At 38.5% G+C, this 144,179-nt stretch overlaps 8 protein-coding genes, 1 long non-coding RNA gene and 1 pseudogene across 10 annotated transcripts in view; 3 read left to right on the top strand and 7 right to left on the bottom strand.

Moving 5' to 3' along the window:
• Nucleotides 1–29,421: 29,421 nt before the first annotated feature.
• On the bottom strand, nucleotides 29,422–30,060 carry LOC138909203 (uncharacterized). Its single transcript, XM_070200391.1, has 2 exons — nucleotides 29,964–30,060; nucleotides 29,422–29,849 (listed from the first exon to the last, which is right to left on the bottom strand). Exons 1-2 carry the CDS (start codon nucleotides 30,058–30,060, stop codon nucleotides 29,422–29,424), a joined length of 525 nt encoding a protein of 174 aa, XP_070056492.1.
• Nucleotides 30,061–45,593: 15,533 nt separating this feature from the next.
• LOC104120569 (serine/threonine-protein kinase D6PKL2-like) lies at nucleotides 45,594–49,825 on the top strand. The gene is made up of 3 exons (XM_009632364.4): nucleotides 45,594–45,789; nucleotides 46,580–47,597; nucleotides 48,413–49,825. The coding sequence occupies exons 2-3, from the start codon at nucleotides 46,657–46,659 to the stop codon at nucleotides 49,287–49,289; spliced, it is 1,818 nt and encodes a 605-aa protein (XP_009630659.1). The 5' UTR covers nucleotides 45,594–45,789; nucleotides 46,580–46,656; the 3' UTR covers nucleotides 49,290–49,825.
• Nucleotides 49,826–50,210: 385 nt separating this feature from the next.
• On the bottom strand, nucleotides 50,211–52,708 carry LOC104120567 (U-box domain-containing protein 35-like). Its single transcript, XM_009632362.2, has 4 exons — nucleotides 52,281–52,708; nucleotides 51,201–51,319; nucleotides 50,759–50,874; nucleotides 50,211–50,656 (listed from the first exon to the last, which is right to left on the bottom strand). Exons 1-4 carry the CDS (start codon nucleotides 52,612–52,614, stop codon nucleotides 50,407–50,409), a joined length of 819 nt encoding a protein of 272 aa, XP_009630657.1. The 5' UTR covers nucleotides 52,615–52,708; the 3' UTR covers nucleotides 50,211–50,406.
• An 11,350-nt stretch (nucleotides 52,709–64,058) lies between these two features.
• Nucleotides 64,059–66,316, bottom strand: LOC104120568 (putative U-box domain-containing protein 50). The gene is made up of 4 exons (XM_009632363.4): nucleotides 65,792–66,316; nucleotides 65,009–65,127; nucleotides 64,515–64,630; nucleotides 64,059–64,405 (listed from the first exon to the last, which is right to left on the bottom strand). The coding sequence occupies exons 1-4, from the start codon at nucleotides 66,195–66,197 to the stop codon at nucleotides 64,153–64,155; spliced, it is 894 nt and encodes a 297-aa protein (XP_009630658.1). The 5' UTR covers nucleotides 66,198–66,316; the 3' UTR covers nucleotides 64,059–64,152.
• Nucleotides 66,317–68,486: 2,170 nt separating this feature from the next.
• LOC104120566 (WEB family protein At1g12150-like) lies at nucleotides 68,487–72,342 on the bottom strand. The gene is made up of 3 exons (XM_009632359.4): nucleotides 72,010–72,342; nucleotides 71,000–71,287; nucleotides 68,487–70,241 (listed from the first exon to the last, which is right to left on the bottom strand). The coding sequence occupies exons 2-3, from the start codon at nucleotides 71,243–71,245 to the stop codon at nucleotides 68,673–68,675; spliced, it is 1,815 nt and encodes a 604-aa protein (XP_009630654.1). The 5' UTR covers nucleotides 71,246–71,287; nucleotides 72,010–72,342; the 3' UTR covers nucleotides 68,487–68,672.
• Nucleotides 72,343–74,327: 1,985 nt separating this feature from the next.
• Nucleotides 74,328–80,623, top strand: LOC104120570 (cellulose synthase-like protein E6; annotated as a pseudogene).
• A 56-nt stretch (nucleotides 80,624–80,679) lies between these two features.
• On the bottom strand, nucleotides 80,680–87,776 carry LOC104102452 (acetyl-CoA acetyltransferase 2-like). Its single transcript, XM_009610158.4, has 14 exons — nucleotides 87,444–87,776; nucleotides 86,418–86,516; nucleotides 86,145–86,318; nucleotides 85,954–86,059; nucleotides 84,548–84,686; nucleotides 83,974–84,051; nucleotides 83,824–83,889; nucleotides 83,220–83,305; nucleotides 82,882–82,981; nucleotides 82,693–82,803; nucleotides 82,576–82,617; nucleotides 82,271–82,357; nucleotides 81,948–82,033; nucleotides 80,680–80,972 (listed from the first exon to the last, which is right to left on the bottom strand). The coding sequence occupies exons 1-14, from the start codon at nucleotides 87,478–87,480 to the stop codon at nucleotides 80,939–80,941; spliced, it is 1,245 nt and encodes a 414-aa protein (XP_009608453.1). The 5' UTR covers nucleotides 87,481–87,776; the 3' UTR covers nucleotides 80,680–80,938.
• Nucleotides 87,777–92,438: 4,662 nt separating this feature from the next.
• LOC138908854 (uncharacterized) lies at nucleotides 92,439–98,217 on the bottom strand. Of its 2 annotated transcripts, none has more exons than XR_011415245.1 (5): nucleotides 94,203–98,217; nucleotides 93,933–94,118; nucleotides 93,432–93,854; nucleotides 92,780–93,357; nucleotides 92,439–92,710 (listed from the first exon to the last, which is right to left on the bottom strand). It is a non-coding gene; the product is annotated as an uncharacterized lncRNA (long non-coding RNA). The 2 variants fall into 2 exon arrangements; XR_011415246.1 differs by having other exon boundaries at nucleotides 92,780–93,318.
• A 29,658-nt stretch (nucleotides 98,218–127,875) lies between these two features.
• Nucleotides 127,876–134,481, top strand: LOC138909202 (uncharacterized). Its single transcript, XM_070200390.1, has 8 exons — nucleotides 127,876–128,043; nucleotides 128,119–128,303; nucleotides 130,588–130,699; nucleotides 130,751–131,016; nucleotides 131,491–131,641; nucleotides 131,732–132,517; nucleotides 133,427–133,762; nucleotides 134,416–134,481. The coding sequence occupies exons 1-8, from the start codon at nucleotides 127,876–127,878 to the stop codon at nucleotides 134,479–134,481; spliced, it is 2,070 nt and encodes a 689-aa protein (XP_070056491.1).
• A 7,958-nt stretch (nucleotides 134,482–142,439) lies between these two features.
• Nucleotides 142,440–144,179, bottom strand: part of LOC104106475 (DNA oxidative demethylase ALKBH2) — a 2,431-nt gene continuing 691 nt past the window's right edge. Inside the window, exons 2-5 of the mRNA XM_009615026.4 lie at nucleotides 143,470–143,586; nucleotides 143,194–143,383; nucleotides 142,853–143,013; nucleotides 142,440–142,752 (exon numbers count right to left, since the gene is read on the bottom strand). Of these exons, the coding sequence (XP_009613321.1) occupies nucleotides 142,711–142,752; nucleotides 142,853–143,013; nucleotides 143,194–143,383; nucleotides 143,470–143,586 (510 nt within the window). The 3' untranslated portion in view covers nucleotides 142,440–142,710. The remainder of the gene's footprint in view (nucleotides 142,753–142,852; nucleotides 143,014–143,193; nucleotides 143,384–143,469; nucleotides 143,587–144,179) is intronic.

Here is a 144,179-nt window from a genome sequence, read left to right as displayed (position 1 = left end):
AGGGATAAGTCACAGAAAGATAATCATAGCCTCAATTAAGGATGAACGATTACAAAAGAAATAAACAGCTAGGGGAAGATAACATGGCAATAGAAGAGATAACAATTTCAGTTAAGGCACAGATGACTCAAATAAGCAACAAGGGCGGATCATGAAGCAATTAATTCTAATTAATGCAGGTAGAGGTGAAACTAGTAATTAAGAGACGTATCCATAACATAACAACTGCATAATCAGTGAATACAAGGACCTATGAACCCAAAAAGGCCAACTTTTCACAAATAAGTCTGAGCACGTATTCGTCACCTCGCGTACGCGGACTACAATTAGCATATAAGACTTAAATCCTAAAGGGTAGTTCCCCCACACAAAGTTAGATAAGATACTTACCTCAAAGAAGACAGACCGATACTCTAAAATAAACTTCTCGGGTGAAATGACCTTCGGGCGGCTCAAATCTAATCAAAAATAACTTCAAAGCATAATAAAACTCATAAGAAACTATTCCAGATCATAAAACCTCAATCTTTATCAAAATCTAAAAATCGACCAAAAATCGACCCCCGAGCCCACACCTCGGAACCCGACAAATTTTACAAAACCTGAACACTCATTCCGATACGAGTTCAACCATACTAGAATCATCAAATTCCGATACCATTTCGTCCTTCAAATCATGCTTTTTCATTTTGAAACTTTTCTTCAAAAATCACTGTTTTTCTCAACTCAAAACACAAATTAAATGATAAAAATAAAGATAAAATCATTGAATATATTAAATTCTAGGTGAAGAACACTCACCCAATCGATTTGCTTGAAAATCCCTCAAAGAAGCTCCCAAAACCGAGCTCTAAAACTAAAAATATGGTGAAAATGGTCAAACCCTCGATTATAAACCTTCTTCCCGGGGACATAATTAGTTGCTTCTGCGCAACCGCATGTGTGCACGTCCAAACCGCACATGCGCTTCCTCTCACTTCTGCGCCCTAGAATCCGCTTCTGCGGAGCCGCTGATGCGCACAAATTCTCTATATTTGCGGAGGCTGCCAAGTCCAGCTCTTCTCGCACCTGCACCTCCATCTTCGCACCTATGACCATCACACCTGCGCCCAAGGTCCGCAGGTGCGATTACAGCAGAACTCAGACCTCTTCGCAACCACAAAAACCATTTGAAACTCATTTGAAGCACACCTCGGGCCCCCGAGACCCCGTCCAAGCATACAACCAACTTCCATAACCTAACACGGACTCGCTCGAGGTCTCAAATCATATCAAAAAATGACCAAATTACGAATTGCACCAAGAATCGAACTTATGAACTTTCAAATCTTCCAACTTCTAAAACTCGTGCCAAAACCTATCAAATCAACCCGGAATGACGTCAAATTTTATAGGCAAGTCATATTCAATATTACGGGCCTACCCAACTTCCGGAATCGGAATCTGACCCCGATATCAAAAAGTCTACTTTCGGTCAAAATCTCCAAATATTCGACATTCGCCATTTCAAGCCTAAATCAGCTACATACCTCAAATTCACAGCCCGGACACGCTCCTAAATCTAAAATCACCCAACAGAGCTAACGGAACCGACATAACTCCATTCCGGAGTCGTCTTCACACAGTTTCGACTACGGTCAAAATCCTAAGACTTAAGCTTCCGTTTTAGGCTCTAAGTGTCCCAAATTACTCTGAATCGTCCGATAATTGAATTTAACCACACACACAAGTCAATGCACATAATACGAAGTTTCTCAAGACTTATGCCACTGAACGAGACTTAAATTCTCAAAATGACCGGCCGGGTCGTTACATCCTTTACCTCTTAAAACAAACGTTCGTCCTCGAAGGTGCCAAGAATCGCCTTGACGTCTTCAAATCACTGAATGCACATATCCAACAAACACCCGCGGGTGACCCCACATCACCTCAATCCATATAAGCATGACAACACCATCTCAACTGTAATTTATCCTTTCTACCAATACTGATAAGCCTTAGAGTCAAAATTCTCAGCATCCGCTCGTTTTCAAAAGACCTGATTCTAAATCTACACCCAATATTAGTCCTAACTAGCTGCAACCACTTATGCCTACACCCGCAAGTTACAACCACACAACATGACACATCACACATAGGCCCAAAATAACAATTCTAATCACAATAGCTGCCCGTAATCAAATCCAGCACCGACAATTAGCCTCATATCCGTTAGAACTCTATTTCAAACCTCCACAACACTGACAACGATGCAAGAAACATGAAGACCTCTTAACTATACACCCGAATCAACAAGTCACAACTAACACCACCGGGCACACACCTCGCAAGCTAAAACTCAAGAAGCACAGAACAAAAAATGACCGAATATGTAAAGAGAAACACATAAGAGAAACATCAAACAAGCCCGACATGCACAACTCTCTATGAGTACCATCCTACAAATCAAATTAAAAGGAAAAATTAAAGTATATGAACAAATCACAAGGATCTCATCCTGATATAACTTCCATCGCGGCATGCAACCCGGCTCAAACATATCAAATCATATGGAATCGCGAGGGTCTCACCCTCAACTCTGAATCACAGGTCGAATACACATCATACCAACGGAAATATTCCACTAACTTAATTCTGCCAATAAAATCACAACACTTACTCAACTCTCACCCCGGTAGAGTATCTAAATCACAACTCGTAACGAAATTACTCAGGAATAACATCAAACCTACCATAATGGACAACATGAATTTACTTCTAGCCTCGCAACTCTCAATAATGAATAAAAATAATGATAGACATGGCTACCACTCAGAGAATCTCCCAACAGGGGAAAACACATGAACATAATACTAAGTCATGAACTCACTCATAGGTGGAGCAACCAAATAGGGTAACTCACCCCGATAAGTAGAACTGAAACAAAAATACGAATAGTGCCCCTCTGTAACAAATTAAAAGCATACCTGTTTGATATCATCTGGCACAGCGACCTCCAGCCCACTATATGAGACACATCAACGAGTCGGGCCTTCCCCTCTTGGGCGCCCTCTACTCGCCTGAATGCTCCGTTGTGACACACCTGTCCGGAGTATAGGACGATCTCTCACCATGTGGCTGGTATCACTATACTCAAAACAACCTCTCTACTAACGTGGCTGTGGGAACTGTGCGGTACGGGTACTCTGAGACCCATGAGCACCTGAAACACTGTGCGAAGCCTGAAGTGCAAACAAAACTGGATGACCCACAAAACCTCTACCATGCCGTACCTTGCCTCAAAAATATGGACCAGTAGATCTCTCTGGTCTGCGAGGCCTCCTAGCCTCCCTATCCTCTCTCTCCTAACCTCGTTTGTCCTCTCTCACAGGAACATTTCTGAAAATTAAACCCATGTAAGTGAACCTGACTCAGTCGGGCTACCAAACTCATATGCCCACCACCACTGATAAGCCGCTCTCCTGAGCTGGAACTTAACAACCCCGCTCATCTCCACAATACCCATAGTAAGAAGAATGCGGTGACACTTCTCCAAGAAACCTTGGGTATCATCTGTTGCCAATCCAGTGAAGGTAGAAGGGTGGAACTTCTTGTACCTCTCAAGTCTAAGTTGTTCTTCCTAGGATGTTCTTACCCTAACCACGGGCTGAACTGAAACCACAGGCTATGTCGCCATGACTCATGGAACCTGACCAATATGAACTCGCTGCTCTGGAGTGTAGGCGGTGGGAGTCTGGGTTCCTCCCCCGGTCTGTGAAGTAGCTGGTGCAACCGGAATCAACCCCGCCTCAGCCAAGGTACCAAACATGCTCAGGAACTGTGATAAGGTCTCCTGAAGTCTGGTGGTAACAACAGGCGCCTCCGGTACTTGTTCCCCAATCGGAGCTACTGACGGCTCCTCAACTGTTGCTCTGGTGGATGCTCTAGCTGCAGCGCGTGCTCCTCTTCGACATTTGCCTCTACCCCTAGCGGATCTTCTCCGAGGAAGCGTCATTAGTAACTGCAGCTCGTGTCCTCACCATCTGTGAGAGAATAGAATGATAAAAGCTCAAACTTCAAGATCAATAAACTCGCACGATAGGAATGAAGGAAGTGAAACTATCCTAATAGTTTCATAACCTCTCGAAGATAAGTACAGACGTATCCGTACCAATACGCAAAACTCTACAAAACTCGCTTATGACTCGTAGCACCTATGAACCTAGAGCTCTCATACCAACTTGTCACGACCCAATTTTCCCTCTGTTGGGTATCGTAATAACACCTAGTCTTAGGGAATAGATAAGCCTAATATTTACTAAATAACAATAATAATTAAATAACATCTAACAAATTTTTGAAATAAAAATCTCTATAAATTTTATAAATTTCCAAAACTGGTAGTACAAGTCATAAGCTCTACAGAGTTTGCTACAAGTTTCTAAATACAACTGTTTGGAAATAGGTAAAACAATGTGAATACAAAATAGGAAGGTGACTTTGAAGCCTACGAACGCAGCAACAGGTTTACCTTGAGTCTCCACAGCAACAATCCGCACAGCTAGCTAATGATCAACTGACTTTGAAATACCTAGATCTGCACAAAAATGTGCAGAAGTATAGTATGAATACACCACGACGGTACCCAGTAAGTATCAAGACAAACCTCGGTGGAGTAGTGGCGAGGAACAGACAAGACACTTACTAGACTAAATAACATGAATAAGTATAAGTATAGGAATAACAGAGTATGATATCTACATAAAGACTACGCGAAGTGGCAAATAATACGAAAATTTCAATAAGGAAGGAAAACAACAACTAACAGCGGAACACAATAATAATGACATAGAAGAACGATCGAAAACAATACCTAAATTCGTTAATCACAAATAAAGAAAAGATAAGTAACAACTCAACAAACAACCACTTTCGCACCAGGTTTTAGTCAATAAACTCCACGAGGTACCGAACCTCATACTATTTACAACTCACGGGTCCCATTACCTGAACCCTAACACCAGGCATCATGTGCCCTCATTACATTTCATAACCGCACTGATAACTCTCGTGCCAATTATTTTAATACATAAGATCCGCACAATTAATTTATTTTCAATGAAGTAAGGTTGAAAATTTTAAACCAAATAAGAATTCAACAAAGAAATGAGTTTATTTTAGAAATATTTTGAGTAAAGAAGAATGACATTTCAATTTAAATAAAACATCAGATAATCTATTGCTTCGGATATAAAACTTATTAATTTAAATCATAATAGTAACTTCTTTTATTTAAAACAACTCAGTCATCAAAAATCGGTATAAACCAGGAATTTAAATCTTCAGAATCTCGTACTAAAAAGTACAAGCCAACACAATATAACAAGGAAATACCAGCATATAGTAAAATAAAATAATACATCACGGCATATCACAAGGATTGACCTAACACGGAAATACAAAATAACCAAAGACAAGTGCAATCATAGAGAGATGTCAACAAAGGGCACTCTCGAGATACCGTCTCGTAATCCCAAAAGTAATTGCTCAACAAGGGATCTCCCGAGGTACCGCCTCATAGTCCCAAAAGTAAATATGCAAGACAAGGGGAGCTCCCGAGGTACCGCCTCGTAGTCCCAAAGTAAATATGCAACAAAAAACAACAACAAATTGCCCCCAGGTCATTACAAGTTATCACAAATCAATCCCTGATATAGCCCACCTTATCTCGCCACGTGTGCAATAATAAAGTAAGTGCCTGACGTGTCTCGCCACACGTGCATATTAACGTTCCCACCTTATCTCGCCACATGCGCAACCCCCTCCCCCATATATATATATATATATATATATATATATATATATATCCCGCCTTGTCACGCAGCATGTGCAAATATAAATAGTAATAATGGCATGGCAGAAATCTCGTGCCACCCCATAGCAACAAGCGCACGGCAGAAACCTCGTGCATCACAATGGCAAGTACAACAACAAAAATGACAATAAATACGAAAGTACGGAAAGTAAATCAACTCATGAACTTTAAATCACAAGGAAACGGTAGAACTAGTTCACAAGGAATAATCACGACAGAGAATACTAGGCGTAATAAGAACAACTCAACAAGGAAGGAAACAATATGTAACAACGGTCCCACAATGTACGGTTCAACAACGAGGAAACTAACACGAGTCAAATAATTCCAAATAAGGACAAGTCAACTAAGATATAAGATATCTAACTTCTTTTATGGTTGGGAAATTAAGAAGGAGATACAAAAAATTCAATTAGGTATAAGTCGCAGAAAGATAATCATAGCCTTAATTAAGGATGAACGATTAAAAAGAGATAAGCAGTTAGGGGAAGATAACATGGCAATAGAAGAGATAACAATTTCAGTTAAGGCACAAATGACTCAAATAAGCAACAAGGGAGGATCATGAAGCAATTAATTCTAATTAATACAGGTAGAGGTGAAACTAGTAATTAAGAGACATATTCATAACATAACAACTGCATAATCAGTAAATACAAGGACCTAAGAACCCAAAAAGGCCAACTTTCCACAAATAAGTCCGAGCACGTATTCGTCACCACGCGTACGCGGACTATAATTAGCATAGAGGACTCAAATCCTAAGGGGTAGTTCCTCCACACGATGTTAGACAAGATACTTACCTCAAAGAAGACAAACTGATACTCTAAAACAAACTTCTTAGGTGAAATGACCTTCGTGCGGCTCAAATCTAATCAAAAATAACTTCAAAGCATAATAAAACTCATAAGAAACTATTACGGATCATAAAACCTCAATCTTTATCAAAATCTAAAAATCGACCCAAAAGTCGACCCCCGGGCCCGTATCTCGGAACCCGAGAAATTTTACAAAATCCGAACACCCATTCCGATACGAGTTCAACCATACTAAAATCATCAAATTCTGATACCATTTGTCCCTCAAATCATAATTTTTCATTTTGAAAATTTTCTTCAAAAACCACCATTTTTCTCAATTCAAAATACAAATTAAATGATAAAAATAAAGGTAAAATTATGGAATATATTAAATTCTAGGTGAAGAACACTCACCCAATCGATTTGCTTGAAAAACCCTCAAAACAGCTCCCAAAACCGAGGTCTAAAACACAAATTATGGTGAAAATGGACAAACCCTCGATTATAAACCTTCTTCCCAGGCGTGACCGCACCTGCGACATAATTAGCCACTTTTTCACAACCCCAGGCGCGCACGTCCAAACCGCACATGCGCTTCCTCTCGCTTTTGCGCCCCAGAATTCGCTTCTGTGGAGCCGCTGATGCGCATAAATTCTCCGCATTTTCGGAGGTTGCCAAGTCCATCTCTTCTCACACTTGCACCTCCATGTTCGCACCTGCGACCATCGCATATGCGCCCAAGGTCCGCAGGTGCGATTACACCAGAATGTAGACCTCTTCACAACCACAAAAACCATCTCAAACTCGTCTGAAACACTCCTCGGGCCCCCGGGACCCCGTCCAAGCATACAACCAACTTCCATAACCTAACACAGACTCGCTTGAGGTCACAAATCACATCAAACAAAGACCAAATTACGAATCACACCAAGAATCGAACTTATGAACTTTCAAATCTTCCAACTTCTAAAACCCGCGCCAAAACCTATCAAATTAACCCGGAATAACGTCAAATGTTACAAGCAAGTCATATTCAACATTACGTGCCTACATCAACTTCCGGAATCGGAATCCAACCCTGATATCAAAAATTTTACTTCCGGTCAAAATCTCCAAATATTCGACTTTCATCATTTCAAGCCTAAATCAGCTACAGACCTCAAATTCACAGCCCGGACATGCTCCTAAATCCAAAATCAACCAACGGAGCTAACAAAACCGATAGAACTCTATTCCGGAGTCGCCTTCACAGAGTTCTGACTACGGTCAAATTCCTAAGACTTAAGCTTCTGTTTTAGGGACTAAGTGTCCCAAACACTCTGAATCGTCTGGTAATTGAATTCAACCACGCAAGCAAGTCAATGCACATAATACGAAGTTGCTCAGGATCTTATGACACTGAATGAGACTTAAATTCTCAAAACGACTGACTGGGTCATTACAGCTATTCGTGTTATGTGAAAGCCGTGTACGCAAGGTGACTAGTGGGTCCATAGGCTATATCTGGTATTTGACTGGTTTAGGTTATCTAGACTCTTTTCATGCCTTTAAGTGAATTGTCATGATGTGTTATATCTCTCATTGTTAATCCACTCTTACATACTCTATTTGACGTTGTTAGCACTTATTGTACCTCTTATTTGTTATTTTGCCCTTATATGCTTTAGTTAAAGTTATTGCCTTCCTTATTGTATTGTTACCTCTTAATTGTTGAGTCCCTTCCATGACTTTGTGCCTATTTGCTACTTGACTTAAATGTTTTACTTGCACACCTTGGTTATCACGTGCTTTACTTGTCTTGTTATTTTTGTAATATTTATTGCATTCCGTTGATTATTATATGATTCCTTATTGCCGTGTACTCATACCCTTTGATTATAGAAATTCTTGAAAATTGAGTTATTAGATTGTTGCTGTTAATTTAAATTACTTGTGGATCGGGTTGCGTGCCGTAACGGGTGAAATAAGGAGAATTGTGATATTGAATTACGGTGGAATCGGGTTGCATGCCATAACGGGTGAAATAAGGAAGGATTGTGATACAGAAATAGTGTGGGATCCAGTTACACGCCGGAATAGGTGAAATTAGGGGTGGGCATAATACCCGACCGAACTGAAAAAACCGATCGAACCGTAAACTTTGGTTTTTTCGGTTTCGATTTTTTGGCTTATTCGGTCGGTTTGCGGTTTATGTTTTCTATGATTTCGGTGTTCGGTTCGGTGCTAGGTTTTACATCTCCGATTTTTGGTTAAACCGAAAAGTTGAAGTTTTCATAGAGGACATAGTTTTCTCGAGCATGTGTGTCCGCTTTCAAACAAATATAGTAATATTTCTATTAAAAAGGTCTTAGTGAAAACTCGTGCAGTATTCTTCATTGAATTATTGCACATTAGAATAAACTAAGTTGAGATAGTTTACTTCAAAATATATGTTGTTAAAAAATAACAGAAAGTTGTTGAACATTTATCTAAGAGGGAAGACTGGGAAGAAACAAAATAGAAATTATACAAATATAATATCATATCCAGATCTTTACCAGAATCGTGCATGGTCATGCTGCATCGTGTATATACGGAGGAATTAAAATCATTTCTACGACCAGACTCTATTTCGAATCCACCCTTGCACTGCAAAAGACTTCACATTACGGACACTATAACCTTCAAATGTTATATTTTAGAGTCATTTCATTGATCTGAACAGGAGTTTTGGGTCAATAATGGTCATCTCACATATATAGATATCGCTTCAATTTTCTAACGGAGATCACAACTTACCTCGCTATGTCTTGCACAATGTTGACCCCATAAATACATGCCATGCCTAAGATCTTCCTTAAAACAAATACCAGAGTTAATACACCTTAACTTATAAGTGTGTCTTGATTCTGCAACCTATAATTCCAGAACATCATAATATGAAGGCTATTATAGTTGAATACAACTTTCTCATTATATTGGCAAGCACTTGATGTAATTTGTTCAAAACCGACCGAATTGTACCAAAAATCGACCGAATCGAATTACCAAAAACCGAAAAAACAGAACTAATTTTGGTTTAGTAATTGGTGCACCAAATAGAAAATCAAAAACCGAAAAAACCAAACCGAACTTCGTAGAACCCGAATCGAACCGGTCGACGCCCACCCCTAGGTGAAGTAAGGGAGGATTATGATATTGATATATGATGATACAGTGGGATTGAGTTGCGCACCGCAACGGATTGTATATGTGATATTTGATATTGTTTATTGATACTATGGTGGAATAAGGGTGGATTATGATATTGATATATGATGATACAGTAGGAACGGGTTGCGTACGCAACGAATTGTATATGTGATAATTAATATTTTTTATTGATACTATGGTGGAATAAGGGAGGATTATGATATTGATATATGATGATATAGTGGATCGGGTTGCGCGCCGCAACGTATTATATATATGATACTTGATATTGTTTATTGATACTATGGTGGAATAAGGGAGGATTATGATATTGATAAATAATGATATGGTGGGATCGGGTTGCGTGGCGTAATGGATTGTGTGTGTTATACTTGTTGTGGTTGTTACGTCTCATGTGAGTCATGCATCCTACATGAACTGTTGTATTAATTCAAGGTGTCAATTTGTGCTTCTATGGTTACTTGATGAATTGATTTTCAAGATGAATTTACTGCACATAGTTGTTATCTCATACCCTGCTGAGTTGTTGGTAACATAACGGTTTTAAATAAAAGAATTATTAACATGCTTACCATATGTGACTCTTAGGTTAAAACTCGTCGTTTCATTCGGTACTTCACTATTCTTAATATATTTCACTTTAATTGATTTCCCACCGAGTCCCCGCTCCGAGGTAGGGTGAAGAGAAAAAAAGAAAAAGGGTCCCGAGTTCTCCGAGCTCGGAGAAGAAAAAACCAAAGAAAAGGCTGGTGCGTAAATCCAAAGAAAGCACTAGTGCTCGAGCAGCACCTTCGGGTTCTCTCTATCGGCTGAGGGATGAATCCGAGGGAGAACAAGAGGCAGAAGCCTTCAATCTGGTGGCCCGAATGTCATCACGAATCGAAGGGCAAGGGGCCTCCTAACCAGAGGGATACGATGCCGATCTTTATCAAGTTAGGGAGGTCGAGGAGGAGGCCGAAGCTTCCCGGGATGTGGGCAATGCACCGAAGGAAGCATTCGGTGCGATAAAGATAATCGAGTCACCTCCGTTCACTAAGACCATGAACAATGAGGCTCAGATGGTGAAGGAACGTCCCAACGAGCAGGTCCTCGGAGCGGACGACCCCTTCCGCGACCTTTTTTATGGAGTGGACTCTACGTTCATGGAGGGCGTCACGGGGTTGGGTGATTTAGATTTACCAAGTAAGAGCACATTTTCGGGAGCAAGCGGACCTTCCTCGAGCCCTAAATTTGTCAATCGATTCCCTGCCCCGAGAGTGGATCTTGCCTGGAAGCGATCCATCACTATCTCCCTTCCAGAGGACGCTCGGATCCTCTTCGCCCTCGTATGGGTGACCAGTTATCTTCGGTGTCTGGTGACTGAGGATGACCAGGGAAAGATGAACGAGGTGGATGCACCGTGTCTGATCAACGAAGCATAACATGCGCTAAACCAGGTAACTTTAGATATTCTTCAATGGTTTTCAATTTACACTTAGGCTATTTTACAAATAACTCTAACATTTTCTCTTTGTTCTTGTAAGCCTCGGTACTTCACCACGATACTTTTCTCCGATATCGAGATGAGATGAAACAGCTTGAGGTCGAGGTCCGAGTGGTCACTGAAAAGAAAGATTCTTACAAACTTCTCGGCGTGCAGTGTGGGAGGGAGGCTAAGAGTCTCCAAGATGAGCTGGAGGTGGCTCGAAAGGAGAATGCTGACTTGGACGAGCAGGTTAAAATATTTGAGGTTAGTGACGAAGATCTAAGCTCGGTGACTAACGGTCAAAATCCGCATGTCCAATAAAAAATTGATTAGATTGATCAACTGTGAGCTGAGATGGATGTTTTCAAGGCCAAGACCAACGAAAGAAGGGGCAGGATGGATCATGTGGCTTCGGAAAGTGAGGTTGCTCGGGAGCAACTGACATCGACCGAGTCTAGCTTCGAGCAGGAAAGGGAAAGACCGAGGTGCAGTCCAAAACGTTGAAGAGATCTAGTCTCAACTAGGTTTGGCTGCCTCTGATCGAGAAATTAAGGCCAAGGAACTTGAAACATCCAAGTCAATAGCTATGGTGGTTAAAGTCGACGCCGACGAGATGGTGACCCAATATAAGGCCGATGCCGAGGCGGCCCAAGACCACTTGAAAGACATTGGTGAATGTGGGAAGCGGCAGTCATGAAGAGAGGTCATCGAGGAGATTCATGCTCGGGGTTTTGATCTATCGGCCGAGATCAAAATTGATAAGGGGCTCGAGGCCGAGGCCGAGACCAAGAAGTTGGCTTATCCCAAGGAAGAAGAAGAGGAAGACTCCGAGAGTTCTGATAGATCTGGGGGCGAAGAAGACCAGTCTATTTAGAGGCCTTTGTAGATGTTTTTTCTTTTTTCGCACTTGTGCACTTTTGTACTTTTTGTTAAGGTCATTTGGCCTTTGTAAAAGCTGTATATATAATTTAAGGCTTGTTTTTTCCTTCAACAATTTATGAGTTTTGTTTCCCTTTGCTTTATCCTTTATGTTTGCAAAGATCGAAATGCCTTAGCATGAATTACTTAGGTAGTGTTCAGAGGTTCGAACCGGCCTTGCCTTTGACATTATTTTGTCTAAGGCATGGGGTTTCGGTATGACCAGAACTTTTCCCCAAAATACTTATAATATTTTTTTGTTATATTTTTCTGAGGGTAACCTTTAGAACAGGTTTAGAAATTTTTCAAGGCCTTGTCACCTCGAGTTATCCGGGCTTTACCTAAAATAATAGTCCCCGAATGGGGATGGCCGTAGCCTTTAAGGTTCGGGCATTGCCTAATAGGTTTTGTGCTCCCGGGCTCCCTCAGTCCGAGCCATCCGAATTTGTTTTTGGATGATAGTCCCCTATTGGGTGTGATCGTTTGAACCCGCATAAAGGTGGACCTTGGGCTCGATAACTTAAGGGGATCGGATGTGGGAAATTCCTTAAGATGGGAGAAAAAAAGAGAAATTCTTAAGGGACAAAATATTTATCTGCATGGTAGAAACTTCTTTTTATACTTGTACGTAATAGTTACACATGTGTACAAGCTTTGTGCTAAGGCTCGAGAAATCTATGCGGGCACGGTTCATTTGACCGTTTAGCCCTTACAGTAAATCCTATCGATCGAGCCGAGACCGTTTCAATCATAAAGTTTCTTTCCTTGCTGAAGTCGTTATCCGAGGGTAATGCCCCAGTGTTCGGGCCGATATTAGAGAGGCCTTGAATAATGTTGTTGTGATCATCGATACCAGTTCGTAATCGGCCTTTGATTCTAAGTTAGCATGATTTACTATTGCCTCGTTAAAAACCTTGCCATAAAACTCATTAGGGACAAAACCGGTTCAAGGAAAAAAGAGTGTAACGCGTGCTTTCAGGCCTAAAAATTGTATCGGTCCTTGTTTGTTACCTGCAAGTTTTAGTTCAAAATAAAATAAATGAATGGGGTCGTACCTTAGCAGTAGTATCGCTTTAAATGAGCTATGTTCCAGTTGTTCGTTAGTTGCTCACCAAGCATTGTTCGGAGTTTGTACGATCATTTACCTATGATCTCGATAATTTGATAAGGGCCTTCCTAGTTTGGTCCCAAATTCCCTTCATTTGGGTTCCAGGTATTTAGCGTGACCTTCCTCAACACCAAGTCCATGATATTGAAATGTCGAAGGTTGGCCCTTCGATTTTAATATATCTCGATCCGTTGTTTTTGGGTGGCCAACCGAACAAGGGATGCTTCACGCCTTTCATCTAATAGATCTAGGCTCATATTCATAGCCTTGTCATTTGATTCCTCGGTTACATATCGGAACCTGAGACTCGGTTCTTCGACTTCGACCGGTATTAGAGCTTCGCCGCTGTAAACCAATGAGAATGGGGTGGCCCCAGTACTGAACTTTGAGGTCGTACGGTATGCCCATAGGACTTTGGGTAGAATTTACTTCCATTTTCCTTTGGTGTTGGTCAACCTCTTTTTGAGGTTTCGGAGTATGGGTTTGCTGGTCGATTCTTCTTATCTATTCCTACTAGGATGGTAGGGTGTTGATAGAATCCTTTTGATCTTATGATCTTTGAAAAATTTGCTTACCTTACTGCCGATGAATTGTTTCCCGTTGCCGCATACGATCTCGGCCAGCATTCCGAGCCGACATATGATGTGGTCCCAGATGAAATCGATGACTTCTTTCTCCCTGAACTTTTCGTATGCCTAGGCTTCCACCCATTTAAAAAAATAATAAGTCATAAACAATAAAAATTGAGCCTTACCGGGTGCCCATGGAAGGGGGGCAACGATATCTATTCCCCACTTAATGAATGGCCATGGCGACAAAACTGAATGTAGCAGCTCCCCGGGATCATGAATTATCGGAGCGTGTCTTTGACATTCATCACATTTTCGTACGAACACCTTCGCGTCCTTTTCCATATCGATCCAGTAGCTAGCTAGCTCTGATCACTTTCCGAACCAATGATTCGGCGCCTGAATGATTTCCACAGGTGCCTTCGTGGATTTCCCTCAAAACATACTCGGTATCCCCTGGTCCTAAACATATCGCGAGTGGGCCATCGAATGTTCTTCTGAATAGGGTTCCGTCTTTGGACAAGCTAAACTGGGTTGCCTTTGTGCGCAGTGCCCTCGATTATTTTGTATTCGAGGGCAATTTTCCGGTCTTCAGATAATCTATATATTTATTCCTTCAGTCCCAAGTTAGTCTCATTGAATTAATCTCAGCATGACTTTCTTCCACTACCGATCCCATAAGTTGTACGACTGCCCCTGAGTTGAACTCTTCATCCTCGACCGATGACCCTAGGTTAGCGAGGGTATCGACCTCACTGTTTTGATCCTGAGGTACGGATTGCAAAGTCCATTCTTTAAACCGGTGTTATGTTACCTGTAACTTATTCAAGTACCTTTGCATTTGTTCTTCTCTGACCTCGAACGTCCCATTAACTTGGTTCACCACAAGGAGGGAATCGCACTTGGCTTCGATCACCTCTATCCCAAGCTTTAGGCTAGTTCGAGACCTACAATCATGGCCTCATTTCGGCCTCATTGTTAGTCAATTTCACAGTCCTTATAGATTGTTTGACTATATTACTTATTGGTGGCTTCAATACGATGCCAAGTCTGAACCCTTTTGCATTCGAGGTGTCATCCGTAAAGAGGGTCCATATCCCCGAGGTGGTTCCTTAGTTGATTAATAACTCTCTTTCGACCTCGGGTATTAGGGTCGTCATAAAGTCGGTCACAAAATCTGCCAAAATTTGAGATTTAATGGTTGTCCGGGGTCGATATTCAACCGTCCCGAGAGCTCGGGCTTATGCATGACATTCCTCAATGGGTAAGTAGTCACGACACATGTGGGGTGACACTGGAAGTATGGTTTTTGCTTTCTAGAGGAGCTTAGCAGAGCGAGCGCCAGCTTTTTAAGGTGAGGCTACCTAGTTTCGGCCTCACCTAAGGTCCTGCTAACATAGTAAATTTCAAATTGCAAATTGCGTACCTTGGTCTTCCCGGACCAAGACTCCACTTATCGCTATCTCTGATACTACCAAGTACAAGTATAATTGTTCGTCTATCTACGACGTGTGAAGCAGCGGTAGACTCGATAGATGCCGCTTGAGTTCCTCCAAGGCCCGTTGGCACTCCAGGGTCCATGAGAAGTTATTCTTCTTCTTTAATAGTGCGAAGAACCGGTAGCTCTTGTCGGAGGACCTCGAAATGAATCGCCCTAGGGCGGCTATGCGTTTGGTTAATCTTTGTACGGACTTCATATTGTCCATAACTGTGATATCTTTGATGGCTTTGATCTTGTCGGGGTTGATCTCGATTCCTCAGTTGGATACCATGAATCAGAGGAATTTACCTGACCAAACTCCAAACGCACATTTCTTAGGGTTTAGCTTCATATTGTATTTCTTCAATATGCTGAAGGTTTCCTGCAAATGTTTCAAATGGTCCTCTGCTCGCAAGGACTTAACCAACATATCATCAATGTAAACCTCCATTGATTTTCATATGTTTTCCTCGAACATCCGGTTTACTAGGCGTTGGTAAGTTGCACCTGTGTTTTTTAACCCCGAATGGCATCACGTTATAGAAGTATGTGCCGTATTTAGTGATGAAGGAGATTTTTTCCAAATCACCCGGGTTCATCCGTATTTGGTTGTACCCAGAATAGGCATCGAGAAAACTGAGGATCTCGTGGCCGGTCGTGGCGTCGATCATGCAGTCGATGTTGGGTAAAGGGAAAGAGTCCTTGGGACATGCCTTATTCAAATCTTTATAGTCTACACAAGTTCTTAATTTTTTCCCTTTTTAGGGACTACTACTACATTTGCTAACCACTCCGGGTATTCAACTTCTCGAATGGACCTTTTTTAAGGAGTTTAGATACCTCGTCCTTGATGAAAGCATATTTGACCTCGGACTGGGGTCTCCTCTACTGCTTGACCGGATCTAACTTCGGGTCCAGGCTCAGCTTGTGAGTGGTTATCTCCGGTGGGATCCCTTTCATATCAAAGTGGCACCAAGCGAAACAATACTCATTAGCTATAAGAAATTGAATGAGTTTTTTTCTGAGCTCGGGGCTTAACCCCGTGCCCAGGTATACCTTTCGATTAGGCAAGTGTTCACTCAATACAACTTATTCTAGTTCCTCGACCGTTGATTTTGTAGCGTAAAAGTCATCGGGGTCTATGAAAGATCTGCGGATCCCATAGTCATCGTCATCGTCTACCCCTCGATCCTCCGATTCTATCGGGGCCAATATCAGTGATTTCTATTTGACCCCATCTTTGACCATCATTTTCCGATCTTCCGATGTTGAGATTGTTGATGCTGGGATTGCTTCATCGACCGCGAATATTTCCTTGGCAGCTGGTTGTTCCCCATAAACTATTTTGACTCTACTGGGTGTTGGGAATTTTAGCACCCGGTGCAGTGTCGAGGGCACTGCTCTCATGTTGTGGATCTATGGCCTCCCGGACAAAGCATTGTACCTCATGTCTCCTTCAATCACATAAAACTTAGCTTCCTGGATGGTCCCGGCGGTGTTCATCGGTAATGTTATCTCTCCCTTAGTGGTTTCACATGCCATGTTGAATCCGTTTAGAACTCGGACTGCAGGCACGATTTTATCTTGTAGACCAAGCTGCCCCATGACCCTCGATCGGATGATGTTGGTTGAGCTACCGGGATCAATTAACACAAGCTTAACTCAAATTTTATTTACGAGTACATATATTACCAGTGCATCATTGTGGGGTTGCACTATCCCTTCCGCATCCTCGTCGCTGAAAGACAAGGTTCTTTCTGGTATGTAATCTTGAGTTCGTTTCTCCCTCGTGATGGACACTCTAGTGCGCTTCAACATCTGGCCTCTGAGGGACATCGACCCCACCGATGATCATGTTAATGACTTGTTGAGGTTCTTCTTGTTCGGTCTGTTTGCTAGAATCCCTATTCCTGAAATTATTCTTGGCTCAGTCGCTCAAGAATTTTCGAAGATGTCCGTTGTTGAATAGTCGGGCTACTTCCTCTATCAATTGTCGACAATCCTTTGTTCTGTGGTCGTGAGTGCCTTGGTATTTACACATCTGGTTAGGATCCCTTTGGGTTGGATCGGATTGTCGAGGTCGAGGCCATTTGGTAACTTTTATGCGTCTGATAGATGATACAATGGCGGCAACATCGACGTTAAAGTTGTACTCTGATAGCCTCGGTGCTTTTTTAGTCCCGATAGGCCTGTCAAAGCCAATTTTTCTTATGAGTCCCCGGTTGCTCTAACCTCGATTACTTCTAATTTCGTTTCTTATAGAGTTCTGTTTGGACCCACTGCTTCTTCGGTCTCCATTATACGGCTAATACCGATACCTGTTTGGTCTTGATTCACGATCAATGTCTCTCTTGACTCTGTCGATGGTTCTGACGAGATAAAAAAAAACCGAAAGGGCCTCGAGTTGATCATCTTCCACCCTGATTTTTGATTGATACTGGTTATGCACGTCAGCCCAAGTAATGGCTGGATATTCTATCAGATTTTGTTTCAACTGCTGTGAAGCCACCGAAATTCAATCATTGAGCCCTTGGGTGAAAGCCTGAACGGCCCAATCATCAGCAACCGATGGCAGGTCCATTCATTCTATTTGAAATCGGGACACGAACTCTCTAAGCATCTCGTTATCCTTCTGTTTTACTTTAAAAATGTCAGATTTTCTGGTCTCGACCATGATGTCCCCGGCGTGTGCTTTCACGAAAGAATCTGCAAGCATAGCAAATGAGTCAATAGAATTAGGAGGTAAATTGTGATACCATATCATAGCCCATTTTGACAGGGTCTCTCCGAACTACTTCAATAGGACAGACTCGATCTCGTCATCCTCCAAGTCGTTCCCTTTGATGGCATATTTGTAAGAGGTTACATGCTCATTTAGGTCGGTCATTCCGTTATACTTAGCAATCTCGGGCATGCAAAATTTCATAGGGACCGACTTTGGAGCCGCGCTCGGAGGAAAGGGTTTTTGCACGAACTTCTTGGAATCCAAGCCTTTCAATATCGGCGGTGCTCCTGCGATTTGGTCTACCCTGGAATTGTAGGTTTCCACCTTTTTGTCATTAACTTCGATTTTCTTCTCCCCTGATTCTACTTGTTTTGTTAGTTCCTCGAACATCTTTATGATCTCGGGGTTAGTCCCCAATTCATTTTCAATCGACCTCTCTGCTACCGGTTCATCCCTGCGGATGACTTCCCGGGGTGGATCGGGTTCAACTCTACTCGGTGCGCAACTTTGGTTTTGTAACTGATCTATCGCCGCCTATTAAGCCTGCAGCATTTCGAAGATCACCCTTAAACTGATCCCGTCTCCATCAATGTTTTGTGTATTTTGAGCTGCCGATCGGGATCCACCACGGACGCTATTCTATGGGTCGGTAGACAGGTTTGTGTCGATAGCCACATGTGAATTAACGTCAATTGGGTCTGCGATCGGAATTCTGATGGGATCAACGGGCGGTACTTCGTCACCGGGCGCTATATTGTTATTTCCACCGTGATGACTGGACTCGTTGTCAACACGTAGGGGTGCACATTGAGAGTTAGACATTTTGAGTTTTAACCTGAAATTAGAGACACTTCAAAAAATAAGTGTAAAGCAGTGTGTGTTATGGAGATTTGTATCAAATAATCACTATTATCCTTAGCCCCACTGTGGGCGCCAAACTGTTTACCCTCAAAATCGGATAACAATTGAATTTGTAAGTGTTTTTAAGGATACATGGATTAACTTGACACAAATTGATAAATCAAAATGCAATTTAAATAAATAGTGATAAAGTAAATGCAAACCACACGTATTGAACAGTTTCAACCTTGGAAGGTTAGTCACCCTCGAGCCGAACATATTTCGATCGATTTCAAGACAAAATTATAAGAACTTAAAGAGAATAATAATGTATTGCTTTGAATGCGTGTTACAATATGTTAAATGAATTATTAGACCCCCTTTATATAGTAGAGGAGTCCTACTTTAGGTACAATTATATAAAAGGTAAAAATTCTTGATTAGCTGATTGTCAGTTCCTTACTGATACGCGTCGAGATTCCCGCCGTAATATCCGACCGGTCATGGATATTTCGGTCTTCTGTTGATTATGCTAACAATGTTTCTTCGAGCTCGATCGGGGCTAAGGTCGACTCCGGGATTACGGATTCAATATACTCGAAGGCAGACGTTCAGACCCCGGATTCTAGGTCTTTGGGGTTCGGGGTCGATCTTCAGTCTTTGGTTGTCATATTCCGAGCCTAACCTGCCATGTCGTGCAACTCGATATATATATATATATATATATATATATATATATATATATATATATATATATATATATATAAAAAATTGGTGATTGCATTAGCGAACGGGGGAGTGTTTAAAAGATCAATAAAATTGTCAAAAATTGTCAAGTGTTAGTTACGTTGAAATAAGTAATATAAAGTTAAACTGCAAGATAGTTTTATAAAAAATGACTCCCGCCTATTAGAGAAGGAAGTCAATCTACATTTTCATGGAATGTATCTTCCTTGTGATAACCAAACACTCAAAATTAATCAATTTTTATTCTGAAATATGACCTGTTATACCGAACACACTCTAGTACAAAGATGACGCGACAAAATTAATCATTAAAAAATCGAAGGAATGGCACTCGAAAATTCTACTGAAATATAATTGTAGTACAAATTAAAGGACCACGTATTGTTTTGATTAAGACCTATAACGTAATATTCACAACGTAATTATAAAGCCAAACACATCACGCAGTCTTTACGAACGTGTCCAATCTTATTACATACAGTTGAGGAAATTCAAGGATAATATAACAAACCAAAACCAGACATTTCATAATTGCAATGTCGACAGCATTTGTGACATTTACCAGAAATTCAGCCATAGCAAAATAGCTGAAAACAAGAAACCCCACCTCCGCAAAAGAACTATTTTAGTTATTTAAAAACAAAAAGTTAGTTACTCCATCCGTTCACTTTTAGTTATCAAGTATTCTAAAAATAAATTTCCATTTTTACTTGTCACTTTTCGCATATCAAAAAAAAAAAATTATTTTTTCTATTTTGCCCTTAGCATCAATTATTCATTCCAAATTATTTTCCAAATCCATTAATTAAGACTATACACCAATTAATATGAGTATCATGGTAAATTATGCACTTTATTTATTATTTCTTAAAGGTGTGCAAAGTCAATAGTGGACAAGTAAAAGTGAACGGAGCGAGTATTTTTTTTCTCAATGAATTTACCCTTATTACATTAATTAATAGAGTCTTAATTGAATAGTATGTGAAAATGTGATAATTAAACGACGATAGTCGAGACTAATATTGTTATAATTAAGGTAATATAGTATATTTCTTAGAACCTACGCAAAGATTTTAATTGACATATAATATGGCATACATATTGTTTGACAAAAAAATATGGATCTTGGTTCAAATAATTAAATCTATGTGAACATGGGTTAATCTTGGCTAATAATAATATCATTAGATAGGGTTGTTAAAAAAGCAATAAATATCGTGTGGATCTGGTCGGACATTGATAATAATATGTAATAAATGTTTCAGAAATCAATAACAATAATATAACATTCAATAATAATGAACAACAATAATGACATTTAAGTAAATATGAGGAATGATTAACCCAATAAAGGATGGAATAGGTGGATGTTACTCCTAACAATTATGAATGATAGACAAATCCTTGAATATTAGAGTTATTCTCGGATCTCATGGAAACGTATGGACAAGAATCTTAGTGAAAAGACGATGTTTGTATCTTAGCAAAAGAGAGAGACGAATCTTTTAGACAAAGTGTATTCTTTACAAATGAATATCACCTGCCCCTATCATTGTCTCTTTTTCTATTTATATGGGACATGTCCCTAAGAAACCCCAATAGTACAAGTGTAGAGAATATCCCCTAGAATATTCTCTTTAATGTCCTATCTCGAAAACTAGTCGTTACAGCTCTGTCAACAGCACTCAACCTCGTGCCTTGTTGGCACCTCGACTACGGCTCTTGTTGATAACGGCCCTTGTTGACTACGACTCTTGTTGAATCTTCGACCATAGACTTTGCTGCTTCTTGGGCCATCTCGACAAATGACGACTTGGGAACTCTTTCCTTAGTATTATCTTGTCTTAAACATTCCAAAGTCAAAATTTGACCCATATAGTTAGTCCCTCATCTTATTGAGGCCGGCTTCAGTCGGGTTCGATGAGCGAATTTTGATCATCGTGGTCAGAATAATTGAGCGGGCTGTGCAGGTCATAATGGTTACGGAGAACTGGTAGGGTGGCCCTACGTGGGCCACTTATTTCAAACGCTTTGATTTTCCCGGTTGGTTTATTGGAGTTATGCTGTCCACGAATTAGGATGATGCATGTTCCCTATGCGTTACTTCGTTTCGCATGTGACCCTTGATTGAACATGCCGCTTCGATTTCAGTGCCAGGTAATGATGAACCGACTTTGGTTCTGGAGCCAATGTCCTTATAAATAGGGAGGTTAGGGTATGATTTTGAAGTTTCAAGTTTTTTATTTCAAAAACATGCATTATTCCCTGCCCTAAGCCTCTTCTTTCTGTTCTAGTGACTTGCACTTGTTCTCAGTTCTTCACTGTTCGATACTTCTTTTTAAAACATGTCTAACATGTCTTTCGAGTCTAGTGAGGGGAGTGAAGCAATCCCTTTGGCGACGGTATTTCCTCCTCACGAGGAAAATATTCTTGTTGCCATCGATGATGGAAGTTTCCCGTTAGTGGAGGAGATAGTTCCTCAGAACCCTGATACTAGGTATGACTTCTCAAAATTACCCGATACTAATATTGGAGCCTTTCGATCTGTGATGACGGAGAAAGAATTGAGAGAATTTAGGGCTAAGTTCGGCCTTCCCGACCATGTCGAATTGATTCCGGCCGGATGGGATATCGTGAAGGTCCATTGTCGTGGGTACTACGTCTTCTACGCCTATCCCTTCCAAGTTGGCTACACTCTCCCTCTTTTTCCGTTGGCGGAGGATTATATCGTTATTACGGCATTTGCCCAGCTCAACTTGCGCCGTATATCTATAAGCTTATAATGATGCTTACCAAATTTGCCGAGTTTACCGAGGTCAAACTAACTCTTCGACATTAATATACCTGTTCGTTCCCCATTTTTATAGAGGGACGATGCTGAATCTTCGCCACCGAGGAGGCAAGTGCCTGGTGGTGAAGATGGACGACAAATTTAACCGCCAATTCTGGTTCAACTTCTTCTTCGTCAAAACTGAGGATGTGGTGGCCAACGTCGAAGGTTTCCCTGAGACTTGGAATTATACTTGTAAGTACCTAATTTCCTTGTATGTAGATACTTGATGTTTTATGTTTGATCGTGGACTTTGACCTCTTTTCCTTTTCTCGTGCAGCCAATACCTCACCTCCTCCTTTGGTCGAGGACATTTATGATTGGGATGGCCGTCTCCTCCATCATATCATAAGGATTCGTGAGTGGTCGGGTTTCTTTAAGAGGTTTGGGCCTGCTCTCCCTTCGACTGGTAAGTGCTTTTATCATTGGAACCTTAGTTCTTTTTTCCTTTTGCTTGCCTCTGTTGATCTTTTCCTTACCCTTTGTTTTTCTTATCTTCGGCTGGGGGATCTTCGAGGAGGCAGAGAGCTCTCGTGCCCTTGTTCCGAAAGAGGAAAGCTACTGCGTCCTCGGCTTCTGTCCCTTCTTTAATTGGCTACTTTTGTTCGTGCCACGATCCCTTCTTCGATGGCAACTGCTTATGTTCGTGTCCCAGTCCCTCAAGTGGTTGTCCCTTCTTCGTCCACGAAGGCTTCGACCATGGAAACCTCGGACTCTTCGTTATAACTTCTTATTGATGAGGACGAGGAGCCTTTGCCTGGTGACGAGGATTTGATGCCTCGTAAGAGGAGGGTCGTAGACGTCACAGGGAAGAGTTAGGCGGCTACCGATGTGGGAGACTGCGGTTTCATCATTCTGGATGCTAGTGTCGAAACCATTTGTTTGGAGGATACGGATGTTCGACCTAAGGGGTACGCGGTCGAGGGCGTGTCGGACGATGGCTCCGTGCTTCCAAGACGCGAAAAGGCCTCATCTTCCGGTGTTGCGATGGATGCAGCTCATTTGATTGATGATAGGAGTAAGGTTATTGCTGAAGAGGATGTTGGATATAATTCTAACATGGAGAGCTGAGGATGATTGACGAGGGGCTTACTCAGCTCGAAGTAAGGATGAAGGGGGGTTCGAGGACTATTACAATCGTGATGGACCATAATCTTCTTGTGAATACTAAGCAAATTATCCATTCCCTTGTCCCTCTCAGTTTTGAAGTGGAAGGTACTACCCTCAAGGATATGAACGACAATGACCTATCGAACAATAATACTGGCCTTGCCCTCCGGGTAAATACATTCGCTATTAGTTATTTTTCCTTTGATTTTGTTTCTTCCAAGTCTCTAACTTCTTTTGTTTGTTTTGTAGACAGTCGCCTTGGAAATTGAGAGTACTCGTAGGGAGTAGAGACACAAAGACATTTACGTGAAGCTAAAGGATAATTACTTCAGAGTTCTTGAGAAGTACCGGGAGCTTCGGCGCCAGCTTTGTGAGGGAGGTAGTCTGCGCTGACTGAGGGAGGATTTGAAGGTCCGAGATGGGGAGCTGGTGTGGATGGTGGGGAAGTGTCACGACCTGAAATTCCCACCTTCAGGACCGTGATGACGCCTAACATTTTACTTTATAGGCAAGCCAACGTTAAAATAATCGTAACCATTTTAATAAAAAAACAAATCAAACTAAACGAAAGTCAATTAGTGAAATAAAGTGCGGAAGACCATAACAACTGAATCATCCAGATACATCCATGAATCTTGTGTCACAAGTGCACGAGCTACTAGAATAATACAAATAAAGGTCTGAATAAAATTCAAGTTGTTTGAAAGATAATACAGAACTAAGATAAGATAGAAGGGGACTTCAAAACTGCGGACGCTATGCAGTTATACCTCAAGTCTCCTCTTGGTAGCTGAATCCGAGCAAGTCTATGGTACGCCGTTGGGACCAACAAAGAGGATTGAAATAGAAATTTCAGCATGAGAGGTGTCACATAGCAGCCAATTAATTTATCAACAATAAAATGAGCAGCTGATAATATGAAAATGGCATGGCACCACCCTTCGTGCTTTCACTCTCATCCTTCCCATGAATTTGTAAATAAATAATAAGATTGGCACGACATCATCCTACGTGCTTTAACTCTCTTATGGCACGATATCACCCTTTGTGATTTAACTCTCTTCTGGCACGGCATCACCCTTCGTGCTTTTACACTCTTTCTCACCATGTCAAGGATAATATAAATAATATAAATGGTTCATCATCACCCTTTGTGCTTTTACACACTTCCTTACCATGAAAATAATAATATCAATTCGGAAGAAGATTAAAATGCGGGGATATATACTTATCAATCATTGCAATACCAGAATACCGACCTCACCTTCCAAAATATTCAACAATAATTAGATTAGCAATAATTTCATGAAAAATGATCAAATAAACAATAATAACTTAAGCAGGAATATCTTAATTAAATAGGCAATTATTCACAATAAAAAAATTCCACCCGCATGTTTTGACTCAACCACAATGCATAAGTACTCGTCACCTCACATATACGTTGTACCCGCACTCAAATCAAGTAGCAAATAGACAAACAAGTCTTACTCCCTCAAATAAAGGTTAACCACGATACTTACCTAGATTTGCAACCAACTCAAGATTCCAATACACCTTTGCCTCGCGAATTAGTATTCGAACACCTCGAATCGAGTCACAATTTATTCGATCCAGTCAATACAAATTATAGGAATTAATTCCATATGAAAATATTAATTTTCCAACAAAAATCCGAAATTGCACTCAAAATTTGCCAGTGGGGCCCAAATCTTGGAACCCGAAAAAAGTTACGAAATACGAAAGCCCATTCAACCACGAGTCTAACCATACAAAGTTTACCAAATTCCGACATCAACTCGACCTTCAAATCCCCAAATCTTATTTTCAAATCCCTAGGCCCAAATCCTCGCATTTCACCTCAAAAACACGTAATCTAGTCGGAATAATCGATGATAATTCAATATTATTGACTAACAATGATCATAAATGACTTACCTCAAGTTTTCCCGTGAATTCTCGCTCAAATATCGCCCCAACCCGTGTTGGAAATGTCCAAAATGACAAAAATTGTCGGAACCCTCTGTTTTGTAATCTGCACAGTACTTTCGCTTTTGCGGCTCACTAAGCTGCTTCGGCGGTTACCGCTTCTGCGGCGAACCTACCGCTTCTGCGACTATTCGCGCTTCTGCGGAATTCAGTCTGCTTCTGCGATAGAGCTTGCCCCTCCGCGTTCCGTTTCTGCGGCTTCACAGATGCGGCAAAATCTCTGCACCTGCGCACACTACCTTGACAGCCCCTCCCCACTTTTGCACTTGCCCAGCTTGCTTTTGCGAGCTCGCACCTGCGAGAAAATGTCCGTAGGTGTGATTACACTAGAAGGTAAAATTTCAGATTTTTCCTTAAGACCAAATTTTGATTCGTTAACCATCTGGAATCCACCCGAGACCCCCGGGACCTCAACCAAATATACCAAAAAGTGTTAAAACATCATACGAACTTAGTCGAAACCTCAAATCATATCAAACAATGCTAAAACCACGAATCATACCATAATTCAAGCTTAAGAAAACTTAAGAATTTTCAACTTTTACATTCGATGCTAAAACCTATCCAATCAAGTCCGATTGACCTCAAATTTTGCACACAAGTCATAAATAACATAACAGACCTATTCAAATTTTCAGAATCGAATTCTGACCCCGATATCAAAAAGTCAACTCCCAGTCAAACTTCCAAACTTAAATTTCTATTTTAGCCATTTCAACCCTAATTTAACTACGAACTTCCAAATAAATTTTCGGACACGCTCCTAATTCCAAAAGTACCATACGGACCCAACAAGACTGTCAAAATATGGATTAGGGTTTGTTTGCTCAAAATATTGACCGGAGTCAACTTAAGTAAGTTTCAAAGTACAAATTCACATTTTTATCAATTTTTCACATAAAAGCTTCCCAAAAGATTATACGGATTGCGCACGCAAGTCGGGGAAAGCTAAATGGTGCTATTTGAGGTCTTAGAACACATAAATGAATATTAAATTTAAAGATGATTTTTCGCGTCATCACATTCTCCACCTCTTAAACAAACGTTTGTCCTCGAACGGAATTAGAATAAGTACCTCGGCTAGTGAAAAGGTGTGGATATCTACCCTGCATGTTTGACTCGAACTCCCATGTAGATGCTTTAACTGGCTAAAATCTAACACATGGGACAGATCACATGATATTTTCGGAGCATAGACACATGGACACCGGGTGAACTGTTGATAAACTAAGTGGTAATGCAAGCTTGTAAGATACTTCACCTACCCTTTCAAGAATTTCAAAGGATCTGATATACCTAGCTCAACTTGCCCTTATTTTCGAACCTCATTACACCCTTCGTACGTGATACCCGGAGCAATACTCTTTCTTCAATCATGAATGCAACATCATGAACTTTACGATCGGGATAACATTTTTGCCTAGACTGAGTTGTACAAAGTCGATCATGAATGACCTTGATCTTATCCAAGGCATCATGTACCAAATTGGTACCCAACAACCGAGCCTCTCCTGATTCAAACCAGCCAACGGGAAAACGATATCGCCTCCCATATAATGCTTCATATGGAGCCATCTGAATGCTTGACTGGTAGCTGTTACTATAGGCAAACTCTGCAAGTGGCAAAAAACAGATCCCAAGAACCTCCAAAGTCTATAACGCAATCACGAAGCATATCTTCCAATATCTGAATAGTGCGCTCTTACTGTTTGTCTTTCTAGGGATGAAATGTTGTACTCAACTCAACTCAAGTGCCTAACTCACGATGTATAACCCTCCAGAAGTGCGAGGTGAACAGCGTACCTCGATCAGAAATGATAGACACGGGAACACCGTGAAGGAGGACAATCTCGCGGATGTAAATCTCCGCTAACCGCTCTGAAGAATAGGTAACTGCTACTGGAATGAAATGTGCTGACTTGGTCAACCTATCCACAATGACCCATATTGCGTCGAACTTTCTCTGAGTCTGTGGGAGCCCAACAACAAAATCCATAGTGATATGCTCCCACTTCCATTTAGGAATTTCTAACTTCTTAAGCAACCCACCAGGTCTCTGATGCTCGTACTTAACTTGCTGACATTTCAAACACCGATCTACTTATGTAACTATATCCTTATTCATTATCCTCCACCAATAGTGTTGCTGCAAATTTTGATACATTTTGGCGGCACCCGAATGAATAGAATACCGGGAATTGTGGGCCTCCTCAAGAATTAATTCATGAAGCCCATTCACATTATGAAAACACATACGACCCTACATTCGCATAACTCCATCTTCCCCTACAATAACCTGCTTGGCACCACCAAGCCGCACCGTGTCCTTAAGGACATGCAAATGAGGATCATCATAATATCGCTCTCTAATACGTTCATACAAGGAAGACCGAGCGACTGTGCAAGCTAGAATCCAACTAGAATCTGAAACACCTAACCTCGCGAACTGATTGGCCAAAGCTTGAACATCTGTAGCTAACGGCCTCTCAACAACCGGAATATATGCAAGGCTGCCCATACTCACAATCTTTCTACTCATGGCATCGGCCACCACATTAGCCTTTCCGGGGTGATATAAAATGGTGATATCATAGTGTTTCAATAGCTCCAATCATCTTCTCTGCCTCAAATTGAGTTTTGTTTGAACAGATACTATAGACTACGATGATCAGTGAATACCTCACACGAGACACCGTAAAGGTAGTGCCTCCAAATTTTCAACGCATAAACAATGGCTGCCAATTCTAATTCATGAACATGATAATTATTTTCATGAACCTTCAAATACCGTGACGCATGTGCAATCACTCTACCATCATGCATTAATACTGCACCAAGGCCAATGTGAGATGCATCACAATACACCGTATAAGATCCTGAACCTGTGGGTAATACCAATACTGGCGCCGTAGTCAAAGCAGTCTTGAGCTTCTAAAATATCAACTCACACTCCTCTGACCATCTGAATGGGGCACCCTTATGGGTAAATTTGGTCAATGGGGATGTTATACATGAAAACCCCTCCACAAACCGGCGATAATAACCTACCAAACCCAGGAAACTCTGGATCTCTGTAGCTGAAGTAGGTCTATGCCAATTCTGAACTGCCTCAATCTTCTTAGGATCCACTTTTATGCCTTCTACCGATATAACATGCCCCAAAAAGTCAACTTGGTCTAACCAAAATTCATATTTTGAAATTTTGGCATATAACTGATTATTTTTCAAAGTCTGAAGCACACTCCGAAGATGCTGCTCATGCTCCTCTCGATTGCTGGAGTAAATCAAGATATCATCAATGAATACAACCATAAAAGAATCCAAATAGGGCTTGAATACCCAGATCATCAAATCCATAAATGTTGTTAGGGCATAAAACACCTTGGCACCATGAAGCTGATTGAATAAGTCATCGATTCTTGGTAACACATACTTGTTCTTGATAGGAGCCTTGTTCAACTGCCGATAATCTATACACATCCGTATTGAACCATCTTTCTTCTTTACAAATAATATTGGTGCACTCTAGGGCAAGACGCTAGGTATAATGAATCCCTGATCAAGCAAGTCTTGTAACTTCTCCTTCAATTCTTTTAGCTCCGGCAGGGCCATATGGTATGGTATAATAGAAATGGGCTGGGTGCCCAAAGCCAAATCAATACAGAAGTCAATATCTCTGTCGGGTGGCATCCTCGACAGATCTGTAGGAAATACATATGGAAACCCAAGGACAACTGGGACTCAATTCCTAGAAGGAACATCAGCACTAGAATCGCGAATATGAGCCAAATAAGCTAGACAACCTTCTCGACCATAAGTCGAGCCTTCACATAAGATATAACCATGCTGGTAGAATGTCCAGGAATCTCTTTTCTCTCTAACTGAGGTAATCCCAACATGGCTAAGGTCATCGTTTTGGCGTGACAGTCCAATATTGCATGATAAGGTGACAACCAATCCATACCTAAAATGACATCAAAATATGTCATATCAAGAAGTAGAAGATCCATGCTAGTCTCAAGACTCCCAACAGTAATCATACATGAACGATAGACATGATCTGCCATGGCAGAATCTCCCACCGACGTGGACACACATATACGAGCACTTAGAGAATCACGAGGCACAACCAGATATGAAATAAAATAGGAGGACACATAAGAATAAATAGATCCTGGATCAAATAGAACTGAAGCACCTCTATGGCAAACTGGAACAATACCTGTGATCATGGCATCAGATGACTTGGCCTCAGTCCTAGCTAGAAAAGCATAAAATCGGGGCTAGTCCCTACCACTCTAAACCACATCCCTAGGACGGCCTCTAACTGGTTGACCTCCACCTCTAGTTGTATGACCCCTGTCTATAGTTGGCTGGGTGGGTGGAGGTACAGCTAGTGCTGGAATAATAGCACGAGAACCCTGCTGCTGCATGTTGCCCTAAGAATTAGGGCAAAATCAAGCAATGTGCCTCGGATCACCACAAGTATAACAAGATCTTGGTTGTTATGATTGCGGACCCTGGAACTGGCCATGTCGACCTGGATAACCACTCTGATGACTCTGAATCAGAGGTGTACTAATAGGAGCTGGTGGTGCACTATAAGCTAGTTGGTCGGAATGAGACATATGATGGTCGTGACCACCTGAAGCAATGTGGGATGCCTGGTGCACTGAATGAAATGGCCTGGGAGGATGGCCTCTACCAAAATTACCCCTGCCTCCAGATAAGGCACCACTGAAGCAACCAAATCGACGAGGCCTCTTATCAGACCCCTGCCCTCTCTCCTGTGCAGGAACGATCTCAATCCTTCTAGCAACATTAGCAGCCGCCTGAAATGGAACCTCACTTTCGGTCTCCTTGGCCATCTGAAGCCTGATAGGGTGAGTGAGTCCATAAATAAACCTTCTTACTCTCTCTCCCTCAGTAGGAAGTAAAAGGTGAGCATTATGGGCTAGATACACTAAATGGATCTCGTACTAAGTAACAGTCATACTAGCATGTTAGAGACGCTCAAATTGCATGCGGTAATCCTTTCTTAATGTGATAGTGAGGAACTTCTCTAGAAATAACCATGAGAACTTCTCCCAAGTCAATGCAGGCGACCCAACTGGTCTGGTCAACATATAATATCTCCACCACCTCTTTGTGGAACCCGTCATCAGAAATACAACAAAATCGACCCCATTGGTCTTAACTATACCCATGTTCCGCAACACCTTATGGCAGCGGTCAAGATAATCCTATGGGTCCTCAGAAGGTATACCACTGAAGTGAACTGGAAAGAGCGTAGTAAACTTGTCCCACCTCAATAAAGCCTCAGAAGACATGGCGGGCCTATCACCGGCCTGTGCCACAACAACTGGCTGAACTACCCCAACTGGCGGGGCTACTGGAGCCTGATACTAAGAAGCCATATGCTCTGAAGCGGGAGTAGTGAAAGTCTGTGCTCTTCCCCCAGCCTGCGAGACGGCTAGTGCCACTAGAAATGTACCATTCTGGGCCACACCCTCCATAAGACTCACTTATCGGACTAAAGAGCCGTGAAGCACTGGAGTAGGTATGAATCCTTTCGGGACCTGAAATGGTCCAACATGTACATTCTGAGTTGGAACCTCCTCCTGAAGATCCACATGAGGCTCCACTATGGGTGTTGCTGCTTGAGATCTAGCTTGAGCTTTGCCTCGACCTTTGGCACAACCTCAGCCTCTGCCTCTACCCCTGGCCATAGTTGCCACCGGGGGCTCTGGTCCGTCGGCAGATGTATTATATGTTCTCACCATCTGCGAGAGAATAAGAATAAAAGGGTTCAATTATCTGTGATAAAATAGAATCACGACAGAATAAGAAAGAAGTGATATAGTTCCTAAATTTCATAGCCTCTGAAAGATAAGTATAAACGTCTCCGTACTGATCCTTCAGACTCTACTAAGCTTGCTCGCGACTCGTGAGACCTAAGTAACCTAGTGCTCTGATACCAACTTGTCATGACCCAAAATTTCCACCTTCAGGATCGTGATGGCACCTAACATTTCACTTGCTAGGCAAGCCAACGTTAAAATAATTGTAACCATTTTTTATAAAACAAAAATCAAACTAAACGGAAGTCAATTACTGAAATAAAGTGCGGAAGACCATAACAACCGAATCATCCAGATACATCCCCGAATCTAGTGTCACAAGTGTACGAGCTACTAGAATAATACAAATAAAGGTCAGAATAAAATTCAAGTTGTTTGAAAGATAATACACAGCTAAGATAAGACAGAAGGGGACTTCAGAACTGCGAACGTTGTGCAGTTATACCTTAAGTCTCCTCTGGGTAGCTGAATCCAAGAAAGTCTATGGTACGCCGCTGGGACCAACTCCAAAATCAGCACAAGATGTGCAGAGTATACCGACCCCATGTACTCCATAAGTATCGAGCCTAACCTCGATGAAGTAGTGACAAGGCTATGATAAGATACGTACGTAAACAACATGTACAAGCATATACAAATATGAAGCAACAATAACACAATAATTAACAATTTATAAGTTTGGGAGGGAACATGCGAAGGGGATTGATATAGAAATTTCAGCAGTAGAAGTGTCACATAGCATCCAATTAACTCATCAACAATAAAATGAGCAGCTGATAATATGAAAATGGCACGACACCACCCTTCGTGCTTTCACTCTCATCCTTCCCATGAATTTGTAAATAAATAATAAGATTGGCACGGCATCACCCTTCGTGCTTTTACACTCTTCATTACCATGAAAATAATAATATAAATTCTGAAGAGTATTAAAATGCTTCAATACCAGAATACCGACCTTATCTTACAAAATATTCAACAATAATTAAATTAGCAATAATTTCATAAAAAATAATCAAATAAATAATAATAACTTAAGTAGGAATATCCTAATTAAATAGGCAATTATTCACAATAAACAAATTTCACTCGCATACTTTGACTCAACCACAATGCATAAGTACTCCTCACCTCACATATACGTTGTACCCGCACATTAAATCAAGTAGCAAATAGACAAACAAGTCCTACTCCCTCAAGTTAAGGTTAACCACGACACTTACCTCGATTTGCAACCAAATCAAGATTCCAATACACCTTTGCCTCGCGAATTAGTGTCTGAATGCCTTAAATCTAGTCACAATTAATTTGATCAAGTGAATACAAATTATAGGAATTAATTCCATATGAAAATATTAATTTTCCAACAAAAATCCGAAATTGCACTCAAAAATCGCCCATGGGGCTCACGTATCGGAACGTGACAAAAGTTACAAAATCCGAAAGCCCATTCAACCACAAGTCTAACCATACAAATTTTACCAAATTCCGACATCAACTCGACCTTCAAATCCACAAATCTTATTTTCAAATTCCTAGGCCCAAATCCTCGAATTTCACCTCAAAAACACGTAATCTAGTCGAAATAATCGATGATAATTCAATATTATTAACTAAAAATGATCACAAGTGACTTACCTCAAGTTTTCCCGTGAATTCTCACTCAAAAATTGCCTCAACCCGTATTGGAAATGTCCAAAATGACAAAAATTGTCGGAACTCTCTGTTTTGTAATCTACCCAGTGCTTTCACTTTTGCGGCTCAATAAGCCGCTTCTACGGCGAAGCTGCCACTTCTGCGAAATTCAGTCTGCTTCTGCGAAGAAGCTCTCCGCTACTGTGATGGAGCATGCCCCTCCGTGTTCCGCTTATGCAATCACAAAGCCGCTTCTGCGGCTTCGCAGATGCGGTGAAATCTACGCACCTAAGCACACCACTTGCCAAAACCTCCCCGCTTCTGGGCTTGCCCAGCTCGCTTTTGCGAGCTCACACCTACGAGAAAATGTCTGCAGGTGCGATTACACCAGAAGGCAAAAATTCAGATTTTTTCTTAAGTCCCAATTTTGACCCGTTAACCATCCAAAATCCATCTGAGGCCACCGAGACTTCAACAAAATATACCAACAAGTCCTAAAATATCATACGAACTTAGTCGAAACCTCAAATTACATCAATCAACGCAAAAATTATACCCCAATTCAAGCTTAAGGAAACTTAAGAATTTTCAACTTCTACATTCGATGCTGAAACCTAACAAATCAAGTCTCATTGATCTCACATTTTGCACACAAGTCATAAATAAAATAATGGACCTATTCAAATTTCCAGAATCGGATTTCGGCCCCGATATCAAAAAGTTAACTTCCCGGTCAAACTTCCAAACTTAAATTTCTATTTTAGCCATTTCAAGCCTAATTTAACTATGGACTTTCAAATAATTTTTCGGACATGCTCCTAAATAAAATATTACCATACGGACCCACGGTTAATGTCAAAATACGGATCCAGGTTCGTTTGCTCAAAATATTGAGCGGAGTCAACTTAAGTGAGTTTCAAAGTACAACTTCACATTTTTATCAATTTTTCACATAAAAGCTTCTCGAAAAATTATACGAACTGCGCACGCAAGTCGAGAAAAGCTGAATGGTACTATTTTAGGTCTCAGAACACAAAAATAAATATTAAATTTAAAGATGACCTTTCGGGTCATCACATGAAGTGTAGCATCCTGGAGGGGATGTTGAGGAGCAAAGAGGAAAAGCTTGAGCTCAGCAAGGGGGTCGAATCCCACTGTAGAGATCTCCAAGAACAGGTGGTTTCCCTGCGTGCCCATCTTGAGGAGTGTCAATTCAGGGTGGAGGCTCTAAGTGGTGAGGTCGCCGAGAAGGCAGAGGATTTAGAGAAGGCGGAGTCCGCTTGGTCTGAGGCTTTGAGGAAGGTGGATTTTCTTAAGGTGGTGATTTGGACTCTCCGTTATGAGTAGGAGAATGACATAGCAACAACAAAGCTTAAAAAAGAGCGCCTCGATGAGAGTATTGGAGAGTTGGAGAAGGAGACTTCTGATTTTTATGATCGAGTCGTTACGTCAGAGTCCGCGAAGGCTCAACTGTTGGCGCAACCGTCTTCTTCCCGTACTTCAGCCTTTCCTAATATTCCTCGGGAAATGTACGAGGAGTGGATTCATACCGAGGCCCCATTAGATATGTTTCGAGATTTGCATAAAGAGGGATCCGTCTATGATTTTGCCCTCAAAGATGTTCGTGTTAAGGCTCGTGAAGCTCGAGTCGCTTGAGGGTATGATCCCACTAGGCCTGAGGTCGGTGATGATGAGGGGGATAAGGGTGTGGAACGGCTCGAGGAGAATGCCTGGTATGATACTGCATATCCTGATGGCGAAGGTGATGATGGCCAAGGAGGCGATGCTGTTGAAGACCAAGTCGGCGGGGACGTTGAAGGCCGTGATAGTGGCGGCCAGTACTTCTTTGTGTATGTTTCTGCTAGCGTCTTCATGAGCCTATTGTAAACACTCTTTTAAGTATATGAAATGTTAGAGTGTTTCCTTGCATCTTTTTCTCTTCCTGCAATTTATTTTCTATACATTTGTATATTTTTGTTTCTTTATTGGAGTGTGGCCGAGGGCCGAAAGGAGTTTGTTCGAGCGAGGTCGAACATAATCTTTTATTAAATTGCGGCTGAGGGCCGGTAGGTGTTTGTTTGAGCGGGGTCTAATATAACCTTTCGTTAGATTTTGTTCGAGTGGGGTCGAATATAATCTTTCATTAGATTGATGTCGAGGGCCGGTAGGTGTTTGTTCGAGCGAGGTCGAACATAACCTTTCATTAAATTGCGGCCAAGGGCCGATAGGTGTTAGTTCGAGTATGGTCGAACATAACCTTACATTAAATTGCAGTCGAGGGCCGGTAGGTGTTTATTCGAGCGGGGTCGAACATAACCTTTCAATAAATTATGGCCGATAGGTATTTGTTCGAGCAGGGTCGAACACGACCTTTCATTAAATTACGGCCGAGGGATGGTAGGTATTTATTCGAGCGGGGTCAAACATAACCTTTCATTAAATTGTGGTCGAGGGCCGATAGGTGTTTATTCGAGCGGGGTCGAACATAACCTTTCATTAAATTGCGGCCGAGGGCCGATAGGTGTTTATTCGAGCGGGGTGGAACATAATCTTTCATTAAATTTTGGCCGAGGGCCGATAGGTGTTTGTTCGAGTGGGGTCGAACATAACCTAAATGCGAGAAATATGTGGTGATAAGCATAAAGTTTATTTCCTTGACATTGTTGCTTTGGTTACATACTTGGAGAAATTTACAGATTTTTGGGTGTTGCTTGGCGTTCTAGTCCCAGTCTATCTAGTCCCTTCATTGGTCGATCTGGAAAATATTGAGAGGCCGAGCAATGAAATAGTAACCACGGCCCTACCTTCGCGTACTTTGATTCGAAACGTTCCCTTTGCCGCCTCATTAAAAGCCTCATTGAGAAAACCCAAATGGGATAAAACTCAAGTGAGGGAAAAAAAGTAGGGCTTGGGGTACGCTTTTTCTCTCAGAAGTTGAAGTATTTGAGGTGGATGATATTCCAATTGTTCGGTAGTAGCTTTCCTTCTATTATCTCTAATTTGAATGAACCCTTGTTTGCTTCGGCTGTGATTTTATATGGACCATCCCAATTGTTACCAGCTTGCCTTCCCTGGGATCTTTGCTCGCTTGAGTTTTAACATTCAGTATGTAGTCCCCAACTTTAAGCGGCCTGACCTTTGCTTTCTTGTTGTAATAGCATTCTGCTTGTTGTTTTTGGGTGACCATTCTTATGTAGGCCATATCTCTTCGTTCGTCAACTTTGTCAAGTTCTCGCCTTCTGCTCTCGTAGTTGCTCGTGCCGCTCTCATGTGAGTATCTTAGGTTGGGTTCTCCAACCTCGACTGGTATTACTTCCTCGGTCCCGTAGACCAGAGAGTAGGGCGTCTCTCATGTGCTCGTTTTTGAAGTTGTTTGGTAGGCCCACAATACTTCTGGTAGTATTTTCGGCCACAGTCCCTTGGTGTCTTCGAGCTTCTTCTTCATGATTTTTAGTATTGACTTGTTGGAGGACTCTTCTTATCTGTTACCAGTAGGGTGATACAGGTTCGAGAGTATCCTCTTGATATGCCATTTCTCGAAGAATTCGATGGTTTTCTTTCCTGTGGACTGGGGTCCGTTATCAAATCTGATATCTTTGGGAAGGCCGAATCAACAGATGATGTTTCTCCATATAAAGTTGATTACTTCATGTTCCCGTATTTGGGCGAATGCTCCTGCTTTCACCCACTTAGAGAAATATTCAGTTAAAACCAAAAGGTATCGTACATTACCTCGCCCTGCTAGTAGGGGCCCACAATGTCCATTCCCCATTTGATGAACGACCAAGGGGATGTGACTGAGTGGAGATGTTTGCCTGCCTGGTGAATCATTGAAGCGTACTTTTGGCACTGCTCGCATCACTTTACGAAGTCTGCGACATCCTTTTTCATGGTGGGCCAGTAATATCCTGCCCGTATGAGGCATCTGACAAGTGCCCGATTTCCAGAGTGAGCCCCGCAATGGACTTCGTAAACTTCTTCAGAGACGCACTGAGTATGGTTTGGGCCCAAGCAATTCGCCCGAGGGCCGCCGTAGGTCCTCTTGTCAGATCGATGCAGAGGATACTGTACTTGGCCGCTTGCATTCTTAGTTTCTTGGCCTTTTTTTGTCGCTAGGGAGTGTGTCGTCCTGCATGTATGCGACAATACGATTGCACCACTCCTAAGTTAAGTTTGTGGTTCTTACCTCGACCTAGTCTAGTGATGAGTTGAGGAGATGGACCACGTTTTTGTCTCCGGTTGTGATGCATTTCATGGCTACAGCTAGTTTGGCGAGGCCAAATGCCTCGAAATTCTGTGATCGTAGGATTTGGTCGAGCTGACATTCGTCGAACTTAGGCAGTAGCTTGCAAATTTTGGTATGGCATTTTTGCAATCTTTGTTCCTAGATTTGGAAAGTCATTGTGACTTGATTGACTATGACCTGGGAATCGCAGCGCAGTTTATGCTGTTTTGCTCCATATTTGAGTGATAGTCTTAGACCTACAATTACGGTCTCATACTCGACATCATTGTTAGTCATATACGGGCACCTTTTAGACTGGCGAATCACTTTGCCTGTTGAGACTACGAGTACAAGTCCCAGTCCGAACCCCGAGGCGTTGGATGCGCTATCGGTGTATAAGACGTAGATGTCTTGTGTTTAGAGGGAGGTTTTGACGACTTCCCTTTCGACTTCAGGCATTATTTTTGCGATGAAATCGGCAAACACTTGTGACTCTATCATCGTTCACAGCTAATACGTGATATCGTGCTCACTCAGCTCGATGGCCCATTTGGCCAGCATTCCCGATAGTTTGGGTTTATGTAAAATGCTTCTGAGGGGGAACATTGTGACGACCGAGATGGGGTGACATTGGAAATATGGTCTAAGCTTCTGTGAAGCTATGTCTAAGGCCAGAGCCAATATTCGAGGTGTGGGTACTTCGCCTTAGCGTCGATGAGTGTTTTGCTAATGTAATAGATGGAGATTGCATACCTTCATTTTCTTAAATTAAGACTGTGCTTACAGCTACCTCAGATACGACCAAATAGACGAGGAGATGCTCCCCAAGCTCGGGTTTTTGAAAGCAAGGGCGGAGATGACAGGTATGCCTTTAGTTATCGCAGAGCCTGGACGCATTCGGTAGTCCATTCGAGGCTGTTATCTTTCTTGAGTACGCTAAAGAATTTATGGCACCTATCCGACGACTGCGAGATGAACCTTGATAGGGTAACGATGCGACCAGTCATCCTTTGGACGTGTTATTTGGTGGTCAAGAGTTTCGGTATCCCCTCAATGGATTTGATTTGGTCTGGGTTGACCTCGATCCGTCATTGTGATACCAGAAGACCCAAAAACTTTCCCGAGGCTACACCGAATCCGCATTTCTCCGGGTTCAGCTTCATTCCATACCGTCTGAGTATGTCGAAAGTTTCTTTTAAATGATTGATGTGTCGAGATCTTCTATGGTCGACCCAGCGGTTTCAACCATATTAGGGTCCTTGATCGTCCTCTATTTCATCTTGCTCCGACCTCGACCCTATTGATTGCTATGCCTCTTTTTATTTGTCTTTCTCTGTTGGGTGGTCGTGCTGTCTAAGGCAATGCGGTAGCATTCCCGTGACGTGCGTTGTTCTCCGCGTATGCTGAAAATCCCCCATGGAGTTGGGAATTTAATCACTTGGTATAAGCTGGAGGGGACAACTTTCATGGGATGTATCCATGGTCATCCCACTATTGCGTTGTATGCAGTGGTTTGGTCCATGATGTGGAACGTTGTCTCCAGAGTTATGCCACCGGCCAAAACGGCAGTGTAATTTCTCTGGATGTTCGTTCAACTGCATTGTTAAAACCAGTTAGCGTGATGCAACGCGATAATAGCTTATCTTCTAATCTTATTTAGGTAAGTACTCGGGGATGGATAATGCACGCGCCGCTCCCGCCATCTACCATAATGCGTTTAACATCGGTATCTAAAATTTGTAAAGTAATAACGAGGGCGTTATTATAAGGAAAAGTCAAATCGTCGGCATTTGACTTGTCAAAGATTATACTTTCTTCGAGTTCGTCGTACCGTTCGTGGGTGATAGATCGATTGAGTTTGTGGGTAGTGGTGTACTTCACGTTGTTGATAGAGGCATCATCGCCACCGCCGGTAATTATGTTGATGGTGTGAGCTGGTGAGGGCGGCTTTGGTGGTCCTTGGTGTTTGCATCCTCTAGCGAAATTGGTTCGTCCCATGTGGCTTAGCAGCTTTTTGAGGCGCCCTTGTCGCAATTCACAGCTTCTTGCCTGATGGAGATGCAATCTTCGGTTTTGTGCCCTCGTTCCTAGTGGAACTCACAGAGGGCGTCAGACTTTATGGTGTTCGGGTCCGATCTCATCTTCTACATCCATTTCACTTTCGGCATGAGCATCTCCAGGGCGTAGACTATCTTTGTAGGTGACACACAAAAATTGCGAGTAGATAATAAGGGAGGCATACCTCTTTCGTTCCGATAAGTTCCCGTCCTTGTATATATGTGCTTTCTTTATGGCGGGGGAGGTCACAATGGTCGTACTGATATACGGTTGGTGACGTTCCCTGTTAGGCCGCAGAATTGGATGATCTCTTTTGGTGCTGTCTCTTCGATCTTTTTTAGATTCAGCTTGCACTGATGTTAATCGGTAGGTTGACCCATTGAGGTCGTCCTTATCTACACGGACCTCGGGACATTAAGCATTGTGTATTTTAACCCAAGTGGTTGGGGGATACTTCATCAGCCGACTCAACAGTTTTCTAGTTGCTCTCGAACCATCTCTACTCAGCCCGTTCTGAAAGGCTGCGACTTCCATCCCTTCGGATACGTTTGGTAGAGTCATCCTTACTCGTTTGAACCAGGCCAGGAAGTCCCTTTGCCCATCTCCTAAGGACTGCTTGACGGCAAATATGTCATTTACTCTCGCCTCGGCCTACTTGGCTCCGGCATGGGCGGTTACAAATTTATCGGCCATTTCTTTGAAGGTTTCTATGGAGCGAGTTGGTAGCTGTGAATACCATATCAATGCTCCTCCCATGAGGGTTTACATTTTATTTGGCGAGGTCGTTGCCTTTCACGACGGTGACATAATGAGTCACGCGATCTTTGGGATCGGTCGTGCCATCGTATATCCCTTTTTGGAAGAATCTTAGGAGCGCTCGGTATCTTATCAATCCATTCTTGGTGTTCTTTCATCTAGTCTCTAAGCGCCTTGTTTTCATTTTTCATTTTTTCCATCCTTTTTAGAATGGCGGCGAGGGCGTTGTCACCTTCACTATCAATGACATTGTGAGTTGTACTTGTCGTTGGAGGGAGGGGTTGGTTGCACTGCTCGTCTATTTGCTGTATCGTGCAAGTCCTTGCAGTTTCTACAGTCGTGCCTGGAGCGGGTTTGTTGAGGATGCTTGTTAGCATGTCAGTTAGACACGCTTCGAGGAATTTTTTCATAGCTGGGGGTGTTCCTTCTTCTGCTGACGTTGAAGCTCCTTTACCACGGTTTTTTTATGATGCAGTGTGGGGGCGGTGACCCATCTCGTATAGGGGACGCACTAGGCGTCGTGCCCTCATCTACTATTTTACAGCTTTCGTTGATGACATTCATGAGGTTGGTTGGGAGGTCACTTGTTATCCTCGTCCTTTCTTCTCGTTATCTGCCATGTAGGGTTTTGTATACACAAAGAAAGGTGGTCTTGAACTTTTTGACATTAGTGACCTGTGTTAGTTATAGATCTAGAGGATACTAAAAATTTAACTAAGAAGTCCCCACAGACGGCGCCAAATTATTTGACCAAAAAATATAGATGTTGGCCCAAATAATTAAATCTATGTGAACATGGGTTAATTTTGGCTAACAATAATATCCTTAGATAGGGTTGTTAAAAAGACAATAAATGTCGTGTGGATCTGGTCGGACTGTGATAATAATATGTAATAAATGTTCTAGAAATCAAGAACAATAATATAGCATTCAATAATAACGAACATCAATAAATGACATTTAAGTAAATAGGAGAAATGATTCACCCAATAAATGATGGAATATGTGGATGTTCCTCTTGACAATGATGAATGATAGACAAATCCTTGAATATTCGAGTTATTTTCGGATCTGATGGAATAATATGGACAAGAATCTTAGTGAAAAGGCGATGTTTGTATCTTAGCAAGAGAGAGACGAATTTTTTAGTCAAAGTGTGTTCTTTACAAATGAATATCACCTGCCCCTATCATTGTCTCTTTTTCTATTTATATGGGACATGTTCCTAAGAAACCCTAATAGTACAAGTGCAAAGAATATCTCCTAAAATATTCTCTTTAATGTCCTATCTTCGAAAACTAGCCGTTAAAGCTCTGTCAACGGCACTCGACCTCGACCTCGTCCCTTGTTGGCACCTCGACTACCACTCTTGTTGATAACGACCCTTGTTGATTACGACTCTTGTTGACTCTTCAACCATAGACTTTGCTGCTTCTTGGCCATCTCGACAAATGACGACTTGAGAATTCTTTCCTTAGTATTATCTTGTCTTAAATATTCCATAGACATATTTTGACCCATACACATATAATATTTAAATCATTAAAATTCAATTCTTGTTGAATTGCCTGTTATAGTTCAACTCATATATTAGTTTCTTGTTTATCAGAATATATAGCCAATCTCTTAAAATTGTCACAAATTTTCACTTAGATATTTGAACTAAGGATAATATCTATTGAACGGATGAAATCAAGTCAAATTATACCTATTAAACACCTAGCTGACAATTTCTCAGAGGATTTGCATCTATACCCAGTTTTGGGTCACAATTTAACTTATACCCGGTTTGCAAAAAGAATTACAAGCGTACCCACTTTTGGGGTAACTTTAGACATACATGGCCTGAAGTGGCAAGAATTTATGTCTGAAGTTTGAACTTCAGAATTTTTTGCCTGAAGTATGACCTTATCAAAGTAAAATTTCAAATATTTTCGTCTGAAATTTGGCCTGACTTGCAAAAGCAATAAAAAAAACTTCAGTTCGTAGTGCAAACTTCAGAAAAATTAGTCTGAAGTTCTTCAGTTTGTAGTACAAACTTCAGACAAATTAGTCTGAAATTTTTTAATTTGTAGTGCAAACTTTAGACAAAATCAGCTTGTTATATTTGAACTTTAGATAATTTTTTCTGGCATGATAGTTGCAAACTTCAGACAAAATTTAACTTGGTAATGTCTGAAGTTTGGCCCTGTAGTCCCAAACTTCAGTTGATGCTTCTTCGAGTTTTGACAATAAACTCTTATTTTATTATTTACGTACTTTGTGTTGGGGTGCAAACTTCAGACAAATTAGTCTGAAGTTTTTTAGCTTGTAGTGCAAACTTCAGACAAAATCAACTTGTTATATTTGAACTTCAGATAATCTTTTCTGGCATGATAGTTGCAAACTTCAGACAAAATTTAACCTGGTAATGTCTGAAGTTTGTCCCTGCAGTCTCGAACTTCAGTTGATGCTTCTTCGGGGTTTGACAATAAACTCTTGTTTTATTATTTACGTACTTTGTGTTGGGATGTATTAATGTTTGAGAGGCAATTGCAAGTCTTTCTTTCTTTTGATTTGTCACTTTGTCCAATTTCCAGAAACGATAACATGTGTAACTTATAGGACAATATGTTTGAGAGAGAAAAGAAGAAGAGAAAAAGAAGAGAAGGAAGAAAGGAGCGCATAGGTCGCAGGATCTAAAGTTGTCAAAATTAGAGTATATGTTAAATAATTATAATGATATGAGTATATGTTAAATGGGGCAACCAAATAGGGCGCCTATGCAAATTTTAATTTCTCATGACAAAAAAAATAAATCAATATTCGAAACACCATCAATATTCGAATTATAAATAAGAAAACCTTTCTATGTAAATTCTGACCTTTTGTTTTAAAAGGTGTCCATTACAACACAACTTAGAAAATTTTAAACAATAAATATTCCTCTATTAAACCTAAAAAAGAATAGAGAAAAAAAGAAGAAGGAAAGGACACCATGAAAAGAAGAGTGAGGTAGTATATAACTATATATTGACACCAAACGCCATTTCCAACACAACTATCCAAGGACCAAGGTTGAAGGCAGTGCTAAATTTCGATATATTATTAAAGAACTCTATTTTCCAGAAAAGATCCCTGCAGTTTTCGAGGATGAATAATTTACTCCCTTCATAAGTTTTATTGCCGTAGGTATTTTAATGGCCATTAACAATAACAAACTCAGTAGTTTCTCACGAGTGTAGTCTAAAAAGTGAAAGATATACGCAACTTTACTCGTACCCTTGGAAGGATAGAAAGACTGTTTCCAATAGACACTCGATTAGAGAACGACTGAAAAGAAAATGTAATTGCAACAAGTAGGAATAACAACAAGATGTAATTGAAACAAATAGGAATAACAACGAGACGAAATAAGATTGAATCCAAGAATACAGTCAAACTCTAGGTAATAATAGCCATCTATGGATAGAAGATATCATACTAACATTAATGCTTGCGAACTGAGTAAGACAAAGAGAAACGCTCGACTAGTTACGAACCTTCTACCATGGCCATTAAAGAAAAACAATAAATATTAAGATAATATACTAGAGCTTTTTTAATATTAAGGGTATAGTTGAAAATAACTACACCATCCGTTTTAATTTATGTGAACCTATTTGATCGAACACGAAGTTTAAAAAATAAGAGAAGACGTTTGAACTTGTGGTGTAAAATGAGACACATATACTTTATGTGGTTTTAAATCATTACATAAAACTAAATTATTTTCAAATATTAAAATGAGTCACTCTTTTTGTCACGCATAAACCGAAGCAAAGAGAGTAATAAATTTAGCCTTGAATTCCTCAAGTGACAATTATGTTCGAATTTTTTTTGGAGCTAAGACTACAATTAAAATGAGACCGAGGGAATATTAATAAGGACAAAAATCCTAACTTATCAAAAAATAAAAATAAAAGGTATACTTATGGATCTACTGAGAAAATCCGTTTCCAAAGTAAAAAAACTGCATAAATCCAAAATGACCGATAAAAACTAAAACCAAATATTTCAGATTCGCCTGACTCGATGTGTATAATTTGCTTATGAGTAATGCAAATACGAGTACTTGTAATACCGTCAGACCTCTATATAACAACATCTCTATATAATAGTTATTCATTATAAAAGTCAAGTTTTTTTCGAAAGTGATTTTTATATTATGTTATAATATATATTTTTTATAATAACACTTCTAGCCAAAACATATTAAAGCAAACCAAACTTTTATAAGGAAGTTTGATTATATTATTTTTTTTTAAAGAAAAAAGAATCATAACTTAGTCCTCAACTATACAATTTCATAGGTTTGGTCCCTTAAGTTTTCAACTGAGCACCAATTCTCAAGGGAAGCATAAAATGAGCCAAAGTAATGGTACAAAATTTTCAACGAAAAGAATAAATGCGTCATTTTACTATGTGTTGATGGCCAGATTGATTGGCAATGTCAATGGCATGGCAGACAACAGAACGACTGATTTGGATTTTTGGAGTTTGGACCCATTTTACAAAAGAATAAATGAAAATATTGAATCACACGCTCACTCCTACACAAAAACCAAAATATTTCTTTTTCTTTTCTCAAAAAATATTAAAGGAAAAATCGTCGCATTTACTTCATTTACTATTTGAAATGATCAATTTTGTCCTTCATTAGATATTTGATCTAATATTATTCAGCAAAAGATTTATCTTTTTTGTTGATTTTTTAATGAAACTATGATTGAGGATAATTTTATACCATACACAAAAATTTAAGATACATTTAGACCTTAATTATGGATGAATTTGAACGGGTGTACTGTATAGTTTACCTATTTTATGCTCGAGATTTATTAATAACAAAGGCAAATACGAGAGATATATTAGGGCCTATTGTCTAGGATATAAATATACCAAAAGTAAATAGAGGAAAAAAATTAATTACAGTATAAAAGCAAAGTTGGACATTTTTTCAAAATTAAAAAGGGATTGTTACACAAACAGTCGGTCAGATTCACTATTTTACTTTTTCTAACCGATATACATAGTTCTATATGATTATATTTAAATAATAGATATATTATACATATGACGACTATATTTAGTTTAAAAAATTTAGTGGACTTTTTATTTGGGTTAATTCTTTAATTAAAGGGATGCCAAATTCACTATTCAATATAGGAAAAATAACATTGTATAACCGCTCTCAAAATAATAACCGAAAAAATATATATATATATATATATATATATATATATATATATATATATATATATATATATATATATTCTGTATGTTATATAAAAAAAATATACAAATTTTGTCTAATATTTCGGCTATCAAACTAAAAATAAAAAAGCCCTTTAATATAATGAAATAAGTCCCTTCATCAAAGAAAAAAAAAAGTGTTTTTTGCTTTAGCATTTGTTTGACCTCTCTTCCAAATAGTCCAAAGCATCTCTCTCTCTCTCTCTCTCTCTCTCTCTCTCTCTCTGCTACTGCTAAAGTACTAAACTGGAGGAAACTACAAAGACCATTCTTTCCTCTAAACTCTAATTCTTTTTTCACAGCTAAAGCTAAGTCTTCAACTTGGGTTTAAAGGGTATATTGTAATTATTCAGGTACTTATCTTGTTGTTGCAATTTACCCATTTTACCTGTCAAGATTCAGTTTTTTTTCACCTGGGTTATTTTTTTAAATTAAGGATCTGATTTGGGGTTTGCTGAAAGTTTTAATCTTGATCAAGATCTGATTTTTATTTAATTTACCCTTAATCATGTTCACAGATTTGTTGGATTATGATGAATCCACTGTCTTCTGTTAAATTATGAGTTGCTGACTTGATTTACTTTTTATGTGGCAAGTTTACTTAGTTTCTTGTTAAATATATATATATTTTTTTTTGTTGGATTTTCTGCTTTAAGTTCCATGTATAGTGTTGTAGAATTGGCTATCTGGTTCTCCTTGTTCACTTTCTGTATCTTGTAGCTTTCCATTTATATCCTCTAAATAGTATAAAGTTCTGCCTGCAAATGTGCTTGAGAGATCTTTAGTTCATTCCCTGATTTGGAGCTGATCTAGTACTTAGCTGATCAGTTATGTCCAACAAATTCTGTTGGCTAGAACCCGAGACCTCTGGTTACACATGAAGGAATACTTAACCACCCCAATAAAAAACATAATTTGTTGGAAAAGACTGTTTACCCTTCAAAATGGGACTTTTCGGTGCAAATCCGAATATCAGACACCAGGTGGGAAACAAAGAAAACCACTATTTCCTCCCTTTTGATAGATACAAATGCATTTTGTGCTGAAAGTAACACCTTGGTTCTCAAAGATGAGCTTTAATCTTTACCAATTTTTAGGCTCTGTAGTCTCTTTTTAATGGTAATTTTTTGGTCTGGTTTGTAGGATAATGGCGATTGGAATGGCTGACCGAGAATGGTGTTGTGCTTTGTAACTTATTCTCCTATATCATTGTGTCACTGATGGCTTCAAATTTTGGTGCTAGACCTCCCCTTGAACCAAAAGAAAAACCTGTTTCGGCTCGACAAACAGCAGAAACAAATGATTCTAGCTCATTTCTTGCACAGGTGTCAAAAATGAACGAACTTAGCCTTGTTCTTTCTGATAAATTGCCAGAATCTGGTAAGATTACAACACATGATGTGGATGGGGCCATGAATGATAAAAAGTCAGCTAACTATAATCAAAAGGGGTCCAATGATCTGTCAATTGATAAATCTAAAGGTGCTCCCACTGATATTCTGAATGTGTTGACACCTGCGCGACATGAAGCAAATGGAACTAGAAGCTCACTTGAATCTTCTGCTGATCAAGAAAAGAAAACATCTGAGCAAACTAGTGGAAAGAACAGTTCAGGTTCTGCTAAAGTCAGCGATGGTACTAGTAGTCTAGCCAAAACTAGTGATCGTGCTGATTTTGTTGAGAGTGGAAAGAGCAGCATGTGTAGAGGAAGCAGCAGCACTGATGTGAGTGACGAAAGCAGCTTTAGCAGTTTTAGCAGCAGTATAAACAAACCCCACAAAACAAATGACTTGAGATGGGAAGCTATCCAAGCTGTCCGATCTAAAGATGGTAGCTTAGGTTTGAGCCATTTCAGACTGCTCAAAAGGTTGGGTTGTGGAGATATTGGGAGCGTTTACTTGGCTGAACTGAGTGGAACCAAGTGTTACTTTGCTATGAAAGTCATGGATAAAGCATCTCTTGCCGGCCGCAAGAAGCTTCTTCGTGCTCAGACAGAAAGAGAAATTTTACAATCCCTCGACCATCCTTTTCTTCCGTCTCTCTACAGCCACTTTGAGACTGACAAATTTTCATGCTTGGTCATGGAATTCTGCCCCGGAGGGGATCTACATAGTCTTAGGCAGAGACAGCCGGGGAAACATTTTTCTGAACAAGCAGTGAAGTATGACCTCTTTTCAGTTTTTCTGGTGATACGATTTTTCCTACTGCTACTTTCTGAAATCCATATTGTTTTACTACTTTTTCCGAGTAACAGGATCATTATTCTAGAACTTCCAGTCGTAGATCCATCATTGAAGAAGGCTGTTTCAACAAAGTAGTTTAGTTGTTGCTCTTATGTGAAAGTTCCTCTAATTTTGTTATCTCCAGGTCCTCCGTTTTGCAGTTTTTGAATATTGCCCTGAAGTTTAGGCCATAAGTTAGCAGTTTATTCTTTCAGTTCCTAGGATATACTCTACTGGTGTTTGGAGCAAGCATATTTATGTAGTCAACTGCACTTTGAACCTTATGCTGCTGTACGAGTGACATAATGCACAAGTGCCTTTAAATTAAAGCTTAGAGGAAATAACTACCCGCTTTCCCTTACTAAGGTTCTAGGAGCATCTTTTGCAGTTTTGAGAAAGTCTTGGCTCTCAATTTGCCTTTGTTGAGTAATAAGTCCGTTGCATGTGATGCCGTTTGTTTCTCATATTCAGACTTTTCAATTGTTTTTTGTCTCGCTACCAAGTTACCGAATTTCCTCTCCTTCTTTATAAGGAGATTGGATTCTTTCTCATATTCCGAGGATTCATTTTAGAGTGTAGGAATGAAATTTTAGTTCTCTCCAGCAAACAAAATTGTCCTTTGGTTCGACTAGAATAATAGTTTAGCTAAGAAATACAGTCTACTGCTTCCTGTGAAGAGAATACTCTTTTGCTATATCAAGCATTTCATTGACAATGTCTATGTTACTGAATGTTTAACTTTCTCCATTTTCAGATTTTATGTTGCTGAGGTCCTTCTAGCTCTAGAATATCTCCATATGCTTGGGATTATCTACCGTGACCTTAAGCCAGAAAACATCCTTGTTAGAGAAGATGGACATATAATGCTTTCAGACTTTGACCTGTCACTTTGTTGTGCTTTTAGCCCAACGCTGGTCAAGACATCATCCCTGGATTCGGATCCTCTGAGGAAGAACTCTGGTTACTGTGTCCAGCCGGCGTGCATTGAACCTTCCTGCATTCAACCATCATGTGTTGTTCCTACAACATGCTTCTCTCGTCGCCTCTTTTCCAGTAAATCCAAGAAGGATCGGAAACCCAAAAATGATATCGGCAACCAAGTTAGGCCCTTACCAGAACTTATGGCAGAACCTACTGCCGCTCGCTCTATGTCATTTGTGGGAACTCATGAATACTTGGCACCAGAGATTATCAAAGGCGAAGGTCATGGAAGTGCAGTGGATTGGTGGACTTTTGGGATCTTTCTCTATGAGCTCTTGTTTGGTAAAACTCCATTTAAAGGATCTGGTAACCGAGCTACATTATTCAATGTAGTGGGGCAACCTCTTAGATTTCCAGAATCGCCAGTTGTTAGTTTTGCAGCAAGAGATCTGATTAGGGGTTTACTCATAAAAGAACCACAGAACAGATTAGCATACAAAAGAGGGGCAACTGAGATAAAACAACACCCTTTCTTCGAAGGGGTTAATTGGGCACTAATACGCTGTGCTACCCCTCCCGATGTCCCTAAACCTGTTGAATTTGAGAGACTACCAATTCCAGCAGCATCTACAAATCATAAGACTGCTCTTGCAGCAGTGCCTCCCAGCCAAAAGGGTTCTGATAACTACCTCGAATTTGATTTCTTCTAGTAAATATTAGCCCGACTGGTAATTTTTCTGAATTGGTGGAGGACAAATCCTGAATTCAGGGATTGCTAGTGATCAGGATGGCAGGTTCTTCTTGTCAAAGTGGTATATGAGCAGGGTCACGTCGTCACTATCCATAACGGTGTCAGACCTTATTATTTGTGAATCTGTACGTGCTTCAAGCTAGAGCTGCCTCCCAGTTTTAGTCTCCGTATTTACAACGGTGTCTAAACGGTAAAAGGCAAGTATATTCTTGTTAAAGGAGGTATGCAATTGGATTACTCAAAATCAGTGTGGCTTTAGGTGATATGGCATGCCATGAACAGGAAACTGTTTTTGGCCACATGACTATAGTTAAGCAAGATGATTGTATATTGCTTTTGGATACTAGCTAGAGTTTGTATTCCAACCCAAAGGTACAGTATAGTGTGAGATAGTTTAGATTCAATCTCAAGTTATGCGTTAACCATACTTTTGGACGTTGGTGTATTTCCAGACATTTAGACCACAGTGAATTTGCTACCTTTTACTTTCTCCTATCTAATATTTGCTTTTTGGCTCTTTTCTTTTTTGCTTTTCCTTGTCATTCCTTAAATATCAGGCAATAATATCAGTATCTTTAGCCACATATTATTCCCTGCCCATGGGGTTAGGAAATGAAGGAGAGCCTTGGCGTAACTGGTAAAATTTCTGTCATGTGACCAGTAGGTTACGAGTTCGAGCCGTGGAAAGCTGTGGAAACAGCCTCTTGCAGAAATGCAGGGTAAGGCTGCGTACAATAGACCCTTATGATCCGACCCTTTTCCAGATCCCATGCATAGCGGGAGCTTAGTGTATCGGGCTGCCCTTTTCATGGGGTTAGGAAATCAGCCACTTTTGCAATGTCTACAAAAGCAGCCATTGCTTATTATGATCTTAGCAGGAAGAAGTGAAAAATGGGAAAAATAAAGATTTACTTTAATGATACATTGGTGTATTGTTTTTTGAATGTACAGTAACTGTTAATAGTAACATGTAATTTATGGTATGATAAAGAAGGGAGATGCTTGTGAAAACCAGCTGTTTGGTGATAGATATTTACATCTTTCAAGTCTTTGGTAGGATACTATGAACTATAGATCTAAGACATGATCTTGGCTCCAAAACATCCTCCACATCCAATGGATTCATTCTGGACTTCTTGATTCTGTTTCTGGATTTGGCCTTCAATGGACGTTGCGCTGCCATTGGAGTTCCGGAGAGAAGGAGATTCAAACATCTGTAGCTCTACAATTTCCTTGCCTTCACATATGATCTTAACCTCACAGAACTCTGGTGCATTTTGTAATATCTGATCAGCCGTTCCGTTACCTCTTCTTGATCTCATTTTCCTATCAGATGAGTTTATGAGCATTATTAGGAAGATGACTAATAGAAAGCAGCTTAAAACTGATGGAGAAGTGGAGTAGCAGTTAAGTGATTTTTGCTCATACTTGAGATTAGCTTTAGAAGTACCAAGAATCAGCTTTCTTATATTGCAGATGGGAATGAGGTCCAGTATAGCTTTGGCTTCCATGTCACTCTCAATTAGTATAGTGTCCACTTTAACCTGTTTAAAGTGGCATACATATCATAACGTAATATTTGATCTATATACACAGTATGATTTTTCGGATTAGAGTGTTCAACTGACCACTCTTGAGCTATGCGGCTCCTAACTGTTGTTTCTGCAAGTTGCTAACATGCTATGGGCAAACAACAACAACAACAACAACAACAAACCTAGTGTTTTTCTATGCATGGGGTCTGGGGAGGGTAATGTGTACGCAGACCTTATTCCTATCTTATAGAAATAGAGAAGCAGTTTTGGATAGATCCTCGGCTCAAGGAAGTGAACATGCTATAAAAGAAATTATGTGTTGTTTATTTGTGCACCTTGGAAGCAGAGCAGATGTCAACAAACTTTTGGAGAAACTGCCTTCTCTTGCTTCTTTCTTGAGCCATATAGCTTTCCTTCTGCACTTCATTCACTTGGTGTATTGGCATCATTCCCACTGTTGTATCATCATCATTAAATATTTATCAAATTTGGATTGTTTATAGAGCACAATAAACTAAATTAGATCTGAATTCTAATATTTTTTCTTTTCAAGAAGGGAAAACGTAAATACTCCTCTGTTAAACGAACTATTTTAATTTTACCGTCTCTTATATTTTGAGATTATTTCTACCCTCGCCTTTAGCAAATGGTCTTGTATTTACCCTCTAACAAGACAGAAGAAGCTCTATCTCAAGTACAATAAATGTTACTTTAAACCATAATCAAGAGTAAATTTGGACATTTTTCCTGAAGTATAATGATACGTGGGAATCCAATCCATTTGTGCTGGAGTTCAGTTAAAGTCAAGGGCATGTACGAGACTATTTCTTGTGCATCTTTGTGTGTGTGTGAGAGAGAGAGCTTACAAGGAGTAGGGATGAGCTTACCTTCTCTTATATTTTGAGGTCATTTATACCGTTGCCCTTAGCAAATTGTCTCGTGTTTACTCTTTAACCCGACAAAGCTCTATCTCAAGTATAATAGAATGTTGCTTACTTTAAACCATAGTTAAGAATAAATTTGGACCTTTTTCCCAAAGTATAACGATACGTGTGATTCACTCCATTCACGCTGGAGTTCTGTTAAAGCCAAGGGTATTTACGAGACTATTTCTTGAACATGTGTGTGTGTGTGAGAGAGCTTATAAGGAGTACGGATGAGCTTACCCTCTCTTATATTTTGAGGTCATTTATACCCTTGTCCTTGGTAAATTATCTCGTATTTACGCTCTATTTCAAGTATAATAGAATATTGATTTAAACCATAGTCAAGAGTAAATTTGGACATTTTTCCTGCAGTATAATGATACGTGGGAATCCACGCCATTCACGCTGGAGTTCTATTAAAGTCAAGGGTATTTACGAGACTATTTCTTGTGCATCTCTGTGTGTTAGAGAGAGAGAGAGAGAGCTTACAAGGAGTAGGGATGAGCTTGGTTTGAGGAAAGATATGAATGAGGAAAACAATGGCAGAATTTGGATTGATTACACCATGTTTGAGAGTCCAAAACAATGCATCAATGCTCGACTCCAGGCTAATCTTGTTTGTGTTAGCAGAACTGTTATTCCCAACAACAACATAAACAATATCATGCTCTCCTTTATTGTTGAAGTCAAAGGAAAACAAACTGCCTTCCACTTCACCTCCATGATCTATTTCAAATAAATCACTTGTAGAATAATAAAATTTCTCCTCTTCTTCTAATTCTTCAATTTCATTGACCAAATTGTTGCCATTTTTTCCATTCATTGTTTTTATCGACTACAAATTAATGAAATCAAGATGATGATCCCACTTTGTCTTGTCCTTTGTTATTTGCTTCCAAAAAATTCAGTTTGAAAAAACTCAGACAGACAAGTGTAGGAAAAGGTTGCTACCAAGTGAGACATTTTATATAGATAAATTAATGATGTAAGCGAGCAATTTGTTTTTTCCCAAAGGTTATTTGTTTTAAAAAAGTGAAACAATGTGGGATGTGACACTTCAGCAAAAAAATATTTATGTCCATCAGAAGTTTACCGTTGGATGTACAAACACAGTCCCACATTGGTAGCTGAAAAGATTGGAAAGCTATACATAACGTGTAGGAATCTCTTAAAAGAGTGGAATATTTTGAGAAAAATCGTGTAAGCTTGACCAAACAACGTGTATTTGTGTGACCAATTATTATGACTTTGGCGCAAAAAAAAAAAATAGTTATGTGATCATTTGTGAATTTACCTTAAAATTAAACCCCTCATTTACCGAGCACTTTCGGATTTATAAGTCCCATATAAGATATTCTATTTCATGAGCTGGCTGTTAATGTGATCTCATTATTTATCATGTTAATGTACTTTAATTTCTCAAACAAAAAACAATTTCAAATATGAAAAAAAAATGTTTTGCTCTGTCTATAAAATCTTGTAAAATATAGATGATCTCAGCTCGAATAAAAGGAGGGTAAGAATAGCTTAACATTAGCATAAATATAGTGTAGATTATAATAAATCATCTAAAATAGATAAACCTCAACTACTTTAGATTAAGGTGTTATACATGTAATTTAACGTAACCCCTTTAAAGGAAAAGGAAAAGGAAAAGGTAAATACATACCTGTTTTGAACATCTAATAATTGGTTGTTGAACCTTTTATTAAATGTTAAAAAAAGAAATCTTTAATTAAATGTCAGGACGTTATCGTAATAGAGACTTCCAAAAGAATATGCGAATAGTTACCAGCATCTTGGCGCCTCAAGCAAACAAGAAATTGTCCAAAGTCAATGCATTTTGCTTATGATATATTTCTTCTCGATTATTTAATAAGTCAGACTAGTTGAAGCTTGTGTGAGAATCGCAGTGCTAATATGATATATTGACTGGAATATATTAATTGTCGGAAAAAAAAAAGTTTCGACAATAAATCTAATGAATACTTGTACTGGAATGCAAAATACTTGAACACTAGTAATTCGTTAATTCTCATGAGTGTCGGGGCCAAATAAAGAGGTTTAACTGAATCTCCTTTACAGAAAATTGTAATATACTGAATCCCATAGGCACATAAAAGCTTTTTTAATCTCCTTAATGAAACTCTTGCCTTCGCTACAATCTTCTCCTTAAACTACTATACTAAATATCGGTATAATTTACAATTTTTACATAAAGAGTTATATCCGGTGCTGAAGCTTTCCTTGCTACTGTTGCTTACTATCAAATTTTGCTAAAGATATTTGATCATCCCTCTTCACGTGTATTGAGATTCTAGGATCGAAATGAGATGAGAAGAATCTAGAAGAATGAGAGAGAGATCGACCGGAGAGAACAAATTGCTTCTTCATTTCATCACAGAATGAATGCTTACATGCTAATGACACTAGCTAATACCTTTTATACATATCTGACTAACTTCCAACTCTAAGTATCTACAGCTAATTAACCGACTAACAGTACTCTTCACTAAATTAGTTACAACTTTGGATTATGTACACTTAGGTCCCTAAAATTCCTATTTCTTCACGTTGGCTCAATACTCCCCCTCAAGTTGGAGGAGAGGAAAATGTTCTTCACTCCTAGTTTGTATAATAAGTGATCATGTTGTGTCTTCCCAAGACCTTTAGTCAACACATCTACTATCTGCTCATTCGTATTCACATATAATGTCTTGATTAAGCATGCCTTGATCTTTTCTCGAATGAAATGACAGTCTATATCTATGTGTTTTGTACGTTCATGAAATATAGGATTGGCAACTATTTGAATATCTGCTTTACTATCACACATCATGTTTACGGGCCTATTGAGTTCAATGTTCAACTCTGCAAACAATCCAATCAACCAAACTATTTCTACTGTTGTGGATGCCATGCTTCTGAACTCTGCCTCAGCTGAGCTCCTTACCACTGTCTCTTGTTTTTTTCGATTTCCATGAGATTAGAGCATCTCCATAGAATACCAGGTACCCTGTTACTGATCTTCTAGTTTGAAGACATTCCCCCCAATCTATATCACAGTATGCTCTCAGCTCCCTATTTCCTTCTGTTGGTAGCAATAAGCCTTGTCCAGGTGCACTCTTAATATATCTCACCACCCTGATAGCTACATCCATATGGGATTGTTTAGGAGCATGCATGAATTGACTTAATGTCTGCATAGCAAATGAGATATCTGGCCTGGTTATTGTGAGATACAACAACCTGTCCACAAGCCTATGATATTCTCCCGCATCTCGTAGTGCTGCATCATGTGCCATGCCATCTGATGGACCTACTAGCTGATCAAAGTCAATACAGGTCGGTTTTTGGTTCACTTCAAGTGGAGTGCTTGCAGGTTTAGCTCCTGCTAAGCCTAGTTCTGAGATGAGTCCAAGGGCATACTTTCTTTGACTCATGTATATGACTCTATGTGACCTTGCAAATTCAATTCCTATAAAGAACTTAAGTTCTCCTAAGTCCTTCATTTTAAATAACTTTTGCAAATCTCTTCTAGTGTTAGAGATCTCATTAGCATCATTGCCTGTGACTATCAAGTCATCCACATAGATCAGCACTAGTAGTAGACAATTTCCTGGCTTCTTTGTGATTTGAGTACTCATAGTGGCTTTGTGAGAACCCCATCTTCTGCAATGCTTCTATGAGTTTAATATTCCACTGCTGAGAAGCTTGTTTAAGACCATACAATGAGTTATGAAGTCTGCAAACTTGATACCCCCTGCCTTGCAGCATCCTTAGAGAAACCAAGAGGAATAGTCATATACACCTCTTCATTCAGATCACCTTGCACAAATACATTGTGAAGATCTATTTGATAAAGAGGCCAACTTGAGTGTACAACAACTGCTATGACAGATCTCACAGTGACCATTTTGGCCACAAGTGAGAATGTATCAGTAATCTAACCCTTTCTTCTAAGTATAGCCCTTGGCCACAAGCCTAGCCTTATACCTTTCTACTTCCCCTGAAGCTTTGTACTTGATTTTATAAATCCATTTACACCTTATGGGTTGTTTTCCAGCTGGTAATTGGACTAGACTCCATGTCTGATTATCCTCTAGAGCCTGAATCTCCTGTTGCATAGCTGCAACCCATTTGGGATCTTGAGCAACTTTAATGAAGATTTTGGGTTCTACTTCAGCAGAGTATGCTGCAAGGCACTTAGAATAGGATGGTTGTAATAAGAGGTAGTTGATGGAGTCTGAAATAGGATAAACACAAGGGCCTTGCTTCTACTAGGAACTACATAATCACTCATCCACATAGGAGGTCTGGACACCCTAGTAGAGTGGCTAACAGTGGAAGGAACTGCAGCTTCAATGTGCACCATTGGTGAAAAGCTGGAAACTGGAGACTGCAAAAAACTAGCAGGTGAACTAATGGGAGTAGCAGCAATAGAGACATCAGTTGTGGTAGTGGTCTCAGAAGAGGAAATGGCAGGACTATGCAGATCTTCTGAGTCAAAGGGTACATTGAGAGAATGTTGAACTGCAGTGGATTCAGATGGAGATATAGGCAGTGAGTCTTTGAAGGGAAACTGATCCTCTTTAAAAATGATATCCTTGCTCACAAATATACAATGATTATGCAAATCAAATAGTTTGTATCCCTTTTGTACCAGGGAGTAGCCTAAAAGTACAACAAGAATTGCTCTTAGAGAAAATTTATCATGCTTCTCGAGGTTTGCTGTATAATAAAGGTGACCAAAAACCCTCAGATGATCAAGAAATGGTTGTTTGTGAAATGCCAGCTCAAATGGGGACTTACCTCCTACGGTTTTGGATATAATTCTATTAATGAGATATACTATTGTCATTACACACTCTCCCCAGAACCTTAAGGAAAAATTGGCTTGAAACTTTAAGGTTCTTGCAGTATCTAGGATGTATCTGTATCTCCTCTATATAACACCATTATGCTGTGGGATGTAAGGACCAGTATTCTGATGAGTGATATCTGCAGAGCTTAACAACTCTTTAATTTGGCTATTTATGGATTCTCCACCATTATCAATTCTGATGGTTTTCACAGTAGCAAAAACTTAGTAGTCATCAAGACAAGAAAATACTTTAGTACAACCACTGACTCATCTTTAGAATTCATAAGACATACCCCAAGTATATCTACTAAAATCATCCACTAGATTGAGGAAGAACCTTTTACCATCATGAGTAGGTACCTTAAAGGGACCCCATACATCTGCATGACTAAGTTCTCCAAAAACATCACTTTTATTGCTTCTATTAGGAAAAGGTAGTTTGCTTTTATTTTTCCAGAGGGCATACATCATAATGATCTGTATAGTCAATGTTCCTTGCATTATTAAACATAGGAAATCTCTTCATTGTATCAACAAGCACATGACCTAATCTTCTATGCCATAGTATGCCACTTATTCTATTAACTAATAATGCAGAAAAAATACCATGTACTCATAAATCTCATGTGAGTTGCCTTGAATAACCAGATCCAGCACATATAGATCATGCTCCAATCTTCCAATCCCCTTTCACCTTCCTACTGTAGATGTCCTGGAACACACAACAATCAGGAAAGAAGGATATGAATAATTCTGCATCCTTGGTAAGTTTTGATACTAATAACAAAGTATACCTAAACTCAGGTATATACAGTACATTCTTAACATGAAGATTATCTAAGATACTAGAGGATCCTAGGTGAGTAATGACACTTGTTTCACCATTTGGTAGCTGAACTCTTCTCATATCAGTCTTTGAAAGCTCCACAAAATCTTTGTAGACATCCAAATTATAGACCACGTGATTAGTGGATCCAGAGTTTATACTCCATCTATCCTTTTTAATTTTGCTCAAAAGTGAGATAGGTATACCTGTCACATTAGCATGTGCTATTGTTTCAACGGTGTGGTATTCTTGTTAAGCATTTGGAATAGTTGCTGATACTGCTCTTCTTTAAAGAAGTTGCCATTCCTTGGAGAAACGTCTTTGTACTCCTTCTGCTCTTCTGATCCTTGAGTGACATCAAGTTGCACATTGTGAGCTGCAATAGTGTTTCTAACAAAAGACTTCCTCTTTGGTTTGTAATCTGCAGGATACACTACCAACTTGTAACAGTTATCCCTAGTGTGACCTTTTAGTTTGCAGTAGTCACAATAGAGTTGTGCTTTCTATCTAAGAGTGGCATGTGGGCCGGTTAGGATCGGGCTCGGCCCAGGACCGCAAGCCCAAATGGGCAGTGGGCCTAAACGGTCCTAACCGGATAGGACCGGGACCGTGGGGAGGTGGGCTGAGTAGTGGGCCAGTTCAATAGGCGAGGCCCGCGAGACCAGGAACGGGACCGGGACCGGTTTGGACCGGGATCGGCTGGGAAGTGGGCCGGTTCAGGCGGTCCTAAACGGGCCTATCCGGGCCCAACAACTATTTTTTTTATTTAAAATCTACCATATTATAGCCGTTATGGCATTTAAAATATGGCCGTTTTACCTGCCAAAATAGCCGTTGGCTATATATAAAATAGCCATTTAACCCTCCCTACTTTGTTTTAACCCTAATATTTTTATAGTTACACTTTTTCTTATATATATAGCTTATATATATATATATATACTATGAAATATAGCTTATGATATAGCTTATTTATATCAAATATAGCTTATATATATACTATACTATACTATATACATACATTCTTAGGATATATATATATATATATATATATATATATATATATATATATATATATATATATATATATATATATATATATATATATATATATATATATCGAATAACTTATTTTTGTCTTTAAATTTGAATTAAAAATTTAGGTCACAATTCAATAATATAATTTATAAGGAATTGCCTTAGATATTTTTATTACCATTTTTTCTCTAACTTCTGTAAAAAAAAATTAAAAAATAGAAAGTATCCGTTGGGCCCACTTAGGCCCGGGACCGTTTGTTCGTGGTCCCAGTCCCGGATCGGTTCCAACAAGAAGCCCGCGAAGCCCGAGACCACTTAGGACCAGACCACATAGGACCGACCCACTTAGGACCGGCCCACAAAGTCCACTTAGGACCGGACCCGGCCCACATGCCACCCTTATTTCTATCTATACATTGGAGGTGTCCCTTGTATTGAGTTGTAATTCACTTGATTAGCTATCTGACCTGGATTGTAGGGAACTACACCACCTACATGTCATGTGTTATAAGCCACAACAATAGCTCCTATCTCCAAGTTGGTTACACCAGCTGCTCTAGCTCGTTGGCTTTGATCCTGTACTACTATTCCATAAGCTACATTTATAGTAGGTGTAGGTATCATCATCATGATTTGTCCCTTTGCTTGTGAAAATGACTTATTTAACCTACTCAGAAACTAAACTAGTTGTTGTTTATGTATATGTTCAATGAATACTTTTGATTCTGGACAAGGGCACGATGGTGTAGGTGTCATAGCATCATATTCTGTTACTCCCTATATTTTCGTACGTAAAACTGTGTCGTGAGCAAACTAATGTAGGACCCAAAAAAATAAGATCATCTTTGAAAATATATAAAGCAAGTTAATCATGTTACCTTGGAAGTTACAAATATTGAAGATCATGAACAACAAGTACAAAGAGGGTTGGAAGGTTCAGAAGCTAAATGAATTGAAGAAAATAATGTTTCGTCGAAAGCCGACAAGTTGAGAATGTTATACCATGTACTTTTGGGGTGAGACCAGGGTGTTTAACATGATAAGGAGGTTATGTTATGAGTTATGTTATTCGTATTATAGTCGTGTGTTATATTTTGAAGTCAAGCGAGTGGTGGAAGAAAAGTCGATGAAAGTCATCACAAGTTACGTTCATAAGTTTTACTGAAACTTTGGGTCAAATATAACTGCGATTTTACTGAAACCGTTTGTCAATACGATATCGGAGTAGAGATATATGGGTGTTTTTGCGAGACTGCGCAAATTGTCACCTACTTGCTTAAACGAGAATCCAAAACTGGGCCAGTTCGAGTCGTCCAAAACTGGGCCAGTTCGGGTCGTTCAAAGAGGCCTTTTTAAAAGTCTATCCCCTTCATATATTAGGATGATAATAGGGCAAAATAACCAGACTTAATCTTTGCAAAAATCCTCCCAAAAATTTTTCACAAACCCCAATTGATTTTCTCTCCCTTTCAAGTTCTAATTGGAGGTGAAGCCTAGAGTTTGAAGAACCAAGATAGGAGTTCAGTTATCCCACAAATAAGGTAAGTTTACTGCTCTCTTTCATCAATTCTTTACAGTTGTAGATGCATGGTAAGTTGTTCTATATTTGTAAGAACTCACGGGACGGTGATCGGAAGCCGTGAGTTCGAGTTATTCACTTGTAGCGGATTGTTTTGTGGACTGTTTGGTGTTGCTTTTGGGGTGCGTGATTTACTATTCTTTTGTGGAGTTTTGGAGGATGAAGGGTGTGGATAAACACCACATAAATGCAGAATGTTGGGCTGGTCGTTCGTCGTAATATTTTCGAGTTGTTGACACTACTACGATGGTCGTTTTGTGTATGAAGAGATCGGGATGTGTTGGGCTGTTTTGTAGTATTGTGTGGTGTACATAAGGCTGGAAAATAATGTATATATGTTGTTATTGTTGTTTTTGGTGTTGTTGGTGTTATCTTGAATTTGGAGAAAATAAGGATTATAGGGGAGATGCTGTCCGTTTTAATACAAAATAAGCATGTCGTTTGTTGTGCGATAGTTATACGTTTTGTAACTTAATGATAGTATTATTATCGTTGTTGTAGATTAAGGTGAGAAGAGGAGAGTTCAATTTTGTTATTGGAAAGATTGTGATAAGGTATGTTAAGGCTAAGCCCTTCCTTCATTTTGGCATGATCTCGTAATTACATGTGTTTGATAATGAGGCATAAAGAGAAGTTCATACTCTCGAATTTATATACATTATCCTAGTCTCATAAATTACGGTATTCTTCTTATCGGGACTTCATATTTAATTTAGTATTATCTTCTTCCAGTCAAGAGAGCAGAGAGCCTATATATACAGTATTACAGTATTTTCATTACCATCGAGCTATAATCGATGGGCAGGCCCCTATTGGGCAACCTCTGATCAGATGGTAAGTTATATATATCGACCCTACTGTGGCCGAGCGCCTATGAGCGAGCCTACTACGGCCGAGCAGTTATACGTACCGAGCCTTATAGGGCCGAATATTTATTTTACTTAATATATTGAAGGAGTTGAGTCAGTATCAACAGGTAAGTATATCTCCAGAGCATCTTTGACTCCCAGTTACTTTCAGTTATTATATTATCAGTTCAGTTTCAGTTTTCAATTATGTTATTGCCTTACATACTCGGTACATTATTTCGTACTGACGTCCCTTTTCTGGGGACGCTGCATTTCATGCATGCAGGTTCAGATAGACAGACGGGTAGACCTCCTCAGTAGGTGTTTTCAGAGTTCAGCCTGATCGGTAAGCTCCACATCCTTCAGAGTTATCGGGTCTAGGTTTTTGTGTACATCTTCTGTATGTATGCATATATGTTATAGGTAGGTCGGGCCCCTGTTCCGATCATAACATATCCATCAGTAGAGGCTTGTAGACATATCCTGTTGGTTAGTGCAATATGTTGGGCTTGTAGGCCCGGTATGTATATTTTGGTGGTTTGTCAGTTGTGGTAGTTATGACGGCCTTGTCGGCCTAGCTTTATATTGATGTTTAGTCAGCGCTAGTTTCCATTCAGTTTTATATTTTGCTTCGCAAATTATCTTGCAAGGTGACCCCATGGCCAAATTATGACATTATATGTTCAGAGTCCCTTAGTCGCAATTTGGTACGCCAGATTAGGTGAGGCACCGGGTGCTGGTCTCGCTCCCAAGTTCGTGGCGTGACATATTCATCCCATAAATCCTTCAATTTTGAGAAGTAGGTAGAAACTGGCGCTAGTCCTTGCTTTAAGATATTAATTTCCTAAAGCAAATTGTAGATTCGTGAAATGTTTCTCTTATCAAACCTCTCATTTAAGTCATTCCACATATTATATGTTGTAGATGCATAAACAACACTACTCTAAAGTTCCTTTGTGACAACATTCATGATCCACGAGAGAATAAAAGCGTTGCATCTATCCCATTGATCATATAATTCCTTCCTAAAATTGTTCTTCTCACATGTTCCATCAATAAAACCAACCTTGTTCTTCGCGAAAAGTGCAATCCCTATAGATCGACACCACAAATTGTAGTTATCAATACCTAGAAGTTTGAATTCGATCAAATGCTCACCTGGCGAATTAGAAGGTCTCAACTATGTACAGAGGATGATTGTAACTGATTGTAGTCTCATCATTCGTTCCTTCTCCTACTGCCATCGTAGCTCTGAATCGCAAACCCTAGCAACTGAATTGAGTTGATAACGAACAAATAACCAATAAATTGAAGAGTAACAAAGTAAGTATCAACATTCGATCGTAGGCTCTGATACCATATTGAGATTCTAGGATCGAAATGAGATGAGAAGAATTTAGAATAATGAGAGAGAGAGAGAGAGAGAGAGAGAGAGAGAGAGAGAGAGAGAGAGAGATCAACTGGAGAGAGCAAATTGCTTCTTCATTTCATCACAGAATGAATGCTTACATGCTAATGTCATTAGCTAATCCCTTTTATACATATTCAACTAACTCCCTACTCTAAGTATCTACAACTTATTAACTGACTAACAATACTCTTCACTAAATTAGTTACAGATTTGGATTATGTACACTTAGGTCCCTAAAGTTCTTATTTCTTCACATTGGCTCAATATATGTCACTACATGCTTAATAACCCTTTCTGTTTTGGATCTTTCAGAAGAAAATGAGGGAGTTCTCTCTCCCCCCCCCCCCCCCGGCAATAACATCAGTTTATTAGGATCTTAACAGGAAGAAGTCAAGTGAAAAATGAAAAAGTAAAGATTACTTCTTTGTTAATGATATCAATATGACACATGGCCGGATAATTAGGGTTCATTGCTCACACCATGTATTTAATTGTATTAAGAAATCACTAAATATCTATAAATGTTTGATTGTGAACTCAATTATTATTGTATTACTATTAATTAACTTGAGGTCCTTGTAGGAACTCACAAATCCTAAATCCTGGATTCGCCTCCGCTTCTCAATTTCAAAATGCAATTATCTCCAAGAACAAAACGTCTCCTATGCTCAATACCTTACATTGGTGTATTACATCTTGATGTACAATAGTAATATTAACATGTAATATATTGTATGGTAAAGAGGGGGAGATCTTTGTGAAAACCAGTTATTTGGTGGCAGAAATTTACATCCTTCAAGCCTTTGGTAGGACATTGTGAGCTATATCTAAGGCATGACCTTGGCTCTGAAACATGTTAATGTCTATTTTATTCGCATACAGTCACAACTATCTATAACAACATATTTATATAACAAACATTTATTATTATATATAAAAATCAAGTGTTTCTCGAAATCGATTTTTTATGTTGTATTTTACCTTTCTATAATAGTTTTTATATATGACACCAATATTTATCTCTATAATAGTATGCTCTTTGTAAAATTACACCGCTATAAAAGCTATGTAACATCTTTAGGATTACCAATAATAAGTCTAAAGATTTTTTACGAAATATTTTAAAACTTTAATGCACCACGAATGATAAAGAATATTATGTTACTTCCATAATTAAAATTTCATTCAATTTCATTGAAAGATATCCTTGCATATTTTCATTCCATTGCACAAACGTTTAAATCTTTGCACATTTAGTTATAGATTTATTAAGAATGTATTAGATTTTTTTAATATTTAAGTAGTAAAACATGCATATATTTTGAGATTTTAAATTTGAATAATTTTATTATGTTTTATATATAACATTAACAAAGGAAAAAAAATTTAATTTTGGGATAATTTTGGCCGTAACAACCAAAATAATATTTAAACATAATATGTTGTTATAGCTATATAACAATCATTCATTATAAACTTAAAAAAAATATCTGAACAACAGATGTTGTCATTGAGAGGTTTGATTGTATATGGTTGAGCTTATATTTTATGGCATACTAAATTAAGACATGTTATTGTCTCATATAAAAAGAAAAAATAATGTTAGGTTTAATATCTGGCTTAGACTCAAACAATATTGACAAGTGTGAAATTTGTTCTCAAGCCAAAATTACTAAAAAGACTTATTTTTATGTAAATAGATAAACTGAAATACTATACTTGTGTGTAAACCAGTTATTTGGTGATAGAAATTTACATCCTTCAAGTCATTGGTAGGACACTATGAGCTATAGATCTAAGGCATGACCTTAGCTCTGAAACATCCTTTACATCTATTGGATTCATTTTGGGATTCTTGATCCAGATTTTGGCTTTGGCCATCACTTGACTTTGGGCTGCCAATGGAATTTGATCTGAGAGATAGAGATTCAAACATCTGTAGCTCTACAATTTCCTTGCCTTCACATATGATCTTAACCTCACAGAACTCTGGTGCATTTTGCAATATCTGATAAGCCGTCCCATTACCTCTTCTTGACATCATTTTCCTATTATCATAGGAATATAATTAATCAATAAGATTAAGAAGAGAAGCTTAAAACTGATGGAGAAGATGAGTAGTAGTTTAAGTGATAGTAATTTTTTCCCTTCTCATACTTGATATTGGCTTTAGAAGTACCAAGAATCAGCTTTCTTATGTTGCAGATAGGAATAAGATCCAGTATAGCTTTGCCTTCCATGTCACTCTCTATAAGAATTGTATCCACTTTAACCTGTTCAAAGTGGCATGAATATCATATACATTCAAACCTCTCTGTAACAACCTCCTTTGTTCCGAATTTTTTTGGCTGTTATAGCTAAGTACTGTTATATAAAACATATATTTTAACATAACATGAAAATTGATTTCATAAAAAGCTAGTGATGCTGTTATAGAGAGGTGCGACTGTACCCTTAGAACTGTTTCTTGGTGGCAAAGCCAGAAATTTCTTTAAGTATGCTCAAAATTTAATATATATGTATAAAAAGTAGTATTTGACCTATATACGTAAGATAATTTTTCGACAAAAGGTGTTCATTAACGTTGTTTCTGCAAGTTACTAACTTGCTATAAGCAAATATGAGAAATTATGTGTAGTTTATTTGTGCACCTTGAAAGCAGTGCAGATGTCAACAAACTTTTTAAGGAACTGCCTCCTCTTGCTTCTTTCTTGAGCCATGTACTTCTCCTTTTGCTCTTCATTCACTTGGCTTATTGGAATCATTCCCACTGTTGTATAATAAAATTTGGAAAATTTATAGTGTACAGTAAACTAAATTAGATCTATATTCAAATAATTTCTCTCTTCATAAAGGTAAAAGGATCAAAATACTCCTTTATTGAATAAAAAATTTTAATTTTACTCTCTGTTATGTTTTAGGGCCATACATTACCCTTGCCTTTAGCAAATTGTCTCGCATGTCGTTACCCTAATAGAAATCTAATCTAAAGTATCATAGAGGATAATTTCAAACTATAGTCAAGAGTCACGAGGAAAGTTTGGATTTTTTCACCGAAGTATATTGACACGTGAAATCCACTCAGTTCAAGCTAGAACTAGAGCTCTTTTAAAGTCAACGGCAAATACGAGGCTATTTGCTTAACAACAAGGGTATCAATGACACCAAAGTATAATGAAGGGTAAAATTTTAATATTTTGTAATAATAGATAGATAAATTTGGACAATTTCACTTTCAAGAATGAAATAAGGGGCAAAAAGAATGGAATCAATACTCTTTAGAAGGATATAACAAGGATTTCTGTCTTTCTTAAACTCCATGCTAAGTAAAAACCACCAAATAAAATGAAGCGGAGGGAATAACTACATAATAAAGGATTTTATGTATGTTTGATTTGTGTGTGAGAGAGAGAGAAGAGAGAGAGAGAGCTTACAAGGAGTAGGGATATATTTGGTTTGAGGGAAGATAAGAATAAGAAAAACAATGGCAGAATTTGGATTGATTACACCATGTTTGAGAGTCCAAAACAGTGCGTCCATACTTGATTCTTCTTGGCTAATATTCTTGTTCCAAACAGCAACATAAACAATATCATGAATATCTCCTCCTTTATTATTAAAATCAAAGGAAAACAAACTGGCTTGATCCATTTCACCTTCACTTCTTGTACTGTTCAAACGGACCAAACCCCCATTATTATGATCCATTTCAAACATATAACTTGTAGTAGAATAATAAAATTTCTCATCTTCTTCTTCAATCTCATTGATCAAAGTGTTTGTGTTAGTTTGTTGACTTTGACTCTCATCTTTGCAATTGGACTCATATTCACCCTTCATTGTTTCTGTCTTTGTGGTATCTTATTTGCTTCAAAAAGATTCAGTTGTTTGAAAAACCTCAGACAGAAAAGTTTAGGACACAGTTTGCTATAAAGTGAGACATTTTTATCTTATGTACTAATGTCCCTTGTAATTAAGCAACCACTTAATTAAAAGTACCCCTCATTTTACTTGTGATTTTTGGAATTATAAGCAAGATATTCCACTGAATATGCTTCATATATCAGCTGGCTGTTGATATGATGTCACTACTTATCATGTAAAGTGCTTTGTTAAACAATACTCCCTCTCTGTCCCAAATTATGTGTCACTTTATACTTTTCGAGATTCGAATCTGGTCTCAATCTTCGAACTTCTCGTTCTATGAGACCCAAGTCTCGTTGTTCCCGTTCTAAGCCACGTCTTAACCTCGTTAGAAAGCGTCATCAATATTTTTCTAGTGCTTCAGTGGGCTTTGGTCTTTTTTTGTTATAGGTATATATTTCACCAGTTCGGAAGATAAATTACCAGTCAATGACATGTTCGTTAAGGAGGGCAACAATAGGTTAGCAATGGCAAACAAATAATAATTAGGTTATGGTAAATCCTCTAAAATGGATAAACTTTAACTCCTTTGAATTAAGGGGATGTTGATCGAGTGATTAAAAAAGAGATTGCACTATTGATTTACATATAACTAAAGGTAACCCGTTTAAAGAAAAACGAAAGGTGAAATACATAAGTGCTTTGATTGAAGTTTGTGTTAGGTATTGCCGTGATTTTCTTACCATATTAATTTGGTTTTCCTATTTCTTGAAGAAAAGGACAATATATTTATCATAATTGGATTTTCCTTTTTGCAGAAGGAAATTATAATTCTTTCATGTTTGGCTAGTCCTTTTTCTTGTAGGGAAAGTTTTAAACTTCTATAAATTGAGGATCCTTCATTCTCATTCATCAACATCCACAATGTAGTCATACAGGGTTTGAGAGTCGTGTTTAAGGGAAAAGCTCTACGGGACAAGTGTTAGTGCGTCACTTGTGTTTGCCTCTTCGTGAGGTTATTCTCTCGATATTTTATACTCTCTTTTTATATAGTGGATTGCTCATCTCTGCCGTGGACGTAGGTCAATTGACCAAACCACGTTAAATGTTTGTGTCTCTTTTGGTAGATTTCGATTTATCGTCTTTCAAGGTTTGTTTTACTAACTCTCGCATGACACCGGATTATTTCGGTCCTAGCACATCTAATTCGTAGTTGGTATGCATAAAAAAATATGAATAATTAGTCAACTGAGAAGACAACATATGTTAATCATTTTAATAAACCAAACTTAAGGAATAAGTGATGTGAATGATGTCATGAGTAAAAGGTTTTAAAATGTGGGAAGTTATTCCGATAGTGACTTCCAAAAGAATATGCGAAATAGCTACCAGAATCAAGCAATAGGAAATTGTCTAAGGTCAAATGCTCGTTGTATACAGTATGTATATATAATTCCTCTTGATTATTAAAAATAAGTGAGATTAGTTGAACAGTGTGTGAGAATCAAAGATGCTTTTTGACAATAAATCTAATGGATTCTTGTACTGGAATCCTAAATACTTGCACATTAGTTTTTTATATTAATCAAAGCATAACTAGTATATCCTCGACGTGATGTTTCATAAAATCTTGCTAGCTATATCCTCTATTAAATACTATACTAAAATATAGGGATAGTATATAATTACAGATATATATTCAGAATTCATAAACTTTAAATCATGTTTGCATCTCTGCATACCGTAACAAGTATTAAAATTTTGCCAAAGATATGTGTCACTATGCTTGAAATTTCCTTGGCAAAGGATGTAGGCGATACCAACTAGTCGGCCTAAAGTATAGTATTGTTGTTACACTTATATTAGGTCCAATTAAGAATAGAACTACAAGATTTTGACACCTATAGTTTTAAAGGAATCATAATTTTCTTTAAAACGCAAAGTTACTTATAACCAATATTTGAATGAAATGAGTTTGAGTAAGGTGGATATATAAATGACTTTGTGTCGTGGATATCAACTATTTGTTGGATTTTGTAGAATACTAGTTGTTTAGGTGTAGGATAAGTCTAATATTTGATTTAATAAAATATTCAGTTCTTAGTTGTAGTAAGAGTTTAATACTTTTGTAAGAGGAGTTTAATATTCTATGATTAATGAAAATTTAAAGACAGATTTTCAACTTTTTCGCTGCTCGCATATTTTTCAAAAATTCATAACACAATTATGGGTCGAAGCATACTAAGTGACTAAAAGACACCATACTAAAACCAAGAGGAACAAAGTGTTTTTGCTTTCTAATTAAGACATTCATACACATTCTGCACATTTGAATGCCTCAAGAATGAAATGAAAATCATAAGATACAACATACAACAAATTAAATAAAATTTCCCATTTTGGATCCCTTGGCTTAAATTTCTACTATAGTTTTTATTTTTACAATTTTTTTCATGTCCCTTCAATATTTCCATTAGATGATTCTCCAATTTCTTCCTCTTCTTGTTCCTTTTGACGCCATTTTTGCAGTTCTCCTTCAACTACCAATTTGGCTGCTTCAGCCATTTCTGCTGTCTTTAATGCTTCTTGTGTTGCAGCTTCAATATCTTCTTTCTCTTTTAAAATCGCCTCGAGTTTCTTGTTTGCCTCATTTTCATTGGCATTTATGCTCTCCACTTGAGCCAATGCAGTTTTAACTTTTATTTCAGCATCATTCTTGGTTATTTCCACTTTTCGTTTCATCTCGTCGAATTGCTCAATTGACAATCTTATCTTCCCATTAGACTCTAAATTATGTTCTTCATTATTATTGTGTATCTTATCATCTGCAAGTTTCTTTGCTGCTTTTGCCTCTTCAGCTTCTTTTAATGCAACTTTTAGTCTTTCTTCTGTTTCTTTAGCTGTTTCTTGAGCTGTTTTTGTTTCTTGTTTGAGTAATTCTGCCTTCTTCTTCATCTCCTCTGCTTCCTTTAAAAATTGATCCGCCTCGGAATTCAACTGTTGAATTCTTGAAGGTAAATCATTAGAATCTCCTTCTGCTTGTGTTTTAGCTGATATGCTTGCTTCAAGTTCCTTCTTGCTATTTTCAAGATCCATTTTCAAGTTTTCAACTACGGACTCTGCTTCCTCTGCTTTCTTTTTAAGGTTACTGAGGTCGCCTTTTACACGTTCTACTTCTAGTTGAAGTGAATCAACTAGCGTTCGGAGTGAACTTTCCTCTTCTGCTATCTCGTTCAACGCCTTCTTTGTAGCATCGAGCTCTGCATTTGCTTTATTAAAAGAGTCCAAATCCAGGGCTCGGACTTCATTTAGTTGGTCTTGTAAGACGTGGATCGCCTCATTGGTTACCTCGAGTTTTTCCAGGAGGTTTTCGGTTACTAGTTGAGAATCAGGGTCCTCTTTGAGAGCCCTGATTTTGTCTTCAGCTTCTTCTTTAGCAGTACTAAGGGAATGAAAGTGAGCTTCTTTATCTGCAATAAGTTTTTCATGCTCATCTTGTGCTTGGAGAGATGCAACTTTTACTTGGCCTAACGTTTCGCGCAACGTATCAACTTCTTTCGAGAGTTTACCTAGCCTCTCTTTGTTGATGGCCGCGTTATGTTGCGCGTCTGCAGCTTCTTGAAATGCAGCTAATTTCGCTTCCAGGGCCGCGTCAAAATCCTGACGAAGATTTGTTAGCTCTTGTTTTGCTGAATTTAGCTCGCCTGAAGATGTTCGATATTGTTCTCTTTCAGCTTCAACATTCTGTTTCCAAGCATCAGTGCCAATTGGTGGCTTGTTTGATTTCTGTTCTTCGAGTTCGATGGCTCGGGCCTTTGCAGCTTCTGTTGCCTCAATGGCTGCTTGTTTCGATTCGCATAAAGTTTCGAGCTTTCCAGTGAGTTCTTGGAGAGTTCTTTTGGCCTTTTCGAGTTCGCGGAGAGCATGAGCTTTTGTTGTCTCTGTACTTCTTATTTGTTCTTTGAAACTGTCTAGTTCTCTCAGGGCTAAGTGAAGCCTACTTTCCTTCTCTAGCACCCTCTGTGAAGGAGAAGAGAAGTTGTTATATGACAATTCAAAAATAAATGCATGATTCTCAAAAGTTCATTTTGTAGGAAAAGATAGGATTTGAAGTATAGCATATATTGGAAAGAGATGGATGATAAATATATGTCCTAACTTGTGGCTATAGCAAGACCATTTCACATGCGCCATAGATTTAGGGCGAGCTCAATTGAACTTATTGCTTTCGGCTCCAATTGAGTATATCTATATTGGTAAGATCCTTCAAAAATATCGGTGACTCTGTGTCGGATCCTTCAAGAATTATTATGTAATTTTGGAGGTTTCGAAATGGGTGTGACCAGTGATGAAATCAGGAATTTCTCCAAGGGTATTCAAACTTGAAAGAAGTAAAAAAAATTCCTCAAGAAAGTGTGTTCGATCAATATATGTTATATACATCTAAAACTTAATATCTTACCTATATATACTGTGTAATTTTTCGACAAAGGATATAGGACAATGTAGCTTCGCCCTTGGGTGGGATGGGTATTTTTGGAGGATCCGATCAACATAGATGTGTACACATGCTAAAATTATGGATTCAGAATTTAAATTTGATGGGTTTAATCTTTAGGTTCTTACCATTCAATCCATTACAATTTCAAAACTATAGGTTCAGAATTTAATATTTTATGAAATCTAAGTAACTTTTCACATATATATCCATGCTCTGCATTAAAAATTTTGGTTCAGTTGAATCCATTCGCCTTCATACATATAATAAGGTCACATACCTCTTCAATGGTTTTTGATCTTTTAATGGTAGGCTTAGCCTTAGGGGAAGAACCAGCTTCTCCAAACAAACTAACAGCTGCTCTTACAGATTGAAAAGGTGCTCTTGTATCAATTTCTCCAACCTCTGCTCTTGGGGAGCCTGTGCTTCCTGCAGTTTTTGGAGAACCAACAGAAGATGGAGAGCCTGTGGATTTTGGAGAACCTGAGGCATTTTGCCTCCCAGTTCTTATACTGAATCCAAACATGATTTTTGTGGTTCTATCTCTATAATTTTCTCCGGCTAAATTCTGCAATAAAAAAAAAGATGTATATTCAAGATTATGAGATTATATAGTTTTGATGAAAAAGAAATATTCCACTATTTTGTTCTAAATGCCACATAAAGAATGATTTCATGATCGTAATATGCATGCAGTGACGAAGCCAGAAATTTTCTCAAGAGTGTTTTGAAAGAACTGAAAAAAATCTCCCATAAAGGTGTTCAATAAATGTCATATACTTTTAAAACTTAATATTTAACCTATATACACAATACAATTTTCTCCTAGGGTGGTCAGACCATCCTTAGAATAGTGTAGCTTTGCCCTTGCATGCATGCATGGAGTAGGCTAGTAGCGTACACGAATTTTTGCGTACGCAATGTTGGCATACTGTCATAATTCGACTTGTAAATGAGTTTGGTTCTAGGAATATATTGATTTTAAGCTTTTACTTTCTATCTCATATTGACATTTATTACTTCAAAGCAATGTCAGGCTATTGTATATACACATACACATATATATAAGGAAATTGTTTTTGTAAAGTGATGCCGAATGACACCTTTTTCTAAAAATCTCTGATCTTGGCTTGTCAAGAAAAGCTTGATAATCATTAAACTTTTATGCAAACAATAATTTAACGTTAACTACGTCTCAATCTCAAACAAGTCGAGACTATTGAATAATGCTTAATTAACATATGGTAAATAATATGCACGTAAATGTAAAGAGATATATAGCTAGCTCACTTCTTATTCATAAAAGAGAAGTCAGGATTCCAGAAAATGTGATCTATTGCAATCAACTTATTGTATGTGTATATAACAACTCTCAAGATTGTATCCACCTTGTGCTATAAACAGGAGAAATGTGAGAGCTTTTTCAGGTCTATTTCCCTTTTATATTTTCAAGAAAATGATCATAGGCTATGAATAAAAAGAAGAAGAAAATAAGGATGAGGTAGGTTTGAATGTTTTACTAATTTGCTTCTCTTTGTTTTGTCAAGAAATGGCATAAAACCAACTTTTTTTTTAACATTCTGTAACACATGAGGTCCAAAATGTTTCTAATTTCATTTTTCTATTTTTATTTGCTGTTCTTTCGGTGATTAACACAGACATTCATTCCCAAGAGTCTTTAGAGGTTTCTGCGGATTAAACGCAAAGATATATGGTGATTACAAGGTGATTATTCCCCATCATCCAAATGTATGTTAAACAAGAAATTTTATTTTGTGTCTCACATGCTATGTCATACTTATGTGAGGCTCCCATATTGCTTGACAAATGGACTCACGGGTCCCACTTGATTACTTAATTAATAGATAAAATTAAAAAGGGTAACTTAAATGTTTATACTTTTCTTAGTTATAAGATGCTTAAATTAAGGACCAAAATAAGTAACAAAATAATAATAATAAATAATAATAATAAGATATCTGCATTGAGAAACAAAATAAATTAGGAAAGAGTAGGTCCTGCACGAGGAAATTATACAAGATATAACAGGTTATAATTCAAGTAGAAAGAAATGATGTACTTAAGATTTCAATGTGTTTTATATTTATTATGGATTTCGTCTTAATATAAAGATTTTTTATGAAATTTTGAAGATATAACCAGAAGAATATTTGTAAATGGACTAAATAATCACTAAACCCCATACATCACTATTCGGAAGGATATAAAATATATGAATTTAAATTCTATGCACAAAATTCAATTGCAGGTAATTTTTTGCTTGCAAGTATAAAATTGATAAAGGGTTCAAATTCATGCTTATACTATGCGAAATAGTTTAATTGTCCTTTGTAATGCCTTTAGTCCGTTAAATCCTTGCCATTAGCAAAACTTTTCTTATTTTTCCTTGCCATTAACGAAGCTCCAACTTGAAATTGTTAGACTCTACTTATCCAATTTTTTCGAGAAAAAAATTCAAATTTATCCCTCAACTTTATATCTATATCCAAAAATTAATTGGATAATATTTTTTCTCTAATAGCGAAGGTAGTATTAGACCAAAAATTTGACTAGAAGATATAATTGTTCATTTTCGAACAATACAAACAAATTTGACGCTTTTGACTTAAATCTTTACACGTTACTAGCTTTAATCCATAAGTTGCACAATTTGGAATTTGGATTCTGTGGGTAGCTACAAATTTTCTTCCCTCAACCACATCAGTACAAATAAACTAACACTAGTGATAAGAACCCATTTAGAACATATCCAAATATTTCCTTATTGGCAATATTCTACTGATCGAGCCAAAAGAAATTAATTACGTATACCAACGAAAGATTACTAGTGCTCGCGGGAGAAAGTTTCAACGTACGATTACTGTTTATTGATAAAGTAATTAGTAGCCTAAAGTCAAATTTTAATAAGGCTTTAATTACCCTATAGTGAATCCACCCGATGCAAGTTTAATCCAAATAAATCGGACTACTGAGTTCTTAATACTAAATATAATTAAACCAAAAAGAAAAAAGAAAAAAAGAATGAACTAGAAAGCGTTACACAGCAAAATAACAAGCATACGTTGATTCAAGTTTCTCTATCACCATCATTCTTCAACAACGTATTTCTATAGGTTTAGCTCAAGAAAATTAATCAAGTTTACACGTATTTACGTGTTCTCTAAACTTAAAATAAATAATTAAAAATGTCAATTCTCTAAAGTTTAAACTTTTAGATAAATAAGATTGCATGACCACTAACACGATATCATGTTATCTTTATTTATTGTAGTAGGTAATCTACCCTTATTTTGTAGATTATAAATCCTACTTTTTATAGAGAGTTATCTATAGATATCTTTTGAGCGATCTGATAGTGTAATTTTCGTCACGGCGTCATGTATATATAAGGTACACCCTTTCAATCAATCAATATATATATATATATATATATATATATATATATATATTACACGCGTGGCTTGGCCACATTTCTCTTAGTTATTCTACACACACTGGACACACCTATTTAAGCTTTTACAACACAAGGGAATTGAGAAATTAAGTGCAAGAAAGGGAAAGAGAAAGGCAAGAAAAGGCAGAGGGAAAATTAAGAGAGAAACAATACAATTAGATTTATGGGAAAAGATAGTAATTACGTTCCTTTATTTGAAACAAAGGGAGCAAAAGGACGTAAACTTTATTGGGTATATGCAATCTCAGTATTAATTGGAATACTCTTTATATGCTTTCACAGAGTGAGTAACGTACTGCCAATTAAAGGAAGATGGGGTTGGATTGGTTTGTTAATGGCAGAAGTTTGGTATATATGTTACTGGATTATAACTCAATCACTTCGATGCAATGCTGTTTATCGTTATACTTTCAAGGATAGACTTTCTCAGAGGTATATTTTCTTTTAATTTATAAAATACCACTTAAAGATAGGAAAAATTTATTACTTCCTTTCATTTAATGAATTATTGTGTGGTAGTTTGACCGAGAACAAAGATAGACTAAATTGTTTCCAAATACTTCCACCATTTTTAGGCTTCTTGTGTACATGACACTATTCATTGCAATTACTCCGTTATTAAAAAATGACATATTTTTATATTTGCAAATAATTAACGGTATATACTATTGTTTAGTCTTTTTTTACTATTACTAATAATATCAAGAAGATGGGTGCACTACGACGAAGAGGTGGATTTAGGATTTATATTTGACGAGTTCAACTTTTAAGTTCTATTTACCATAAACTTATTACATTTCGAAATTATAGGTTCAAAATTGAATTTTTTTCTTGCACGATTTCAATGTGTTAGATTTTTGAAATTTTGAATGGATAAACCAAATTTTAAAAAAAAAATACTTAGTTAAAACACAACGGGAATGCTAAACACGAGATTTGAAACATTAAGCTCAATTCTAGAGAGGAAATAAAAGGAAAAAATAATAAGATAAACATGAGATTTGAACCTTTAACACCAATTATAAAGGTGCACCTAATAATCGTTATACCATAGAATTCTTTGAGGGTATACGCACATATATATATAAGTAATTTTTCAAAAGAAACAGGAGTTCACGTACATCATGCTTCTCCACATAGATACGCCCCTGTATATACAGATCCGAAGCTACATTAGACGAAGAATGGTTAGACACCCTTTGCAGAAAAATTACATTTTATCATATAGGTTAAATGATACTACTACGTGCTTTTTATACGTACATATTAATCTTTAATATCCTTAATGAAATTTCTGTCTTCGCCATTGTCTATGTACAACATGCAGATTCAGGGACGAGGAGCTACCGAGTATAGACATATTTGTATGCACAGCAAACCATGTGAAAGAGCCACCATCTATGGTGATAAACACAGTTTTATCTCTAATGGCTTATAACTATCCACACTCAGAAGATAAATGTTTATATCTCAGACGATGGTTGTTCTGAGATTATGTTCTTTGCTCTCTTTGAAGCTTCTGAATTTTCCAAATATTGGTTGCCATTTTGCAAGAAATTTAAAGTACAAACACCTTCACCAGCTGCTTATTTTTCAATGAATAATCATGAAACTCATGAATTGTTATCAGCTGATGAGTTTATTTCCATCAAGGTAACATATATATATTATTAACTCCTTACAGTTTTTTTCTGCTATTATATGCTAGTTTAACTTGATAAATTGTTAATTTATTCATAGAGCAATTCACATATATTTAATTAACGGATTTAAGTTTTATATATATATATATATATATATATATATATATATATATATATATATATATATTATATATATATATATATATATATTGATAGTGTAAAATTGTTTTTACGTTATTAGTGACTCTTAATCTGTGACAGCATGTTAATTACCACTTTTATTATATTACAAATTAATGCTTATCAAAAAATATACTTGTAATTACATAATAAGTGACCTGATAGTGTAAATATTTTTTACATCATCAGTCACTTAAACCCTAAATTTTTAGTACAGGAACTTATATGTCAGCTTGGTCTAGTGGTATGATTGCAACACGCAATATGTATTAGGAGCACGTCAAATGTTCGAATCGTGTAGTTGACAAAAGACAGATATTTAAGTGGAGAAGGGTAAAGAGGCATATCTATTATCTACCGAGTTTTGAACAGTGGGTCACTGGCCCTTTCTTTCTGAATCAAAACAGATTAATATCGTTCTTAACTTGTTTTTGTCTATATGCCTAACTTACAGAAGCTATACGAAGCTATGATTAAAAGGATTGATGAAATTACAAGGCAAGGCCATGTCCCTGAAATGCTGAGAAAACAACATAAAGGATTTCGAGAGTGGAATTTCATTTCAAGCAAAGACCATCACACTATCATCCAAGTAAATAAGCGTTTTTTCATTCTTTTCAAAGAAGTGAACATAAAGTTTATTTGATATTTCTACTGAAATATTTGCTTCAATTTGTTGCAGATATTAATTGACAGTAGTGAAAATGTGGATGTGGTAGGACAAATTTTTCCAACTTTAGTATACCTGGCAAGAGAAAAGAGACCCCAACACCACCATCACTTCAAAGCAGGAGCCATGAATGCCTTGGTAATTAACTTGCTCTCTTTTAACTTAGTTTTTTTTGTTTTGTTTTGGGAAGAGGAGCCTTCGGGCAACGATAAAGTTGTCTCCGTATGACCTATGGGTCACGAGTTCGAGCCGTGAAACCAACTATCGATGCTTGCATTAGGATAGACAGCCTACATTACACCACTTGGGATACGATCCTTCCCTGGACCCTGCGTGAATGCGGAATACTTTGTGTACCGAGTTACCCGCTTTTAACTTATTTTTTAGTTATATAAACTAATGGTATGAAGATGCTTTTATAATATCAATGAAAATTTAACTTGTTATATCAGATATGTTATTTCTTTTAGCAGATTATCAATTAACATTTATCAAGAGATTTACTTGTAATTTTCCATTGAGTTTAACTAGTACATCCATTGATAATATAAAGAATTTTTACGTCCCATTTACCTATTATACCACTAACTTATCTTATTTTCAAGATTACAAACTCCATTAAATTTTTTATGGAGGGTTACTTATAAATATCTTCCGGATAATCTAACAATATAAAATCTTCTTTATATTATCGGTTGTATATAAGTTAAACTTTGAACAATACAATGACTTAATTAATTGTGTGGATTATTTATATTGTCGCCGCATAGAACTTAAACTATTTTAAGTTAACAAGCTTCCCACCAATAAAGTTCTTGTTTTTTTTTTCCTTAATGTCAGACAATTTGGTGTAACCATTATTTGACTCTTTGAAGAAAAAAAAACATGAACAGATAAGGGTGTCAGCAAGAATAAGCAACAGTCCTATTATTCTGAATGTGGATTGTGACATGTACTCAAACAATTCAGAATCAGTGAGAGATGCCTTGTGCTTTTTCCTAGATGAAGAACAAAGCGATGGCATTGCTTTTGTACAATATCCTCAGCAATTTAGTAATATCACCAAGAATGATCTTTACAGCAATTATTTACGTGTAATTACTGAGGTAAGAGCTATATACCAAGTTTGAGATAAGTTATTGTAATTAAAGAACCCTATCCCTATATAAAATAATACATCTAATTACTATTCCTTCTGTTTCCGTTTACGTGAAGACTCTATTTCCTTTTTCGTATGTTTAAAAAAAAGAATGTCTCTTTTTAAATTTGGAAACAATTTAAGTTAAACTTCTCATTTTACTCTTCATAACAAGTTTATAGTCACACAAATGTTATGACATGTTTAAAACCACAAATTTTAAAAACCTTACACAATCATACAAGTATTAGAGTATATTTCAGACTAGTCTACAAGTTTTAAAAGTCTTCATTTCTCTCGTAAGCAATGACGAGCCAAACTACGTCACATAACTTGGAATGGAGGGAGTAATTAATAAGGATTCGTATACAGTCAAAACATCTCTATATCAACGTCGTTTGTTCCGATATTTTTTGGTTGTTATAGTAAAGTGTTGTTATAGAAGACATATATTATTACATAATATAATAATCGGTTCCGAGAAAAACTTGGTTTTTATAGTGAATAACTGTTATATAGAAATGTTGTTATAAAGAGGTCAAACTGTATCTGATTTGTTATTATTTGGTGATTGTGAAGGTAGAGCTTCCAGGATTAGATGCAAGTGGAGGACCTTTGTACATTGGTACTGGCTGCTTTCATGGGAGAGAAGTTCTGTGTGGAAAGAAATACTGTAAAGGATCCAAGATAATAAATTACTATAAGAAAGAAGTGGACAACAAGAGAGAATACAAAGAAACTAGTGATATGCTTGAAGAAACATGCAAAATTCTTGCTAGTTGCTCATATGAAGAGGGCACTCAAGGGGTAAAGAGGTAATTTTCCTTAATTAATTACACCCCTTTAAGACCCCCCCCCCCCCCCCCCAAAAAAAACCAAAGAAATCAAAGCCAAATTAAGGGTGTATTTGGTATGATGGAAGATGTTTTTAGAAGTTATTTTCCGGTGTTTGGTTGTCAAAAAGTATTTTCCGGAGAAAATAAATTTTACCAATACTCTTAGATTTTCTAACCATAGAAATGCCTTTTGCATTGATTCCATCTGCAGGTAGGATTGAAGTATGGTTGTGCTGTAGAAGATGTGATTACTGGATTAGCAATACAATGCAGAGGTTGGAAATCAGTGTACTTCAATCCAGAGAGGAAAGGCTTCTTAGGTCTTGCTCCAACAACACTTTTGGAAACTCTAGTACAACATAAGAGATGGGCAGAGGGTAATTTTCAGATATTCCTTTCAAAATACTGCCCTTTCATATATGGCAAAGGCAAAATCCCACTCAAACTTCAGATTTCATACTGTAACTTCTTGCTTTGTGCTCCAAATTGGATGCCTACCTTATATTATACTATTGTCCCTTCGCTTTGCCTTGTCCAAGGCATAAGCTTGTTTCCAAAGGTATGTCCCTCTAAGAAATTAGTGTCTATATATATATATATATATATATATATATATATATATATATATGTACATATGAATGTATATGTATATGCACTCTTTATCCTTGTTCGATACTTGTGATAGTTGTGACACTGGGTATTAGGCATTGTAGACAGTTGTCGTCGTGTTTAGACCTTGTCTCAGATATTACATTTATAATATTGGTTTTGAGACTATTTCTACTTTCATATTATATCATGATTCTGTTAAAGATTTAGATAATCTGTTTTACTTATGGTTGTTTGAGTGTTGGCTTGCCTAGCGAGGAGGTTAAGCATCATCACGACCTTTAGTAGGATTTTGGGTGAATCCCACTAAATCTTTAAAGAAGGGAAGCCTTGGTGTAACTTGTAAAGTTTCTGCCATGTAACCAGGAGGTCACGGGTTCAAACCGTGGAAACGATCTCTTGCAGAAATACAGGGTAAGGCTGCGTACAATAGACCATTGTGGTCCATCCCTTCCCCGGACCCCGAGCACAGCAAGAGCTTAGTGCACCGGGCTGCCCACTAAATCTTTACCAGAATCATGATATATTTTGAATGAGCTGTCATGTTTATTTCTAAGAACTAAAAATTGGGGACAACGATAACCTAATACAGTCATATAGTAGGTTAGCGAAATCCTACATAAAGAGAGAATGACTGGCAGGCAACCTTGCAGCAACATTTATGTATGTTCTTCTAAGTATAGTAAGCCATTTAATTTCTGCATATAACAGTTGTCAAGCCCCTGGATGCTACCATATGCACATGTTGCCATCGCCACTACAACATACAGCTTAGCAGAACATCTATGGTGTGGAGGCACATTGAAAGGATGGTGGAATGATCAAAGACTCTGGATATACAAGAGATTGACTTCTTACCTATTTGCCTTCTTTCAAACCATCTTTACATTGGCAGGGTTCGTCAAGTCAGGTTTTGTAATCACAGCAAAAGGTTCAGATAATGAAAATGTCAGTCAAAGATATGAGCAAGAAATCATGGAGTTTGGCACTACTTCCTCATCGTCAACACCTATGTTCAATGTTTTAGCAACCATAGCAGTGTGGAACCTTTTCTGTCTTGGAGATGTCATGTTAAGGGTTATTATGGATCCACATGAGGCTGCAGTTATTGTAGAATCTCTTGGTATTCAGATTCTTTTAACGGGGTTAATAGTAGTTGTTAACTTGCCTTTATATGAGGGGCTTTTCTTGAGGAATGACAAGGGATGTATGCCCTTTGCTGTCACCTGTAGTTCTCGTCTTAGCTACCTTTTTGTATCTGTTAGCCAAATACTGATCATGTCACACTTTTCAGTTATCAGTTCATGTATGTACTCTGTTGTACTGTCAGCACCACTGTATGTAATATAAAAAGTTGGGCGTTCCTATATATATAGTGACGAAGTGCCATAGCTGTGGAGTCCTCAATGTAAAAACTAATGAACATTCATTTATTGATGATGGAGGATTATGTGACACAAACGAGCAGAAATGCTAACTATACGGAATGTTAAGGGAAACAAGTGTTTGCTCGATTTTCATGGTATTATTAGGTTATTGCTTATATGGTTTTACATAATGGATACAAGCATTCAGATACCTCACTACTTTTGACGCAATGTGGCAGAACTCAGCAGGCATGCAACTGTGCAGCAGCTAGACGTAAATATAGTACAAACTATTCCAGTTTCAAAGCGATGAACGTGCCACCATCCTTATAGGCCTGCAATATGCAAGACTATATGATTAGAGACACATTACCTGAATCAAATGCAATCTTTACATGGAGCTGATTGCAGTGAGTAAACTGCAGTGTAAAGACTCTTATCTAAGTTTAGGTAACTTCAACTCAAACTATTTTGAGTTCGCTGATGTTTCTAGGAAATGTCACCAAATATTATTCCCCAATCAGAATAGAGGTATCAACTTTGAAAGACAATCACGCATGTAGAACACTAGAACTTTTATCCAATCATGGACTTCCTCTTTCATTCTTCATCTTGTGTAGAGTTGACTATATTTATTTTAATTATAATCAAAGACGGAAATGACTTCTTCTTTTTTATAGTTCCTGAACCTAGTAAAGCAAAACATATTCCGCTGCAAGCACCAGAAACTGTAGGCCGTATTTGGCATAATGAAAAATTTTATACAAAGGGAAGTATTTTCTAAAATCACTTTCTACTGTTTTATTGGACATAAAGGTTTATGGCATCTGCTCGCTAAGGAGGTCATGGGGCAAAGCATTTTGACTGGTCTTTTCTGTAGATGTGAAAGAGAGTGAAAAACAATTTTAGCATGCTAGAGAGAACTGTAGTTCTCAAAAGATGCTTTATTCCTCACCAGACAAAGAAGAGCGAAAAATATGAGTTGATTCCTGAATTCTGTCCTGCACCACTAGGGTCTAAGATGTACGTGTACGTTTTCCTATGATAATACAAATAAGCTCTTCAAACAAAGTTCCGGTTTATACTTACAATGTTGAGTTAAGGTTCAAAAGTTCAGGATGCAAATTTTCTGAGCATAAAATACAGTGACTGGATCATTTATCCCACCAGTTTCAGATTTATGTTTGGGGTTAAGCAAAAGCACTTGTAGCAAAAAGGATTAGAAAAAGAGAAAAACAAACTTGTGGCAAAAAATCTAAAGAGGTTGAATAAGCCAATAAATCATAAAATTCACTAAAGAAAGGGATTACATGAGCTCTACAACAAGAGCAGATGCGCCTCCTCCCCCATTGCAGATTCCTGCAACACCAAACTTCCCATTCTTGTGCTTCAATACCTGAACCATAGTTACAATTGTGTAAGACAAAAACAAAATACAGCAACTTTGTGCCGATACTATTTAGTTGTCCATTACTACAACAATCTATCAATATCCATCAATAAATATATGGTCAAATCTTATTTAACCAATAAATAACACAAACTGGACAAGTCTAATTGCTTAAGCATAATAGTTTGAGAAAGAATGTAATTGCTTAAGCATAAGAGTTTTAGGAAGATGTGGCCAACATACCCCTAAAAGAGATACCAGGATCCTAGCTCCACTGCACCCCAAGGGATGTCCCAATGACACAGCTCCACCATGTGCATTTAGCTTTCCCTGACAGCGGGACAATATTATAACAGGATTGAGAAAGAGGACGTGATAAAATTGGAAGAGGAATTACAGATTTCAAACAAAATTAGCACATTTCTTTGTTTTCTCCAACTAAATTTGCCACAATAAATTCGCTACATAAGCAGAGAGTAACAATAAGCAACTATTGATTTTCCAAAGGGAAGGGTCAAAAGCAAAGAGCAGAGAAATTGGAGACTAACAGAATTGAGATTGAGCAGTCTTTTGTTGGCAAGAGCCACCACCTGCGAAGCAAACATGATAAATTATGGCCAAGCGAGAAAAAAATACAAATCAGAAGGCATAGTACAGATCCTTACAGAGAACGCTTCATTTATTTCATAATAGTCAATTTGAGATGACTCAAGGCCAGAATTCTTAATTGCTTTTGGTATTGCAAGAGCTGGAGCTGTTGTAAATAACTCAGGTGCCTGCCCAGTAAATCTTGTCAGACAAGTTGCAGTAAGTTGTAAAACTCAGACAACCAAAAAAAAAAACATCTCTTCTACCTGAGCTGCATCTGCAAATCCTCTGATCCTACCAATTACTTGCAATCCAAGTTCAAGTGCCTTTTGTCCACTCACCAGAACTAATGCTGCAGCGCCATCACTAGACTTACAGCATACAAGAGGTCAAAATAAATCAAATGTATGCGCCTACTTTCTACATCTAGCAGCGACAGCGTTAACACAGGATTGTTCATGAAAAATACTAAAGGAACACCAGAAGCAGGTTCTCATTACTATCATATGTTTCAAGGACGCCAAAAAAAGCATGAAAAGAAATTTGTCGGCTGTGGCACATGCACGTGTGCTGAGGCAGAGAAAGAGAGACAGAGATAGAATACCTTATAATGGAAGCATTGCCTGCAGTGACAGAACCTCCATTCTCCTTGAAACTTGGTCTAAGCTTTTTTAGTTTGGAGGCATCAAACTAGCAAAACAAAAATGAAAAGAGGTTTGAACGTAAATAAGTGACTCAGCAGATCAAGGGATCAATTCCATTATTGGAAACCAAGCATGGACGGATAGAATTTTTGTCAAGAATGTATGGAAGGAGATAGGGAAATCAAGTATGTGTGTTTGACACTGTACATGGGAAAGAAAACCACCCGTGAAAATTGCCAAAATTCTACTGCCCAAGAGTATAACTGACTGGAATTAGATTAAAATGGATAAAGAACGTTTATCAATGACATTCAGAGACAGCTAAATTGCACATTGAAGCATTATTTTACTATAGAGTATTAGGCAAGAAATAGCTCAGGGATTTTCCTATAGCTAGTCAGATGCAGTTTCCCACATTAAGGGGTGAAAATATGCGTAAAGGATAGATAAAAAGGTAAAGCAGATTAAAAAGATTCGATCTACGAAAAAATAATCTCACATGGAAACAAAAAAAAAAAAAAAAGGTAAGTACTATACGTCAGTTTGTTAACGAATCTGGTTCACCTTTATTAAACCTTCATCTTTATCAACATATGTAGATGGTCTTCCACTTCCACCAGAAATTTCTACCTGCACGAAACATCAAAACTTTAGTCTAAACTCTCAACTTTCTAGAGCATCATTTATACCTAAAAAAGGAATGTAGAATCTCACCGGAACTATTTCCCACACAAATGCACCACTACGTTGTGCAGCAATTCCTCGCTCAAAGCTTTGAATAGCGTAAGAATCCTAGAGAAAGAAGATAAAGCACAGGTAGAAAATTCAATAGACAATCATGTTTAACACTACGTTTTCACAATTCTAAGGCATTTGCTTCCAGAAAACAAAGCAGCTCTAAGCTCTACAATAAAAACACCCTTATAGTACTTCCCAGTTCCCACAAAAGGAAAAGTAAGAAAACAGGAGGCAGGAACACCCCCGTGAGAAAGAGGTTGATAACAAGGAAATTACATGTTTGTCCTTTTGATTGGTCGTGGAACTTTTTTTTTAATAGAATAATAATTTTATTGATTTGGGAAGAGCACCCGATACAAGAAAGATACTAAAAAGTAGAGTACCTAGACAAACAGGTGGAGATGTATTACTAAAAAGACCAACTCATGAACAATGGAGAAAGGGAAAGGTCAACAGGCAGAAAAAGAGAGGAATGCTGACTGCAAGTTCCTAACATGATTCATAGACGAAGAGAGAAATCTTGAAAATTTGAGGTAGCAACAGATGTTACCTGCTGTTGTCTTGTGATTTTATACTGATCAGCACATAGTTCTGCACAGACGCCCATCCCGAAATCATTATAGACATCCCAGAGTCCATCTTTTAGCATGCCATCTACTATAGTATCATGACCTAGCCGCGACCCCTTCCTATCGAAATAAGTAAAATCAGAAATGGCAAATGGTTTTTACTGTATGTTATACAACAACAACAACAACCCAGTATAATCCCACAAGTGGGGTCTGGGGAGGGTAGAGTGTACGCAGACCTTACCCCTACCCCAGAAGGATAGAGAGGTTGTTTCCGAAAGACCCTCGGCTCGAGAAGAAGAAAAATAAACAATAGACAATAGGTCAGTGACAACAATAGAAGATAAAAAATATTAACAGCATCGTAAGAAGTAGAAAAATGGATGTAAAAGCAATAACTATAAACAACAATACTACCATAGAAAATAGCGAGGAAACTGCATAAACCACTAACAGCCCACAGCGAAACAACAACAGGCCAGCCCCTCCCCCCCGCCCCCAGAACAACCCTAACCTACAACCCTAATGCTCGACCTCCACCCCTTCCTATCCAGAGCCATGTACTCGGAGATCTGAAGTCGCGCCATGTCTTGCCTGATCACCTCACCCCAATACTTTTTAGGTCGTCCTCTACCTCTCCTCGTACCTGCCAATGCTAACGTCTCACACCTCCTAACCGGGGCATCTATGCTTCTCCTCCGCACGTGCCCGAACCATCTAAGTCTTGCTTCCCGCATCTTGTCGTCCATGGGAGCCACGTCCACCTTCTCCCGAATATCTACATTCCTAATCTTATCCAGCCTTGTGGCAGCCATTCTCAAAATGGAGCTTCCTCAAAGCAGACCAATAAAAGGAAGAAAGAGAAAATCTTTAAAGAACGTTGTCTTTCCACGATCAGAGAAACAAAGATCTTTCAGGTGATTATCTATAGGAGTCCTCATGTAAGATCCAATCCAGAATATAAAGAAACAGCTTGATTCACAGACATAAATACATATATTTGAATGCAACGGTGTAGTGTCTTCCACCAAAGATGCCTATGACATGAGGGGCTGGATGTAAAAAGCTACACTTTAAGGCATCGCAAACTTTAAAGCATGCAAATCTTCCTGGAGAACCAAGAGACTAAAGATTGGTTTCTCGTTTTCACATAATTAAGATAATTTTGTAATTCACATAGGATGGCTTTACAGCCACAATAGATTAAGGATGTGAACATTATCGATGGAAGAAAGACAGATTACACTAACACTTGAAGAGTAAGTGATTTTACTCTTTCCTTTTGCTTCCTCCCTCTTTTCTTTTTTATTCTTTTTCCTTGGGAAGTGAGGCTTTCTTATTTTATTATTATCCAGATACATACAATTATTAGAACCAAAAATCAAACCTTGCTTGAGCTAGGTATTTCGGTACATTAGACATGCTTTCCATGCCACCAGTCACAACGATATCATTGCTTCCTGATTGTATAGTCTGAGCTGCAATCATTGTTGCTACAAGAAACATAAACATGTCAGGAAAAAGCGGGGGGAAAAAAGTTTGATAGAAATCATCGAAATGTATATATAATGATCCCACCTTTAAGTCCCGAAGAACAAACTTTGTTGATGGTCGTGCAAATCACTGAATTAGGAATCCCGGCTCCTAAGGCAGCCTGTCTAGCAGGGGCTTGACCTAAGTTTGCACTGAGAACATTTCCAAAGAAGACCTCTTGAACAAGGGACGGGTCTACATTTGCTCTCTTAAGAGCAGCTACAGGCGTAACAAACACGGGAATTTTACTAACATAACCAACAATGCTAAATGGACATTAGATAAGTAATGCAAAATTTAGCTATCCATTAATCTCACCTCGGATAGCTACAGAACCAAGCTCTGTAGCAGACAAAGACGAAAGAGAACCAAGGAAACCACCCATTGGTGTTCGAGCAACACCCACAATGCATACATCTGGAATTTCAAATATTCTGTTATACATACATTTTTTGGTGCTAAAAATCAGATCTTTATGATCACTTTATTAATTGCTATACCAGTACCACTAAATAATAGATGAAACAAAGCATGCCTAGACAGATAAATATGTACATATATGTTAAAGACTTCTAACCAAACACTAATAGCACCAAACAACTGTCTTTGGCCGAATTTGTTTGTCGGAGATCAGTTTTACAACCCGTCACAAATGTGCTTTTAGTTATATGGCCCTTTTTAAAGGAGATCGATAAAACATACTCCCTCCGTCCCAATTTGTGTGGCACTCTTTCCTTTTTAGTCAGTCCCCAAAAAGAATGTATCTTTCTATATTTAGAAACAATTTAACATTTGAGTTTCCCCATTACCCTTAATGAATTGATTTAAAGCCACACAAATGTCTAAGGCTTGTCTTAGACCATAAATTTCGAAAGTTCCTTTTCTATCTTAAACTACATGCCTAGTCAAATGGTGCCACATAAACTGATATCTTTGTAGTATGATCTCCTCTCATAGATAAGACTAAAAAATAACAGAGATCTTTTTGTAGCACTTTGCCCCTCTTTTTATTTATTCTTTTATTATTTCTGAAAGTGAGTCAAAAATAAAAAGGATCATTGTCTTCTATTCAAATTGTAACTGGTTATAGGAGATCATTTCCTTTGGTACCATTACAATTCAACGAGTCAACGAAATTTAACCATAAAAATTGTGATTTATAGTGTTTATGTAGCTTCTAATTATGTAAATTTTTATTTTTAAAAAAAAACATAAATTCAAAGGTAAAATCAGAAAGCTGACTCTCCTACTCCAAACCCACCATTCTTACAAGCTATAAATAAATAAATAATTCAAATTCTGAAAAATCCATGAGAGATTTAAAGTTAAAAGGGAAAGAAGAACCTCGAGGTTTAATGGAATCATTAACCATCTTTGCCATATAGATTTCTCCAAAAATGATCCGTTCAAGAACAAGAATCAAAGATGAATACGACCCAAGTGAACTGATTTTGAGCCAAGATAAAGTAACGAACAGAGGAAAGAGCTTGATCAAAGATGAATTTTAAGGCCGTGAATAAATTTTTTGCAATAAGTTAATTTGAAGTTTCAATCAATTGTATTTTGTATTTTATGGAGATAGAGCTGCTTGCGCATAATAAATGGTGTCAGCAGATGGAGTAAAAAGATTAGCAATTGCATAGAAGGGCGTGTCCAAATCGATATAGCGCCGTTATTAGTTTGGTTACGTCTCTGGTGCTATCAATATTTATTTGGAGCCCAGAACCTAAACGTGCTTTTTTTTGTCGCGTAGCACAGAAATAAGTGTAAAAAAAAGAGTGATTTATCCTTATATAACGCTATTTTAAAGAGCGCTATATATTAACGGACGTTTTGAAAGTTAACGTATAGCGCTCTTTTAAAGTGTTATACATCTATAATGTTTGGGTCCACCAATAATCTCATGCATTTAACTGACATAACAATAATTTAAATGGGTATAGTGTCTTTAAAAGAGTGAAATACCTAAAAATAATTCAGCTCCCCCGAGCTAGGCATTGTCTTATTTAAAGGCGTTACAATTTTACAAAAATCCATTCAAAAATATTCGTAACTCCTGTTAAAAATTTTCTTCTTGTTAAATTCTCAAGCATTTTTTCATAATGTCTGAAGAGCGAAAAGTAAGGGTTTCATTATATTTGGGGGTGAGGTTGTGGTGACGAATAACACTGTGAGCTATAGTTTATCTCCACAGTGTCATGTTAAGTTGCCACTTACAATGGAGTACGATACATTGGTATCGTTGTTATGTAAAAAAAATGAGTGTGAGGAAACGTTTGGTGAACCTTAAAGTAACAGGAAGATATCTGTATTTCGTCACTCCGCAAGGGGTTGCTTGTTACGCTAAGTTTAACATCGACGATGATGAAACTTTGAGGGATTTTTTGAGGACTCCAGATGAATACCGAAAATTTCTTGTGATAAAAATATTGGAAATGTACGTCAAGGTCGAAGACGTTCGCAATAGTGAGGTTGAGCATAGTAGGGATAACCCTCAGTCGTCGGGTGGTTATTCTGGAGCAGTTTTTGCCGGACAGGTTCCGGTTGAAAGAGTTTGGTCTGATTTAAACTTATCACCACGGGCGAATGAGGAGCGAGGAAATAATTTCTCTCATGCTTTACATAATCCACAAGACGAGTGGTAAACTTCAATTTTCCTTAGTGTTACGATATATATTTTTGTTGTATTGAATTTGTATTAACACTCATATATTCCACCAGGGGTACCGCCCAGATATGATTTTTACAAGTTATGAACCCACGCCCAGTTGGAATATGCGTAGTTCTGGTATGTTGGATCATGGTGGTCCATCGGGGAGTCATCACCAACAGGATAATGTCCATCAAGGAATGTCAACACATTACGACTTGTAAGTGAAGTGATACAGATATATGGAAAGTATTTATTAATTTGAGTAGCTTATTATTTTATTGTTTGTGTAGTGAAAACGAACAAGTTGAACCACCTGTCCTGAATCAATTGCCCGAAGACGATATATTAAATCGGGATCTGGCAGATGCACAGAGTGAGGAAGAGAAGAGTGATTATGACAACAATGCCGATGATTCCGAAGACACACACCCTTCCCTCGTGAGGATGGTGATGAGGAGGAAGATAATAAAGGACCTAATTTGACGAGAGAGTATGCTCCACCCCCGTTAGACTAAGAGTGTATGAGTCCCAAGTGTTGTTTCATTCAAGGAAGATTCCCTACCTTGATCATTTGCCAAGTATGCCGGATGTGGATGCTCTCACAAGGGATTCCCTACCTTGATCATTTGCCAAGTATTCCCTACAAGGTTATTTGTCGCAGATGGTTTACGGGTTGTCATTGGATGCTGCGTGCGAGCAAGAAGAACACAGGTCTGTGAAAAGTGGGTAAATATATTCCCACCCACAGATGTGAAATGAACACATTCAATGGGAATCACTAGAACTTGGATATTGACTTGATTTCTCTTGTCCTTATTCCACACCTTGAAGCGTCCATAAGGTATAAAATTAAAGAGTGCATTACATCAGTCCACCAGGAATATGGCCATACCATTACCAAAAGAAAGGCATTTCTCGAGCGCAAACGTGCGTTTGAAATTATTTATGGTAACTGGGATAAGTCATTTGCAGCTCTACCCAGGTACATGGCCGCACTGCAACAGTTTAACCCCCGGGACGGTTGTTGAATGGAAGCTTGAGCGGAGTCCGGGAATACCAGAATATATATATTTAATTACGTGTTCTGGGCATTTAAACCAGCAATTAATGGTTTTCCGCATTGCCGACCGGTAATATCCATAGACGACACTCATGTTTATAGAAAGTATGATATCAAGCTGTTGATCGTCGTTGCAGTAGATGCTAATAGACAAATATTTCCTCTAGTTTTTGCTATTTGTGCCAATGAAAGTCAAGAGACGTGGACGTTGTTTTTGAACTATTTGAAAGAGCACGTTGTCAAATAGCTTTCCGGTATTTGTCTAATATCTGATCGACATGGTAGTATCTTAAGTTCTGTAGAGAATTTTCCTGCATGGCAAGAACCTTATGCCTACCACCGTTACTGTGTGAGGCACCTGAAGGCCAATTTTCAGAAGGCACATCCCAACAAGGATCTGCATGATTTGATGTGGATGGCAGCAATAGACCACCAAGAGCATAAATTCCAGAGGCACATGGAATCTATCAAGCAGGAAGACGAGAGAGCCTATCGTTGATTGATGCGACATGAGCTTGACAAGTGGACTTTGCATGCGAATGGTGGAAGAAGATGGGGAATTCTGACTACAAATGTGTTAGAGTCTTTCAATGGGTTATTGAAATCGGCAAGAGGATTTCCTGTCACTGCCATGGTGCGCATATCGTTCAAGCAGATGGCGGAGAGGTTTGTTGAAAGGGCTGCAGTTGCAACGTCATTGATGGAAAGGGGTGTTGAATTTATGCCACTGCCGATGAAGAGATTTGATAAATACATGTGGCAAGCACATTAGCATTCATTTTTACAGTATGATCAAGATAGAAATATTTTTGAAGTTCGCACCGCTATCCATAAAAATCGGGGGAATAATGTACATACCATAAATGAATCTACAAGGTTATGCTCTTATGGAAAATGGTCCATCTACCACATGTCGTGCTCACATGCCAGCAGTTGCTTTCAACATGTTGGTTTAGGGCCAACCAACTACGTTGATAAACAATATAGTGTTGTTGCATACTTAAACACCTATAGTAGACAGTTGCAACCAGTGGGTGCTGAGTATTATTGGCCGCCGGAACCATTTAAAATGGTGTGTAACAAGGAGTTTTTGCGTCAAATACAGGTGCAGAAGAGAACGCGTATACGGAACCAAATGGATGTTAGCAATACCGTTTATGCGCGCAAATGTGGTATATGCTTGCAAACAGGACATGACCGTCGAAATTGTCCTTCGGCTGGTTTGGGTGGCGGTGGTAATCCATCTCCTAGTGGGAGTTCTTCTAATGTGCCCAACTATCAAGGATACACGTAGTAACTGGATTTCGTAATGTAGTTGTAATAAGTGTATGCACTTGTTTATGTTGCAAGATGTATCAAATAAAATTATGTTTCCATTGTTGTTAAATCTTATTGATAATGGTCCATTTTTTAGTTGAGTAAATTAATGAATTTCTCCCTCTCGTTCATGTAATCAAAAATAGTATTAGATTAAAAAATAGAAAATTTTTTAGTAGACCTTCGAATTTCACGCTAAAATTATTATTAGAAAACTACACTGTCAGAGGAGGAAGATTTTTGATAAATATGTGAATATATATAGCGCGATTAAATACTACGTTATGTGTTAGCATAGCGCGGTTAAATACTACGTTATGTGTGTTGTCTTATCGAACTAAAAAGTTGCCCGCCTATGAAAAAGATGTTTTGTATCCGAAAGAATCTTTAGCACACGAAGTACAACGCGGTTAAATACTACGTTATGTGTGTTGTCTTGTCGAACTGAAAAGCTACCGCCTGCGAAAAAATTGTTTTGTATCCGAAAGATACACACGAAGCATAGCGCGGTTAAATACTACGTTATGTGTGTTGTCTTGTCGAACTGAAAAGCAGCCCGCCTGCAAAAAAGCTATTTTGTATCCGAAAGAATCTTTAACGCGCGAAGCATAGCGCGGTTAAATACTATGTTATGTATTAGCATAATGCGGTTAAATACTACGTTATGTGTGTTGTCTTGCCTATAAATAACGGACACATTCTAGTTATTTTCTGCGCTTAACAATAACCAATATCAAAACTCTCCATAAAAGCAGGGGTTTTTTTTTCGCTTTAACAAATATCTGAACGCCTTTATGTACCAAGGTATCAGTGCAGCAAACAATGTATGATGGCGGACTGTTGGGATGATGGTGAAGTTGGGCGCCGATACTGGATGTGTGTGAACAAGTTTTATAGGATTCGCGACGAACCTTTTTGTAATTTTGAGGTATGGATTGATGAACCCTGTAAGCAGGAATACTACAAACAAACTTTGCAGTATATTCATGATTTGAACAAAAGATACGAACGTGATGAGGTTATGTATAAACGAGAAATTACGGCGTTGAAGGAGAAACTAAAAGAGGTGGAAGAAGAAAAAAATAAGTTGTTGGATCAATTTGAGTGGTTGAAGAAGATAATAGTTGACTAAACAAACCAATGTATGTGTTGAGTGTTGTATTTTATCTTTATGCTTTCCATGGCATGTATTTTCATTATGTGTGCCGAATTTAAATTATGTTAAGTTGTTGTGTTTGTGTTTGTGTTTATGTTTGCGTTTGTGTTTGTGTTGCAGTATTAAAATAACGAAGAACCCGGGAAATATATACATAATGCGCATATAACGAAAACAATAAAAATTGTTGTTATTATCTACATAAAATAATATTTACATCAAATACAAAAAAAATAAAAAAATCAATGTGTTCCACAACCTGTGTGCTTCAATGCAGCTGCTTGCCTGAGGCGCATCCCATCCTGCCTAGCTACGCTATCAAGATCATCCTCATCACGTCGTCTCTTTATAGCAGGATGCGTTGCAGCATGATTATCAGTAGTGCTGGCAGGATCGGTAGAAGGGGTCATCGGTCTAGTAGTAACCTACAGAAGAATAAGTCAGCTTAGTATAGAAAAATATATATTAAGTCACAACAATTTAAATTGTCTTACCACGATCTCGTCGGGCTCCTCGATGATGAGCCATAACTCAGTCGGCACCCACTATCCACATCTCGGGTCGGCCGATCCTCAGCAGCGGTCGATGAGCCTCGGAAGTATGCATCCCAATGCTCTCCGGTAATGTTCGTGCCTGTGATCAATAATGGACTTGACTGGGTCACCTGCGAAGTCCCTGGAGTGAGTTGCAGCCCAAGGCTGTATGACGGCATGCTGCTGGGATACTCATCCGGCTCATGAAGGTCACCCGGCAGATCAGCATCAATATCATCAACAAGGGCCTCAACTCCCCCTTGCTGGGGACCACCTCCTCGCCGCCAACCACAACCCAGTGGAGCAGCCCTGCCTCATGGGGCACCCCTACATCTTGGGATACCCCTACCTCACTGGTACTGCTCTGGCGCCACATAAGCAGGGTCGTGTCCTAAGTGCTGATCCTCCCGGGCTCGCTGCAGTATCCGGACAGCCACATCTGCATCCTGCCAGCCATAATCGTGCAAAGCGGTCGCTCCCTCGCCGGCATGCTGATGCATCTGCAATCCTATCTGGTAAACTATATGTAGGCCAATAGCCTGTACAACGTATAAAATATAAACTACAAAATACTATATTACAGTTATATAAGTAATAATACTAGAAAACATACCAAGGCCTTGTGCCGCCCGGCGTATGGAACGTACCGACCGCCAGCTCGATGAATGGGATTCCCGACGAAATTTTGGGTAACGCGGCGGTACCAGGGCATATACTCATGAATAGTATTCGTCCGGCTCTGTGAAGGGGGGGCTGAATCAGGTCAGCTCGTCGGTCCTAAGTATCGACCTAGCCATGCCACATATGCGTCGTCCACTCTGGAACGATCATCCTACTGATAATGTGTGGGCTCCCATGTAGGCCCTCTCGGTACAAGTTACAGACGGCCAAACTGGCAAAGTACCCACTCCGTGGCATGATGCTCCACAATATCGAGGCACATCAGCATGACGGAAGTGCTCCAAATCAGTCGGACGGTCGAGTAATAATCTGGCAGGCCACCTATCAAGTCATCGTTGTATGGCATCCAGATGAACTATTAAATAACAACAGAAAACGTGAGTATATGCAACACATGTGAAGCTATACTAAGTAAACTTAGGAATACATTTACCTGTGCGCCCTCCAACATATCCAGCAAATCCCTGCAAAGGGGGAGATTATGTCAAGCCTCGTAGATATGTACGTATCCCCGCCGAAGAACCCACCTCCTAGCTAGAGGGAGAAACGAAGGTGGTACATCTGGAGGTAATGGTGGTAGAGGTGGTTACAACTGCTGGAACCGCTCCCATGCCCAAACCTAACATACAAAGTTGACATAAAATTTAAGATAAAATTTTACTAGATATGTTATAATGAATAGAATATTCGAATATGTTGTCACCTATAGCAGCGGCAAAAATCCACATACGTCATGTTGGGTGCCCATGCTCGCGCGGCACATCTGCCTGTACAAGTAGGCGAGAATAGCAGCACCCCAACTATACTGGGGTAAATCATCTAGCCGCTAAAGATGATGAAGAAATCTCAAGCTGACTAGGTTCCCTGAAGTGTTCGGGAACAAGACCCCTCCAAACATAAGGAGCAACAACAACCTCGTATACCGGTGAATATGCATATCATCTGTCTCGCCAGTGATGTCGGGGTGCAATATCTCCAAATGCTGTCGAATACCTGTCAAACTTATGCGACTGGCCCCTGAGTGTGCAGTCTCATCCTGTGGCCTGAAACCAGCGAGCTGCTGTAGTATGTCCAAATACTGCCCACGCGTCATCTCTCTCATGGCATGAGGCAGTGCAACGGGCAGTCCATCAATGAGCAGCCCATATAAAACCTACACGTCCTGCAATGTGATGGTGGCCTCGCCAATGGGCAGGTGGAATGCGTGCGTCTCCGGTCGCCACCACTCTATCAGGCCCGTAACCAAAGACCAGTCGAGTTACAGCCGCCCGATCTCCAAAATTCTGTAGAAGCCTGTAACCCGCAGGCGCTGGACTACACGGGGATGGAGATCTTTGTCCTTCATAAAATCCCACATGTCGTCCACTCTCCTGGCGCGAAGAGTCTGGGCTAGTAACTCTCTCTCCCATACGTGGGCGGACCTATGATCGCCCTGTAACACTAATAGCTCATTGCAGAAAGTTTCGGGATGCATAGGCCGTTTATGTCATCTATTGTAAATTAAACAACATTAATTGTATGTGTTGGTCTGTAAATTAAATAATTAATTTTTATAGTTATACAATATTTAATTGGACAGAGTATATATCTATGGGTTTCATGCTCGATATTTGAGGCCCAGTAGCACCAAGCTATCCTGAATTCTTGTATGTATCAATTTTATTATTTTACATGTTAGTTTCATAACTTTGTATGTTTGTTTTATAAATTAAATAATTAATTTTTATAGTTATACAATATTTAATTGGACATAGTATTAACATATAAGTTCCAGGCTCGATATTTGAGGCCCAGTAGCACCAAACTATCTTGAATTCCTGTATGTGTTAGTTTTATTATTTTACATGTTAGTTTCATAATTTTATGTGTTTGTTTTGTAAATTAAATAATTAATTTTTATAATTATAAAATATTTAATTGGACAGAGTATTCACTTATGGGTTCCAGACTCGATATTTGAGACCCGGTAGCACCAAGCTATCCTGAATTCTTATATGTGTTAGTTTTATTTAATTTACATGTTAGTTTCATAATTTTATATGTTTGTTTTGTAAATTAAATAATTAATTTTTATAATTATACAATATTTAATTGGATAGAGTATTCACATATGGGTTTCAGGCTCGATATTTGAGGCTCAATAGCACCAAGCTACTCTGAATTCTTGTATGTGTTAGTTTTATTATTTTACATGTTAGTTTCATAATTTTATATGTTTGTTTTGTAAATTAAATAAATAATTTTTATAATTATACAATATTTAATTGCACAGAGTATTCACATATGGGTTTCAGGCTCGATATTTGAGGTCCAATAGCACCAAACTATCCTGAATTCTTGTATGTGTTAGTTTTATTATTTTTATATGTTAGTTTTATAATTTTATATGTTTGTTTGTAAATTAAATAATAAACTTTTGTAAATTGGACAGAGTTTATCTTTGATCTATCAGTATAAGAGATACTTAAATAACAGGGATACTACGCTAAAAGGCTCTACATTTTACTACGCTAAAAGGACACTATATTACTAATCTTTAAGCAAATAAATAATCTAAACTAGATAAAAACGACAAATATATTTTAATCACAAAACATTCGCGAAAATACATATAAAATAGTAAAAGTAATTTATTAACATTTTTATTAACAAATAATAATGATTTCTCAATTTTTACATATTTTTTTAAAACACTAATATCTTAGTCCGGAAAAAAATAACATACCAGTTTAATCGCAAAAAAATACAAAACAACATGGAACACATTCAAAACAACTAATATGCATTATTTATTCGAGTTTAGACATAAACTAAATCGGAATACCTCGATTTATGTTTTTCGGAAAGTTGAAGAATTGAAGATTTGAGTCTAGAACAAGCAACCCACAACAAGAAAAAGCTTAGCTAGAATGTGGGACCAACACTCTTTATTTTTTGTGGGACGGGTGGGGTCCACTCGATTTTTTTATCTCGTTAATGGGGGGGGGGGGGGGGGCATTTTTTAAAAATGGGGAGGGAGCTTCTGGTTCAAAACGAGGGGGGAAGGGAAGGGGAACATTTTTTTATGTATGTATAGCGCGGTATATAAAAGCGCTATACATGTAGCGCTTTTATTTACCGCGCTATGCATACATGTCTTATCAGCTTCGAGGTATATCGCCTTTATTAAAGGCGTTTTACATATAACGCTCTTTGAAAGAGCGCTATACCTTAACATCCAAAACGAACGTTAAAGTATAGCGCTCTTTAAAAGAGCGCTATATATAGATATGTCACTCTTTTTTTTTTTACATTTATTTTGGTCCTACTTGTCCAAAAGAATCACATTTAGGTTTTGAGCTCTATTTATTTGGCGTTCGGATAATATTTAGTTGGAGCCTAAAAAGATTATGGGTAGAGGCGGATGCAGGAATGCAAGTTGCGGGTGCCACTATTTTATACATATGATATATTCAGGGCAGATATACATGACATCAAGATCGTTTCCCCGAAAACTTTACTAAATATGTAATATATAAATAATAAATAAAATAAAAATATTGGATATAAATAGAAAAATTGACTTTGTCACTATAATAATTAATTCATTTGTATTCAAATGTTGACACTATTTATGAAAATTTATGAGTACACGCCTAAATATACTTACAACTAGCTACAAAGACCGAGTAGTTTATATGTCGTTTTGGCTAGTTTATGGGTCGATTTGGCTAGTTCTTTCATTCACAAAGCATCGATTTGGCTTCTTTTTTTTTTTTTTTGCTGAATTTCCAATGAAATATTTTCTTTAAAGAATAGCTTAATACTACATATTCTTTATTTGACTAGATTAATTTACCTTTATCATTCTTGGGTTATCTTTTACATGTTAATTGTCGAGTTATATGACAATTATTTTAAAAGCAAAACCTTCAATGTTTAACCTATAATAGTCAACTCAAAACGACTATTAATCAAGTTATTTATTTTTTCAAAAGCCAATAGAAAAGACGATTCAAATTATACTCCAATATACAAATAAATACTGTGTCATTAAAAGAGAGACATTATATGCTAACTAAATCAGTTCACATTACCTATCGAAAAAAGTTATTCATGAAGTAAGGTATAATAATATAAAGTAGAAATAAAATGAAGACTGATATACAAAAAAAAATTAAAAGTAAAGAAGAAACGTGAAACTTAGCAAATAAAAAGAAGAAAAAAGAGGAAAGAAAACTAAGAAGAAAAAAAAAAAAAAAAGAGGTGAGGCTCTAGGGCCCAATTAAAAATAAAGGAAAATCTTAATTAGTAAAAAAAAAGGAAAACCAGAAAAAAGGAAAGAAAGAAAGATAGTGCTCCTAAGGGAATCAATCTCGTATTCATGAGGTCAATGATAACCTTCAGAAGGGACGTAGAACCACTGGCACCCATATCACTTTATGAATTTTGGGTGCCATCATTTTAATATATCAGTATTTTCACAAATATATTTTATATATAGTAAAAAATTTAGTAAAGCGAGCGGATGGCGTGACACTCCTACCTCATAAGGTAGATCCGCCTCTGATTATGGGAGGTTAAAAAAGGCACTTATTGGATTTATAAAGTTCATTTTTGAAATTTTAACTATAAATTTGGATTTAAAATGTATAATAAGTCACCTTCTTGCTAGTTGGTGGTTTTCTTGTACTTAATTGTCCCTCCAAGCCTTTCCATTGTGTATATTACAACTTGTTTTGGATGGTTAATTATGTATTGTGTACGTAATGTATCGTATAGTATTGCATTGTATTGTATATATATATATATATATATATATATATATATATATATATATATACTATTTTGTATCGTATAGTATTGCATTATATTATATATTTGGATATATTGTATTGTTTGTCATCATTTTATAATGTCACGAACCAACAATATGAAGAATAAATTTGTAATACGAGGTAAAATTATTATATAAAATGTAAGGTAAAAGATAAAATAGGATTATTAATAATAAGGAAGTGCAAGATGAGAGAAAGAAAATAAGGTAATGACGCGACCACACCAAATTGATCATTCCATAAAGTAGCAATTTTATCGTTACGTAACGACAGATTTAACAATATGATACAATAAAATTTAAGTAACAATCAATACAAACATTATATCTAAAGTAATAATGCGATACAATGTAACATGTAACAACCAACCAAACAAGGGTGACTTGGCACGTCGGCTGTTTTAATGGATTATATGGAGAAACATTATGAAGCTTGCAATGTGAATGCTTAGGCAGTGTTATATTCTCATACATTTTTAAACTGAGCTCTATTGAGCAAAGACTTACTTCCATAGTCTCTTAAACGAGGAGGGGACAAGAGCATTGTACTAGGTGATTTGGAACTCTCCGAGAGTCGTTGTGACTTTGGGTATTGTAGGCGGATTAGAGTTGATGAAGTTGAAGATTAGAGTCGTTGTGATTTGGCTATGCGTAAGATGAGAAGGGGCAAAGTGATCGGGCCGGATGAAATCTCGATGGAGTTTTGGAAGAGTACGGGCAAAGCAGGCTTGAAGTGACTCACTAGGTTATTTAATGTCATTTTTAGAACGAAGAAGATGACCGAAGAGTGGAGGTGAAGCACGATGGTTCATGTATACAAGAACAAGGGTAACATCTAAAATTGCAATAACTATTGGGGTATCAAGCTGCTTAGCCATACTATGAAAGTCTAGGAGAGAGTGGTAGAGCTAAGGATGAGGAGAAGTATGTCTATTTCTGAGAACCAGTTCGGGTTTATGCCGGGGCGTTCACTATAGAAGTCATTCACCTTGTTAGGAGATTTATGGAGCAGTATAGGGAGAGAAATAAGGACTTGCATATGGTGTTCGTTGACTTAAGAAAGGCGTACTATAAAGTTCCAAGGGAAGTTTTGTGGAGATGTTGGAGGCTATAGGTGTACCTGTTGCCTACGTTAGATTGATTGAGGGAATATATGATGGGAAAAAGACCCGAGTGAGGACGGTGGGTGGAAACTCGGACCATTTTTCGATTATTATGGGATTGCATCAGGGGTCAGCACTCAACCCTTTTTTTGTTTGCTCTAGCGATGGACGTACTAACGCGCCACATCAAAGGAGAGGTGCCATGGTGCATGCTATTTGCAGATGATATTGTATTGATTGACGAGACGCGAGATGTTGTGAATGTACAATTAGAGGTATGGAGGCAGACCCTGGAGTCTAAAGGTTTCAAGTTGAGCAAGACCAAGACATAAAACTTGGAGTGTAAGTTCAGTGGCGAGACTCAATGAGGGAATGATGAGGTGAGGCTGGACTCATAGGTCATCCCTAAAGGAAGATGTTTTAACTACCTTTGGTCTATTATTCATGGGGGATATGAAGATTGATGAAGATGTCACACATTGTATTGGGACGGGATGGATGAAATGGAGACTCGCTTAAGGTGTTTTGTGTGCCAAAAAGGTGCCACCGAAACTTAAAGGTAAGTTTTACAGAGTGATGGCCAGGCCAACGATATTGTATGGAGCTGAGTGTTAGCTAGTCAAGATCGCTCATGTCCATAAGATGAAGGTAGAAGAGATGAGGATGTTGATATGGATGTGCGGGCACACCAGGTTAGATAGGATAAAAAATGAGGTTATTCGTGACAAGGTGGGTGTGGCCCTTATTGAGGACAAGATGGGGGAAGCGCGGCTTAGGTAGTTTGGTCATTTGAGGATGAGGAGCATAGATGCCACGGTGAGAAGGTGTGAAAGGTTGACATTGGAGGGCCTACAGAGAGATAGAGGTAGGCCAAAGAAGAGGTGGGAAGAGGTGATTAGGCAAGACATGGCGCAACTTTCGCTGACCGAGGACATGACCCTTGATAGGAAGGTACGGAGGTCGAGGATTAGGGTAGTAGAGTAGGTAGTCTAGAGTGTTCATAATAGTAGTATTGTCACGCAGTCTCGCTTTCTGTTGGTAATAGGTTTTTATGACTAACCGTTGTTTTCTTTCATTGTTGATCTCCTTACTATCTTGTTATTTTTATTCTGCTTTTATATGAATTTTTGGTACTGTCCCTTCTTATCTATATTTTTTATTAATGTGGTGATCATGCTTTCCTGAGCCGAGGGTGTCACACCTCTTTTTTTCGATGAATCGAGTTTTTCCAATTTAAGTGACATTATTTGAAATGAGATTATTTATTTAATTAGAGTCGCCACTTGGGATATTTATTATGGTGTCCCAAGTCACCGGTTTATTTTAAAATCCCAAAATTGAGGAAATTGGCTCTGTTTACAAGTCCTCGAAACACAGAAGACCGGATAAGAAATTCTGTTAACCCGGAAAAAGGTATTTGGCATTCCTGGATTCCGTAATTTTAGTACGGTCGCTTTGATCATACCTAGCATAATTGATTGTTTAATTACGTATTTTAAAACCTATATGTATTTTACCTTTTACCGCTTTTAATTATGGCGATATGGATTTATCTTTGAAACGGATCACATGTGCGTAAATCCGTTTTATTTAGTGCGCTAAAATCATGTCATGCATACGTGTACACAATTAATCACGTTTTATTAAATATTAAGATTGTTTAACCAAAGTCGCGCGAACGCATACCTTAATTTATTTTGGAAATCATAATTATGTCATGCGAATGTGTACATAATCACGATAATGAATTAAAGAACGCGCCTAAAGAATTCTACGAATGTTTGAACGTTAATAAACTTTACTAAATGTTTTAATATATTTGAAAAGAAGCCTCATGACAAATGGAGTCAGTTGGTGATAATTTGGATTTACAGATTTAAAGTGCAGTGGCTTTGAAGTCGGAAATTGGTTCAAAGGACTACGTCAATGTGTCCACAATCTAGCATTAAGCTAAATTAAAGTTAATGAAAGAACTACATTTATTCAACTAATTTGCTTTTATTCAAAGACAAACTGGGCTAGCGTTTTGGCATGATCGGAAGTTCACGTTGAGACCTCAGATGGGTCAAACATCAGCAGATTTTGGGAGGAAGTCTGTCTGCCCCTACAATGAGGCAGATTTCTACTTGGGCCTGAAAATGAGTCCTAGGTCCATATGTAGCTTAATACCAACAACTTTGTATGGTCTGATTAATAAAGCCTAAAGATTCTGAATATTTATTAGGCAATTCTACAGGATTTTCATACACTAACATGAATAATCACTCGCAAACTAATTCACATGATCAATCCATCTTACATTACAATGCTAAAATCATTTTATTTACAATAGAAATCACTTCTGCACTCTAAACTTCCATATCTGAAATTGAATCATGTTACAGCAAATAATAATTCCTCATGTTTTAACTCTAATTAAAAAAAAAAGGCAGTAGTGGACAGTCTCGACTCCAGTTTTTCACAAGTGGTCTAAGAACCTACAAACTCTGGTAAAGATAAAAGTACCGATCCTCAATTACTAACACATTCTATGCTAATCAAAACACATGTTAACTTAGGTATAGCTATAGGTAAACTTCCATTTCAACTCAAACACCAAATATCATCACGGACATGCCATATTTGAATCAGTTTATCGAAAATAAGTTACATCAAAGGAAATATTGAATCTGGACATTCATGAGACTATGGAGGATTAAACAGGATCTCAACTTTAAGGGATTACAAACCAATTGAAAGTAGGATTCGAAAACTACAATATTTCATTACCCAAAAACAAACATATCATTATCAAACTCCATACATTTCAGAGATTTATAAGAGAGCAGTAGGCAGAAATACCTGGAGAGATGAACATAGAGAAATAATAAGAGATAAATAAAGGTTGGAAAACCAAAGAAGGATCTCAGCTACGAAGCAAACAAACAGCAACATCAACTAAAGCCAGAACAGCCTCAAATCTACTCCCAGAAATCCCAACAAGAACTCAGAAGCTAATGAAAATTGTGTGATGGAACTCAGAAAAGGCTTTTAGATCTCTCTTTTTTTGCTTTTTTTTAAATACTATTTTTAGCTCGAGACTCTGAATTTCAGAATGTTCTTTGTAAGAAAATCAGTGAAGATGAAGGAATATTGCTTGAAAATTCAGCAGAAAATCAGTATTGTGATGTGTGTCCTAGTATCTTTTTTAACAGAAATGGACAGCTGTCCAATTCAAATGATTCCTTCCTACTTCTCCACCCCCTAACTTTTGAATTTACCCTTTTTACCCCAATTTTGACCTAATTTTCCTTGTTTTATTGCATTTTAATCCTTGTCTAGAAGCTTCATACATAACTGTCACGACCCGAAATTCTCACCTTCGGGACTGTGATGACGCCTAACATTTCACTTGCTAGGAAATCCAACGTTATCATAATCTTAACCATTTTTAGACAATTTAAATTAAATGGAAGTCAATTACTAAAATAAAATGCGGAAGACCATAACTACCGAATCATCAAAATACATCCCCGAATCTGGTGTCACAAGTGCACGAGCTATTAGAATAATACAAGTAAAGGTCTGAATATAATTCAAGCTGTTTGAAAAATAATACATAGCTAAGACAAGATAGAAGGGAACTCCAGAACTGCGAACATTGTGCAATTATACCTCAAGTCTCCTCTGAGTAGCTGAATCCGAGCAAGTCTATGGTATGCCGCTGGGACCAACTCCAAAATCTGAATAAGAAGTGCAGAGTGTAGTATGAGTACAACCGACCCCATGTACTCCGTAAGTGTCGAGCCTAACCTCGACAAAGTAGTGGCGAGGTTATGACATGACACATACGTAAATAACTTGTACAAGTATATATATATACAAATACGAAGCAACAATAATATAATAAATAATACTTTATAAATTTGGGAGGGAACATGCGAAGGGGGAAGATGTAATAATTTCAGCAGGAGAAGTATCACTTAGCAGCCAATTAATTCCTCAACAATAAAATGAGCAACTGCTAATATGCTCTCATTCCTCCCATAATTTGATAATTAAATAATAATAATTGGCACGGCATCACCTTTCGTGCTTTAACTCTCTTTTGGCATGGCATCACCCTTCATGCTTTTACACTCTCTGAAAATGGTACGGCAATACCCTTCGTGCTTTTACACTCTTTCTCACCATATTAAACAATAATCAAATCAATAAAAAAATTTCATGAATAATGATCAAATAATCAATAATAAACTTATGCATGAATATCTTAATTAAATAAGCAATTATTCAAAATAAAATAAATTCCTCCAACATGCTTTGACTCAACCACAACACATAAGTACTCGTCACCTCACATATACGTTGTTCCCGCACATTAAATCACATAGCAAATAGACAAATAAATCCTACTCCCCCAAGTCAAGGTTAACCACGACACTTATCTCGATTCGCAACCAACTCAAGATTCCAATAAACCTTTGCCTCGCGAATTCATCTCCGAAAGATTCAAATCTTGTCACAAATAATTCAATATACTCAACACGAATCGTAGGAATTAATTCCATATGAATTTATTAATTTTCCGAATTAAAATCCGAAATTCACTTAAAAATTAACGGTAGGACCCACGTCTCGAATCCAGAGAAAACTCATGAAATCTGAACACCCGTTCCGATACGAGTTCAACCAGACAAAATTATCGAATTCCGACATCGGATTGACCTTCAAATCTTCATTTTACATTTTTGAAAGATTTTATAAAAATCTTATTTTTCTTCCATAAATTCACGAATTCATGATCTAAATGAGTATGAAATCATGAAATATAATCAATATAGGATAAGGAACACTTACCCCAATGTTTTTCCTTAAAAATCTCCTGAAAATTGCCTCACCCGAGCTCTTAAAATCCAAAAATGGTCAACCCCCGAATTTATATGTTCTGTCCAGGGCTTTTCGCTTCTGCGACCTCGGCCTCAACTGCTCTCTTCTTAGACCTCGGACTCAAATCATGCCTGGTAGCGACCTCGGCCCATCTGCTCGATTCTACGACCTCAGCCTCAACTCATGCCTGGTCGCGACCTCGGCCCATCTGCTCGCCCTCGGCCTCAACTAATGCATGGTCGTGACCTCGGCCCATCCGCTCGCTTCTACGACCTCGACCTCGGCCCATGCTTGATCGCGACCTCTACCTCAGCCCAAACCTGCGAGCTAAATTCTGCAGGTGCGATTGCACTAGAAGACTAAAATTTCCAACAGCTGTTTAAGTCCAAATTTTGATCCGTTAACCATCTGAAACTCACTCGAGGCCCCCGGGACCTTAACCAAATACACCAACCAGTCCTAAAACATCATACGAACTTATTCGAAGCCTCAAATCACATCAAACAATGCTAAAACCACGAATCATACCCCAATTTAAGCCTAATAAAACTAAGAACTTTCAACTTCTACATTCAACGCCGAAACATATCAAATCAAGTCCGATTGACCTCAAATTTTGCACACAAGTCATAAATGACATAACGGACCTATTCAAATTTTCAGAATAGGATTCTGACCCCGATATCAATAAAGTCAACTCCGCGGTCAAACTTTAAAAATACTTAGCCTTTAGATTTCTAGTTTTCGTTAAATGGCGATAATTTGAGCTAGGGACCTCCAAATTCAATTCTGGGCATACGCCCAAATCCCAAATCATGATACGGATCTACCAGACTGTCAAAACGCTAATCCGAATCCGTTTTCTCAAAATATTGACCAAAGTCAACTCATATGAGTTTTGAAGCACTATTTTCACATTTTAATTAATGTTTCACATAAAAACTTTCTGGAAAATTATACGGATTGCGCACGAAAGTCGAGGATTGATAAATAGTACTTTTCGAGGTCTTAGAATACAGAAATGAATGTTTAAATTAAATATGATATTTTGGGTCATCGCCTAAGATTCCATATTTTTCTTTCCCAATTACCCGCTCAAGTTTCTAATAACTACAAATAAACTAAACCAAAGAACCAAGCGGATAAAAAAAAATAGGAAAACAATATCCTGAAACTAAATCAATGACCTACTTCAATATCCAACCAATTATTGACCAATTAACCTAAAATTTATGCAATTAAACTAATTTCATGTAATTGGACTACTGATTATGCAATTAATTGTTTAAATCTAAGCATGCAAACAAGTAATTACAAAACCGGATGCAAGACTACAATTAATCCATGAACTAAGCTATTCTACCAAAAACTAAATTAAACAAGCAAAACAATTTCAATTAGATATTGATTAATAAACAAGAAAATGAGTATATGATAGAACGAGATGTTGGTATACCTATTAGAACACACTGTGGAGTCGGAAATGGCCAAACAACGAGGTTCGAACGGATTCTGGTGGCTTCGAAATAAATCGAAACTAGCGTATAGCGATTGCTCTTGTCAAGAGAAATCGATTCATGTAAGTTTCAAGCCAAAACGACTGAGCATATAGTTGAAAGTCACAGAGGGAACAAAATTCAACTTTTCTGGAAATTAAGTTCTGGTATTGGGCAAGTTTGGTGGGGATTTTGGGTAAGTTGATGGTAGATTAATGACGAGGATGAGGTGAGGAGTGTGGGGTGTGAATTTTAGGGAATTTTGAGTGGTGTTGTCACGACCACAAATTCCCTCCGTAGGATGTCGTGACGGCACCTAATCTCTAAGACTAGGTAAGCCTATCAATTATGTTACAACCCAAATTCGCATACCATAAATCACACCGTAAGTTAGTCGACATAAATCCAAGAAGAGATTATCTTTGAGATGATAAGACGTTAATTCTATTGGTCTTAAACGATACAAGGGTGTATAAGAGTTGTTAACAAGTATTTGAAGTTAAACGAATCAAGGATGTTGTAACCCGTATTTTCGGGTAACACTAGATGTGATTAATTGTCCCAAGAGGTCTTGTTTTAATGTATTTGAATCATATAATATCCGCATCATAAGTCTTGAAGTCAAGCGAGTTATGAAACAAAAGTCGATAAAAGTTGTCGTAACCTAGGTTTATAATTTTACTTAAACTTTAGGTCAAATGTTACTGCATTTTTCTCCCAATGTGCTTAGAATTATGGGGTGATCTACCTATCAAATTGAAGATCTATGAGTCTAGTTTCCAACGCATTAAACCGTTCATCGATACAATCTCGGAATAGAGAGATATTCATGTTTTCGCAAGAGTGCGCCAAACTGCTCTCTATGGGGCCCACAAAGGCGATTTAAGACATATGGACATATATAAGATACCTCAACCCCGTTTTAAGTCATTATCTTTCAGTATATTCAGACCTTATAACCCTAAAAACAGTCTCTCAAGGTTCTCTCATGATCCAAGACCCAAACAAAGGGCAAACAACACAAATCAAATGTCGGGAATCCCGTGGCGCTAGTAAGTTTCTTGTTCTTCTTGTTGTTGCTGATTTTTGTGTTGTTCCAGCTCGTGTGGGAGGTTTTTTTAAGTGTTTTATGTCCTGTAAATACACCTTCAAGTTTTTAATATCAACCCTAGGTGATTTCAAGTCTTCTAAAGTAATTCTAGTGCCGAAAAACCCGAATTAATTGCTAGTTTCGCTTCCTTGTTCTTGTGGCAGAATTGAAGGGATATTTCGTGGAAAATTAAGGTCAAATTGGAGTTGTTCTTTCTGTTTAAAGGTAAGGAACCTCTTACTCTATATATATTTAAGATTATCCAAGTTGCAGCTAAGTCGTTGAAGCTAGAACTTGTGAAATATATATCGAAAGGCTTGGTAGTAATGTTGTTGGTTGGTGGACTGTTTTGGAGGCTCAATATGATTATTAATGATGTTTTTTGGGCTGTTTGGTGATTTTATTGACTTGTGGGAAGTCATATAAATAGGGGAGGTGCTGTCCGTTTCATCGTAAAATAGGTTGTGGTCGATACATAATAGTTACGACGCTTAAACGATAATGATAGTGTCATTTGTCTTATTGTAGACTAAGGAGTCGTGACATTTGCATAGCTTGAGGTTGGGCAGTATATACAAGGTATGTGAGGCTATCCCCTTCATTCTTTTGCACGACTCCGATTGTACATAATGTAATGAACGAGCTCCCAAAGATACTCTACTCTTAGAAGCTAGCAGTACTTACATTGCTGCCCTTCTTATGAAACGATTGATATTGATGTTACTTCTCTTATTCTTATATTATCAATGTTGTTAGTAGTTCCTGATTCTTATAAGATTCTTGATGAAGAGTTAATCCTAATAACGTGTACGAAGGATACCAACCTTATGTCACTCCGAAAGGTTCAAAATGTGATTCCAATGAGTCAAGCATGCATCATATATATGTATCTATTTTACTCTACCGAGCCGCGCTATAGTCGGCCGGGTACGGCACCTATTGTGCAACCACTGATCAGTTGGGTTTTACCGAGCTCCACGTGGCCGGGTACGATTCTACCGAGCCCTATGATGGCCGGGTACGTTTTACCGAGCCTATTATGGCCGGGTACGATATGATGATGGTGATGCCCACAAAGGCGTATGTTTTAAAAGTTTATGTATATATATGTATGTATCATGTATTTCATGTCAGTAGCCCTCAGAGGTACCCAGATGTCACAGGTTGTATATTCTCTATTCCTGTTTACATTACTATTCTTACTTATGCTTTCTTGCCTCACATACTCAGTACTTTATTCGTACTGACGTCCTTTTTATTTGTGGACACTGCATGTCGTGCTGCAGGTCCTGATAGACAGGTAGACGTTGCTCCCCCACCACAGTAGGCTGTCCAGTTCAGCGGTTATTGGCGAGATCCCTTCTCCGGACTTGCCGTGGTCTTGGTATGCATTTTTGTTATAGATATTATGGGTATGTCGGGGCCCTGTTCCGGCAATGTTGTAGCACTTATGTTCCTTTAGAGGCTCATAGACATGTGTCGACTTATGTATGGTTTAGAATGCCGTTTCGGCTGATTTTTGTTTTTTAGTCTTTCATGGCATCATGATAGCTCGTACCTTATATATAGTTTCTTGACAGTCTTGTCGTCCCATGTTATGTATGTTCATGACATTATCTTTTATTGTTGGATGTTCATGATCCATGTCTACTATTTATATTGATCTTGTCGGCCCTTAAAGATAATAAGAAAGATTAGATAAAATGTACGTTGGTGCTCGGTAAGTATGGCCCGGGTGCTAGTCATGACCCTCCAGTTGGGTCGTGACAAATTATGTGGAATAATGGAATCTAAAACTGAAACTCAAATCTCAACATATGTAATAAATCAAAACTAGAATTCAAAATAGTTACAACTCCCAAAACCCGGTAGAAATAAGTCACAAACTTCTAAGAGAAATACTAAGTATCTTTATGCATGAAAGTATAAAGAGAATAAGGAGAACAATAGAATAAGGATAGAGGGGGACTCCGAGGTCTGTATTTTGCTTAGATTACATGTTTTTAGGTGAAATTAGAGGATTTGGGCCTAGGGATTTCAAAATAAGAATTTGAAATTTGGAGGTCGAGTTGAAGATTAACTGAGTTCCCTTCTTTTAAAATACATTAACTGAGTTGCCTTAGCATATGTAGTGATATGTCTAGCCCAAGACTGGGTCAATACCAATGGCTGTGAAGATACTTTTTACGATCCGTAGTGCCCCTTGCGGGTTTTCACCAGCTGACCTCTCTCATTTCTCTTCTCACCATCGCCTTATAGAGCTCTTTATGAGTTTTCACTAATAATACTCTCTCATTTTTAATTTATCTACTTACCATCGTCTTACAGTACCCCGTGAGGGATTTCACCAATAAGACTCTCTCATTTTATTTCTCTCATTTGGTTGTATCAGATCCAAGTAACTGTATTCTCCAATTCTTGAACATTCTTGTCAATTGATCGGAAGGACTTGAAAAGGATTTGGGTAAGAAGAATTTGGATTTTTTTTATTTTTATTTTATTACCCCTCCCAAATTATGAGGATCTATAGTGTTTCCACACTTCCCCTCAGCGTGACTCGAACCCAGGACCTAACGGTCATAGGTGGAGGTACTTTTACCAACTGAGCAAGCCTCACTTGTCGAATAATTTGGATTGAATTACAACTTTTGAACCTTTCAGCCGAAACCATCGCCGAACCATTGTAACATCTGCCCCAATTTCAAATTTTGGGGGATTATGGATTTTTGTTTTGGTGTGACTGAACCCCAGAGACAGATTACCTATGTATCCTTACAGAATCAAGTCGAACGTAGTTCAATAGAACTTTATTTTTTATTTTCTTTTATCTTTATTATATTTTGTTTCTTTTCTTTTTTCTTTTTTTTCATTTTTTTCATTTTTTATTCATTTTTTTTCAATAATAACTTCTAGGTTCCAAAGAGGGTATTCAAAGAAAGAGAATCGGCTCAACGGGTTTGTAAATGGTTGATAGTGTTTGCATAGCGAGAAAGAAAGTCTTCGTCATCCCAATCGGAGCATGTTAAATCTGTATTAAAAAAAAGGGTCAAACGTAATACCTTTTGACCGCATCTGGATTGAGAACTGTCTCGGGGTCATTTCATTCAATGTCTCCCAAATACAGTGCTCCATTCGGCAACACTCTTCTTATAATGTATGGACCTTTCCAATTTGGAGCAAATTTTCCTTTGGCTTCTTCATGATGCGGGAGAATACGTCTCAGAACGAGTTACCCCACTTCGAATATTTTGGGCTGCACTTTCTTATTGTAGGCACATGCCGTTCTTTGTTGGTGCAACTGCCCGTGGCAAACTGCGGCCATCCACTTTTAATCAATCATAGTCAATTGTTCCAACTGGGTTTTGACCCAATCTTTCTCCTCAATCTCGACTTCAACAATGATCCGAAAAGAGGGAATCTCAACTTCGTTCTAATTTTCTATTTATTTTCTTACAAGCCTTGTCTTCAAAACATTCTGTTTCTTAATTCATTATTTCAGGGTCTGACTGCATCTTAGGATCTGCGCTTGAAGTCCGCAAGCATGTCATGCCATTAAAATCTGCATTAATAGAACTGAAAAGAGAATAAGAAAAGTGACAAGATTAAGAAAAGAGACATTCCTGGACAATGAAATATTAATTTTATTTGATTTTGATTTTTTTAATTTTAATTTTAATTTTTAAAGATAGAAGGGTTTACATCAGAAAGTAAGACAATAAAGTAAAACATCCGGATTATACCCAGAAATAATTCGAATGCAGAAACAATAGCAAGACCGGCTACCGAGATTCCCTTATAACAGAAAACTTTTCAGGTTTGGCACCCGTTTTTTGGTTTCTCTTCTGTCGCGACAATGGCTATTATGGCTTTCAATGCTAGATCAAATTCCCCATTATCACAGATTGTGAGCAAACACCAGATTGTTCGTCACATTAGGGGCTTCTTCTTCCTTGAGAACTATTGACTTGACCTCAATAAGGTCCTCCACTGCTCTTTGAGAGTCCAACAGTCTTCAGTATCATGTCCTACTGCTCCAGAATGGTATTCACATCTAGCATCATCTCGATGCGAGGGGGACTCGGGGTTTGGCCAGTTCGGGGCCACTAGCTGCAGCAGACCTAGCTTGACTAGCCTTTGGAACAAACTTGAATACGATTCACTAATATGGGTGAACTGATTCCTTCTGAGGGGATCTCTTCGGCGAGGATTGTATTGGGGAACATTTGGTTGGGTATTATATGGAGCTTGGTAGGGATGGGCATTTCTGGGAGGTGGAGCTCAGTTTTGTGTATAATTTTGTGGCCGCGTGTAAGATTGCGCATTCATCACCACATAGGGAGGCAGTGCCACGGCATAAGCAGCATCTTGATAGGGATAATAGTTTTGTGGGACCTTAGGAAACATATATGATTGGTTGAATGACCTGCGGGGCCCTCTCGAGCTCAAAACCATCATGGCTCCCTCTACTCTCCCATTTTTCTTCATCAACCCCCCCGAACTAATCTGAACGGCATGTGATGTGGCCTTAAAGGCAACATGACTCAAAATTCGGCCCATTTTTAATCCATTTTCAACCATCTCCCCAATTTTAATAGCTTCATCGAACGACTTACCTATAGCAGACATCATGTTCTGGAAGTAGTCCTCCTCTTGGGCCTATAGGAAGACCGTAACCATTGCTGCTTCATCTATTGGAGGCTTGATCATGGAGGCTTGCTCACGCCATTTGGCAGCATATTCACGGAAACTTTCCGTTGTTTTATTTTTCAAATTGGACAAAGAGTTTTTTCGGGAGCGATGTCCAGATTATACTGCAACTGGCGGACAAAATCTCGGGCCAAATCGTACCACACATGCCAATGGGTAATTGCTTGATCTACGTACCATTCGGAAGCAATTCCGGTGAGACTTTCTCCAAAATAGGCCATTAACAACTCTTTTTCCACCAGTGCCCCTCAACCGGTTACAATATCATTTCAGATGAGCGATCAGGTCTCCATGGCCGTCGTACTTTACAAATTTTGGGGTTTTGAAACCTACTGGCAAGCGCACATGAGGGAACATACATAGATTAGAGTACGCGACACTCTTTTGGCCGCTTAAGCCTTGCATGTTTTTCAAGCTTTGTTCCAAGTTGTTCATTTTCCGAGCCATTTCTTCTTGCTCGATATTATTGACAACCTTTTCTTGCCCAACCGATAAATCACATTGCGGAGGTTGAGTAAATGAGTATGGGGTCACATATGTTATTTCTGGTTGAAACTGTGGACCCTGAAAGGTGAACGTTGGAGGCTCAACTTGTTGCCTGGGCACAGTTGGTGGTGCCATGGTGAAAACCGGTAGTGCGGAGAATAAGGTTAAAGGTGCCCCGAAAAATGGTGCCTGGGGGCGAACAACAGAAGGCATACCGGTAAAGTTGGATGATATTGTAGGGTACGCACACATGATAAATGGGTTGGTTATATGGATGTTGGTGGTTCCACTCGTCCTTGGGATTAGCTCGGGGAACCCAAGAATTGCACTTGGAGGTTCCCTACCATTAGACCAAGCGTCCCACATTTGCAGCATGCGGAGATGCATCATCTTATTTTCTTCGACGGTTGCCGATTCAGGTTGTGAAATAGACAGTTCATGGCTATCCTCAGGATTAATAATGCTGAGATTGCTTTCTGAGGCCATTGGAACCCTTCCTTTGGATCTTGTAAAATAGGGGTAAGAAGCCAGATTACCGACAAAACCAACCACCTGAACAGAACCTAGCTTATTTGCACACACAACAACCTTGTCAATTTTGAGACATTTAACAGATAGGGAATCACACATTGGGGATGCAATGCACCTGAACAGTTAAATGCTTCTAAAATATTTTTACAACGGCTGCGTGTTTCATCCCGACTTTCACTATCTCTTTTTCACTCTATAATTCTTTTCTTTCATTTCCACTCTCTTTTTCTCTTTTGTTTTGTCATTCCTGGTTTTCTCTTTTGGGTTTATCACACTTTTCTTCCATTTTTTTTTACTTATTGTCTCTTAATTTTCTCTTTTTTTTTGTTGATTTTCACTCAGATTAATTATGGCTATGATCGCATCCGATGGGGATTACCTACTTATCATGACGCCTCATGAATCAGACCATTATGTAGTTGATAACAAAGACTCGAAGACATTGATAACTGAATTAAAAGAAAAACATACAGACTTGAAATGGATGAAAAGACAAATAGACTTGATGCGAGGAAAAAGTAAAATACAGACTCAAAGACTGAACAATCAAGAACACAGATGAGCCTCAAATGTTATTCCGGGGGCCCAAGTGGCTTCAGCTGGTCTTGCTGTAGGCCTGCTTGTAAGCTCTTCCTGAAGGAACTCGAGGTCGGCCATGACCTAGCGAGCGAAATACAGTACCAAAGCAAAGAATATAGCTCGAGTCATATTTTCACACTCATTGCATTTCATTGCCGTGTAGTCAGCTATTTCCTTGATTCTTAGCTTGATAGCCTCTTTCTCTTGGAGCAATCACCCAATCTGTTATTCCCGAACTTCCACTATTTGTATGGCCTCGTTGTTATGGTTTTGAAAAATCAACACGCTTTCTTCCTATTTGTTGATCAAGGCATAACAATGCTCCCTCTCTGTCCTAAAGTCTTTCACTTATTAACCCATTTCATTTTCAACAACGGCCAACTCTTTCCTTAAGATCGCGACTTCTCTATCATAACTTTGCGTCACCTGGCGGGCTAGCCTTGTCTATTCTTCTGCATCTTTCCCCAGTTGGATCATCCTTGCGTGAGCTTTTGCCAAATCTTTCTCGGCCTTTGTCAGGTCGGCCGCATAGTCATGCACTTTTCGCCTTAAGTTGCTCATGATTGTTTCATCCCTCTGACTCCTCATAGGCATTTCAACGGCTATTCTAATTTCCCGGATTTGAACTCGGAGTGCCTCGTTCTTACGGGTCATACTTTTCTTTTCACCTTTAGCCTCTTGTGCTTGTAAGTCATTCTCAAACTTGAGGTTTCTTAGTAGCCCTTTTTCCTTTCTCCCCAGGCCAACCGTTCTCGGATTTTATCATCAAAAGCCTGAACATGAGGCCTTTTGCCGAGCCTTTAATACTCAGGCTCATCATCAACGCGAGACCTTTTCTCGAACCACATAGCATAACCTAGGTCTACTTCACCTCTCTCGGGATCTGACACTTGGGTATCATCTTTCGAGTACCGGCAGCCATTCCAAACTCGTTGGATTAAAGTCTCAGGGAGTGGAGCTTCTGGGTGTAGCTCAATGACTTGGACACTCAAATCTTCATCCTCGGGCACCACTTGGTACCTTCCCAGCTATCTTAGAACTCTCTGCGGTGCATATGGTTGGACACTTCTCAAACCCATCAGCAACAGATAGCTTTCCAAAGCCAACATGTGTATCACTTCCCTTACCGGGAGTCATCCCAAAGTCCACTCAAATTGACTCGCGTTTAAAGATCTTAAATGGGATATCCATGCTTCCACCCCTTCTAGAGAGTCGTAATCTTTTACTCTTTCCTCGTAACTCTCGATGAAGTTGTTCTTTCTAGGGCCATTACTCATTAATTTGGGGTGATGACAGAGATGCTCGATCAACCACATCTGAAATAAAATATTGCATCCTTTGAAGAACTTTGCCTCGGATTTACATAACGTCAATGCCCGATAAATGTCTGATAGTATCTTCGGAGCAAGCGTGTGATTCTCTTTGGTAGTGAGGACCTGCACAATTCTAGCAGTGCGGATATCAATTGTTCACTCTTCATATGGGATGACCATAATTCCCAAAAACGCCACTATGAAAGCAAAGCGACGATGAATTTGCCATGTGTCCTTGATCTGCTTGTTGTTTAGGCCCTTTTCTTGTATTTCGAACCCATTTGAGTGCCCTAACCTGGTGTACAGGAAGTAAAAGGAACAACATCCTCTGTCTACATTATTTTTTTTGATTTGCTTACTAATATTCAGAATATCAAAGAATCGATGCACGGAGAGAGTCCTTGGGAATATGAGTTGTTGGTTTCTCAAATTCCTGCCAAAACCTGAATATCCAGCTATTTCTTCTAAAGTGGGGGTAAGATCAAAATCAAAGAATTGGAAGACATTGTGAACGAGATCCCAGAAGGTCACTAGTGCTTCAACCAAATTGTCCCGTGGTTAACTTTCATAATATATGTAAGGGCGCCCAAGTGCTTCATTACCCAATCTTGACCATCTTTCCCTAAGTCGTACCACCACATCGGAAGTTGTAGTGGAGCCTGATTTATAACCATTAATGGCGGATTCTGGACAATGCTCATTTTGTACCTGTGGATGGTTATGGTTAGGGTTGACACTAGTTCAAAAGACAAACTGTCACGACCCTAAATTCCCTCTGTAGGATGTCGTGATGGCACCTAGTCTCTAAGACTAGGTAAGCCTATAAATGCGGAATAATAATAAATATCTGAAATAAATAAACTACAATTCAAACAATTTCAACTCCCAAAACCCGGTAGAAATAAGTCACAAGCTTCTAAGAATTTATTCTCTATGTCTCTATACATCAGAGTCTAAAGCAAATAAGGAGGACAACATAGTAAGATAGAAGGGGACTCCGGAGTCTGCGGACGCTGGCAGATATACCTCGAAGTCTCCTCGTACAGCTAGTTTACTGATGCGTGATCTGATAAGATGTACCTGGATCTGCACAAAAAGATGTGCAGAAGTGTAGTATGAGTACACACAGCAGTACCCAGTAAGTGCCAAGCCTAACCTCGGTAGAGTAGTGACGAGGTCAGGTCAGGCCCTACTGGAGAATAAATAATGGCATGGTAAAATGTTTAAACAATATTATAAGATAAAATGACAATGGAAATGAATCAAGTAGTATGTCACATTTAATTACATCAAATAATGGCAAATAAATACCTCGTGGAAACAAAACAGAATTCTTTTCAACTTTAAGAAAATCACAACAATAATCAAAGGCAACTGCGGCCATAAATCAATATCAACAAGGGCATTCCCGAGGTACCGTCTTGTAGTCCCAAATCATAAACAAATTCACAATATCTCATTTCCTTATCTCACCGCGGGAGCCTTCACAATTTATTTGAAAGAAAAATATTTTTTCCGAAATAGCATCCCGCGTTTTAGTCATCCTTATCACACCGCATGATGTCTAGTAGTTCCCCCTACTAGCCACGCGTATCAAGCCACCCTTATCTCACCGCATGCGTTTCAATACCCAGACCTTATACCACCGCATGCGTATCAATAACACAATTTGTACCTCAAGTGCTCAAATAATATAACTTGCCAAAATAATTCGACAACAATATTTTTTCACAATAAAGAGCTCACGGCTCATGTCTAAATAATTCAACAATAATATTCTTCCACAATAAAGAGCTCACTGCTCCATCACAATGAGTACAAAAATATTCAGGAGTAAATAATTTAGGAAAATAATATTTCAAGATCTTTAATACGTTGCTTCAATATCAAGTTTTAAAATGTCAAATACTTCATATTAATAATATTTAATTTAAAGAAAATCAACCTTCAAATAATGCACAGAATAAAAGAAACCAAGTTTCAACTAAACAAGTAAAACAATTAGCTGGAAAAGGTCAAACAAATTTGAAGTATATATCTCAGATCAATGATGAAGAATATAACAAGATAAAATAATTTAATAAATGCGCAACAGTGATCTACACAATTTAAAAATATAATCTTTCACATTTATTCCGTGTACACACTCGTCACCTCGTGTACACGACTTTCAACACATTTCAATAATTACATTAATATCAATTCTAGGGGAAATTTCCCTCCCACAAGGTTAGACAAGTCACTTACCTCGACTTGCTCCAATTTAACCAAGTATTATGCTTTTTCCTCGATTTTTCCGACTCTGATCGACTCGTATCTAGTCATAATTAATTCGATACAGTCAACAAAAATTATAGTAATCAATTTCATAAGAAAATATTATATTTTTCAATAAAATCTGAAATTAGCTCAAAATTTGCCCGTGGGGCCCACATCTCGGAATCCGGCAAAACTTACAAAATCCGACAACCCATTCAATTACGACTCCAACCATACCAGTTTCACTCAAATCCGACTCCGGATCGACACCGAAATCTCAAAAATCCGTTTCTATGAGATTTCTAAAAAATTTCCAAATTTCTATCTCAAAACACTAATTAAATGGTGAAAACAATGATATATTCGTGTATATTCACCAAATTCGAGTTAGAATCACTTACCCAAATAGTTTTCCTTGAAAATATATCAAAATCGCCTCTCATCAAGCTCTAATTCGTCAAAAAGGTAGATGGGACGAAGTCCCCTGTTTTTATAACTTACAGATTTGTCAGGGACCTCGATTTGTCAGGGACCTCGATTTTGGCAGGGACCTCGATTTTGTCAGGGACCTCGATTATAAGGGACCTCGATTTTGTCAGGGACCTCGATTGTTAGGGACCTCGATTTGTCAAGGACCTCGATTTGGTTAGGGACCTCGATTTGTCAGGGACCTCGATTGTTAGGGACCTCGATTTGACAGGCAGTCCGATTTTGACAGCATTTCCAGCAGAAATATTACAGCAGCTAAGTCCCACTTTTGATCTGTTAACCATCCGAAACTCACCTGAGGCCCTCGGGATCTCAACCCAATACACCAACAAGTCCTAAAACATCATACGAACTTATTTGAAACCTCAAATCACATCAAACAACGCTAAAATCACGAATCATGCTCCAATTCAATCTTAATGAAACTTAGAATTTCCAACTTCACGAATCATGCTCCAATTCAACCTCAAAGTTTACACCCAAGTCATAAATGACATAACGGAGCTGTGAAAATTTTCAAAACTGGATTCCGACCCCGATATCAAAAAGTCAACTCCCCGGTCAAACTTCCAAACTTTAAATTCTTATTTTAGCCGTTTCAAGCCTAATTTCACTACGGACTTTCAAATAAAATTCTGATCACGCTCCTAAATCCAAAATCACCATACGGAGCTGTTGGAATAATCAAAATTCTATTCCGGGGTCGTTTGCACAAAATTCGACATACGATCACTATTTGAACTTAAACTTTTAACTTTTCATCAAAATTCCATATCTCGGGCTAGGGACCTCGGAATTTGATTTCGGGCATACACCCAAGTCCCAATTCACGATACGGATGTACCGGAACTGTCAAACATTGATTCGAGTCTGTTTGCTCAAAATGTTGACCAAAGTCAACTCAGTTAAGTTTTAAACCTCTAATTCACATTTTAATCCATTTTTACCTGAAAACTTTCCGAAAAAATTTACTGACTGCGCACGCAAGTCGAAAAAAAATAAATAGTGCTTTTCAAGGTCTTAGAACACAAAATTAATTATTAAATTTAAAGATGATATTTTAGGTCATCACACAAACCAACAGACTCTTTTTGCAAATCAACCTTCCAATTTTCTAAGGAAAAATCTAAGGGAGGGTGGATATTTATGCAATATTAGCCCTAAGCAATGATGGCTATTTTTGCAATAATGGCCCTTTCCCACTTTCAAGGAAAGTTTTGAGGCCGGGGAAGAATAGTTATGGCAAAAGTGATTCCCAATTGACAGACATGTCCATTCTTGCGAGACTCGCCCTTCGACAATTTCGGAGGTGTTCTAAGGCTATTCCGACATAAACGGCTCAAGATGCAACCGAAGTTGGGTCGGCTTACTTATTTGACCAAAACACTGAACACATTTTATTTTTTTGGTAATTTTTGCAAAAATGAGGTCGAACCCTATGGAGGTTGCCTGCGTATCTCACATTCGGTGAGAATCATACATGCGTAGTTTGGTCAGTTTTGACACAACAAGGAAAACATGATTTTGAAGATATTGACTCATTTTGAAATAACTTTTCTTTGTTCTCTTTTTTTTTTCTTCAAAATTTCGGTAAAGTTTTAGGATTTTTCAAATAGCTGGGTTTTTCATAATCGGGTGAATCTTCTCTTTCCCACCCCAATTTTGGTTTTTTCTTGATTTTCTTCCCCTATTCTAGAAGCCGATCAATATACAAGCCGAAACAAACAAATGCACAAATAGCACGTAGGATGCATCAAAATGGTCTTTTATTTTGGGTACATCTATCCTAGACGGACCCAACCCCTGTGTTGAGTCCTCAAAGTCAAATGTATGTGATGCAAACAAACGTTCCTACTAGGGATCTGGCATGAGGCTATGTTATTCTAGGTTTAAAATCCTGGGGGAGTGTTTTAGACCTGGCTTACCCAAGCGGACAACTCGAGCCGAGGTGGGGGCAACGTACCGGGAGCAAGAAAGTCTACCCGGCCTTGTTATTGATCCAGCCTCATTCTATTTGGTATGACCTCTAACAAAAAAGTGGGCCACACGCACGGGTGCACCATAAATTTAGAAGACTGAAAAGGGAGGCATAGAAAGAAAGTTTAATACAGTTCAAATACTATCAAAGCGGTAAATGAGCGCCAATTAGCACATTAAGCCCACAAACAAAGTAAGATCCAAAATCAAGAAATCCAAGTATAGATCACATTACAAGCTCGAATTATGAACCCTGAACCATAGATTCTGGGTTCTTGTCCCCAGCAGAGTCGCCAGAGCTGTCACACCTCCTTTTTTCGAGGAATCGGAAGTTTTTTCAATTTAACTGACATTATTCGAAATGAGATTATTTATTTAATTAGAGTCTCCACTTGGGATATTTATTATGGTATCCCAAGTCACCGATTTATTTTAGAATCCCAAATCGAAAAAATTAACTCTGTTTACAAGTCCGCAAAACACAGAAGACCGGGTAAGTAATTCTGTTAACCCGGGAGAAGGTATTAGGCATTCCCAAATTTCGTAATTTTAGCACGGTCGCTTTGATCTATGGGTGGCATGTGGGCCGGTACGGGCCCTAAATGGGCCAAGTGGGGTGGTCTAATCGGTCCCGGGACCGGCCGGTCCTTAAATAAATAGACCTACCGGTCTCGAGCTAAACGGTCTTTTTGTAGGAACCGGCCCTGGACCGGGTCCACGAAATCATGGTCCCAGGCTAAACGGGCTGGGCCCGCGGGCTAAGTGGGACCAACGACTAAATATTAAATAGAAATTAGAGACAAAAAGATGTTTAAAAAATATCTAAGGTGCTAATATTGTAAAGAGATATTCAAAATAATGCCTTGTCATTTTATTATAGCATTAAAAAAATATGGCAATATCTTTCTTAGTCTTCCTCCCCCTATCGTGAGCACAACTAGGTGCTAATACCACCATTGAGAAGAAAAAGAAACTAATCAAGATGTGCCAAAATATAAGTTACATAATACATACTAATCTTTAGTTCATACAAGTTACATGGTATGTTGATACCCAATTGTGCCCTCATATTTTCTCACAAATATATATATATATATATATATATATATATATATATATATAATTATTTAGTTTACAAATCTATACAATCATTTTCTATAATTTCCTATAATATTTAGAGCTTTAAAATTGATTTTCAGTATTTAAATTGCTTGAATATTTATAAATTACTCTTTCAAATTATTTTATGATGACTTAACAACTTAAAGTTATTAAATTTGAACCTATAATACATGTTTCAAATGTTTTACTTTATTTTATGTAATTACATTAATATTTTTAAGCTATATGCGCAATTTTGCAGTAATAGCCTATATCTGTACAGAAATGCTCTTTATTTATATTAGTTGTGTCAAAATAGCATTTGATATTTTTATAATACAAATTTATTATTTAAATTATTTTAGTGCATAAATAATATTTTTATTTATTTATCAAGCATTGTTTATAAAGAGTTTTGATAAATTTTTGGTATTTAAATAATAGCCCAATTTTAACCAATTTTCGGACCAGAATTAGCCCAATTACCCCAAGCCCAAAACCAAACCACCCTTTTAAAATAACCCAGCGGATAACCCGTTTAAATGGCCTACCCAACCCAATTCATTCATCTTGGTCGTTGATCTCAAATGATCAACGACCCCTAATAAACTAACTCGTTCTCTTAAAACCGGCCCCCTGATCCTAGAGACCCATTGTCTCTACCCAGCCACCCTCAAAATCTCCTCCTCCCACCAGAAACCCCTATTCGTCGCCTTCTCCAAATCTTTCCCTAATCCCGTCTCCCATCATTCACTTACCATACTAGTGTTTCTCCGCTACTGGGTGTTTCTCCATGGTATTACTTAGTACTTTCCTAAACATGAAAAGTCCCATCTCTCCTATCATGCCCATTCACTTCAACCATTTGAATATGGAAAATATCTAGTCCATATACATCAAGACCATGGCTATATGGGTCCGATTAACCAAGATTTCCGGCCAATCTTTGATTTCTGTCAACTAGGGTTTACTTATTAAATTCCTCCTAATGCTGCTAGTTCTGAGATTGCCTAAGTCTAACTTGGATAATCTGACCCTCTTAAGTTTGTTTATCTAGTGTATCGGTGCCTGAATGTTCCCTAAAATATGCTTATTTGCTTTGTCCTTAATCTCTATAATGAATGCTTCACACTTGTGCTAGAACTTCTTGTGTTAATTATGACATATTCCCCTGCTATTGTGTCACTCAGCATGATCCCCATACCACATTAGTGATTGACTGAGATCTTAACAGTTACCTCAACTTGTTTTCCCTGCCCCGTTTCAACCATTTTATTTTATGGCATAACTTAGATCTTCTTTAGTTAATTAGTATATTATGTCAATCCCAGAATCCCTACATGTGCTATTTGGTATGAACTTGCTATTTCACACTGCTCTGAATCTATGCAATATTTGTCTTGCATGTACAATGCGTTTCAATTTGTATTAAGACCATTCTCTATGATCTTACTTCTATGCTAATATGTTCCCCATCATGTCTATGGTTCATTTGATATCCTGTTCTTTCAGTGATTATTTGGCTTGTCATAATGTGCATCCCCCATCATGTCTAAATACTGATTAGCATGACACTAGGATGTATGTTTAACATAATCTCTTAGGTTTTAACTTGTTTGTATTGTGCATCTGTGACTGCAAACTTGTTTCTCCCCTGGCCCTTCCCACATGTGGTTTTGTCATAATGTGTGCTCCCTATCATGTCTCAATGCACTCCTGTTTCCTGATGAGAGTTAATATGTCTATCTTATGATACTAGGATGCATAGTTAGCTTAATTTGGACCTTTTAGGTCTCAATTGGTTTAGTATCATGTATTTAAACATGATAATCTCTGTATATCCATGCAAACCTTTTTCTTCCCAAACTCTTTCAAAATGTGGTTGTCTATGTGATACTTTGCTATGTATGGAAATCCTGCTAAACCTACTGGCCTTCTTGATGAGTTACTCTGTATGCTCAACTTGGCTATGTCTACTTTAGGTTATAAGGGTACCCCCAGTTCTGTCCCTCAGCCATTGTCCATTCTCCTCATCTGCTACTTATGCTATTCTGAACTTCTTATTCTTAGCCGGCTGAAAGCCAAGGCTACCTAGGCTTTACTGCTGATGTCCTAGTGTGAGCACTGGTCGGGGTTCATTTGAGGCCCTTGTGAACTATGACACACTAGGATTTGGGTCCTTAGTCATTCCCTGAAACTTAAACTACCCCCATTCAACCCCTTTCTTCCTATTATTTGTTGTACATCTAAGTCGGTTGGTTTAAATGATGCAATGCTTGGAAATATGGTTATATGAATTGACTTTGGGCTCCTCTATGGATTCTGGGGTTGTGTTAATGAATATGGCTCCTTGTTAGAAGTCTGGGTATGCTGTGTGAGAATTGTTGAAGGCCCAGACAGTGCTGGGTATTTCATTTGGGCCTATTGTGGGCCTATTGTCATTATTTGTATAATATTTATACCTTACTCATTAATGTGCCTGTAATAACTTTGTATAAACGATTGGGGTGTTAGTAAAGTGGGGAATGGGTAGATAATATACCTATAGGACTCAATGATTTACTTGTGATATATATCATATTCCATCACTATGTGCACTATAGAAATCATGCCATTAGAAGAAACACAAACATACACACAGTCTGCTAGCAAACATGAATTCAAAGTGCTGCAATTATGCTCACTGCTACATGCTACTAGAAAACCTGTCTATAGGAATAAATATCATTGATTTCATTTCGCATCAGCATTCACTAGAAATCATGCCTACAGTATTCTAACTATTCCGTTTGTCACTGTCACCTAGAAAATATGCCTATAGGATTAAGGAATAACGATAAAATCAGCTCTAAGTGTTGAACGTTAGAGATCCTGCCTATAGGATATAATTACTCGCCATAATTTGTTAATGTTAAATCGCTCAAACATTGCTTCATGTATGCTATTGTTAGAAAGCATGAATAATTATGGGCTTTCCTCCAATAGATTTCATTGTCACTTAGTGATTAATACCTAAACACAACATATATAGGTTAAATAACTGGAAATCTGCAATCTCAAATCAGCATGCAACAATCATATAATTATTTGGAGATAAGCAGCGTCTAGCCTTTGAAACCGCTTGTATGTTTTAATGCATAGTCACGTAGAAATCATGTCTATAGGGCATGAGGTTCTTAATTCTGAAATGGCGTAACATGAAAACCTGTTTTGCATGCATTTGTTGCTTAAGTGTGGAGGCTAACTTGAGCCCTTAACTGCCATATTTGCAGTCCAATATGTGTTTTGTACGTCACCTTGTTTCGATATTTTTGAGCAGCCTATCTAAGGTCTAGAACTACCTAAATAGAGGTCCAAAGCCTCCTGGACCATAGCTATGGGACGGGCAGGGCACACATAGGGCACGGCATGAAATTGAATTAGAGCGCTCTTAGGTAAACAACTTTAACATAGTAATCGGGTAGCAGGAGATGATAGTCTGTGCCCGCTGGATAATATGAGTAATAGCATATCTCAAGGGAGTTACGAAATATTATTTATGTTGCACGGGGTGATCCTTTAGGCTAAAAAACTTAGGACCCCCCCCCCCCCCCCTTTCTTTTCTATTAGAATGAAAAATAGTTGTACATCCCTATTCAAGATCTCTTTGTAATAAAATTCTTAGATTTTGTACTCTCTTTGCTTACTTGATAACATAGACTAATCCATATAATTTAAGTTCGGTTGGGACCCATAGTTGTGGACCTCGAGGAATGCCTAACACCTTCTCTTTGAGGTAACTTGAGCCCTTACCCGATCTTTGGTGGTGTTGACTAGTTAAAACAGAGTTATTTGCAAATATGTGTTGTAACACACCTTAAAAATCGTTAGGTGGCGACTCTCCTCTTTTAATACCTCCTTTAAAAGAGTTGTCACACGTCGAGGCCCACTTTTCGCGAGAAAATGGGGCGCGAAAGCATGGCGACTCTGCTGGGGTTTTACACTTAGGCTCTTACCATAGCGAATTTGGCTTATATGGATTAGTCTTCTTTAATATAAACACGCTTCCCTTTTCCGTTTTTATTTACTACTACATGCACATCCCTCTCCCATTTTCCTTCTATTTGTTGTAATATGCACATCCCTTCCCTGCTCCACCTTCCTTTGCTTAAATTGGTTATAACATGCATATCCCTTTCCTATTCACCTTTATTTACTCTAAACTACTCTTCATTTGTTTAAGGATTGCTACATCATGTCTTTCCCATCCCTACTCCCTTGTTTTCTTTATTACATTCTCGCATATATTCCACAGACTAACTTCTTCCTTTGTCTTTCTTTTATGTTTTTCATGTTTTACCTTAATACTGTATTTACCGCTTTTTACATATTTATCATGAAAATACTTGGCAATGTGTTATTATCTCTGCATAAAGCATGCTCCACATCATACTCCACTCGTGCCAATTATCAACATAGCGGCTCTTGATGAATGTCCACGCTCTTCCAAAATTACCCTTTTAAATCGGAAAGGCTTATTTGCGGTAGACTAGTCGATCAACGGTGCAGTCGACAGTCCCGTTCCTTTCCCTATCAAGTTGTCCACTTGGGAGTACCAGTCTAGGCCATTCTAGAAACCTCACTCCAATATTAAATGTACATGCATCATGTTACACCTAGTACGGGTTAGAACGTTGCTAACATGATAGCCTGCTAAGATAAGCCTTGTCCAAAGTCCGGCGGGATTTCCACAATCCCAATGGACACCATCACGTTATGTGCATTACTTGGAAAAAATAGGCAAACATATTGATCATTAGTGTGTAAATAGTCGAATCTGGAGGGGGAAAGGGCTAACTCTATTTGTTTGCAGAAAATGAAGCACGAAGTCCCCAGGTTTGGCATGGTCCAAAACATCCCACCTTTGCTGCTTGATTAGTGGAAGAACCTTTCACCTACTGACAAGAATCATGTGAAAAGGGTCCTTGGTAACTTACCTTCCTTATTGGACATTCGGCCAAATAAGGCATTGATTGAGGCCGCCACTATGTTTTGGGATGAGAAAAGAGTTGTCTTCCGCTTAGGTAACATAGAAATGACTCCTCTCTCAGAGGAAATAGGAGGTTTCGCTAAGCTACTGTGGGATAGTCCAGGGTTATTAATGCCAGAGAATCGCACCCCTCGCAGTTTTCTGAATATGCTGGGTTTCAAGAAAAATGATGAGTTGCTTTGTTTGAATAAGTCATACATCCCATTTGAATTCCTTTACGAACGTTATGGGAATAGCAAGTCATATCACCTTTATCATGATGAACTTGCCATCAATTCCTTAGGTTGGACACACCGCCGAGTTTTTGTGTTCATTGTCTGTTTCTTGGGATTGCTGATATTTCTGATGAAAGGGGGAATGATCCACACTCTCTTAGCCAAGGTCGCTAGGACTCTAATGGAAGGAATCAAGGGACAAACTTACACTATCATCCCCATGATCTTGGCCGAAATGTATCGCGCTTTAGATCAATGCAAGCAGGGGTAAGGACACTTCGAGGGCTATAATCTGTTGCTGCAGGTTTGGTTATTAGAACATTTCCAGAGAGGTGAATATCGCCAAGAGCTTCTGCGAAGACCATTGAATGACTACATAGCTTACCATCATCCAAAGAGAATGACATTTATCCCAGATAGGTTTGCGCAACTTGGAAGTGCTGTGAGCTGGGTGCGTTTCTTCAGCAATCTGACTGACAACCATTGGATGTTTGAATGGTTCCCTAGTAGTGAGTTCATCATCAGATCAAGAGAAACTACTCATCTAGTGTTGATCAGATTAAGAGGGATCTATCCTTATGCTCCTATAAGGGTAATGAGGCAAGCGGGAAGAAAACAGGTTATACCTCGGGTTTCCAACATGGTCCAATACAAAGCAGATTTTAAAGGGAACATCATTCCGTTCAAGTTCGAGGAACATGTGTGGAATCAAAAGGTCATTGTGGAGAGAGATACTATCGAGCCAGACAGGTATCATGTCGGCCATGTGCACTTCTACCCATCATGGTTGGTAGATGATATAGCGGGGGATTTTAAGCAAGGAATTAATCTGAAAAATAGGGTTATAGATGACGCTGCCGAAGCACATGTCAAGTATAGGACGCTGCGCAAGAGGGTTTTCAAGTCTGAAGCTAGGCATTTGGAACAACACAAATTGGATATGGAAGTAATCAACGAATGGAGGGAAACCGCCACTAAATCAACAGAAAGATTAGAATATTTGGAGCAAGGGTTGATGGATCTTGAGGAAAAAATGAGAAAGAGGCTTTCAGATTGTCAGAACACGGATGGAAATTAAGGGGGCATCTAGCAAAGGCTTATTTGTTGTTGGATATGCGCGACCTGGGGAATCTGATTGATGAAGTCAAGAGAGCCAAGCACAGGGAAGGTCCTCTTAGGACCAAGTAGATTAGGAAATGATGTTCTTTACTGCTTTTTAGCTTAGTTTTAGATTTCAAATGTAATAAGGCAAATGCCATTAGTAACTTTCTTATTATTGTCGTTTTAGTAAGGATTTGATTCATTTTCGCATTAATGAAATGACACAATTATTGGCATCAATTTTCTCCAAGTCTATGTGTCGCTTAGGCTTACCTAGGGCACAACGAGGTCCCCCAAATTAGGATGCGATTCTGTTACATAATTTTGAAGAGCATGTTTAATATTGCAAGCATTCTTTCAATATCCCTTACTGACTTGGTCACCTTTAGTTTTTCTTTCTTTGGAGTATTCCCATTCCCCAAGGTTGGTTCGTGCATGCTGGCATCATCCGCATATCATACTAGATCCAGAGGTCCTCCACCTCCTCCTCCACCAAGTGATCCTAAAGGCAAAAGCAAAAGGAAAGGAAAAATGGATGATTTAAGCGGTATCAAAGAGGACAATGCAGAGAACGTTGAAACTTCAGATGATCGGAGTACTACAGCATAGAATGAATTGGTCCTATGTATGGAACAAAAAATATTGGAGCTATAAGGGGAAATTGAGCAGGTCCGGAACTTGGCAAACATTTCCCTCACCCTAAACGTCCCTGACATCAACCAACAAAACACAAACGCCCAAAACCCGACACCTCCCCAGAACACGCAGAATAAAAACCCACCACCAAATCCTCCCGCACCACATCAATATGCCACACCTCCTCAGAACCACGACCCTCCACCGGTACCTACTCCTTAACAACACCATCACCATCCAACTCAATACCCACAAACAACCACATACCACACACCTCAGAATGTACCACAGCCTACTCCTGATCCACAAAACTCAAACAATGACCACCATTATGCCCATATTCCCGGAGTCCATAAAAGCAATCCCATATATGTCGAAACTTTACCCCATACCCCATAACATACCCTAACCGCCGTGAAGGACCTGCGCATCAAGAACATGGCGGAAGAACTCAAGAAGCATACTGGCAGAGTTCAAAGTGTCGAAGGTGGCAAAGGCATTGAGGGTTTGAATTATGAGGATTTGTGTATTCATCCAGATGTAGAACTGCCAGAGGGTTACAAACCTCCTAAGTTTGAAATGTTCGACGGAACTGGTGATCTGAAGGTGCATTTGAGAACGTATTGTGACAAACTTGTAGGGGTTGTCAAGGATGAACGAATTCGTATGAAGTTGTTCATAAGAAGCCTCACCGAAGATGTCTTGTCTTGGTACATCAGTCAGAACCCAAAGAAGTGGGTTAATTGGGTGAGCATGGTGTCGGATTTCATGGATCGGTTCAGGTTTAACACAGAAAACGCACCAGACATTTTCTACATTCAGAATCTCAAGAAGAAACCAACGGAATCTTTCCGCGAGTATGCTACTCGGTGGAGGTATGAAGCCACAAAAGTAAGGCCAGCACTTGAAGAAGAACAGATGAATAAGTTCTTCGTCAGAGCTCAGGACCCGCAATACTATGAAAGATTGATGGTTATTGAAAACTATAAATTTTCTGACATCATCAAGTTGGGAGAAAGAATAGAATAAAGGATTAAAAGCAGAATGGTGACAAATTTTGAAGCACTCCAAGCCACAAATAAAGCTTTGCAGTCAGGAGGTATCTCCAAGAAGAAAGAAGTGGGTGCAGTAATGGTAGCCCAAGGTCCAAAGTCTCCTCTCACATACCAAACACCTCCACCCACATATCAACTTTCACCTCCCAGATACCAACAACCTGCCGCCACTTAGCATACCTATAACACCCAACCAGCATACTACCACTCACCACCAACCTGCCAAAATTACCAAAAATCAAGACCAAATTTTGACCGCAGACCACCAAGACAATACACTCCAATTGCTGAACCCATAGACCAACTATACGAGAGGCTAAAGACTGTCGGTTATGTCACTCCCATTCCCGTTGTTGCTATGGAAAACTCTTCCCAGTGGATTAACCCAAAAAAGTCATGTGCCTATCACTCAGGCATGAAGGGTCATACTATTGATGAGTGTCGTACTTTGAAGGATAAGATTCAGACATTAATTGACACCAAAGTCATACAGTCAAAGTAGGCTCCACCCAATATACAATCCTCTCCCGGATCACCGGGGTGAAGGGGTAAACGTGATGGAGACCGATGAAGAATGGGACTCAGAAGGGTCAATTGGACTCATTCGAGAAGGGGATAATCCTAAAACATCTCCAGTCACTCTCACACCTATCGTGGTTCAAACTCAGGCACCAATTGAAGTTGAGGTAGTCGTACCAACTCCGTTTGAGGTTGAAGTAACAACACCCTTCATCGTGATGGTAGCACCTACGCCATCTTATAAGTCTAATTTATACACTCGAGCATTTGGGAGGAACGAGCAAAGAAGCTGCATCTAAGTCTCCTGTCATTGAGACTGGCTCGGATGACCTTTGGAGAAAGGTGCAAGCAAGAGAATATTCTGTGGTTGATCATTTGAACAAAACCCTTGCTCAAATATCTATTTTATCACTACTGCAAAACCCCGAGGCACATAGGAATGCCCTGATGAAGGTGTTGAATGAAGCCTATGTACCCAATAACATCACCAGTGGAGAAATGGCCAACATGGTAGGACAAATGTTGGAAAGCCACAAAATCACTTTTCATGAAGACGAGCTGCCACCAGAAGGACTAAGTCACAATAGGGCACTGCATATCACAGTGCAGTTTGAGGACAAATTCATTGCAGAGTCCTGATAGATGGGGGTTCGAGTCTCAACATATGTCCACTAACTACTCTAAAAATATTGGGTAAATGCCTGCACGAGATACGAGCAGAAAGTATGAATGTGAAAGCATTTGATGGGTCTCAAAGGACCACAATTGGGGAAACCAACCTCAGCCTACAGATGGGCCCAACCTGGTTTGATGTGGAGTTTCAAGTGTTGGACATATATGCTACCTACAACCTATTGTTGGGACGACCTAGGATACATGCCTCTGGGGCCATAGCTTCTACTCTACATCAGTCCGTGAAGTTTGAGTGGAACCATCAGGAAGTGATCATCCATGGAGACGGAAGTAATCCCATTTATACCAATCAGACTGTTCCGGTCGGCGAGAATAGAAGGAAGTTGGGTGGAGAAATATACCATCGCATCGAGCGCGTCAACGCAATTAAGAAAGACAAATGGTGGAGCAGTAAGATAGAAAGCATACTGTCATGGATAGGATATGAACCCGGCAAGGGTCTCGGCAAGAATCTCCAGGGGATCACCAAACCAATACAGCTAAAGCGTCATAGCACAACTTTTGGGCTTGGGTATGAATACACCTGGCAAGAGTGTCAGAAATAGTCGCCACCATAGCGTGGTCCTTATTACCCTCTAGAACAACCAGTACCACATTTTCACCAGTCATTTCATCAAGATGACATGATGTGGGGGTCCGAAGAAGATGAAGTTTTAGCTGGCATAAGGAATTTGTTTCTGGATGCTGAAGACATGGATTGCAGTGCGATAGTTGAGGAGGATGAGGAGGAGGAGTAGGAAGGCCGTATTATTCAGACCATGGAGAAGGGAGCTGTTCTGAAGAACTGGATTGTTGCACCATAAAGGGCCCGTCAAGTTCCTAGGTAGCCTGGCATTAGCATTATTTATTTTTGAAAGCAATTTTATGAGCATCTAAGACATTCTCAGTATTTTGTTCTGAGCGTATTTTATTTTGAAATAATTGCTCGAGTCATCGAGCTGTACTTATTTGACATTTTCAAGACTTATTTAATGCATTGTTATTTTTAGTATTTATTATTATTCTTTATATTTTTTCTCTACAGCATTATTATTACCTATCCCGATGAACCTACGACTGTGACATGTAATGAGACAACGCAACGTAAGGATAGTGATTTAGAGGACCTGGAAGAGGATGTAATACCTGAGGAAATTGTCAGAGAAGTGGAAAATTTTAAAAACAAGCCTAAGTCTAATTTGGACTAGACCGAGACGGTTAACTTAGGGGATTCCGAATCAGTCAAGGAAACTCGTATAAGCATTCACCTATCACCGTTAGAGAAGGAAGAGTACATCCAGTTCCTGAAGGAGTATGAAGACATCTTTGCATGGTCTTACGATGATATGATTGGTATGAGCATATCCATAGTGGCTCACAAGTTACCCATCGATCCCATGTGTCCACCAGTGAAACAAAAGCTCAGAAAATTCAAGCCAGCTTTGAGTTTGAAGACAAAAGAGGAAGTCACTAAGTAAATCAAAGTCAAAGTTCTCAGAGTGGTTGAATATCCGATTCAGTTAGCCAACATTGTGCCGGTTCCGAAGAAGGATTGGAAGGTCAGAGTATGTGTTTATTATCGGGATCTAAATAGATCAAGTCTCAAAGATGATTTCCCGTTGCCCAATATACACATACTAATCGACAATTGTGCCAAGAATGAACTCCAGTCTTTTATGGATTGCTTCACGGGGTATCATCAGATCTGGATGGATGAAGAGGATGCCGAAAAGACATCCTTTATCACATCATGAGGGATGTACTGCTATAAAATGATGTCGTTTGGCCTAAAGAATAGTGGAGCCACTTATATGAGATCCATGACAACCATTTTCCACGACATGATACACATGAAAATAGAGGTGTATATGGATTACGTCATCATCAAATCAAGGAGAAGCACAGATCATATAGACGACTTGAGAAAATTCTTTAATCGGCTTTGAAGGTACAATCTGAAACTGAATCCTGCAAAATGTGCCTTCGAAGTCTCTGCCAGAAAATTGCTAGGATTCATCATCAGCCGCCGAGGGATTGAATTGGACCCATCAAAGGTCAAAGCTATCCAAGATTTTCCACCTCCGAAGAACAAGAAAGATGTGATGAGTTTCTTAGGGCGTCTCAATTACATCAGCCGTTTCATAGCACAATCAACTGTGATCTGTGAACCGATTTTCAAAATGTTGAAGAAAGACGCTAGAACAAGTTGGACTGAAGAGTGCGAGAAAGCCTTTGACAAGATCAAAGAATACTTATCCAAACCACCTGATTTGGTCCCACCGGAACATGGGAGACCTCTGCTACTCTATTTATCTGTACTAGATGGGGCTTTCGGTTGTGTCTTGGGACAACACGATGAGACGAGAAGAAAGAAGCATGCCATATACTATATGAGTAAGAAGTTCACACCCTACGAAGCACGGTATTCTTTGTTGGAACGCACCTACTGCGCTTTGACATGGATAGATCAAAGGTTGAGGCACTACTTTTGTGCCTACACCACATATCTCAGACCAAAGATAGATCCGCTAAAATACATCTTCCAGAAACCCATGCCTACGGGGAAGTTAGCAAAATGGCAGATACTACTGAGTGAGTTTGACATCATCTATGTAACTCAGAAGGCGGTCAAAGGGAAAGCATTGGCGGATCATCTGGCAGGAAATCCTGTAGATGGAGAATACGAACCACTGAAAACGTATTTTCCCGATGAAGAGGTATCATTCGTAGGAGAAGATATCACTGAAGCCTATGATGGTTGGAGAATGTTCTTCGATGGGGCTGCGAATTTCAAAGGAGTGGGTAGTGGAGCAGTTTTAGTTTCAGAAACGGGTCAACACTATCCAGTATCCGCAAAACTCAGATTTTCATGTACTAACAACATGGTAGAATACGAGGCATGCATATTAGGACTCAGGTTAGCCATCGATATGAACGTTCAGGAATTGCTGGTAATTGGAGATTCAGACCTTATGGTACATCAGGTTCTAGGAGAATGGGCTACAAAGAATGCCAAGATATTACCATATTTGTACTATGTACAAGAGTTGATGAAGAGATTCACAAAAATAGAGTTCAAACATGTTCCGGGAATCCAGAATGAGTTCGCAGATGCATTGGCCACTTTATCTTCCATGATACAACACCCAGACAAGAATTTCATCGATCCTATCCCAGTAGGGATTCATAATCAGCCAGCTTATTGTGCTCATGTTGAAGAGGAAATGGATGAAAATCCATGGTTCCACGACATCAAAGAATATTTGGCAAAAGGAGAGTACCTGAAGCACGCAAATCATACTCAGAAATGCACACTCCGAAGATTATCCAACCACTTTTTCCAAAGCGGAGGAATTCTGTACGGAAGGACTCTAGATCTGGGATTATTACGGTGTGTCGACTCCAAGGAAGCATCCAAATTGCACGAAGAGATACATGCCGGAACTTGCGGACTTCATATGAATGGCTTTGTCTTAGCTAAGGAGATATTAAGAGCAGGATATTTTTGGATAACTATGGAAACAGACTACGTTAGGTATGTCCAAAAGTGTCATCAATGCCAAGTACATGCTGATATGATATGAGTGCCACCCAATGAACTCAATGCAACAAGTGCACCTTGGCCTTTCTCCGTTTGGGGGATGGATGTCATCGGTCCAATCGAAACCACCGCTTCAAATGGGGACAGGTTCATTCTAGTGGCCATAGACTATTTCAAAAAATGGGTTGAAGCCGCATCTTACAAGGCTGTAACTAAGAAGGTCGTCGCAGATTTCGTTAAGGATCGTATTGTTTGTCGGTTCGGGGTGTCGGAATCAATCATCACCGATAACGCTGCCAACCTTAACAGTGCTTTGATGAGATCTATGTGTGAAACCTTCAAGATCAAGCATAAGAATTCCACAACATACAAGCCGCAAATGAATGGAGTTGTAGAAGCCGCCAATAAGAACATCAAGAAGATATTGAGGAAGATAGTAGATAATCACAAACAATGGCATGAGAAGCTACCATTTTCCTTACTAGGATATCGTACCACGGTTCGCACATCAACCGGGGAAACTCCTTATTTGCTGGTCTATGGTACTGAAGTCGTTATTCCCGCCGAAGTTGAAATTCCTTTTTTTAGAATCATACAAGAGGCTAAACTCAGTGATGCAAAATGGATACGAAGTCGCTATGAACAACTGGATCTCATTGATGGGAAAAGAATGAATGTGGTATGTCACAGTCAACTCTACTAGAACAGAATGTCCAAAGCTTTCAACAAAATGGTCAGGCCTAGACAATTCACACCGGGGCATTTGGTGCTAAAGCGGATCTTCCTGCATCAAGATGAAGCCAAAGGGAAATTTTCACACAATTGACAAGGGCCCTACATGGTTCATAGAGTACTAACAGGAGGAACACTCATACTTGCAGGAATGGACGGAGAAATTTGGCCAAAACCTATCAACTCAGATGCAGTCAAGAGATACTATGTTTAGACTGTTTATATTTCTTCATCTGATGTAACTGAACTACGCTTGACCTTATTCCCGTTTAAGAGGGGATACGTAGGCATCCCTATAGGTTCGGTCATATCTTAATAAAATCTTCATTTTTCCATGATCAGAAAACTGGGGCAGAATTTTGAGGAGGACCCTCAAAATTCTTAAGCAAGTTCAGTCGACATCGTCGTACATGGAACAACCAAAGTGTTGCATTTAAACTGGGGCAGAATTTTGAGGGGAAAGCAAGGTCGTAATGTCTCTAAAATATGTCACAGTCACAGGTTCATCTAAATTATTTGAAATCGCATACTACTACATTTCAAATAACTATACTTATCAAATGCATGCATATTTTTTTGAAAACTTTATTTCTATGACAGCCATATGCTACCCAGGGTAACTCAAACAGGACCTCAAGACAGGAGCAAAGGCAAAACAGAAGATAAAAGCGCAAACCAATCTTCCCCCAAAAAAAACTCACGATTTTTCTTTGGATGCAGGCACGATAAGACAACAATACCCACAGATACATCAAATCACTACCTTCATGACGTCAAGTTACCAAACGCAAACACTTCCAGCTAAGAAATACTTTACTTTCTCACTGTCACTCATCATTTTTCTTGCATAAGGCTAGACACTGCATTTCCCTGCATGAGACTAAGCATTGTCTCCTCTTCCTGCAAGAGGCTAAGCATTGCCTCCCTAATTGCATAAAGCTAAGCATTGCCTTTTCTGCATGAGACTAAGCATTGTCTCCTATTCGCGTGAGGCTAAGAATTGCCTCCTTAACTGCATAAGGCTAAGCATTGCCTTTTCCCCATAAGACTAAGCAGTGTCTCCTATTTGCATGAGGCTAAGCATTGCCTCCCTAATTGCATAAGACTAAGCATTGCCTTTTCCGTATGAGACTAAGCATTGCCTCCTATTTGCATGAGGCTAAGCATTGCCTCCTTAACTGCATAAGGCTAAGCACTGTCTTTCTTTGCATGAAACTAAGCATCGTTTTCTATTTGCATGAGGCTAAGCACTGCCTCCTTAACTGCATAAGGCTAAGCACTGCCTTTCTTTGCATGAGACTAAGCATTGTCTCATATTTGCATAAGGCTAAGCCCTGCCTCCCTATTTGCATGAGGCTAAGCCATGCCTCCCTATTTGCATGAGGCTAAGCTCTGCCTTCTTAATTGCATAAGGCTAAGCACTGCCTTTCCTACATAAAGCTAAGCACCGCTTCCCTTACTTGCATGAGACTAAGAATTGTCTCCTCTTCTTGCATGAGGCTAAGCATTGCCTCCCTAATTCCATAAGGCTAAGCACTGCCTTTTCCTCGTGATTAAATTCTATCTCCATTACGCCATCTAAGACCTAGCATTATCCTCTACTCACCTAGGGCTAAGCATTGCCCTCATCTTACACAAGACTAAGCCTTGTCTTGTCTCATCTTCGCATACGGCCACACATTATATTTTGCATTTCATGGGCTGAAATATCGCCATTTTGTCCAAAGGCGTCATGGTCTGAAAGAATCATCCTCACAGCCGGAAGACACCATTCCATGGCCCGAGGATCTCTTAAAAGTGCACATCATTATTCAAAGGCGTCATGGTTCAGAGGTACTATTCTCATGGCCCTAGGACATCATTTCATGGCCTGCGAATCCCTTATCACATAATTCATGGCCCAGGACGTCATGGCCTAAGGACACCATCCTCACCGTCCAAAGACAACTCTCATGGTCCGAAGGGAATCTGCATCATGTTTAAATTCTCGCAATAATCCATATATACTTGCATGCATCGTGTTTTAAGTTTTGCAGGTAATCCAGGAAGTAACCATTCTCCTAACTGGAGCAATCTTCGCTCCGTTTTTCGTTCACAACGTTCACATCCTGTAATTATTTCAAACATAACCGACCACCATCTATTACCCGCCTTTTACTCTATGACCGTTCAGATATTTGCATCCATAACGTTTTAAATTTGCATTCATGACTTCACATAAATTCATCTGATACTATCCTACCCAAAGGAACCCTTTCCGAAACATACGACCATTCTTATAATAACTCCATCGGTTTCGTTCACCGTTGGATCCAGAACTACACACGGCCTGATTCCCGTAACACCAGGGATATATAGGCAACTCAGGAACCAGGGTTCCATTTTTGCCAAATCACATCATCCCTCATTTAATTCAGTCAAAATTGGTCATCATGTTCTTTACCCGACAACTCTTTCACCATTCCGGGGTAAAGAGGGGTAACTGTTGATACCTAATTTTGCCCTCATATTTTCTCAAAAATATATATATAATTTCAAAACATCATTTTTACGTCATTATTTAGTTTACAAATCTATACAATCATTTTTTATAATTTCCTATAATTTTTTAGAGCTTTAAAATTAATTTTTCTGTATTTAAATTACTTGAATATTTATTAATTACTCCTTCAAATTATTTTATGATGACTTAACTGCTTAAAGTTATTATTTTTGCACCTATAATACATGTTTCAAATGTTTTACTTCATTTTATGTAATTACATTAATATTTTTAAGCTATTTGCGCAATTTTGTAGTAATAGCCTATATCTGTACAGAAATGCTCTTTATTTATATTAGTTGTGTCAAAATAGAATTTTATATTTTTATAATACAAAGTTATTATTTTAATAATTTTAGTGCATAAATAATATTTTTATTTATTTATCAAGCATTTTTAATAAATTGTTTAGATAACTTTTGAGTATTTAAATAATAGCCCAATTTTAACCAATTTTCGGACCATAATTAGCCCAATTACCCCAAGCCCAAAACCAAACCACCCTTTTAAAATAACCCGGCCGATAACCCGTTTAAACGGCCCGCCCAACCCAATTCTTTCATCTTGGCTGTTGATCTCAAATGATCAACGACCCCTAATAAACTAACCTCTTCTCTTAAACCCGACCCCCTGATCCTAGAGACCCATTGTCTCTACCCAGCCTCCATCAAACTCTCCTCCTCCCACCAGAAACCCCTAATCGCCTCCTTCTCCAAATCTTTCCCTAATCCCGTCGATAATGGGATTCTCTCATCATTCACTTACCATACTAGTGTTTCTCCGCTACTGGGTGTTTCTCCATGGTATTAATTAGTACTTTCCTAAACATGAAAAGTCCTATCTCTCCGATGTTGCCCATTCACTTCAACCATTTGAATCTGGACAATATCTAGTCTATATACATCAAGACCATGGCTATATGGGTCCGATTAGCCAAGATTTCCGGCCAATCTTTGATTTTTGTCAACTAGGGTTTACTTATGTTTTTCCCAAATCCGATTTTTATTGATTCTGCATGTTAATACTTCCTTATTTATGTTTGATTTTACAGTTTTCCTTGTTTACTTGTTCGATTTCTGTCACTATATAAACCGCTCCTCATTCCCCTTTGAAAAGAGGGAATCGATATAATCTCACTAAAATTTGAAGCTTTGCTTTGTTAATTCCTTCATTATCTTGTTCTGTGTTTTGTTGGCCGGCTGAAAGCCAAGGCTACTGAGAGTTTACTGTTCTAACTTTCTCTTGGTGCGAGCATTGTCCGGGGTTCTTTCGAAGCTCTTGGAAACTTTGACGCATCGAGGTTTCTGGGTTCTTATGGATCTTTTGTTCTTTATTGTTGTCAGTTTAACTGATAAGACACTTGACTTTTGCAATTTCATCCCTATGTGTCTTTGATTTACATGTATTCTCACCTCTGAAATCCATGGCTTAATATGTTTTCTGGATTACTTTTGTGCACGATTCCGTTAATTCTACTTTGTTCAAAGTCTCTTTAGCATTTAAATTCATCCTAATGCTGCTAGTTCTGAGACTGCCTAAGTCTAACTTGGATAATCTGACCCTCTTATGTTCGTTTAGCCAATGTATCGGTGCCTGAATGTTCCCTAAAACATGCTTATTTGCTTTGTCCTTAATCTCTATAATGAATGCTTCACACTTGTGCTAGAACTTCCTTTGTTAATTATGACATATTCCCCTGCTATTGTGTCACTCAGCATGATCCCCATACCCCATTAGTGATTGACTGAGATCTTAACAGTTACCTCAACTTGTTTTCCCTGCCCCGTTTCAACCATTTTATTTTATGGCATAACTTAAATCTTCTTTAGTTAATTAGTCTATTGTGTCAATACCAGAATCCCCACATGTGCTATTTGGTATGAACTTGCTATCTCACTTTGCTCTGAATCTCTGCAATATTTGTCTTGCATGTACAATGTGTTTCAATTTGTATTAAGACCATTCTCTATGATCTTGCTTCTGTGCTAATATGTTCCCCATCATGTATATGGTTCATTTGATATCCTGTTCTTTCAGTGATTATTTGGCTTGTCATAATGTGCATCCCCCATCATATATAAATACTGATTAGCATGACACTAGGATGTATGTTTAGCATAATCTCTTAGGTTTTAACTTGTTTGTATTGTGCATTTGTGACTGCAAACTTGTTTCTCCCCTGACCCTTCCCACATGTGGTTTTGTCATAGTGTGTGCTCCATATCATGTCTCAATGCAGTCATGTTTCCTGATAAGAGTTACTATGTCTATCTTATGATACTAGGATGCATACTTAGCTTAATTTGGACCTTTTATGTCTCAACTGGTTTAGTATCATGCATTTGTACATGATAATCTCTGTATATCCATGCAAACCTGTTTCTTCCCCAACTCTTTCAAAATGTGGTTGTTTATGTGATACTTTGCTATGTATGGAAATCCTGCTGAACCTACTGGCCTTCTTGATGAGTTGCTCTATATGCTTTACTTGGCTATATCTACTTTAGGTTATAAGTGTACCCCCAGTTCTGTCCCTCAGCCATTGTCCATTCTCCTCATCTGCTACTTATGCTATTCTGAACTTCTTATTCTTAGCCGGCTGAAAGCCAAGGCTACCTAGGCTTTACTGCTGACGTCCTAGTGTGAGCACTGGTCGGGGTCCATTTGAGACCCTTGTGAACTATGACACACTAGGATTTGGGTCCTTCGTCATTCCCTGAAACTTAAACTACCCCCATTCAACCCCTTTCTTCCTATTATTTGTTGTACATCTAAGTCGGTTGGTTTAAATGATGCAATGCTTGGCAATATGGTTATATGAATTGACTTTGGGCTCCTCTATAGATTCTGGGGTTGTGTTGATGAATACGCCTCCTTGTTAGAAGTCTGGGTATGCTGTATGAGAATTGCTGAAGGCCCAGACAGTGTTGTGTATTTCATTTGGTCCTGTTGTGGGCCTATTGTCATTATTTGTATAACATTTATATCTTACTCATTAATGGGAATAACTTTGTATAAACGATTGGGGTGTTAGTAAAGTGGGGGATGGGTAGTTTTCTAATATTTGCATACCAAATGGGTAGATAATATGCCTATAGGACTCAATGATTTACTTGTTCTTCTATATATATATATATATATATATATATATATATATATATATATGTTATTCCATCACTGTATTCACTATAGAAATCATGCCATTAGGGAAAACATACACACATACACAATCTGCTAGCAAACATGAATTCAAAGTGCTGCAATTATGCTCACTGCTACGTGCTACTAGAAAACTTGCCTATAGGAATAAATGTCATTGATTTCAATTCGCATCAGCATTCACTAGAAATCATGCCTACAGTATTCTAACTATTCTATTTGCCACTGTCACCTAGAAAATATGCCTATAGGATTAAGAAATGACGATAAAATCTGCTCTAAGTGTTGAACGTTAGAGATCCTGCCTATAGGATATAATTACTCGCCATAATTTGTTAATGTTAAATCGCTCAAACATTGTTTCACGTATGCTATTGTTAGAAAGCATGAATAATTCTACGCATTCCTCCAATAGATTTCATTGTCACTTAGTGATTCATATCTAGACACAACATTTATAGGTTAAATAACTGAAAATCTGCAATCTCAAATCAGCATGCAACAATCGTATAATTATTTGGAGATAAGCAGCGTCTAGCCTTTGAAACCGCTTGTATGTTTTAATGCATAGTCACGTAGAAATCATGTCTATAGGTTTGAGGTTCTTAATTCTGAAACGGCCTAACATGAAAACTTGTTTTGCCCCCCCACCCCCCACCCCCCACCACCACCACCACCTTTTCCGTTCTTTTCTATTAGAATGAAAAATAGATTTACCTCCCTATTCAAGATCGATTTGTAATAAAATTCTTAGATTTTGTACTCTCTTTGCTTACTTGATCACACAGACTAATCCATATAATTTAAGTTCGGCCGGGACCCACAGTTGTGGACCTCGAGGAGTGCCTAACACCTTCTCTTTGATGTAACTTGAGCCCTTACCCGATCTTTGGTGGCGTTGACTAGTTAAAACAGAGTTATTTGCAAATAGGTGCCCTAACGCACCTTAAAAATCGTTAGGTGGCGACTCTCCTCTTTTAATACCTCCTTTAAAAGAATTGTCACACGTCGAGGACCGTTTTTCGCGAGAAAACGGGGCGTGACATGGTATCTCTTACAAACTTCATAAATCTTTCAAGGTCCGGAGGAATTTCTGTTTATGGTGGCGGAAAAGTAGCTTGGTCATCGCCACTTCCATTGTCGGGCAAAGCAGAATCCTCCACAAGTTCAACTAACATTTCTTCGTCTGCTTCGTCTTCCTTTGGTTGTGATTCAGCAAGTCCAAAATTTCTTCTTTCCGAACGGATCCAATCTCTGAAAAGTACTGATTTTTCTAAGCTCTCCCTCATAGTCGCTCTATAATCACAGATTTTAAGTCTTGCTTGATAGAAAGCGCTCTCTAATGCCACTGTTGAAGCTTGAATAGTTAAAATGTCTCGGGCCATCCTTGAAAGAATCGGAAAGTGTTTTTCTTTGTCCTTCCACCATTGCAAAAGATTAAAGGAGCCGACGAGATTCACTTCCTCAATTTGCTGCAACAAATAAACTTCAAGCTCATTTAGTTTTGAAAAATTATTACTACTAGTGGGTGTATCATCATCCGGTTGAGTTTCATCAAGATCAATTTCCTGATCATCATTTTCATCAATAGTATTATAATTATTAGAATAAAGAGCATTCATTAATTCATGGTCTAATTGTTCACCGACTGCAATATTATGGCAAAATTGACTCACAGTAAATTGTAATAAACTATTATCGCTATCAAGAATAGCAGGTGTAGGACGGATATGGGGTTTGGTTCGGGGAGCCGGGGGCAGGGGAGGAGGAACAGCATGACCACTAGATTCGACACTCTTGGATTTTTCCTTATTCTTATTTTTACCAAACATATTTTTTAAGGAAGCCATCTTAATTAATCAAGTAATAGCAAATAAATAAAACAAACAAAACTATAATATTAAGACTTAAGAGTTGGAACGAGTTTACCGAATTGACGAACAACTTGTTGAAAATTGATTATCGTTGAAGACTTGAATTCACCAACTTCACAATTTTTTCACAAATTGTAACAACCTCAATATTTTTTTATTATTTTTTGGAATAAAGTAAGCAATAGTAGCAAGTATAGAAGAAAATTAGAGAGAGATTGTGATAGATTGATATTGATTTTGTAAGAAAAATGAATGAATGAGGGGGTATTTATATTTGAAAATAGGAAAAAAGTGTAATTATAAAATATTTGGGGTTAAAACAAAGTTGGGGGGTTAAACGACTATTTTCTAAATAGCCAACGGCTATTTTTGGGCTACCCAACAGCTATTTTTTGAAATAGCCAAAAAAAAAAAAAAAAGTCCCTTGGCGGGCCAAACGGTCCCAGTCCTAACGGTTCAAAGGCAAGAACCGCCCCACGAGACCGGCCCAAGCCCACCTCTAGCGGTCCTACCGGTCCCGGCCCACTTGGCCCGCGATTCCGATCCCTTGGCGGGCCAAACGGTTCCAATCCTAATGGTTCAAAGGCAAGAACCAGCCCACGAGACCGGCCCAAGCCCACCTCTAGCGATCCTACCGGTCCCGGCCCACTTGGCCCGCAATCCCGGTCCCTTGGCGGGCCAAACGGTCTCGGTCCTTACGGTTCAAAGGCAAGAACCGACCCAAGCCCACCTCTAGCGGTCCTACCGGTTCCGGCCCACTTAGCCCATTTGGCCCGCGATCCCGGACCGTCCCACTTGCCACCCCTACTTTGATTATACCTAGCTTATTGATTGTTTAATTACGTATTTTAAAATTACCTTTTACCGTTGTGAGACGTAGAGTTTTTGTTGTTTTGTAGATAGATAATATTTTCCCAATACACTTTAAGTGTATGTCATTTGCTATAACTTTATAGACTAGCATGTAATTTTAACCAATCCTCCAAATCTTTTTCCTTTTCTCATTCATTTTGATTTCTAATGGGAAAAATACAGCTAATATACGCACATTACTGGAAGTGGAACATCTCATTCTTGCAACATAAAACATAGTAACAAATAACAATCATAAGCCTGGAAAAGATAAACCTTTCTCTACATGATTTGCAGATTCTGTGCGGTGAACTCTGTTTATAAGCCCAAAAATTTCCTCTACAACCAGAAGGTGTAGAACACGGAGCACGTATCATTGTGCCATCGGACTGAAGATAGATGCTCTTCCACTACAACCAGCAGAAAAGGAAGGGGAAAAAAGAACAGATCTAGTACTAGTAAATTTCATCACACAAACTCAAAACCACCTTCCTTTTGTTGCTGAGTGCACTGCATAAGATATCCAAACCCCAGTTATATACAATTAAGAAGTGCATTTGATACACAGTAGTGTTCAAAGAACAAGCCTGAAGGTGAGATTAATCCGTACAGAATCTGCTTTCACGCGCTTAGGCACTGAATGAAGCCAATCCCGCTGAGTGTAGTCTCTCATTACCAGCAACGAGCCATGTTTTAGGACAAATGAGTGTTGGTCTGGAGAGCCATTCTTCTTCGGTCGCTTTTTGGGCGGTTCACCACTCGTTATTTTACCTGGTGCAATAGATAGCAAACAGAAGAGGAAGTGATTAACACGATTTCCATGGAATCAACATAGTCACTTACAATTAGTTAACCGGACAGAAGGTCTACTACACTGAAGACTCGCACATCATTTGACAAACAAAAGAACATTTTAGAATCAATATTTACAGTTTTACACTAATCACGTACCTCCGGGTGTTTTGTCAGGTCTCTTCTTCAACAAGAATTCACGTTCACATCCAAAAGAAAGAGAAGCAATTTCTGGAGTTGGTCCATAAAGTTTCTCATCATCAGCATGCCAACCCACATAGTCATCGCCTCCCTTATACCTATTCAATAGTAAGCTGTTGAAATGACTTCCTGGAAGAGCTTTATGGACCTAAAGTGCAACACTGAAGGTATGAGAAAGAAAGTAGCTCAATGACCGGGTACTAGAACTTGAGAGGTGAAGAAGAGCAAGCTTACAGCATCCAGAATGTCCTTAAGTGGAGGAAATTCATCCCAAGAATATGCATGAGGCTGGTATCCACTATAAACTAGCTGTGGTAATCCTTCACTTGCCACATAACAACTGTCTCTAGGCTGTTGAAATATTATGAACGCTGTCAATCTATTTCCCCCCACAAAAACACATGGTAATGAGAGTAAAGTAACAGCATTTTTTATTTGAATGATTGGTACACGGACATTTAAACATTTTTTTTATTTCTACATCACACCCCTTAGGATGCGGCCCTTTCCTGGACCCTGTGTGAACGCGAGATACTTTGTGCACCGAGCTTCCCTTTTGATTAGTACACGGACAAACTAAACCAAGAAATAACACACTGAAAGAGCGAAAGCAGCAGAAAATTTACAATTTGAATGGTCAGGCAAACTAAACTATGAAATCGCACACTAAAAGAGCGTAAAGCAACAATTATTTTCAATTTGAATGGTCAGTCATGGGCACCAACAAATGAAATTATGAGTCATGCGACGTTATTGTTCAAGCATATCGTGCAAACAAGGACAAAACATTTGGCCATGATCCTTAAAGTCCTACGGATCTATTCGCAAAATTTGAACATCTCTGTTGCTCTTTTTCAAATACAAGTCAGAACTGAACTGATTCAGTACAACAGAAAAGAAGAAGCATCCAGCTTTAGCATTAAAAGTTTAAAATTGTATGTTTC

The sequence above is a fragment of the Nicotiana tomentosiformis genome, chromosome 4 (genome assembly GCF_000390325.3).
Source record: "Nicotiana tomentosiformis chromosome 4, ASM39032v3, whole genome shotgun sequence".
Classification (NCBI taxonomy): domain Eukaryota; kingdom Viridiplantae; phylum Streptophyta; class Magnoliopsida; order Solanales; family Solanaceae; genus Nicotiana; species Nicotiana tomentosiformis.
Note: the sequence above shows the minus strand (reverse complement) of the source record. Positions and strands in the feature narration are given on the sequence as shown.

Coding starts and splice junctions, on each gene's coding strand:
- LOC104120567 (XM_009632362.2), bottom strand. CDS start 52,614: ATGAATGGAAAAAATGGCAACAATTTGGTCAATGAAATTGAAGAATTA. Junction 50,875..51,200: donor ACATCTGCTCTGCTTCCAAG/GTGCACAAATAA, acceptor CACTTTAAACAG/GTTAAAGTGGACACTATACT. Junction 50,657..50,758: donor ACTTCTAAAGCTAATCTCAA/GTATGAGCAAAA, acceptor CTCATCTGATAG/GAAAATGAGATCAAGAAGAG.
- LOC104102452 (XM_009610158.4), bottom strand. CDS start 87,480: ATGGCAAAGATGGTTAATGATTCCATTAAACCTCGAG. Junction 84,052..84,547: donor AAATCACAAGACAACAGCAG/GTAACATCTGTT, acceptor TTCTTTCTCTAG/GATTCTTACGCTATTCAAAG. Junction 82,358..82,575: donor GACTGCTCAATCTCAATTCT/GTTAGTCTCCAA, acceptor TCCCGCTGTCAG/GGAAAGCTAAATGCACATGG.
- LOC104120569 (XM_009632364.4), top strand. CDS start 46,657: ATGGCTTCAAATTTTGGTGCTAGACCTCCCCTTGAACCAAAAGAAAAA. Junction 47,598..48,412: donor TTTTCTGAACAAGCAGTGAA/GTATGACCTCTT, acceptor CTCCATTTTCAG/ATTTTATGTTGCTGAGGTCC.
- LOC104120566 (XM_009632359.4), bottom strand. CDS start 71,245: ATGTTTGGATTCAGTATAAGAACTGGGAGGCAAAATGCCTCAGGTTCT. Junction 70,242..70,999: donor GATCAAAAACCATTGAAGAG/GTATGTGACCTT, acceptor TCTCCTTCACAG/AGGGTGCTAGAGAAGGAAAG.
- LOC138909202 (XM_070200390.1), top strand. CDS start 127,876: ATGTTCGACGGAACTGGTGATCTGAAGGTGCATTTGAGAACGTATTGT. Junction 128,044..128,118: donor CAAAGAAGTGGGTTAATTGG/GTGAGCATGGTG, acceptor TTCTACATTCAG/AATCTCAAGAAGAAACCAAC. Junction 131,642..131,731: donor CTCCGAAGAACAAGAAAGAT/GTGATGAGTTTC, acceptor AAAATGTTGAAG/AAAGACGCTAGAACAAGTTG.
- LOC138909203 (XM_070200391.1), bottom strand. CDS start 30,060: ATGCAGCAGCAGGGTTCTCGTGCTATTATTCCAGCACTAGCTGTACCT. Junction 29,850..29,963: donor TCATACAACTAGAGGTGGAG/GTCAACCAGTTA, acceptor CCATGATCACAG/GTATTGTTCCAGTTTGCCAT.
- LOC104120568 (XM_009632363.4), bottom strand. CDS start 66,197: ATGAAGGGTGAATATGAGTCCAATTGCAAAGATGAGAGTCAAAGTCAA. Junction 65,128..65,791: donor CAAATATATCCCTACTCCTT/GTAAGCTCTCTC, acceptor ATTATACAACAG/TGGGAATGATTCCAATAAGC. Junction 64,631..65,008: donor ACATCTGCACTGCTTTCAAG/GTGCACAAATAA, acceptor CACTTTGAACAG/GTTAAAGTGGATACAATTCT.